We start from the raw sequence: 115,587 nt of genomic DNA, 5'->3' as shown, positions 1-115,587 counted from the left end.
CACAGACACTTCTACTGAACGTCATGTACATACTTGAAAGAGGGAAAAAAAAGCAACAAATCTCAGACTGCCACAAAAATACCACAAAAACGTGTATCACCGGATCACAATCATCACCACAGGAATTTCAGTGTCAAACTACCGCAGCATCTTTTATGTGGTCCTGTACCATAGGATATTTTTTTCAGGATGACAGGCAAGTGTGTCTAATTACGGTTTAGCTCCTTTACTTCCCAACACAGTAATGTTGTCCTGTCCAGAAATGGTAAATACACATAATTTTTGTATTTATATAAAGAATTAACATTCATCATTTAAACTTCCATTTAATACAAGACTCACAAGTTATGTTCTACTAAGACTGTTTTGACTATGACTGTAACTGTGATATCATACTCAATCTAATGAAAACATACATTTTATTCAGCATAATTTTCTCATTACAATTTCCTTCTAAACTACTTGTGTACAATTATCTGGAATTTTCTGTTGCCTTGGTGAACAGTTAATTTGCAATAGCATACATCTGGTTTCACTGAAAGGCTTTTAACCCTGTTGAACTTGTTCTAGCATCAGTAACACATTCACTACATTGAGGAAAACAATACTGACTCAACTGAGTTGTCATCACATCAGATGTTATTATACTGAACATAACAGCATCTCATCTTTTGTGGTTTTAGTGTTTATTGATGTGAGTCTGTTTCTACAGTCTAAATTGCCTAAGAAATTATATACTTTTAAATATTTCTGTCTTTGATTTTCCTCAGATGTTCCAGCTCCAGTGATGACTTACTATGTCAAAAATGTTAATTACTTATGTTTCATTTCCTGTGTTTGCTGAACACATGGTATAGAGGTACACAGAGGAAGTGACTGAGAGATTTTTTTCTCTTTTTAATTTAGGATAACATTGTGAATATGATATACTTCAGTTGGAAATGTTCAGTCTTGTTTTTATCAACTGACTTTTGCATATTTTATCATCCTTCATGATCAATTTTTAAATAGTTTCCATAGCTGTAGACTCAGCATGACTATCACCCACCACCATGTTTTTCTGTCTTCCCATTATAGAGTCTGGGTTTCTGTCCCAAGGTCAGCCACAACAGAAGACAGAGGTGCCAGTCAACTGCCAAACTCTGGAGGCAACGGGTATTTCCAAATCAAGCTCAGACGCCTATGACCCAGCGTGGGTCGTGAGAAGAGAGGGGAGATCAGAGGGATGTTGGACTCATTCCAAATAATGGGTGTGTATCAGCCAGTTTGACTAAATACAATGGCAATTTAATAATGTTCTCAGGTGGAAAAAGGTATTCATGTAGATTTCACATCCTAGTACAGTTACACTTGAAGTGACTTTGAGCCCTCCCTCTTTCTGTTTCTTTCAATTTTTAAAATTTTACGTCATAATAAATTGTCTCTATATCAGTTGTATAGAATTTGTATCTATTTTGTGAGATGTTTTCTGGGGGAAAAAACATTAATCATAATTTTTAAACAAGAAAAGGGAAAAGTGAAAATGGGGGATCAGGTTGTCTTCCAGGACATCAATCAGTAAAATGTCGCACTCTGCTGGTAGTGAAGCAGTATTACATCAACAATGAGCCCTGGTCTCAAGGACGCAGTAAAGCCACGCCTTCTTCAATTTAATTGGTTAAGTCTTTCATTCTCGTAACTTCATTGGATAGCAAGGAATGACGAACAAGGAAACACACCAAAGAATAGCGCAACACTATTGAGAAACGTGGGTAAAGTCGTTTGTATTTTCTGTCGTTTATGTTCATTCCATACTGTTTGTTGTTTATTGTCATTCATAAATCGTTTTTTTGTGAATACTTAGATTAAAGTCTAGGTTTTCCAGTTATTTCGTGAGGTTTGTAAACAGCATTCAGACGAAGAAGCTAACATTAGCTGTAAATGCTAAAGAGTTTTCCAAACTGTCAGTGTAGTTAAAGCTACTGGCTGCGGTTTGAGGCTGTTTCATTAGTTGCTGAATGATCAATTAACGCTACCATACTAGCCAGTTAATGTTACATCTGGGAAGCAGTTTGTAAATGAAGCTTTAGCTTTCTTTAGTGCAAAAAATAGTATCAAACAGAAAAAAGAAACGTGTTTTCATTTTATAGAGGGTAGATTTTGGGGCTCTGTGTCAGAGATTAAGTATTTTTTTACTACACCACTTGGTGGTGCACGAGATCATAAGACCTTTATGTCAATACAAGGATTAGCTGCTTAGCATAAAGCTCACAGGTGAACATCTAAAATCAATCTAGTGACCTGACATGTAAGTCATTGGAATTATTAGCAATTACCAGGTGAAACTAAAATCAATCGTTTTAGGATGTAACTGTTGCATATTAGGTGTTAGAAACATAGCAGTATTGCAGAAACACAATAGTAACTAGGTAAACCAGATATATCTCAGACTGGTTGTTACAGTGTGTGTGGATCACATTTTTTGCTATTATTTATCTACATTTTTAAACTCTGAATTGCTTTGTTGCTGTGGAGGATGATTGACCATCTCATTTTGTTTCTGTTTGTTTCCTAAGTGTTCACCTGCTCAATGGCAGCCTCAAGGAAAGTGACGTCCTTCCGCCTGCCTCCGTTGCCCACAGTAAGCGAGCTTATAAAGCTTTACAACCTGCGAGCTGAGAAACAGCTGTCCCAGAACTTTCTCTTGGATTTGAGGCTCACAGGTTAGTTGGCCTGCCTCACTTCTTTATTTTGTATTTATTTATTATTTCAGGAAATGAACCAGCACCTGCTAGATGCGGCTTAGTGGTGCCTGTTCTCTTGAAAGCGTGTCTCCTCTTTGCCTTGTTTAAAAACATTCAAAGTGACAGGCTTTTCTGTTTGGGTGAGTTGAGGTAAATCTCCTGCTAATATGAACGGACCTCCTCAGTTGTTTTCAGCCCTTGAGAGCTAGGGTCATAATGTAATTATCGGTGATGCAGTGCAGGTCTGATCTTGTCCTTTAGCAAGGTGACTGCTACATTAATGCATCTCATCCTCAAAGGTCTTACAGGTATTGAAACATTGACTGGTCTCAAGTTAGACTTCTGAAATTCCAGTGAAGATCTTTGATTGGAGAGTGTGTTGTAATATGTTGCATAATCTGAAGAGGATGCATCCAAAAACACAATCAAAAATTAATATTTAGACATCCTCCTTCAATTTTTCAGACAAAATAGTGCGTCAGGCAGGCAGTTTAAGGGATGCCCATGTGTGTGAGGTGGGTCCTGGTCCCGGAGGTCTTACCCGTTCCATCCTCAATGCTGGAGTTGCAGATCTTCTTGTTGTGGAGAAAGATTCCCGCTTTATCCCCGGGCTGAAGGTAAACTAAGCACAGCCAGACAGGCTGCAGCACAATGTTTAAGTTCATAATCTGTCATCAGCTTCAGCATCGTTAGTAACTTGAAGAGCTAATTCTGATTATTTCTTTCGTGGTTGCTGTTAAAGATGCACTCACGTCACGTAATTTCCACAGCTGTTGTCCGAGGCTGCTCCAGACAGGCTGAGGATTATCCATGGTGACATACTTACTTACAGAATGGATCGAGGATTCCCGGCAAATATCTCCAAGCCTTGGGAAGAAGGTGAGAACATGAAGTAAGAAGAGGCCGTATGGTAGTCAGAGTGATGTAAATACCTGTGACTAAAATGTACACAAATATGTGTGACTTCACAGACCCACCAAAACTTCACATCATTGGGAATCTCCCATTTAACGTCTCAACACCACTCATCATCAAGTGGCTGGAAAATATAGCCAACAGAACAGGGCCCTTTTCCTACGGACGCACCCGACTCACACTCACTTTCCAGAAAGAAGTAGCAGAGGTGGGTGGACACAGACGCACACTGGTGCTGGTCATGGTTTCTCGAAAATGGATAAAGATAGCTAGTCTAAATGGAAAAACTAATCCCCCAATGCCAAATGCCATTGTTTTTCTTGGAATAATTTTTTCCCTGCAACACAGTAATCTCTTATTATTATTATTATTATTATTATCTCTGTTGTTACTCTTTTTATTTTTTAATAAAAAGGTTTATTGACAGAAAAATATTAAATGTTTATACACATAAAACTGATCTGTAAAGCAGTTGCATTCTATTTCCCTTCATGCACCATATTAAAAATCTTTTCTTTTTTAGCATAAATGAGATTTGAAAAAAAATCAGATAACAGATTTTTTTTCAACAAATCTTCAACTTGGAATAATGTGCAAGTAAAATCAATTACACCAGGTAATAACAAATGAAGCAAGAAGGTTCCTGTTCAATGAATTCTGTGAATGTAATGACTTTGCTCTTTTCCTCACTCATATTATCAAATACAGCTGACTGCATGCTTGTGTTACTGTGTGCAAACTTTAATTTAGTCTTTGATTGCTTCATCACATTTGGTGTGTTCAGCAGGTTGCAGCTTTATGAATTAAGTTCGTTCTTCAATCTTCTAGCAGTTATTCCTCTACGACTTATTTTCACCTATCACATATTAGAAATGGCAGGCTTTTGGTCTTTGTGAATCGTAGTGATTTTTTTTCCAAACGAGAGACATATTTCCATCTGAGTATGTGGCTCATGAATAGTTTACTGATTTTTAAAAAGAAAAAATAAATAAATAAGGTTGTTTCTAAGCCTCAGCTGTCTACAAATCACAGCTGATAAAGCTGAAAATTGGCAGATTGTTGCATCTTTACTTTAAATGTGAGCAAAGTTTACTGAAGTTATTTTCTGTGCAGCCACAACGTTATAAAATAATGTGTGATGAATTTCTTACTTTGCTGTCACAATCAAATATTTATTTCCCAGTCCATAATTTATCATTTTTTTGCTTCTAAAGTGATAAATCTGGATTTTCTTTTTTTTTTTTTTTAATCTTCAAGCCCTTGGAAGATTTGAAGGATTTCTTTATGTTCTGTCCATTAACGACACAAAAAACCATCAGTTTTTTGTCTCTCTTTAATCTGTAGTCATTACACGTTTGATTATGTGTAAAGTACCTTTATATAACCTTGTCAATTAGTCTGATTTTTTTCTAAATATTTGTAAGTATTTTATATTGGTTGCTCTCCCCATCCAGAGGTTAACAGCCAGCACAGGCAGCAAACAGAGGAGTCGTCTTTCCATCATGGCTCAGTATCTCTGCACAGTCCACAACTGCTTTACCATCCCTGGACGAGCTTTCGTCCCCAAGCCAGAGGTAAGACTAGTTCATTTAACTAGGTTTACTGCTGGGATGTTTATATTGTTACAGAATTTTGTTAAAGCCTATATTCTGCTTACTGCACCAACATGTCCTCATATACAAATATCTTATGAGGCTGTGCTAAAATAATATGTCTTTAGTATCTGAGTATTTGACAGGTGGCGGCTGGTAGATTTGTCCCCTCAGGTAAGAGTGGGACCTGCTCATCATCTGGTCCCATGTTCCCATCAGAGTCCCCCATCATGTCCCCATCACTCATCCATCCCTCACTCTTCTCGCTTTAAGGCTTCATTAAGACGAGTTGAATCAGTGCTGACTCTTTACCATCTTTGGACCCTTTCTAGGTTGTAATGATGCCTGGTGGGTATTTGAGATGTGGCACGATCACATTGCGCCTTGTAATGAGGACCCCGTTCTTTTTTTAGGATCAATTTCCCAGTCTTCATCTTTTAGCCTGCGCGTGTGTATCAGTGGCGAAAGAAACATGTTCAGTCTTATGCAACATGGGGACTTTTTCCCCCTCTTTTTTATCTTCTGTTTGATGACTTATAGTGAAACCATGAGGCACATTAAGAAAATAAAAATGAAATTCAACCTTTTAAATGGCGGTCTTGGCCAATAGAGAGCTGCATTGAGATTTATTTTGAATCAGAGACATGCAAGACTTTTAAAAAAGCTCAAGGGCTCGCTTACATCTTTGCACAAATGAAACCATGTTTTTCTTTTCTTGAATTAAAGGATAGGTGTTAGGTGGATGTCAGATAGGCTGTGGTTTCCCTTGAAGATGTCGTAGCTCTTTAGGAGACCCACTGTTAATAAATATTTAATCTTCTTGCAAAGAGTAAAACTCAGCCGACTGAATGGGACCAGTGCTGATTGTTCATTCTCTTAGAAGAGATGGATTTCAATGATTATTTCATCACACTCTGCTGTCTTTCTCTGCATTTGTTTTCTCTAGAGCGTTTCATTTTTATGTGCATGTCAAACTACAGCTTAATGGGTTGCAGCAATTGTAAGTGGCATTAAATTTTTACATGTGTGTATATGTTGACATGCACATGATAAACAGAGCATATTAAGAGTTTACAGACCCTTCATAGTTTTCCCCATTCTGCTTCATTTCACACTCATCTTAAAAGTGGAGTCAGTTATTTTCTCATCAAAGACAAAACATGTTTATGACTTTATTTAAAAAAAGTTTGTTAAAGACTGTTATTCTCTCTTTATATAACTAAGCAGATTACTTGGTAGTTGATTTAAGGACCCTCAGCAGCAAAAGCTGCCTCACGTTTTTATTGGGAATGATGACTGACTGGATAATTTAGATACTTTCTCTCAGTTTTTCCAAAGTTACCATCCCCCCCAAAGCAATCCCCTGAAAAAAAAAGTGTAAAATACCACTATTGGTCAAAGGAAAAATATGTAGCAGTTTAACAATAAAGACTAAAAAATGCTCAGTACCTACATTTTGCTTCCACAGTTCTCTATAGCTCCAGATTTCTGTGCATCCATGTTTCTCTTGATTAGGATTTGTCTCCCAGTCTTTGTTGCTCAAATATCCCTACAGAAATGATGCAACCATCACCACGTTTGTCCGTAAGGATGGTATTAACAGGATAGAACCCCATGTCAGGCTTTCTCCAAATTAGGAATTGAGGCCAAATAGTTCAGTCTTTGTTTCATCAGATAAGAGAATCTTACTTCTTGTGGTCTGAGTGACATTCAGGTGCCTTTCTGCAAACTCCCAGCAGGCTGTCATATTACTGATGAAAGGAGTTTGTCTTGCCTCATTGGTGGAGTGCTTCACCAGTGGTAGTCTTTGTGGGATTCTTCTGTCTACACATAGGAGCCCTGGATCTCATTCGTGATGGAGCCTGCTGTGCTTTTTGGCACTTTAAATGCTGCTGTCTAGTATCGTTTCCCACAATACTTTCTTACAAGTGACAATTTTCTCCCCCTCATTGTTTGGTTTTCAATCTGACACACACTGTCAGCTGTAATTAGTTAGCCACAGAACAACCAAGATCAAGTTGTAAAAGCATTAGACATTGAAAATGGTTTATGGACACTTTTAACTATATTTAAGTTCTACAAAGTGTTTTACAATGAATCATGCCACAACTTTCTAGTAATAGGATCATCACCATTCCACCAGAACCTGCCAAAAAGCACATCTGTGATTGTGGAGAATTTGGTGTAAGGCAAGTTTATTTATATAGAGCATTACATAATAGGAAGAACATTTAAAAAGAAATACATATAGTGAAACAATTAAAATTATATTAAGACATAGTTAAAAATATATATAATCATATAAGCAAAGAGCAGTCTAGATAAGTTAAAAGATGAGTAGGTTGCATGCATACATGCACAAGAAAATAAATGTTTTAACCTGGATTTAAAAGTGTCTACATTTGATGAGAACAAAGCTTGTTGAGAGGACTGAAATAAGCTAAAAAATATTTAAAACAAGCCTAAAATATAACAAAATGCAGAAATACAAAACCCTTCAGTATGCAGGATTTTTACATGTGAGCAGAGGACTGAATCTGCACATGCATGTGTGCATTGCAGATGAATCAGTGCCTCCCTCATGTCAACCCATCTATTTCCACTAAAGGTCTTAATGGGCTCTTGCTGGAATTGGTGTTATCAGGAGAGATGATGACTGTTTAATGAGCAGGACTTCTGCTGCTGATGTCTTATAAAAGATATATAAAAAAAAGTGGGGTATTTTAATGCTTTCACCCACGCTGCACCACCCTGGCTCCTTTTTATAATTTTATTATGTAGTATAATTCATTGAAGTTGTATGGCTCTGCATTGTTTACTGGTACACACCAGTGTAGTTGCAGAAACAATAAAGATGTCCTGCCTGATTTATGGAGCAACATTAGAGTCTGCAGGGGGAGGACCAATCGCAGTAGGTATGTGGTATTCAGGAATATAGATTTTTAGCTATATGTATTAAAAATGAAAACAAAAATGTTAAAACTTCTGACAGGAGTTGTGAATAACATTGATCATCTCGTTACATCGCAGTCGTCTGCTGGGAAACCATCGTGATTTGATTTTTATGAATGTTTAACTGGTGTGGGTAGAGTTAAATGCATGAGAAGAAGAATAGAGTCCGTGTTCAGTACTAAGCAAACCATGTCGCTAGTGCCCATTTTTCATTTTGTAGTTATTTTTAACACTTTGTTTCATCTAGAAACAAATGTGTAGCTGCAATGTAGGCTCTACTTCTCAAGCAGTAGTTTAATGTACTGCAGGACATTTATGCAGATACTGTACTCCAGTGTTTAAAAATAAAATGCAAACTGTAAAGACTAATTCTGTGTTCACTTCAGTCCCTTTACATAACTGGACTCTGATAATTAACTCATCAGAAAAAATCAGAAAAACAATCTGAATCGCGGCTGCAAAAACATGTGGTTTTATCAGCACATTGCATTTTTTTTTTTTTTTTTTTTACTGAAGCTTAGTCAAATTATGATAAGATAAAATTTTTCATTTTTTTAAACTAACCCATAGCCTATCATCCTCTGCACTGCAAACACTACCAAAGAACAGCTTAACTAAAACGGTAAAAAGGTGAAAGCATTGACCAGGCTTCTGCACCATCTGCCGCAACAAGCTCATTTCAGAGAGGTTTTAACCTCCGTGAAACACCACAACACCATTTTCACTCCTGAGCATTGGACATTTTCAAGAAAATGTGTGCACAATTTGGGCTGGGCTTTCTCTGTGAAAACTGTTTACATTTACATTTAAAGCAGAGTGTATCTGTGGCAGGGATGTGCTCTCAGCTGGAAATGAGAGGGCGCAGGTGTGTGTGTGAATTGGTGGTAGGAGGGCATATAGGTGTTGTGCTCAGGAGGCAGGATATGATGCAGAAGCATGCTGCAGAAATCCTTTTTTGTTTTGTTGTTTAGAGCATGCCAACAACAGCAGATGAGGCTCTTTGATGGATGTTATTGTACTAAATTTAGTTTTTGTTTTTTGAAATATATTGTTTATATATTGTTAAGTGTAAAAGTAACTGTTGGGTCAGTAGAAGTGAAAATGAAGCAGCAAATCTTTCCACCAGGAATACTTGCTTGCCTTGAATGTTTTCTCACCATGTGATCTTTGTATTGTGGCCTCCCCCTCTGGAACATCTCTTCTGATCCGAGGATGGTCTATTAGCTAGGTGGTTTTAATATTATGATTTATCATGATTTAGAAGCAGCTTCTAAAAATAATGTCCAAATGTCCCTTTGTGGTTTAATTATCTTTTCTGCCTCCCTCTCTTGGTTACAACACCTATGCTTTTTCTGGGCCTCTCTGTGTATGTGTGACTGTGCCATAAACCTATAGCCAATAAATCAGCTCAGTAGTCTAATTGCAGGTATTATCTCACTCCCACTGAAGCTCGGGGATCACTGATTGTGTTAATGAAGAGGGATTTGGTCGAACTGAAGCATAACTGGGCTTTTGCCTGTTCTTGTAATTTCATTGCCATATCTGAACCCAAACACAAAGGGGACTTTTTGGCTTTGTGTCCTTTACTGTGGCAGCTCAGGTTTTTTTCAATACGTAGTTTCTGTGTTTTTGAACATTTTCTGCCATCTTTGCGCAGGGCAGTAAATGGATTATTCTGCTGCAGGTGCTATTACACATATGGAGTAAGTGGAGTGTGAAAACGTGTGAAGTGTTTTTTAATGCTGTGTAATCAAACAAACAGTGAGTCACAAATAGTTGCTGAGAAAGCAGCCAAATTGCTGAAAATGATGGGGAAAAAATAGCATCCGTTAAAATAAGCGGGGGGAAGGGAAAGAGTTGGTTGAAGCTGACCAGTATGGCTTAATGAGAAGGGAAATGTTGGATCTATTTTACATCAGCAGCTGCTGGCTCCATATCGATGTGGGGCGGGCTGACGGGCTCTTAACCCTGCTGTTTAATTTGCCTCTCTCCCCCCCAGACTGCACTGCATTTCTTTTGTCACAGTGACTGGCTGAGATTGTCCTTGAAGGTTTCTGGGAGCAGAAATTGGCTGCTTTGGTGGTGCTCCTCCCCACCCTCCGAAGGCTCAAAGTGCCCTGGGTCTGCCTTGCTTCACATCACACCTGCCTCCCGCTTCATATTATCCACTCTCCTGTGAATTTTCACAGAGATGGACAGTGTGAAGAATCCTTAAATTACCTCTGTCATTCACAGCTTACATGTATCTGAAAGCTGTCTGTAAACTGAGGAGGAATGACTTTTTTTTTTTTTTTTTTTTTATGCTGTTGCTTTAGTCATCATGTCTAATTTATATTCCGGTCAAAGGTCAAGGAGTTTTTAAGCGCATGCTGCCATGAAGCATCTTCATCATCAGTGTGCGCATCCAATTATCTAAACTCGTCTTTGCTCGTTTTAATGTAGAAAAGATCAGAAGGTGTGTGAGCATGCTCGCCTATTTTCTCATTTCTCTGCCTCTGCATGTGTGCAGAATTTGAAAATTTAACCTGATCGTCACAAGCAGGTCTTTAAATTTTATATTAGATGCTCTGTTGCAGAACCTGCTTTCTTGAGGATTCATTATTGTGCTGAAAACTGTGGAGGAGGTGAGGGGAAAATGCTGAAAATGGGATCACTGGAGATAAAATTACTGGGTAGAGGTGTTATTTGATGACAAAAACGAAACAAACAAAAAACAAAACAGCAGGATAAAAGAATAGAGATGAGAATATGGTTTGTATGTAATGAAACAAGGCCTGGAAAAGGTTGCCTTCCATACACCGGCACAGAAGACAGATTAACAACAGAGATGGATCTGAAGGGAGATTGAGGCGTACCTCCAGCAGATGGTCGTCTGGGCCTGCTCTGAGTAATGGCTGCATCAGCGATCACCCACCAACTAACAAGAGTAGAGCCCTACAGATGTTCGCCTTGTACACAGTTGTCTACCAAGAGCACAGGCCAGATGAGCAGAGCCTAAATTAAATTTGTTAATGCCGCATTGAACATCCATAATAGCTGGCAGTTGTTAGGGAGAGTTTGGACTGCCGCCGGATCATTTTTGCCTGTTTATGTCTACATTGACTGGTATTTTAAGCTGGAGATTTGAGATAGGTTTGGGTTTTCTTTCCAGCAGCTAATGCTTCATATGTTGAAATAATAATGTCCTTTGAACTGGAGCGTATGTTTTAAGGTTAAATGTGACCTACCACAGTCCAGTGAAATGTAATCACATTGATGGATATCTTTTGTCTGACCTCAAGTGGCCCAACTCCTGCCTGAACAGTGGGAGAGAGACTCCACTCCGATGGGCTGTGCTGCTTTCTGACCTGCTGCCACACATTCTACACTAGCACTATTCATCTATACCTATTCCTATCCCATAAACAGGGTCAAACACCGTATCAAGAGTATCGAGGAAGCTATTTCAATGACTTGGGCCAGCAGGGAAAATGCCAGAAGGGACGGTCTCAATACATCACAGACCGAAGGTAAAGAACGGCTAAAAATACCCTCCTCCTCCTTTTCTCTCCTTAAAACAAAATACAGAGGGTGGCAGAGCTGGCTTATGAGCATCTCTAGAGATATATTGCTCCTCCTAACAGGCACTGTGTCGGTTCGCTCAGAGTCAGCGCTCAGAGTTTAGCAAATTCAGCTCTGATAAGTTAGTGAGGATGCAGGATGTGGGGTGCAGGAATTTTGAGGAAATACTCTGCCTGTATTCTAAGTAAAGAAATTTTAGCTGCAAATAGATGAGAAATGAAGTTTCACCACAAGAGAAGACCTCAATCCATACCTCAATCTCTACCTTAACCAGTTATAGACTTTCTGATGCACTCAAATGAATCTATTCCAGTCTTCTTTAATACAGTGAACAGTCTCTGCAGTGATCACTGCCATCAAAGGAGATATAGATTGCAAAATAGCAGCGCGTCCACGCCCTTGAAGCTTTTAGACTCCTTCACCCTTAGTTTGCAGAATCTTGTCAGCCATGCATGCCGCCCTGTGCTCAAAGCTGAAATATTAAAAGGCCTCCTTTGAACTGTCAGACTGTATTGTTTTCCTACAAGCTCTCCTTTTGTCATCTCTGTAGTTTTTACTGCCTTTGTCAGCAGTTTACTGCGCAGCCAAGGTCGTTGCTATTATTCCCGCAGCCTCACATGAGCACTGAGACCACAACAGAGCTGCTTCAACAAAGGAAGGTCATTTCTCCCTCAAGTGTTGATGACTGCATTTAGATCTCTAGTAAGAACCCTCATCAGCATAACAGCTGTCCAGAACGCAGAGCTGGTGACATACTGGTGGTATTTGATGCTCATTATACTTTGAGCATTCTGGTTATTTTTAATGGAGTTCTTGTAAGTAATGGCTTTCTCTGATCTCTACTTGGCTCTTGTGTGCCTTGACTGCCTTTTCTTCCAAGTCTTCAATTTTCTCAGCCTCTATTTCTTTATTCTTGGGTGATTTTTATTTATTTATTTATTTTGGTGAGATTTGCTGGTCAGGAACAGACCAAACAATCTGCGAATCTTAATATGAAAGAGGAATTCAGATAGAAGGCTGGCGTATAATGAACCCTTGCCAGAAACTAACAAGTGCTCACCTCCTCTAATCTAAAACTTTCATTTCAGATCTGTCATAGCCACAACTCCGGGTGAAATCCTTTGATGGAAAATATAGGTTAAATACACAGAGGAGCAGATCTTGTTAGTGTTTCCACAACGAGAAGGGTTGTTATTTGATGTGCACTCTTGTTGCGTAACGAAGAGGAGTGGGAGAATGAAGAGAGAGATCCTTAAATAATCTATGGTATTTTCAGGGAGGCATATTCTCACTAACTGTGGATCGTGGAGACTCCAATCAGCTCTAATGAGAGCCAAGATTCTAATTAATTTAATAAGTGCTCCATGTGAAGCGTATAGACTACAGGGCAGATCATTTAATGAACATACAAGTTTTGGTCGGAACTCTGCTTAAGGGGCAAGACTTTTCCATACAGAATGTTTTTTACACACTTTGATCATTCGGTGGAGAATTTGTGGTTTTAATATTTGTACACTTCGTTTTATGCCTTTATGTCTTTTGTTTCAGGAAAACTTGGAAGCAAATTAACTTATTTTTGCACATGTGAAACCAGTTAAATGAGAAATATCTCCAAGGTGGCTGGTTTGGTTATGAAGTTTCAAATGAAGGTAGATATTTCTGTTGTTTGCATTTATAATGAAGACACATCTTTTAACTTAAAGGCATATTTTAAAGTCTGTTTTGATATTGCTTTTAGGAGGAAAGTTATGTTTCACCAACCAGAGATGCAAAACTAATGTTTTCAGTGCTGTTTCTGCTGGCAGCAGAAGTTGTCAACGGCGCCAAAAAAGGAAGCACAGCAGTATTTCACTCAACTGGACTATAAAAGTCTGATGCAGATTATGCAGGATGAGGCTAGCTTAGCATAATTCTTCCAGCACGATGAGGAATCACTTACTAAACCATCATGAAAACGCATGTGTGAGGGCGGTATTTAGCTAACCTGGTAGAGTGGTCGCTCTGTAGACAGAGGCTACAGCTCCTCAATGCTATTTGTCCAGGTTGGAATCCCGGTGTTGCATCAAAGCTAGTTTCCCCATGGAGATCCGTTCCCCCTCAGCTCTGTTCATACCCTGTCCCATCCACACTGGAGATCAATCCATTCTCGACAGAAGGACTTTCTTCATGTTTATACTCTGTTATGTTGCTAACTGTAACAAATACTATAATGATTTAGGAGTTTTCAATTTTAATGCAGATTTTTAATTAATTTAATTTTAACAGGCTAACTGTGATATATATTTTTAGCTTATTAACCCACAAGAGCAGCAAATTATTACCATAATGCAGGTGTGAAAAAAATTATCATTGGTCATATTTTTCTTTATAACATAATTACTAAGACAGTTGCTCCAATCAGTCTTTTTTATGTGTTCACCAGACCAGATTTGTACTTAACTAATATATGTTTCTTCTTCCTTCTTTTTATAAGTTGGGGGTTAAATATTTGCAGCAGCTTTTTCTTTGTCATTAATAATTTGAATATCTGTCATTAACTTGTTAAACAGTGCATGTGATCTTTTTTCCTTTGTAGTTGTCAATAATTACTTTGAAGCAGTTGCTCTCTTCTTCACAGGTCTGGCTTACATCTTGTCAGTAAACCCATTAATTTACGTCAGATAAAGCAGCCAACACAGATAACAGTCATTCTCTTAAACTCCCTGGAGTGTTGTTATTATTTCATTACTATACTCGCTTCTGCTATCATCTTACCAAGCAGAGACTGGAAGAGCTTTTGGGAGCGGTATTAGAAGATTCCTTCCTTCAGAACCCTTTTTGCACACAGTAATATTTTATGGATGCCTGCTTTAGTTGGACTGATGGCGCTGTGTTCGTGGGTGCTGCATGTGAGCAGACTGCCTTCCCGCCTGCGCTGAGAACAGCCTGTACCATCCGGCAATCTGTACAGTTGGCATGAAGATGAACGTTATCTCCTTCTTTATCAGCCTCACACATAAAACCACACAACATAGAGCAGGTGTGTTGCTTTCACAAAATAGTTTTATTGGTAAAAAATAGAACTACTTGCACAAGCACATTGAGACAACTGTATCAGAACTTGTGAACTGTTCATCACAAATATGCTTCGGCAAAGTAAGAAGTGCTAAAGCATTCACAAAAATAAGCCGCAGTTATCAAAATGATAAACCAACATCTCGGTACAGTATGCAGGAGAGTTGTATCTGTTGACTTTTAGGACCTAGTCACGTTGCACTCTGGCCATTTATAAGCGAATGAAATTGCGTGCTGATGATCAAGCTGCACAGCCACAAAAAATAGAAATCTTTAGCTCGTATTTCCCTGCTGAATCTTATCAGACAGAAAATGCTCCCTTTTTTTTTTTTTTTTTTTTTGTCCAGAGTGCCACTAGTGTCGTGTCGTTGTACTGGTCCAGAGAGCTTGAAATACTCAGTCATTTGAGTCAAACTGCTGTCAAATACAAACACAAAGTAAAAGTGCACTGAGTCGTCTTCTTATAAAGAAGATATGGCATGAACATGGTGTTGTATTATATACCGAAAACAATCTGAAGAACTGCTGATCCTTCAGTGAAAACAAACTCCTTAAAAACCTAGATGCTTGTGTATAGTTGTCACAGATCAACAGTGAACCCGAATTTTTTACTTTAAACCTTTTTTTTTTTCCATAAAATACCACACTAGTGTCTTCTTTATGAGATTCTCATACCCAGTGAAGTCTTGCTGTGCATGGGGAATGAGAAATAAAGAGGATTTAAAATAACCCTCGAAAGCTGCACTGGACTGTACGCAAGCATCTAGTTGACTTGAGACTTAGTCTGGCAGAACAAATCACAAATCCATAAAACATTTGCAAATGCATAATTCATGTACAAACAACGCAATAAAAAAATAAACAAAACTCCAGATATTATTAAAACGTGTCATCATGAGACAATTTGGCACATTCTCAAAACACATAACGTGTCTGTATTAGTTGATGACATGGCACATTCTTTACTTGTTTATTGCATTGGTTATGGTGCCTGGGCAGTGAGTTATTGTCAGGAGGTCAGTTCTGGTGGCTGCTGGCTAAGCTGGGCAAGATGGCTGTGGCGGGGGTGGGGGGGCGTGGAAACATGGTGAAAAAACTGTATGCAGGGCTGCCAGGACCAGCAGCGGTTACCCACAGAGATGCCTGTGGTGTGCCAGCAGCAGCCTGCAGGTGGCGAGCTGCGCTTAGCCATCTGCTCTTCCCCCAGGAAGCTGCATGTTAATGAGAGAGAAGGAGAGAATGTGCAGTTCTATACATCACAGCCTGCCAAGTCCTGTCTGATGCTCAAACACAATATTCCTCCCTTATTCATCCCTCACAGCAGAAGAGTAGACACACTCTAGAATACAAGCATGAAAGCATAGCCGTGCAACTGACATATGAGTAGGTGGGATGGCCGGGGTTGTTTGTGTGTGCCTGGTGTGCATGTCAGGGGGACACGCTTTCAACATGCATCAACATTCTTTCATCAGGGATCACATCCATGTGATGTGTGACACAAGCAGAGCAGGGGAAATGAAGAAAAAAAAAAGAGTGAAAGGTAGGAATAAGAGGAGCATAGACATAGTCAAGTGGATGCAATTCAAAACACTGAGACCTTCTGCAGGTGTAGACTGGTAGCATATGCGCACTGCTGACGCACTTGAAAAACAAGTCACATATGGAGAATGACTCAAACCTTTTTTAGCCACCTGCTGCACAGCTATCCAGTCGACTCAAGAAGCGTCTCAATTTCTGCTTTTGCCCTATGCCGCTTCGCCGCTAAATATCCGCTCATCAACATGATACTGCTCGATGGCGTTACAGAGGAGAGTTGCGAAGCGGAGCATTTTTCCAAAACCTCTGACCTGAGAGATGTTTTACTGCCTTTTAAATGGGATTAGTGAAAGCAGTATGAGCAAAGACTGTTGTTTAAAGCTTATGCCGTGTCGTGGTGAAATGAAAAAAAGAACTTCACTGACTGACATGCACATACTCTCAGACAATAGAGACATCCCACTATTGAATTTTGTTTCCATGGCAGTGCAGAGGCAGATGACAGGAGTGAAAAGCACATGCAAAAAAAAAAGGAAAGAAAAAAAGTGTCCTAACATTTTCCGTGCACTTAAAGGCACATCTAGCATGTCTAAGCATTTGGGTGTACATGTCTGGAATGGATTGTAATTGGTAGCTTGCTACTTACAGCCATATTCGTGTTTGTATGGAAAAATGAAAACAGCATATCGAATATTCCACTCTGCTGAAGCAATGAATCTCTGTTTCTCTCCATCCCTCTCATATTTCCACCTGCAGAGGGAGAGATGCAGGCATCTGTTTGTCTGCATTTTCTTTCTTAAAACCAGCCCAGCAGCCCACTTCTCTTCCTCCTGACAGTCCTCTTTGAACAGTTACAGCAGGGTAATGTTTCTACAGCTTTTCAGGCACAGGCATTGTGTGGCTCAGTCTTCTACCAGGCATTCTGCTGTATTAATACACAGACAGGCTTCACACAGCATGCTTTAGAGGCAAAATATCAACATCATTCTAGTAGCTAACAAAAATATGACTATTTCAATCAATTCCAGGTTGCATTCTAGTGGATAGGTATATAAAAACTACAATGGCTTGCTATGAAAGGGGGTTTTACTTACTGCCCTCAGGTTTTATATTGCCTATTCTGTCAAATGGGAGGGTACTGATACGAATGATTGTAAATAGCAGCTGAATGATTGCTTTTTTTTCTAAATTCAAACCTTTGGTGAGGGGGGAAAATCTACACGGAATGCTTCTTTATTTGCTTTATCCATTCCCCAGGGAGATGTTTCTGTGATTTACTGATGAAGGATGTCTGCATTTGGTTAGCGGCTTCCTTCGATCCGGCAGCACCTTATCCTCGCTCCTTACACATTCACACTATTCCAAGTCGCTGCTTGGGGAATACCTCCAGTGCTTGTGCTTGCAAAACAGAAAAAAAGGAGACGAGCAAGATAGAGGAGAGAGGAAAAAGGAGTTCAAAGTTGTTGCCCTTCTCTCTCGCTTTTTTTTTTCTTCTTTTTTTCTCCACCTCAGTCAGGAAAAGACCCCAGTGTGTAGCAGAATGCTATGATGGTTTCCTCTCAGGCTTGTATCCATTTAGCCGTAGCATGCACAGCTCTGCTCTACTACACATAGTCCTGCAGGCTGTAGCCAGTCTTATTGTCTAATGGGGAGAGAGAGCAGTACTGGTGCTGGAGCTCCTGCTGCTGTTGGAGCAGCTGTTGCTGCTGCTGCTGGAGCAGTAACTTGTCAGGGGGAGGGAGCAGAACCAAGTCTTGAGGGCCATGCCTCTTCCCAGAACAGGACATACAGAAAATAAACCCTCCCACGAAAAGAAAACCTGCTGAAACAAAGGCCACATACACAGCACCCCCAGGCTCAAATTTATTGCTCTCGGGCACACTGGAGTCCAGGAAGTTGGTGATGACCTCGTTGGTAAACCAAGAAGCAGGCACCAGACACAGAAAGCCTGCAGCAACAAAGCAGCCACCACTGGCGATGGCAGCATGCCGCTTGGAGCGTCGTCCACCTCCCCAGCGTGTGCATTTTAGTCCCAGGGACGCAAGGCAGAGGCCCATGGCAGCAAGTACGCAGCACAGCACCATGGTGGTTCGAGCAGTCTGCAGGTACGCAGGTAGTGAAAGCACAGAATACTTTAGTGTGCAACTGAACATGCCGGTGCTGTACCATGTGCAATCCATCCACAACCCCTGCATCTGGGAAATCGCTGTGATGATGTTGGAGCCCACGTCTGCACTGACCTTCCAGTTGGGCAGCAGGGTGGCCACCATGGCACCCATGATGCCCAACAGTGCTAGGACAAATCCAAATATCTGCATGCCTGTGGATGCCATGCTCCTTTTCAAGTCAGTCCTGCTGCTGCAGCCTCAGCCGTTGTCCTCTCCAAGCAGCATTCACCCAGCGCCAGCCAGGCTTGTCGACCCCTCTGCCCAGCTGCCTCGCTATCTCTCCTCCTTTGGTAGTGCACCAGCTGCCGGTTAAATCCCCAGTTCCTCAGCTGCGGCTCCACTGAACTGGAGGAGAGAGACCAAAATGAGAAATTGAATTGAATGGGTCTCCTTGCACTCCCCTTATTTTTTTCTCATCTTATTCACCTCACACAAGCACTGACTTTTTCTGGCTGGAAACAAAGGACAGCATGAGGCATAAGTGGTAAGATCTGGCTCTGGCTGACTGGGGTAGGTAAGCAAAACACAAGGGTTTGTTGAGCTTTTTCTTTACGCTGTCTTCTCCTTTGCCTTAACAGATCCCCGTAGAGCTGTTACTGGAGAGGCAGAAATGAGTTTGTGGTATTTGCAATGCTTAAAAGCTATGTGGACTTAAAGCTGCAGAGCCCCTCTCATGTATTATAATTCTAGCACTTCCCGTTCGGTGCCGTTTACCTAATAATCTGAGCTTTTAACCAATTACACAACGTTTATTCTGGGTGCGCATTATAATGTTGGCAGCCAAAGAATTCAACTTTTTTATGCGTTTTCAGTGCACTGTTTATTACTTTTTGTTTATTTATTCATTTATTTCTATCTGTCTGAAAAATCTCAGAGGTCAGTCTAGTTGTTTGCTGTTGTTTATGATCCGGTGAGGGGAATGCTGAAATAATCCCTTACCCCGGCTGGTGCAGAGCTGGCGCCGACGCGTTACGTTGTTCGCAGTGATCCCCGTAAACACACACTGAAAGACATCAGGCTGGTGAGGGGGCGAGGAGGACGATTCAGCCCAAACCACGGGTCCATTCAAGCCATCCATTTCCTTAGCAACAGCGCACGAGAGACCACACAGGCTCGATCGGAGCCTGCGAGAGGTAACGGTGGAGCTGCCGCTGTCTCCCTCTTTCTCCACCTCTCATTGCTCGGCTCTCTCTCTCTCGCTCGCTCGCTCTCTCTCTCTCTCTCGTTTGTTTTTGTGTGTGTGCGCTCTGCCTCGCAACTTCAGCCGCGGTTCAAACAGCTCTCTTCACCGTTGGGTAATAAAACATTGATTAATCTTTAATTTTCGACTCACATCCATCCATCAAAATTTAAATACTAGAAAAGTGACAAAACTAAACCAGAAAAAAGTCGGTTTTCATTTGAATATTAAAAAATAAATCACTACAACTTAGAAAAATAGTATATAAACGGTCTTTTTTGATATTTTGATCATGGTTGTTGGAACCAGAGAGGTCTTCTACAAGTAAAGCATATTTTTGGGACCACGTTTCCGATGGTCAAGAATAAATAAACAAATAAAAATTGGTAAAACGTGTATTTAGGTTATTTTAAGGGAAGACATGTTTCATATAAAGCGCACAGCGACACGCTGGAGCATGGAGATGCGTAAAGACAGCTGGCGATGGCTGCGCTTTTTGCTTCCTGTCTAACACTTTGGCCCGGTTCATTGGAAATATTTGGATCATCTCTAACAGCACATTAACTCAGACATGAATCACTGAGTAAAACATATTGATATTAACCAAAAGACCAGAACAGTGGGGATAAAGGCGGTGGGAGGAGTGAGAAAGAGGATCATTGATTCAAATACATGATCCATGAGTCAGAAACTGCTTGATAATAGGTAATAAATAATAGAAAAATGCATGCTGTCACCATTTAAGACCTTCCAAAAAGGAAATGAGGATGATGTGTAACAAAATTCTACAAGGGACAGACAAGCAAGAATGCAATATGGCATCTAAAACAAACTAAATTATCATTTTTCTCATTTCCGTGTATAAAAGTTAATATAAAGCAATTTCAGACTATTATCTTGGTGACATGCTTTTTGGTAGTGAGGTGCTTTCACTTAAATTTTTCCATCCAATAATTTTGCTCATACTGAAGTAGCTTAATATGTTTTACTGGGCCTTAATTTAAGTGAAGGGTCTTAATATTTCATCCACAGCTGCTGACCTAATTTTTGAATGTATAACCATATCTTCACAGTCACCTCCAGTTTTTTCTGTTTTTTTTTTTTTTTTTTTTTTTGTCTAAATTAGACATTTCCATTACTTTTGCTGTTGCAATTTCCCTCTGGGATTATTAAAGTAATTTTCATTTCACTTAGTAAACATAGTAAGTTTATTTGGTCTTTGTTCTCCAGTTTATACACTTCAATCACTTGCATCTCTTTTCTAAACTGGTTGGGCCTACTGGTGGTTCATTCAGAAGTGGGTTTAATTTAAAACATGTTGAGGCTTTTTTCAGACCCAGTAGAAACATGTGTCCTAAGCGATTAGAATGTATACAGGAAGCACTGTGGGCGGATTTAGATCCAGTAGTTCAGACCACATTCAACGTAACAGACTAAACTAACATGGATGCAGAAGCAGGTCTGCAGCTGTTTATCAAGATATTACTAAAGTTCTCTTATTATTCAAAACCTAAAAATGGAAATGGAAATCGTTCTTAAGATAAACGGTTACATTCAAAGATGATCCACCATTAAAAACTCATTAGGTATTTCATTAGTAGTGTTAATAGATGCTAGTAGGAGGCCTAGAGGAAGACAAAGAGGAGATTTATGGATGTTGTGTAGTAAAAACTACATGAAGTTAGTTGGTGATTCGCTGTTGCAACCCCTGAAAGGGAAAAGGGGAAAAAAAGAAGATAGATGCTTCTCAGTCATGGATTATTTGTATAGGCTTGAATCATTTGGAGCTAAAAGTCAGATTGGTCTTCTGTTTTTTTTAAATCGGTGATTCAAAATATTATACTTACATAACAGCCTGCTTCAGAAGTCTAGTTTTTGTTTGTTTTTTTCTCAAATATACTTTATCACATACTTTAAATGGTGAGCACCAACTTCTCCAGTGGAACAGGTGAATTTAGAAGCTCATGTTCAAATGATTTATAGTGAAGAACTAATTTATGCATCAGATGGTTTTGGACCCTCACCATATGTCATGTGTCATGCACATACCAATGTTGACATTGTTACTCATGACATCGTAGGTATGAGCAGTTTTGGGAGGCGGGTTTGTAATTCTGCTTTCATCACTGGGAAACAGTTGGCTTTAGGAATGCTAAAGGAATTGATCAGTAACTTGACATTAACATAAAAAATGCATTAATTAGGTATTCTTAAAATATCAGAATTTTCCTAAGCCTTTTTTTAATTCACTCACTTTGATAAAGCATGAATGTTTCCCTAGTGTTACATGTTGAGTGATTGACTTTTTAAGGTCTCGTTATTTGTGCTCTACTCTGGGTGGAGAACACGATTCTTGCTCTGTAATGTCACCCAACTTACAACATTTAATCCATCACATTCCTGCATTGAGCTGTGCAGTAATTATAATGCAGTACTGCTGTTGTTACAAGATGAGAAGTGACAGAGATGTAAAGTCATGATAAAATTTCCAATCACAGCCTTGCTACACCACCATGGGAGGGGTAATCTAATTTAGACAGAAGGAATAGCAGCTATTATTATAATCAGATGTGAGGGTCAGATTTTGTATTCTAAAAGCTTTGGGTCTGTTTATGTCCTAGACCAGAGGCCAGAGGACCATGTGTACTCCACCAAACCAAAAGTGACCCTCCCCAGAGCGTCATCTTTGTCAGTCAGCGGGAAGCTAAAACTCACAGCTGCTGCCTTGTCTTTGCCTGTCTTTCTTCTCCTCTCTGTAGAGGACATGTAACAAGGGAGGGAGTGGCTAGAACGGCCTTGATTCATGAATGACAAAGAGGACAAAATGATCGAGGGTTGGAAAAAAAAGAACCTGGACTAACAGACCTGATATCCTCGTAAATGCAGCTGTGTGATGTTTTAGTTTTTGCTGTATGGACAAAAGAATGGAACAAAAGCCTGTTGTGGGAAATTATTTAGCCTGTCCTTCAACTACAGTATGACAATCAGCTATTAGTTGCAGGAATGTGTAGTCATTAGATGTAGAAAGGCTGGTAGCAACCGATTTGTTTAGCTATTGATCTGTTTGTTTAATTTGACTCTGCTGTCTCCACCTTCCATCGTTTTTTTTTTTTTTTCCCTTGAACTACCCCTAAGAGACCCTTCTCTTAAAGTGGGATCTAGCCAGGAAAGGGATGGTGCACACTACATTACCTCCAATGTGATGTTGGTGTCGACCTTCAGCAGCAGCACATTCTCAAACTCCATGTGGGATACCACTGCAGCGAGATGTGAAATTTTCCACTTTCCTGCAGACACACTACAGCATGGCGTGTGATCTGTCTCCTTGTAACAGATGAGATCTTGAGTGCTGATGCTGGTGTTGTTCTGTTGGGAGTGAGATAAATAAATAAATAGATTATCCAGGGAATGGTTTGAAAAGAGAGAAAAAGATGGAAGGAGAGAAGAGCAAAATGCAGTTGACATGCACCCAGTGAGTGCAGACGTGTGACGCTGTGATGTGTGAAGATATTGCGGGTTGTAAGTGTGGTCTCCTTTTGTTGTCTCACCCCACAGCAGAGCTCTCTAGCCTTTCTGCAGCATAGCTCTGAGGCAGGACCACTTTTTTTTTTGCCCACATGAGGAGCTTTTATCGATCAATTTGCATTTTACCCTTTTATGTCCTCCCCTGCGTAATTGGTTTTCATGCTCATCGTCTTGCAAGGGCTGCTTGTTTGCAGCTCAGATGCAAGGTGTCGTCTGATAGCTGTGATGCTGCTGTCAACGCTGTCTTTTTGTGTACAAGGGCCCAAGTCCAGTTTCACCATGCATAATATGTGTAAACCTGTCTCAGGCAAAACAGATGTGACACATTGTGAAATTGCCAGCGATGGCTTGGTTAAATCTTCTCTTAATCTTTCTCCGTTATGACATAATTTTCAAGTGTAAAATAAAGAAAGGCATTTATGAGTTTTTATACATCACACCAAATCTTTTTTATCCTCATTTTCTTCAATATTTGGGGCAAAGTTCCAGCTTTTCTTTGACGGACTGCAGTCGTGAATGTCCTGTGTTCATGGGCGACTTCATGGGAAGTATGCTGGAGTGCATGCACAGAAAGCCAAAGCCATTCCTTCTTAAACCCCTCAAGCAGTATCATCCCAGTATATTCTGTGGCACTGACTGCTGCCTTCTCTTTTCCAAGAGGCTGCCTCCTACTGATGTAATGGAGGATGTCCTCTCAAAGTATTGTCATGATTAATGCAGCTCTTCTCTCTTTGGTTAAAGGATTTCTGTGAGCTCCTCTCTTTCGTATTCCCTGGCTGTTTATAGCTTCCTTCCATCACCCTGCTCTGTCTCAGAACCTGGCATTATGTAAGCTCAAGTGCTGGTGGTTCAGGTGGTGCCCCAGGGCCCCTGCCATCTCATCTTGGCTACGCTTAGAGGGACATGACAAATTACTGCTCACATCCCATTGGGCAAGAACTCGCCAAGAAAGATACATCGGAGGTGGAAATTGGGGTGGGGAGCTGGAGCACCACAGGGCAAAGCTGGAGTAATAGAGCTCCCTGCTGAGCTTTGGGAAGGTCAAACATGAAATATGGTAATGTACAAGTGTGTTAATATGGATGTGGGACTTCTGTTCTCAAGTGGGACGGAAAAGGTCTTGGGTTGCGGACAAAAGTAGGCATGTGGCTTTTAGATTTTACCCTTTTCCTATTCTCCACCAGAGGAATCTGTCCTGTAATACTTTGCACAGACAGCTTTTCTGTTCAGCTGATCTTGGTTTGATAAAACATCTGTGTAAATGTTTGAAGTTTTTGTTTCCAAAATTAATCGTGTTATGTAAATTGAGCCTAAAATATCTTCTCTTTATCCATCAGAGCATTTATTGTCTATCTGCTTTGCATGCTTGATCACAGAGGATGATCAGGTGGAGGAAGCTGAACCAGGGGGGCAGATTATTTAAGGGGATCAGAAAAACAGCCTACTTTAAAAGTCCTGGTTTTCCCATTAAATGCAGAGGATAGTGTGGGGGGTTTGATGAGAGGGAAAACACAGTACAGGGACCAGGTGACATCAGGTGATTGAAGATGGAGTTTCCTTGCATGTTGAGGTTATCAGGGGAAGGATTAATGGCAGGCAGCTGGATATATTACAGTGGTGCTACCTAGTGAAGCCATGTAGCAAGGCCATACATAAATCATAGCAGCAAAGTGACTTGGACAAGCTGATGGCTGAAATGCTGCTGCCTGTATAGTCCCAATATCGACTTTTCCCCTTGCTTCTCTCTTAAATCACGAAGTGTGGAATATAAATGGCCTAATTATTCCAACAGAGAGTGAAATTAAAGGCATTTCTTTTTATTGCTTCTTCCGAGCAGATGGTGGTCTGATCTTGCATCATTGAAGCACTGATAAAAGCATTTCACAAATCGAAATATGAAATCCAGATCAAATTCTTTACATGCTGATGTGGCAGGTGGAGGAATTATTTGGAATTATTTGTCATAATACAGAACAAATGATATAGCCTTGGCACCCGGCGCCCTTGACAATGCGTCACACAACCTTTATTTAAAAAAGGGAAATAAAAGGGTAATTCATCACAAGTAAACCCTGAAGTCATCATTCAGTGTTAGGCATGACAAAAATCAACATTTAAAGTGAAACAGTAGATTTACCTAACAGCTGTGGAGTGCATGCACTTACAGCTAGAACATTCCTCTTTCTGTGATCCTTGTCATACCATCTAATGCTGAACCCGAGACTTTGAAGCTTTTTTCCACACTATCATAGCACAGAGCCTTCAGGGTTGTTGAGACAAACAGTCTCCACCACTACCCTTCTATTAAATGCCACTGCGGCAGGATGCTCGGCAGCAGTCGGGCATCTCTGGACTACACAGGGATCTATAGATCTGATAATAGATAGTGCTGTGGTTTATAATGCTACCTCAGTTGTTCAAAGAAAAGGGGGCATCTAAAATGCTCATTAGAAATCCTTTTGCTCGCCCTTGGTCCACTTTCCTCTCCTAATTATTGACGCCAGCCCCAAGCCCAAAGCAAAAGGCAGCTGTGAATGACTGAGTCACACGGTCCATAAATACATGCTGCAAAGATGCGCGGGGAGCCCCTCAGGGCTTGTAATCACAACAGGAGGGCTGTTGAGCCGAGTAAGATGTCCTTTCATTTTATCTCTGCAAAGTGTGAATAGGTTGGGGTGCTTATCCTTAGGATGTGTGTTAATTGCATGTTTGTTTACCTTAAATTTGTCTACCTTAAATTAAGATGCAGTTACATTACCTGCATACCTGATCTTTATATATATATATATATATATATATATATAAATAATGCTTTTAATTTGTTCAATTCAGTCAGGCATCTAGCTACTGATGCAGAAGTTTATTCTTGGCCTGCTACATAAGAACTCTGTGCGTCTTTAAAAGCACCCAAAGCCAAAGAGCACTTAGGGGCAATGAAATGTATTATTATTACGACTAACGTCGCGAAAGTGTCTCCATGGAGCCCCATTGTCAGTCTGCTCAGCCACTCAGCGTACAGTTCGTCTCAGTGCTCCCTCACCAGGGAAGTAAGGCTGTTACCAACTATAGAAGGATAGACAGCCGACTGCTCTGCTCTGCTGCCCACTGTCTGGCTGTGCCATTGTTCCACACACAGCCAAAGATCACCCTGATTGTACAGAAACCCCTCAGGCTATAACATGCAGGACTGAATGGGATCATGTGAAACATCCTTCAAAGATGATGGCTATTTTTTTTTTTTTTTTCTGGGCTGCACAAGTGCAGTCTTGAGGCCATCATGGCATTCAGAAGATGAAACGTGTAGATAATGCTATACAGGAGAATAAGCTATAGAGAGAATATATTTATATGTATAGTATATGGGCTTTATAGTTAAAGATCCAAGAGCAAGGCTTTGCTGAGTCTGGCACACTTATTTCAACAGCATGTCATGTCAGCTTAGAGCTGACACAGGAAGGATTGGGCGGTGGCTGCCAGTCTGCAACTGGAGCTGAAATTCCCACCACCAGTCCTTTACTGTAATTCAGCTCAGATTTCCAAACGGGGCGCTTCCCAAAGCGGCGGATAAGTCCTTTTCAGGGACTATATGAATTGCAAAGTAGTTCAGTTGGAAAAGAAATATCAGGTCATCTGTGACACTGAATATGAAATACTGTTGACAGCGTTTGGTTGAACCTTTGCTTTATTATAATGCTTTATAATTTGTTTTTTTACTTTGTTTATTTTGTGGAAAATGTTAGTTGGGATCAAATGCCTGCCTGATTTAATCTTCCTGAGCTGTGGTAATAGATAAAAACTGTAGAGCTGCTGCGTTAGTTTGTTCTGCAACACTGGTGGGAAATATTTCTGCTCAGTTGACCTTCATAAATTTACATCAACTGCATACGTTATTCAAAAATATGCTTTCTAAACTGTGCTTCCCAGCATCGGGGTATAACTGGGGATATATTAAACTTTTTTTTTTTTTTTTTTTTTAAAGATTTTGTTTGTTTTTTTCCCCAAGAGTTGACAGCAGTTATAACTACCTCAATCCAGTCTTCCATGAAGCAGGATGTGGGCTCTGCCTGGTTTCGCACAAATGCCAGAGACATATCGACAGGCTGTGTGAGGAAGAGGTGCATGCTGCAGTGAGTCAGACTTGAAGGTATTAAGATACTTACTAGTGATGCAGGGACAGAGGGGCTCGGTTTCTATGGTCCACTGCACAGGTGTTACTGTGGCAACCAGAACCAGCTCTCCAGCCAGCCACGCTGCGTCATCTTATTTCTGCCCTTTTTTTGTTTTAGCTCAGTGTGTCAATCCCTTTCTCTCTATCTTTGTACAGCTTTTTATCTCACTCGCCATTTATCAGGGATGTGTTCTTCCCACATACTTTATATTCTCTTCTCTCATCACACCTGCCAGCTCTTTTGTACCCCTGTTTTTTCTACTGTTTTGTTTTTTTGCTGTCTGGTTTGACTGTAGTCCCTGCTAACCCCTCTGCTGTTTGGATTTCCTCTTGCTGTCTTTGTGTGTGTAGGTGGATGTGGGAGTTGTTAACTTCACCCCTCTGGTTCAGCCCCAGATTCAACAACCTTTCAAGCTGGTGGAGAAAGTCATCAGGAACATTTTCCAATTCCGTAGGAAGCACTGCCATAAAGGAGTAGAGTAAGCATCGTTATAAAACTTGATGTGACTTGCGAGGCCTTTATCCTCAACTTCTCTCGGTTATGTTTTAATCTTCATCCTCATCTGTCATTCTCTCTCTGCATTTTTCATTCTGCTCTCTGACAGCCGTGTCCTCATCTCATCATTCATTAGAGTGGTTTTAGTTTTTTTTTTTTTTTTTTCTTCTTCTTCTTCCTCGCGTACACCACTGACAGATGAAGACAGCTTTTTAGGCTTTTTGTAACCAAACCCGTAAGAGTGGAGTACTATTCAGAACCACTAGCAACCAGCCCACACAGCCATCTGCACGCTGCCCATCGCCCCCGTGATTGTTGGGGAAGTGTACGTGGGCCCGATTAACAAAAGAACACTGGCTCTGTGAAAGAGAGCAGCAATTATGAGTCACTGAGGTGGCACAGGAAGACGAGGCAGCTTATTTTATGTAACAGCAACACAGTCGGTGGCTGGGGCATCAAATTGGTGAGGAAACACCAGCGCTGAAGCAGCTAAAAGGTATCTGTGCTGCAGAGGGCTTGGAATTGGCAAATGTTCACAAACTCACTGCAAGAGGATCCAAATGAATATCTTAGATGAGAGAATGTCTCTAAAGATACAAAAGAATTCTTTGTTGACTGTACTGGAAGTTTTTCAGGTTGAAAGTCAACAAAAATAATTAGAATTTTAAATTTAAATCAGGACTTTTTATGCTAAAAGCTTACATCTGTGAGTTTTCTGACATTCGTTGACTACATGAATTAACAATTCATGAGCCGCGCTTTGTGTGATTTCAATTAACTTCACAGAATTGAAATAATTGCTGAGGGATAATTTTTTTCTGTTTGAACTTTCTAATGCCATTAAACTTGCATGATCATTAAGATATCAAAGCAACCTGAATGTTGAAATCGGTACCATCTTATCTTCTCACATCTCACACTCCAGAAAGTTATTCCCTGAGGCGTGCCGTGCAGAGCTGACGCAGGAAATGATGCAGAAGGCAGACGTGGACCCCATTCTACGCCCCACAGAACTCACCATACCCCATATCAGGGCTTTAACGGATGCCTATGCTCATCTCTGCACCCGTGAGCCCGGTCTCCTCAGCTACGAGTTCAGAGAGGAGCTCAGACTGAAGCATCTTCCTAAGAATAAAAACACAGCCGTGGATGCATTCTTGGACACACCGAGCAGCAGAGCTCAGGGTGCTCTGCAACCCTGCTGAAAAAGCACAGAAACCCACAAAAGCCCACTAAAAGCTTCTGTTAGCAAAGGGGGAGAACAGACAGACAGACTAGCCTTGACATTTCCACCTGGCATAAGCATGCATTTTTAAACATTCTTCTTGCACCCAGAGAGAAATAGGCAATTTAGAATACATGACAGGTGTAAGCGCACCTTTTTCTGGGATGTGACAGCTGATAGCACAGTCATGTGCTTTGAAATGAAGGAAGAAAGCAAGATAGTAAGTATATCTTTATGTCCCACTTCTTTTTGCAGCTCCATCTAGCACCTTGTCCTGTGGGACCTGAAAGAAATGTCAGTGTTTTCAGGGTGATTTAGAGAACGAGAACATGTCAGCGCCATATCCAGGACATTTTTCCTTCGAGTGTGTATTGCTTAGTCACTTGGGAGACAGCTTAAAGGGTTGAAGAAATGGCAGTGAATTTGTCAGCTTGAAAAAGTCTTGTAATATACTAAACCAGGACTCTTATTAAAGGATTTTTTTGTGTAAATATCTGTCACTTTTTGTATAAATACATGTTTCCCTGCTGTTCATAATCATCTTAAATACTCAGGTTGCCAGTTAAAGTCTGAGTCTGCGAATGAGCCAAAATAATGAAATATTATCACCTATTTTAATTAAATCTGAATGATTAATGGGTAAACACTTAATAAAACAGTATGAACAGTAAATACTGTGAACCTGTATTTGATATTTAAGGATTAATATCAGTGAAAGCGTTACAAGTTTTAAGTACTTCTCTCTGAATGGCAAAACAGATTGTCTCTGGCAGAACATGGTTGTGCTGCTCCCTGCCAGTGTGGCAGATGGTGCGCTTTGGTCTACTTGCCAGAGGGAGACTTCACTCAGTTTTGATGAGAGGCGGGTGATAATCGCCAAGAACAATCGAGAATCTACATAACTGATATGTTGGAGGGCAGTGTGTTTCACAGCCTGCTCAGTGACCCAAAAGAAATGCTATCAGGTGATGTGATGTCCTTTTGCTCTAGGAGGAGACAAAACGATGAAGGATTTCACTTATGTGTAATTATGTTGTGTAGATGACTGGCAGGCTAATTATGCATAAGATTTTCATGTATTAGTGAAAAAAATACTTTGATTAATCAAAATTAATCAAATCAGGGTTGCAAAATTCCAGGAATTTTCAGTTAGAAACTTTCCATGGGAATTGATGGGAATATATGGGAATTTTGAAGAAAACTCCAGTTGCTAACTGTATGTCTGTTCATGCCGTTGCATTGGTGTTGATAAAAGCTTTTTTGTTATCTTATTATACAAAAAAAATGCCACGTTTGCCATCCAATGTGTGGAGGAATTTCACACAAACTAATGTTGAGGGAAAGTCTTCGTATGTGTGTAAATATTGTGACATACGTAAAGAATGCTACAAAAATGCAGCAGCATATTGTTAAGTGCCAAAAATTTGCTGAAGGCTCAAAACATATATTTCCAAAATCCCCCAGCTCAACTTCCTCTGGAATGTTTCTGGAAATTTATCTGCGATTTATCGGAAGTTTTCCTCCCCTTTGCAACCCTAATCAAGACACCCACCTCAACGAGACATGACGATTTCTAAAAGTTCATCCTGCAGAGTTTTGCCTTATTATTGGTCCTTTTGGTTTTTAGAGTCATTTTGTGTTTCATTTGGTTGTCAGTGTTAATTGTTACTGGTTATTTGGGTTTTCTTTGGTAACTATTTTATATTGTTTTATGTCTCACTTTGGTAATTTTGCATCTCTTTGTTGTCATTGATGTATCATTACATTCTGTGTTCCTTCCTGTGATATGTGTATATATATTAATTTTCTAACACAATAGCCCGTTCACTCCACTGGCTCAGGTTTGGCAGAAGCAATGGTGCCTGCTGTCATGGACATGCTAAAAACTGTCAGTAAATAGAAAGAGCTTCTCTTTATATTTTGCTAAAGACTCCTGCTGTGCACTGACTGCAGCGTTAAAAAAAAACCTGTCAAACCCAACATTCAGCCTCAGGATGCTGTGACACCGCAGTAAGACGGTTGCAACGCACAGCAAGCCGCTTCGGCTGCCTCCAACTTTGGCTTCTGACATAACCGGTATCTGCAAAGTCATTTAGAATTGAGCATGGTGACACTGCAAAATGAAAGTTCAACATACCAACAACATAACTTTTAAAAGGAGTGATTTTATGGACATGCATCACAAGAAGTAGTTATGTTTTATAAAATAAGTAAAGTGGAGCCAATTGAAATGCATCACATTTATAGAACTGGTCATCTGGTAATATGTGTTGATTGTAAACTTTATATCTAAAAGAACAGACAGAGTTATTGATATGGAAATATTCACATTCAAGCTAGTTAGTTTTATATAATGGAGGACATGGCACAGTTAATGCAAAATGCACCCAAAGAGTAATGACCCTCAGCCCAACACTCTTCATCATTACCATCATCAAGTTTGTAGCAGCAACCAGCCGCCATCATGACTTATTTACTCCCAGTGATTTGTCTCAGACTCTAAAAGAGCACAACAGTCTGTATACACATACTGCCCAGCCAAAGAAGGAAAAAAGACACACTAATATTTTGTTGGGGCATCTACAGCTTTCACTCATTCACTCACTGTGGCATCGTTTGGTTAACTTCATGTACTGTCAAATTATTCATGCTTTACTATCACACAGAGGCTTTTATTAGCCAGTCCATGTGCGACATGATGTCTCATGCTCCCTGAACCCCTTTTAAAATTGTTTAGAAATGCTTTTGCTGTTGAGTGATCATGTTATGTTACTGATATCATCCAAAGCACAAGTTATTGAAATCTGGTCAATATTAAAATTCATGGATGTATTTAACAAGTGGCATGTGGGTGTTTGTAGATTTGCATTGACTGGTAAATCTACCAGTCAATGAAAGAAAATTATGTACATAATAATTAATATAGAGCATAATTTGTTAAGTTCAATGCTGTATATTATATCAATAGAACAATAAACCAATATTTGCTTGCAATCAATTAAAATCTATAATATTTGTATAAGTTTAACTCATTTTGGAAGAAAATTGTGTGATTGTCAAATTCTGTGATGTTATTCAGTGTAATTGCAGATGATGATGGGTGATTATATTTTATTATTTTAGCTTATAATTACAGTGATTTTTTTTTTTCTAAAGCCCTAATAAAAAGTGAAAATTTCTTTACAGGAGCAAACTTTAAGTTCAGAACTTCAGACATGTTTGTTAACAAAAGACATGCATGTTAGGTTAATTGGTGACCCTAGATTCTCTAGGAGTGTGTGAGAGTGTGAATGGTTGTCTCTGTGTTGACCCTGTGATGGACTGGTGACCTGTCCAGGGTCTACCCTGCCTCTTACCTGCTAAATGCTGGGTTGCCCCATGACCCTTCCCTGGATGTTTGTAGTGAATCTTTAAGATTTTGCAAAAATTTTTGAATATAGTTGTAGTTTTGACATTTTGTTTACAAAAGAAATCAAAGCCAATCTTAGAGAGGGTTAGATGAGTAGGTATGGGAAGAAAACTTTTGTTTAGGACTTTTGTGTCACTTTATCTTTTGTGGTTGAAGGGCTCTAAATTTCAAAATCAACCATATCAAAAGTGTAGAAATTACATCATAGGAGGTCGTTGTAAAAGAAATCTCAGGTTAGTTTTAAGCTTCTAAGTGAAATTCAATTCCGCTCTTATTAGGATTTTTGCTAATTTCTAGCAGTTGTCTCAAAATTGATCCTGAATCTATGTAACAAATCCATTTCAGTCCACACAGAAAAGCTTTTCTGTTTCTTTGCATTTTTGAGCCCCATTTCTGTCAATAATTACGGTTCCAAAGCAGGATGTAGAAATCTCCATTTGTTACAACAGCCAATCAGGAGCCATCGGTCGAATCGAACCCTGGGACTGAGCCTCAGATAGAACGCTTACTTCCCAGAACTTCAATAAATAAAGGATGTGTGCAAAAACTGAAGAGGCAGATTCAAAGGCGCCATTCCCCGAATATCATTCACAGATTAAACTTTTATTTATAAAACAAGTCCATGAGAAAGGAGCTTTCACATTCATTGGTACACTAGCATTAAAGGCATGGTAAAGTTGAGCTGAAGGGTAGGGGTTTGCCTTTTGTATTGTACCACAAAAATGTACTTTATATGCTGTGGCAAACAATGTTTACAAAAATATCAGCTGCATTTATTGCATATTCCTGTCTTACTTCTTTACTGTACAGTGTCAAGTATGTTTGAGCATACGTAAATGTTAGAAAAGATCATATATATACAGGATGTGTACAAAAAATAAAAAAAAGAGACATTGGATTTAAAACATTATTGCAGTTTAAATCAGTCATTCCAATGCATACACTTGAAATTACAATCTTTAGCCAAACAACCAAATCCTGCCGGCTACATTTAAAATGAAGTGAAAAAAAAAAAAACTATTATCTTGTTAATTTGAGAGTAGCCAAGAGTTCAAGCCTTCACCAAAAAGGTATTTTAGCCGAGATATAATCAGTCCTAGTAATAAATAAAAACAGCCGTAATAACATTAAAACCTGTACATATACAAAAAATAATTCAAATATATATTTAGGCAAACAGTGTACTTTAGTGCACAAAATACAGCAAAAAGGCTTCATTGTGTAAGTCAGTCTCCTTCCTGTTTGTTTGAGCCAAGAAGTCTGACTTGACCACGGCAGTTCTTTAGGTGGAACGATGTGATAGCTCACTGTAACGGTCTTTTGTTTTAAATTAGTATTAACAGTGATCTACAGCATTTGGTTACATTAAACCAAAGACTTCCGCAATCTGCCTGGCAAATAGTGCCAAAAATTATTACTGTGCCTGCTTGAGAAACCTTTTGTCTTCATGTCCTGTGGCTACAATATGCACTGTGGGTTTGTTCCTTCTCTTAAGCATTTGGGATTGACAGACAATGACATTCTCCCCATTTCTTCAAAGAAAAGGTCAAAAATCAAATAAAAACTGCCAATCAGTGCAAGCTGGGGGAGCTGACAGAATATAATATGTCACTCAGATGGTTTGGGGAGAGAAGGCAAAGCCCAGAGAGCTGAGGAGCTCACAGATTCACATCAGTGCTTGGCAGATTCATTGCAGTCATCACTTGGACAGAAATCACTTCGCTGCACTTCATATGAAAAGAAACCAGGTCTGCCAGCCAAGAGATCATTTACACCTAACCTTTATGTCGGCAGGCGTCAGACTTACTGGCTTCTGAGCTCAGGCAAAGTTTCACAGCCACCCTGGCAGAGGCTACAGTTAGCCACAGGGGTTTCCCCACTAGTGGGACTGGGACTTTGGACAGCTTCATCACCTTTGTGACTACTAACTTTTGGGACCAATACGGTTTAGTTTTTCTATGTTGTCCCCTAAGACGAAGTGGCATTCCCCGAGTCTGTGGCACAGCTGTCAGCTGGGTCAAAGAAACAGTCTTCATTCACAACAGATGTCAGACTTTGGACACTGAACTCTCGCTCCAGCAGTGTGTTGAGGTCTACTGCGCCACAAGATGATGCTGGATCTGTCTGGCTGTCCAATGAACTGTTCTTCGCCTTCATGTGCAATAGCACCCCCTGGTTCCTTCTGACAGTGCCATTTTTTCTCTTAACAGCACTTAAATGTCTTTGCATAAGCTTCGGTTGGACCTCCGGGGTGTCCCCCATTACCTCTGGCTGAACACACGGGGCTGGAGTGCACTTTGAAACAGCGTCTTCTGACAGTTTGAGCTGCAGGAACTGAGCTTCGATTGCGCTAGTTGGTGAACTACTGTCTCCACTGTCCCTCCTCGCGCCCCCCTCACTAAAGCCGTCGTCATCCTCGTCACTTAAAATGTCCGACTCTTTCACAGAGGTGGAGCGGGGTTGCGAGTCGGACCCATGAGACTGAGACCAGTTATGCTGAGCAGGGAAAATATGCGATTCAGAGGAGGTGGAAGCTGGTGGAGCCCCAGAAAAACTGTAAGTCCCACTGCTTAGGCTTCCCTCATCTGAGTCTGGCCCCGGCTTGGGATTCCCAACCTGGGTGGAGACATCCTCAAGTGGCTGCTTACACAACCAGGAAGCCCTGGAGGAACCTAGTAACAAAGGCGGAGGTGGAAGTCAGACATGCTGCTCTTATCTGAGTTTAAAAAAAACATTGCACAATACAGAATTAATGACCTTAAACCCAAGATAAAAAAAACTGTAAAACACTTGACGCTATTTTGCTAATACATTTTAAATGACCTTTTGAATTCTTAAGAATCTTATCTATTTAGATCATGAAAACAAATATTTTCAATGAGAATGACTCACCTAGTCTGGCGGAGGAGGGCACGGCGCTTCGTAGAGGGGTCAGGCGTTCCCTGCAGCTCCTCTCCAATGTCCCTTCACTCCTCATATTCCTCCTCACATTCTCCCTGAGGATGGAGCGGATCACCTTGATGATGCTGACCTTGCTCTCTGGCACACTGAGGAGAAATCAGATCCTTGCATCAGACATAAATCAACCTGAACATTTCAAGCTGATCAGGATCTGTCCCCATGTGGAAAATGATAGATGAACATTTCTAAAACAAAGCCCATAATAATTACATGAACAATGCGATCACTGCTATCGCTTTAATATTTAGGATTCCTCTGTCTGGTTCAGCCAAATAAAATGGGGATTTTTTAAAATAGTTTTATCTGACCTATTGTATCTGTCAGAGAACTGTGCCCTCTTGTTACCCGTGCAATGACAGGCTACAAATACTGATGATGTCCAACAATCTAATAATCTATTAAATTGCCTTTAAATAAGGTCAAAAAGCAACACATCAACACAAGTAATAGAACTGATGCCAAAACTACAACTCTCACTACAAATTCCTTTAATTGTGAATGTAATTGGGGATTAAATTGGAATGCAGAAACCATGAATAATCGATATTCATGATTACTAACCACCTGAAAGTTTAATCTCTGACCTGCTACACAGCTGGAAGACTGTCTCTGGTCTGCCTTCCACCTCAGACTTGGAGTGAATCAGCTCCCAGATGCAGCTGCTTTCCGTGCCTGTTCCTGAGGGAGCAAAGAAATGAAGGGGAGGCTTTTAATCACGTAGTCTAAATATGGTTTATGGTTTCAAAAGGCGATAAGAAAGGAGGGGGAGCTGAACAGAAATGCCAGAAGACGGGTGTGTGAGCGCGCACGGTGATCTAAGAGGTGTGTACTGGGACATATGAGGGTAACAACAATTTAGTCAATGTACTTTGTGGATAATCCGAACGTGTGCCGGCATCTTACCTGCAGTGTTTCCCAGTCTGACCTGCAGCGCAGAGAGTGGGATGAGCCAGCGGAACTTGAACGGGTCAGAATCTCCGTGACAAAGCGCAGAGCGAGGGTTCGTCTGGTCATCAAGCAGAAAAAAAAACCAAAACACGGAGTTTAAAAAAAAGAACAATGCCATGTTTCACACCAAAGCAAACACACAATTTCTGATTCAAGAAACTAACAGACACAGTTCTTACCATCTTTTTCTTCAGCTTGCCGTTTTCCCTGTAGACCAATATCACTGCTTTCTTGAAGACTGGTAAGAGGGGGGGGGAAATAAATAAATAAAAAACACACACCAGCGTCTTAAGTTTTAACTGTAAACACCTCTTGGGAGAAGCTGACTGAAAGAGTTCAACCCACAGAAGCATTTTAGATGCCAGTTTGAAGCCTTAAAGCATATATCAACATTACAGCTGTGGATATTTAAATTCACAGAGAGTCTCAGTCTGAGTGCTGCCGTGCAGCTCCTTAACAAATCCAGTTCACTTGTTCTATAAACATCCATGAAGCCTCACCAAACACAGTCAGCTCGGGGTCTTTTCTCATGCGGCCCAACGATGGATGAGGGTTGAGCCAGATCACAGAGGAGTGCACAAGAAACTCTCCCATAGAAATCTCTGTGACCTGAGAGGGGACACGAGAGGCAACAAACAGTTTTAAAGAAATTTGGAGCTTAAGAAGAACAAGCAAAACATTTAGGTTTTCATGAAAATGGAAGATACATACGAAGTAAGCATGTCTATGAATGGTTTTCAGCAGACACCAGCAACGAGTCTTTCTACACAGGCTGAAAGCTGATTTTAAGTGAAGCCTTTTTTATCGTCTTTAAGAGCTGTTTAAAATCAATGAAAATATATATGGTACAGTTGACAACATTATTTAGCATTCACTTTGAATATTTATACTGCAGTGGTTTTCAAATAAATAATCCATCAATTTGTAAATTTATTCAATCCCCAGAGGCAATGCACAAGCACTAACAGCTCCACTCTGATCTACTCACAGTTAGCTGGGCTCAAGTAGCATAAACTAATAGTGATAAGGATTTAGCATTTTAATTTTTTTTCATGAGCAAGCCTTTCTATTAAGAGTGTTCATGTTTTAAACTCAGCAAAGCCAAGAACATGTCTCTCAACACTCAGAAATAACTATTATAAATCGAACTTTGAGCAGCGTATCCACCTCTTTATCATGGCTGGTCTGCTCGGTAACTAGCTGATCAAACACGGAGCCGTAATCCTCGTAGATCTTCTGCATCTCATTGATGTGGCTCGCCACCTTCTCCATGGCTTTTAGAGCCTCTGCAAGGATGGAAAACCAAACAATGCGTCAACAGCAATCTATGGAGTCCAAATGTTTGCTTTGCATTACAGTGGCAGGTTTTTATTTGCACCGAGTGTTGGTTCTTAAGATTTGTCACTTAATATTCACAGGCTTGAAATATCAACATGAAACTGAAATGCAAAGAGTGAACTTGAACTGTTTTTGCGGCATGCGTCTTACCGGTGAGGTGGTAGTGCTCCTCGCTGTCTACGTCAGTGAGGGAGACCAGCTCCCTCAGCAGCAGGGGGTACTTTAGCACCCTCTGCACCGGTTTAATCAGGTATGACTCCAGAGTGGAGGAGTGCTGCTTGGTGGGGTTTCTCGCATCCAGGAATTCTTTGAAGGCCTGATCCGTCTTAGCTTTAAAAAAAAACCCAAAAACAAAACATATAAGCACAAACACATTAAGCCAATTTGGATTTTTTTAGTCTACCATATGACTTTTTGTAATCTGTCAGTGCAGAATCATGGTGCAATAGCCTGTCTCCAGCAGGGGGTGGTGTAAACCTGCACCTCCTGCTTTACTCAGTCCATTAGATCAAACTCATCAGAACAAAGCTGAACTAAAACAAATCAATTTGCAGGAGTGTGGTGGGCCACTTTGTTTAGCCTGAAGCAAAGAGCCTCAGAGGGTGTGAAACACTAAAGTTTGGCTCTTCTGTAAAGGTGGTGACATTTTCCCTCAGCGGTGCGCTTCCGCAACACTTTCAGAGGGGGCCATTATTGTAATAATTATAACACTTCCAGCCACAGACAGGCAGCCGCATCGGCACCTCCTGGAGTAATTGGCAAGCAATTAACGAGTCGACAAATAAACGAGAGAGAAAGTGCAGCAGCCCTTGGCATAACAGGGAAGTGGGATTGGGGGTGGGGTGATTAAGATGGCAGAGAGCTGCATATAATTACTGAAAAGACTGATAAACACCCACAGATTACTGGTGTGGATCAGCTGGTTGAAATCATCATCACACAAACTGTACTCAGTCTGTGCACTTGGCTGCTGTTAATGTGTACCTTGCTATTTTTGCGCTACCTGTTGTGTCAATGTTAGTTTGTCCTCACCTTTTAGAACACGCTCCAACATTTAAAGCTTTGATTGAAGAATATTACTACTTAGAATCTGGCACCTTTTTCCCTTCATGCACAGATTTTTTAGGCATTTTGCACTACGATGGCACTGCATAAATACTAAGGCATATTATCCATGGGCTACGTTTACGTTATCCTTAACATCATTTAAAGATCAACATAGATAACAGCACTTAAAATGCTTTTATGTATCAGTGTTTGATCATATTTATTCTCCTTCAGGTAAATCTGACCCAGTGCTAATCCTATTAAACATGCATCCTGCTGCTTACTTCAAGGAAAAACCCAAACAGAACTGGCAATGGTGGCAGCTTTAAGCAGCACAGGGATGCATTTTGCCCTCCGAACCTTCTTGTGCTGACAAAGAAGCCAAACGTCTTACATCTTTCTCTTTGCTGGGCAGCATTCCCAAACAGTGTCACAAAGGCCGGCATCTTAGCGGACATGAATCAACTTTAAAATTTCCTATGCTGTCACATGCTGCAGGAGAACAGAGGAATTATGAGGGCTTGCGAGCCGTCAAGTGGAAAAGGTTATGCAAAGTCTCTGTGTTAAGATGTGCTTGTATTTGTTTAAACTGTGAATGATTTGAAACTGTAGCCTGCAAAATGAAAGGTGGAGGATATTTTGCATCTTATAGCTTTAAGATGGTAATTGTATCTGTGCAGGATGTTGAAAATGGAGTTTGGCTTGGAGTAAAATTGGAGAGGCATCACTCACTTCACTTTCATCCACATGTTTCACTCTGGGACGTTTAACTTTCATGCATAATTGATTTCCGACCCAAACGAGAAGGCCAAAATTCCAGAGGTGAGTGCCGAAAGGCACTTCTGATGCAACGCAAGTGCAAGAGAGCTGACTTCAACACGGGTGTGGCAGAGTTTGGAAAATCCTTGACCTTATTAGGATATAGTACCTCTCTTTAAGACCTGTTGGACCTTGATGTGGTTTGCACAGAAGCCACTGTAGAGCTTGAAGTGGTCAGCATAGTAGAGAAACGAACCCCCGAGAGAAAACAACAGCTTCTGTGAGGAGGAGAACAAAAACAAGGGGGTGAGTGTTGCACACAGATGGAGAGTGGTTCTACACAAAGCAAGAGAGAGGATGAATGAGTGCGGACATGTAAAGTCACGACCATCCTTCCTCTCATGAGACGATGCAGACACCCCTCCTATGTCGTCCTTCTTTCGAGTAACCTTTTTCAGCGAACAGGCTTTCAGCAGCTCACAATCCAACCACTGAACCGCAGCCTCAATCAATAGACCCCACACCTTGTCATGTCAAGCTTATAAATCAGCCGATGATGCTCCTGTTGCACCAGCTCAATTATTTATAAACCCCAAAAACTCAAAGATCATGCCTTTCTTTAGAAGAGTGACTCAAATCACCTGGTTTGTGAATGATGTTCACTTTTAATCAATAAAGAGATTTATCACTGTGTGAATCCCACCTTAAACTGGGAGGGAGTCTCTAGGGTGTTGAAGTCAGGAGAGGAGGCAATCCTTTCCTCAAGAGTCTGCAAGAAGACCCTCTGAAAGTCCAGCATCTCAGGCAGGCTGCCAAACAGGCTCTCCATCTAAGAGGGAGCGCAGGGGATGGGGGTAGCAGAGTTATGGATAGAAAAAGGAGAAAGGTATGGTGGAAATGTAGGAAGTTGATTGATGAGGATGTATGAAAGGAGAGCAGCAGAGATAGGAGTGGGAGGAGGAGAGGGGAGAGAATGAACGAATATGAGGTTATATAAAAGGAAAAAAACACGTTAGATGGCTTGTAATTCATAACAATCAGTCAGACAGGCACCCTGGAGTGTTATAAAACTTCCACTGAGATAGCTCCATCTACAAAGGCACTTAGGGACAAGCTATGAAATGTAGCACATATAAATGTACCAACGTCTACTGTCCAACACTCCCCGACACGTACAGCCAGGGTCGGCAATACTCTTCATTAAAAGCCATTTGGGGGCCAACACGTCCTTGTCCATTCTGTCTGGACACGTCCCTGTGTCTCTTAATGGCCTTTTGATTTGCCCCAGTACTCAGTGGCCTATCGACTGGCGTGTCCTGGGAGGGACACTATGTGTTTGAGGTCATGCCTGCCATGAAGTTCATTAGCGTGCTGTAGCAAAACTATACCTTGCCACAGCCTAATAAAAATGGTTTCAAAAGAGAAAAAAAATCATACATTTATGATAAAGAGCTTGCACAGCAATCAGTGGATCGAGGTGCATGCTTTGAGGGTGGGTTTATTCCTAAGCCGGCCTTTATTAGTGTGTCCCTTTGGGATTGTGGAAGGTCATTGTAGGGGAATGCTAATTTTTCCTCCAGGCAGTTGAAGTGGTAATAAGGAGGATGGCTCAGAAAAGTTCATAAGTTCATCTGTGGTAATAAACATTCAATGAATTTGACGTCTTGTATTGAATCAGTAAATCCTAGGACTTGCCTCTGGCAGCTACACCTTCCCATGCATATTCTATATTATTTTAAAATAAATCACTTACCTCATCCAGTGTTAGAAAGGTTTCATTCTGCAGGGGTTTAAGGTAGATCTTGAACAAACAGTCCAGGTCCTACATGAAAAAAAAAATTCAACAAGACGGTCAGTCACTTCATATTAACATATTATCCCTTAACCTGCACATTCTTCAAATTTCCTTCATCATCAGATTTCTTTCTTTATAACCTCCAACTCTCTTCCTCTACTACCCCCCGCCTGCTCCCACTTAATGTGGCTGTAGCTTGTCTTGGTATCAGTAGGGATATTCTCATTAGGTTGATTTATGTGCTTCCTCCTCCTCCTTCCCTCCCCTTGCTATCCCGGCTGGTGGTGGTGCGTGGATACAGACGAAAAGGCCTGCATCAAGCTACTCTGGGAAGATAATTTCCTCCTTCAATTACAACTCAATAGCAGAGGAGTGAACAGGGAAGGGGACTAAATGGAGAAAATGAGGAAATAAAGAAGAAAGAGGGGAAAATGCCAACCAGACAAGCATTGCAGAGCTGAGAAGATCATGACTGCATCAGGTAGAAAGGGTTTGTGATGGTAAACAAGGAGAAAGGAGAGAAATAAATAAGGCTAGATAGGAAGAGGAGGCTCACTCCAGCCGTGTCAAAGGAAAATGGACTCTCTATTGCTCACGTTTTTTTTTTTTTTATCTCTTCACCGCCTTGATAAAGGGGATGGTGAAGCAGCTTACTAAATCTTTAGAAAGCATGAGGTCACGTCTGATTAAATATTCATGCTGGCTTCTTAGATTAAATTCTAATATTACAGCTGTCAAAGCTTCACAGTGTCACCTTCACATAGGACTTCTCTGTGTCCACCAGCTCCTGGATGACCTTGCGCAGCCTCTCGGTGGCGCTCATATGCTTGGGGCAGGGCCTGAGCAGGGTACCCTCTCTGGTAGAACCCGAGCCCACTTCCCCTCCCGGCCTCACCGAAGGCTCCCTGCCGTTGTCCTTCATTTCCACAGTGCCTGAGCCTTCCTGGAAGGTTTGGTAGAGAGTGCACACCGTGTCCACGCTCTGTAGAGGGCGACAGAGAGATGGATGGTGTATTTAGGTTAGGCAGCTCAGGGATTAAAACTTTCAACTGGATAAAAATATACATCCCATTGTACTGCACGCACACACACAGATGTTCACACCTTTACATTCCCAAGGATTCATTAAAACTATCCCTCAGTTAACCATTTACAACTAATGATTTCTGTACCAAAGCTGTATGATATAATTATGTATATACAGTAATTCGACGGTGTGCATGCTCAGTCTTCCCCCTGGGTATTCTGAGAACGTTATGGAGATTTAGTTATGCGGTTTTTGCTAATTGGCTTTGTATCAAAGAACCACTACTAACTATATCCCAACAGACTTGCAGAACATTTCATTGTTCTTCTAAATCCATGATGGGTAGTTATGAAGCTTTGTGTCACATCAGTTCCTTATAATATCAGACATGGAAGGAAATCTCACGCGGGCATGTATTAGTTTGTAATAGCATCTATTAAGAGAGCAAAAGGGAGCTCAATCACAAAAATATGGCACCCCATGGAGGTGTTACATGCGAACAGATGAGCTGCATCACTTTTCATTCACTTGAACTGTACAGCCTCAGGAAGGAACATTAACATAAGTCCCAGGTACCATATTGAGAGGTTTTGCCTGTGGCGCACAAGTTTTTTGTAGTTTGTTTGTAGCTGTGGTAGAAAAATGAACAATTAAGAGCTTCTCAGTTCTTATTCCCTAGAAATAATGTGGGAAACGCTTACTTTAGGCCTACTTTAAAACCTTTTTTTGTGAATGCACACCCACTAGACAAGCTAAATGCTTCATCAACAGCAGCAAGCTGTGCTGGACTGCAGTGTGCAAGCTATCAATTATATTATGATTCTTTTCATAATAGAAATACTTTTGTGATGGCCAATCCTTATTCCCAGTGAATGACATGATGTAGCATTATAATCTATGGTCAATCCCTGAAATCAGCAAACGCTGATAAATGCCAGTAATAGCAGGTTCCAATCTGCTGCACAGCAACACAGAGCAGTGGGACAACAATGGTGCCAAGCAAAACAGCTGCTCAGCACTCTCTGCCTTCCCCTATGTGCGTGTGTGTGTGTTGCTATTCAAAATATCGCATGAGCAAGCAGTCAAGTACAGCTCCCTACCAAACAGTGTACAGCAGCAGACATGGATCGATACACCCTTCATTCTAACGCTATAAGCATTGAAACGCATGCATGCACACAACCCAAGCAGTGTGTGAAAGCTTGTCTGAGTCATTTAGCCCCGATACTGGTATGAGCTCCCACCCATAACACCCCCACCCACTCCCAGAGCTCTGAGAGCCCACAAGACAATCAAGGCTTCCATTAATAAGCCGGTGACTCTTCAGCTAGCTCATTATAGCATGGTCACTCCAGAGATGGCCCTCCCAGTATTTCAGTGTAGCTTTAAGGTTGAAAGAGACTAAAGAAGAGAAAAAAAAAAAGAAATGTTGTCTGTGTATGTCTGGACTAAGCCTCCTATAAGTGATCCACCACCCACAGCAGCACTGTGATGTGTTCTTTGAATGTGGGCTGATAATTATGAGGGGACTTGGTGTCTCCCTATGCGCTGATGGAGGGACAAGACTCACTCTTATGCTGCAAATGGACATATTTTAGCATGCTAATTCACATTCACAATTCATATCTTTAAAAAAAAAAAAAAAACAAATGCAATCAGGTAAAATAAACATCAATTTTAAAGCCTGAGCAGTCTAGAAGAATGACCATAAATACGACAGTATTGCATGCCAGCATTTATTTACACTTGCAAATATTGATGCTGACATACTTTCCCTTTAAAGATCATAAGCCTGCATCAGCCACTGATGATGATGCCACACACAGCACAATCAGCCCTCATTTACCGATACACGCAGTAGAAAAATTCCCACCACCCAGACAGACGGGGAAGATTGCCTGAAGGAAACATAGAGGTTGAAGGGTATCAAAGCAACAAATTCATCAAATAGGCCATGGTAGCTCCAGACAGGGGAGAGCAGCCTTGTGGAGACTGATAAGGGTCATATCTGAAGCTTATTTCAGCAACAGGCACCCAAGAGTGGTTTGTTGGGGTCTTTTTAAACATGCACGCACCCGGTAGCATATACCTCCACTCAAGTGCTGAGCTAATTCCCATCATGCCCCCATGCTGGCAGAACATGGACACATGATCACCTCAAATGCACGTAAGATAATTTGATGACGGAGGTGCAACAGAGCTGGGAAAAGGAGTGAATATGCTTATTTGGAAGCGTGCACGAGGAAAGATGTTTTTACCAGTTTTCATAAGGACTAAATGACAGATATCTGCATTGGAGCGTGACAAGAGAAGGTGGGCAGGCAGAAAAAAGGCAAGGAAAGAGGGTGGGTGGGGGCTGCACAGTCATGACTCAGGAACTGCAACTGCCTCACAACAGTCCAACCAACACAGCCTGACAGCTAGCCCAAATAACCAATTAAGAGCTGCGGATGAGAGCCAGCAGAGGCGGGAAAAAGCCTGGGAGCGCCCAAAAAAAGAAAAAAAAAAAAAGAAAAAGAAAAAAAAAAGTGGATCTGACAATGCTGCTGCAAAATCCTGCTTAGGCTTTCTTGCTTACAGGTGTCAGCTCCACACTGCGTTTTTATTACTGCTTGTGCCTTTTAGTCAACTAAGAAAATAAGCCTTTGCCAATCATACATTTAAAAAATATTTATCATAAAAACTGTTGTTTTATCCCCAGTTTTATATTCTGTCAACATCTGGTAGCTCAGCTGCCTGCACACATGTAATTTACTTGAATGCTCAGACAAACAAGCTAAACCTACAAAGCAGCATTCTTATCACACTCAAGCCAAACCATATACATTTCAAACTTCTATATATGACAGTCTGTTTTAACACAATTCTTAGGAAAGAAAAGTAAAAAAGAAATAAGACCGTAGGTGTGGCTACCTCGCCCAGTCTCCTGGTTACCATGAAGAGCAGTCTGTACAGCAGCCTCCATGCTGCTGTGGCCTGCCGCTGGGTCCTCCTGGCCAGCGAGCAGCCCTTCCAACGCAGCCTGCCTCCCCTGGTTGTCGGCATGACAGCTCCACACAACCGTCTCTGGTTGTTTAACTTGCCCAAAATACAGCTTGACCGTCTTGGGAGATTTTTATCTTTCCGTCCTCCCCACCTCTTAATTTTCATCTGATGATTAGTAAATCTCTTCACTTTTCCCTACCCTTTGTCTCCTTCCTTGTGCTCCTTAATTTAATGCTGTCTGTCTGTTAGGCCCCGGTCAGAAGCCTTAGTCTTGAGTACACCTCTGCCTCTCGGGTGGGGTTGGCTTTGATGGAGATCGTGCCATTGATCCTGCATCCTGCCATCCCATAAGCGTAGGCAGGGAAAAAGCGCTTGCTGCTGGCTTGTTTTGCATATCAATCAGTAGTGTAAAGTCTGGCCACATTGGGGAATTCTTTCACTAGAAGCTATTATCATCAGTCTCTTTGCAACAGCATTACTCCCACTATATCTTAAACTTTGCACAATGCCATCCATCCTACTTTCCCTCAGAGATCTCCACTCCTCCTCTTCGGCTCCATGGGACCTCTGCTGTGATTTCCAGAAAGCTGAATGGAGAGGCCAGGAGCTGTACCGGTGTCCAGTCTCTCAATAGCAGCAGTACAATGAAGAGTGTTCTGGCTTGTTACCTCCACACACAGAGGAATGGCTGACTCAAAAATGAGAGGCTCTGATCTAGGGGGTGGGGGGGTAACAGGGCAGGAATGTTAACTATGGCTATAATAGAATAAAACATGATATGCATCACTCAAAGCACAGGATAGAGTCATGGAGGAAATAAACATACGAAGGCTGCTTTTAGAAACAGTTTATGATTAGTGAGGCACTACCAGAAAGGATGTGGACGTCTTGTACAATTTCCTTTAAGTAGACAATTGCTTGTCTAAAAAGACTGCTCCTCATGGATTTTAATCAGCGCTGTAACATCATGAGTAAGCTCTACAATGATTAGATAACACATAAGTAATGTCTTTTGAACAGAATCTGAATTATCAAGAGAATCCTCATAGTTTCTAATCATATTCTGAAATGCCATATGAGACAAGAAGCTCTGCATTTGAGGCATAAAGATAAATTTTAAAGCAGAGGTAGCCATATTCATATATACAGCACCTGTTTAATAATGTTCAACTTTGTTTTGTCCTGTTAAAACAACCCAGTCATATCAGGTCATGCCAATGCTACCCATGCTCCCCGGTCTTGGGTACCATCACATTTGGCTCCAATGATTTTCACCTTGCTTCAGGCTTCTGCCACCTGATCATCTTGGGTTCTTTGTCTTCATGATGCACCTGTGGAGTTTTGCTTAGGGTAGGGTATATTGTCCTGCAGGGGGAAGGCTGCAGCAGCGTGAAGGGAGTGTTTTTAATCTAGTGGGTAGTTCACGTCACAGTACAATGTACAGAAAATCCAGGACCACAGGTTTTCCTGTAAAACATGTCATTCCAATTATATTACTAATGTTTTACACTCAACCTGTCAAGGGTTTTATTTAGCAAATCAGCATTGGGGTTTGTTTTAAATTGACTAATTTAGAACAGCATGACACGGAACACAATTAAGTCCCATTCTAGTCTTTTTGTCCTCAAATTTCTGGCAGAAACACAAGTAAAAAAAAGAGAAAACAACACAGCTGAGCTGCATCAGACTGGCTGGGCTAAAGATAAACACTAAACACCACCTCCATATCACTTTTAAAGCTTCAAATCATGTGCAGAAGCTCTGTGCTTTGCAGATGAAACGTTCCATAAATCAAAGGAGAAGCCTTGTGCTTTAGCCACGGAGGAGTCCTATCTTTGCCAAAATAAACAAATAAATGAGTGGAGAACGATATACAGGCATGCCCCTGGGGTTGGTTTTACCCTCTCACAGGAAACAGCCTCATCATGATGCTGTAAGGCAGCGAAAGAGAGGGAGCAACCGCCCAGTGGCCAGTAGGCAGCTCGGTGATTCATTTGCCATGTTAGTGGGCCATAGTGCCACGATGCCACCTTCTTTTCAAAAGCCCAATAAAAAAAAGACAGACTCATAAATCAAACACAGCAGTGGGGAGGAGAGAAGATGATGAGGGGGTGGGCCGTCCCGTCGCGCTCCACTCAAGCCCCATTTACGCCTTTTATTATTCATCCTTAACAAATATTATTCTGCCGAGTCTCGGAGGACTTTGGAGAGGAGTGTGTTTTAATAATGAAGCCAGCTCCAGATTAAAGCACCCATTCTACTCAGTCCCCCAGGCTATTCAGGCCCACTCCACTAGATGACTGCTGGTACAAAGGCAAAAGAATCGCAGCATTATACATTATTCTAATTCCAAGATGCCTAAAAATAAATAAAAGTGGAAATGTATGTTGATGACAAACAAGTATGTAGAGTTAATGGCAGCCAAGGTCTGGATAAAAACTCTGAATCAGGTGAATCAGATGTTTAGGATAAAAACTAGACATGCCATACAACTGCTAAAAATAACATAACTTATACTAAAGTCAAATAAGTAGACCTTTATGAAAGTAACTACTTATAAAAGCTGTAAAAACCAGTCCTGCTATATACTGAACCAAAACGGAAGTCCATTTCTTGAGACATACAGTACTTATTTTACTAATGCACTTAAAAAAAACTGTTGCATTCTCTGACCATAACATAGATTCACAATTGTGAGGATATTTTAACAGGAATTTGTGGGTTGCATGAACATTCACAGCTCAAGTGTGAATCCTTATAGTATCAGTTTTCTCAGTTAAAACACACCCACAAGCAAACAGCAAATCGGCCCATAATTACCGGCTGTTTGTCCCCCTTGGTGTCCCTGTGGCAGGGCAGGCAGGCAGTCATGTCTTCAGCCAGGCAGGCCAGTTTGTCCTTGAGGATCCGTCCCAGGCTGAGCAGCCCAGATCCCAGAAAAAGTTCCTTCTCCTCGGCTTCACAGCCAGATGACCAAAACCAGCACATGGCCAAGAGAGACCACAATGCATGGGCTGGTGACTGTTCGTGCAAGAGGGCCATTAAGGTGGTGGTGTAACGGCACAGCCGGGCATCTTCACTGTTCCTTGTTCGGGTCACAGTTGGTGCAGCTGACGAACTGGCAGCCCCCAGTGAGCTCATTCCAGCCAGGCTGGTATCATAGTGGGTTGGGGTCCCAAGTGTTTAACTCCAACTTGTTTACAATAAAGTCGACTGACAAGAGAGGACTTGCATTAACTGGTCTGCCAGCAATAAGCCCAGATTATTAGCCTGCTCACAGCCAGATGGTAGCTGATGGGCTTAGTCATAACACACACACACACATTCCCAAATTACCCCCCTCAACTCCCATCCAACAGCCACACACACGGCAGCCGGGTGAAGGAGATTCTCTAACGTTAAGGGAGGAAATGCAAACAGCTCCAAGGAAGATGATGATAAGGAAGACCACGTTTGAAGAAGAAGCATGCAAATATCTCTAGGCATATCTTTTTGAAGTCTGGGAGCCATGATAAGAGAGGAGAGCCAAGACCCTGCTTTCAATTCGCACATTTTTAAGAAGTGTTAAAACACCTCAGACTCTTCTCGTCCACTGAGACCAGTAAAAATAAAAAGAACAGACATACCAGGGGGATAAAAGAAGAAGAGATATAGCTTAATAGCAGAAATGCATGTAGGCCTATTTTCTAGTATTACTTATTAGTAAAAACCTAATAACATCAGTTCCTTAATCTTTAATTTTTATTCTTTGGCTTTCAGCCCAGTATGAGACTGTTCCTGTTTTAGTGTGCAGTGGTTTGTTTTACTTATTGGTTTTATTTGTTTATATTTGTTCTTTTAAAATTGCTTATTGTTTTAAAACCATTTTTAAAACAATGAACAATTATTTTATTATATTTTATGATATTATTTATTTCCTGGTTGATTTTTGTACTTTGTGTTGCTTTGTCCATTTATGTACAGCACTTTGTTTCAGCTGTGGTTGTTTTAAAGGGCTATATAAATAAAGTTGAGTTGAGTTAATCAAGTGGATCAAGCTGAATCTCACCAAACTGAGCCAGACAGAGCATGGACCCAGTTACATCGTATAGTAAGTCCACTCACAAATGCTCTTAGTAAAATGTCTGGTCTGGACAAAAGCAAAGAGGCTTAATATGTCTAACCTTTGGTTTAAAGCAAGACATGAATGCCTATTTACAACATGCCAAACTGTAAATTACAGAGTGTATGAATAATAGAGTATTTACTACATGATGAAACTGACATTAAAGTTGCATATCAGTAACTAACAGCAAAATATTACCTGTGTTCATAAATTAAGAGAGAAACGTTGCTTTATGGGATTCAACCAACTACTGGTTAGCGCTTCAGACATCTACGGTTGTTTTTAATGAAATATATATAAAAAAAAAAAAGGAGGCCCTTGACCTAGTCTGGTTAATACAAGACAGAAGAATGAAATAGCTTAATGTTTTAAAGCTGCACTACTGAACTTTGGCAGATTTTCTCAATGACTCTTTTCTTATCTCTTGTTCTGACCCTTTCCTTCCGATAATATCCTCTTCTTTCATGAATCAGCCATGGTGCGTGCTCAAAACGGCTAGTGTGTTGATATCCAGTTGCTGGTGCTGTTAAGCAAAATGCTGCGGTGAAGTGACGCAGTGTCCTAGAAATAAAAGTTGTAGTGCAGTTTCTCAGCCTCGGTACGCTGCTGGGCAGCGATGACTCCAGGAATGTGCATAATTAATCAGTCAGCATACAAATGAGTCAGAAACTCATATTTTTAAGGTCAGGGAATTACATTTTGGTTGCATCCGTACCACAGATATTAATGCTAGAGATTTAGCCGTCAGTCAAGATTAAACTGATAGTATCAGTAAGTCCAGCTCTTCACTGCAGGCTCTTTGCAAAAGAAGTAGGTAAAATATTCCTACAAGCCTAAATACATTCAATTTAATATCAATGCAGACTTCTTTTTGAGGAGCTGAAAGCAGCAAAACTACAATTTGAAATCTCTGAATTATGGTGATGCATAGAGCACACGGCTACTTTTAATTTCTCCTCAACTCATCTTTCCACCCTATATCCATGTCAAATCAATTCAATCCGGGGTGCCTCATGGGAGTTATCAGGGACCACTTCAGTTGATCAGCAATCGATTAGTTATGCTCATAACAGAAGCACAGCATAAAGTTACACCAGTTGCTACGGTGGTTTATGGCTAAATGTTTCATTAAATAACTCCCAAGCACAGCACAAGAATCGCAATCAGTATCCTGAGGGTAAACAATAACATTAAAAAAACACCAAGAACAGAATTCAGTCAAAACCACAGACAAAGAGAGAGAGAGAAAGAGAGAGAGAGAGAGAGAGGGGGGAAAAAAACAGATTTCTCTTCTGCAAAAACCACAAATTGGAATGCAATGGACCAATTAATCAAACGAATTCAGTCTAGTGAGGCAGCTGAGTACAAGGTGTGACAACAGGCTTGAAATGAGTCCTTCCGTTCCATCCATCTCCATTGACTTTCATCGGCAGCGTTCATGCGCGCGTGGTCTTATATGCTGATACATGGCCGATTTCCTATCCGGTGACTCGATTTCTTTCTCCCCACAGTGGAGAGCAAAAACTGATAGCTGAGCTATGATTAAATCCAGCTCTGCATGGCAACAAAAATGTTGTTTACAGCACCAATATCTCATCCTGTGTTTCATCTTTGCCTCTTTTTTTTCCTTTTTCAAATTCTCTTCACAGTGGTTGCCTCTCCCTAATGAAAAAGGAGAGCTTTGCCTCCTTTTTTGTCTCATATGTATACAATGACAGTTGTGACACACCTATACTCTAATCATCCCCCAGTAAAAATACAAAACGGCAGGGAGCTGAGCAGCAAGCAGCAGTGCTGCAGTGCAGATCTCAATAGTGGAACTGACTCATGTCGCTGGGCAAACAGAAGGAGAGACGAATAGAGCCAGCGCAGAGATCAGAAGAGTTTTCTTTTCTAATCCACCTTCTGGTTGAACTTAGGTCAGATACTACACAGCATCTTCTGAAACAAGCAGACCAGAAGCAATTAACAATGTTTCCTGGATATTTGGCCTGGATTTTCCTTTAAATATTCCCTGATGAAAATAAGCACTGTACTAATGCTGGTTCCCTTTTCATTTGCCCCATATTTAATGGTGGGCAAATTAGCCAAACATGCACTCACAATTATAATAACAATTACAGTACACAGCTTCGGAGGACATGAAATATTAGCTGAATGACTTTAGAGAAGGTGAATATGCACCAACATGCACTCATCAGCTCTCAGGCTTTCTGCCATGTCTACATCATTAACACATGGCTTTTGCAGTGACCACACGCACCCATTAGTGCTCTCAAACATCAGCTTACAGATTTTCCTGTATTACATTACAACATTGCTAAGGCATAATTCCCAAGGGGACAGGCCCACACTCCGTTTAATGACTTCAGTAAAGTCAGTTTACATATCAAAAACCTGACAGGACAGAAATAGATATGCAATCTGCCGTAATTCATTAGGGACGAGTGTTTGGCATGTTTATAGAACAGATATTTCTGTAAAACAGTTTGAAAGGAAGACTGGTATTAAATGCAGTGTGCTGTAGCAAAGCCAAGACTCTTAAAGAGAAACAGCCACAATAAGGCAGAAAAATACCTATTAAATTATTTTAAATACATTATAAGAAAACTACAACTCTTCACTGGACTTACACCCTCAAACATCCTTGTCTGTATATGCATGTATAAATGTGTTTGCTGCAGGACAACCTCTTTTCTCAGTGTCTGTGTGACAGTAATAAGCTGTGTTTATACCAGTGGCTATGATGGACTATCCTAATTATGGTGATGCTACAGATTGCTGCCAGTCTAGTTTGTGACAGCCTCAAAGCTGCCAAATAAGTGGGAACAAGCTCACAATAAAATGCATAGTTGTTGTGAGCTTCTTTTTTCCCCCTTGCACAACCCTGGAAGGAAAGAGATATAGTGTGTGATGAAATACAGTCTTTCTAGCACCCGAGCCCCTCCTACCTTGCTGTGCTGAACAGGCCTGTGTGCGCAGTGGGAGTGACCGTTCTCCAGTCCTACGCACAAAGACTCTCCACAGTCAACTGCAGCACAAACATCTGTGAAGAAAGAGCAGAGGAAAATCTGTTTGTGTGTGACTTTTATGTCGTACGCTTATATATCAAGCTCTGCCTCCCTATTGGGGTTTTTTTTTTTTTTTTTTGCTCAAGCTCATCCTCTCAGCCACAAAACAAACAATGCTGGCTTGTCATCACCTGAAACCAACATAGGTGTCTGGCAGTTGCACGGAACTTAAATATATATCCAACCTAAAAACAGCAAGGGTATTTATTTGTCCCAAAAAAAGAAAGAAAGCTCTAATTAAAAACTCTGTTATCTCTTTCAATGTTCAGACAAGAAGCAGATTAAGTTCAATGCTACTTCCTTTCAAATCTCTTTAAATAATAACTATATTTGCATATTAAGCATTATTACAATACAATAAAGATTATTTTAAATTCAGGGTCTCAGGGACAAACTCCAGAAGTTGGCACATGAAAAGACGTTACCCCTGACTGCATCCTGGGAGGTAGGCCAATATGACTGCATGAAAAGTAACTAAACAAATCTATCACTGCTAGAGCTTCTAAAGATATCCAAGATATCTAATCCTCTGCTTTCACTTCTCCTCTTTTTATACGTGGACATCAGCCTAAAAGACTACAACGTGACAGATGTCTTCTCTCTAGAATGGAAATCTTTTGTTATTCCCGTCTGACAAGTGTTAATTCCTCCACTGTGAGTTTACCTCCCTGCCTCCCTCCTATATCAGCATGCCTGGAACAATGCGCCCTCTAGAGGTGGATTGAAAAACTGCAGGTGCTTTGATCAAACCAACTGCAGTAATGAGGCCTTCAAGTCATTAATCCCCTTCGTGTTCTATTATGTTAGTACTGGACTAATGAGTTGCTATAATTAAGATGACACTTAGCATTTTCTCTGAAAATGGCTCTTGTTTTTATGCACTAAAAATGTGCTATGCACGTTTTGAAGGAGACCATCAGCTGTGCTTTGACAGTTCAGCTCTGCAGATCAGCCGATCCAATGTCATTAAGTTCATATCATCAACCGACAACATCCTGTGTTCAAGCTTGCATGCCATACCCTTAACTAAGCATGCATCTTTAAAAAAAACAAAAAAAACAAAAAACAAAAAACAAAACAAAGCAAAATAATTCTGAGCTTACAGATGATATTTCTCAGGCTAAACCTCCCTTACCTTCATTGCACGGCTTCAACAACAAACTGCTCCTCTACCAGCTGGCATCAGCTGTGTTTGTGCAGCGACATGGGTGACCTTACTCCTCAGTTCTGACACCTCTTGTCCACGGTGATATTAAACTAAGCTGACGGGATAATATTCATTCATAAAGATAAAGAGCACTCTGTGGTCAACAGCCCCACTTGGCCTTTCCTCCCCTAGGAAGAACAGCAAAATCTATCTTAGTTTTTTTCCTTTTTCTGCTTCTTTTAGCTCTTTTCCTGTGTAAAGAGAGCGTGTAACTTCTGAGGAAGTTACACGCTCTTAACTAAAACGGAAGTGAAGTGGTTGTCATGTGGGTGAAGTGACATAACTACCCATCATCTTAGAAGACACTTCTAATCTGATCAATGGACCATGAGTTTTAGTTTTACATAAATAAACTTGCAGAATGGAACCCCAATATTAAATCCAGTAAAATAAAAAAGAAAACTAGGATTAAACCTGAAGATGCAGTCATTTCTAGTTGTTTGCCCACAGAACAAGACGTTGAACCAGTAAAGGCCTGATGCAGCTCTATGGGTATTGCAGTTCTTACACTTTAAAGACAGATCTGGTCCCAAAGTGTTAAACTGCTAACCGTTCATATACACAGAGAACTAACTAATGACCTCAACTACATGTCTGTTGGTATTATAAATTGTCGCTGCATGTTGGTTAACGCACCTGATGAGGACTTTGCTCTGTGGTGTTTGCTAAGAACCTCCTGGTTATGTTTGCAGGGATGGGCCAGGCAGTCTGAAGCCATAACTGGCACCACCAGACCATCCCGCCTCAGCCTCAGGTGCAGGGTTTGTTCAGCAAACAGAGTCTGGATCAACCCCAGGTCCAGACCTGACACACACCGGCCATTCAGCACCAGGATCTCGTCACCTGGACGGAGACCTGAGTGCAATGTGAGTGTGTTTAAAAGGAGAAGCAGACCATATTTGTTATTATTACTGGTGATTATAGGAATTAGGACAGAGTGAGCAAGTAAGCAGGCACCTTCAATGAAAGCCAGTCCATCAGGGAGTACTTCACTGACAAAAATCCTGCTGTTCTTCTGGCTGTCTATATGACCCGTTACTGCAAAACCTGGAAGGAAGATTTAAAAAAAAAAATATCATAAGCTTGACATAAAGCAACATCCTCAACCAGGTGGAAATCCATCTATACACATCTGACTCACCATAGTCTGCAGAGCTGCTTGGCCTTCTCATTTGCAGCGTAAACATATTAAGTGGGACAACCTCCAGCTGATCACTAACCTAAAGGGTGATGTTAAACAAATAAATAAATATGGAGAACAAAAGGAGATGATGATGAAGATTTCTGCATGTCTAAGTTGAACTGTGCATGCTTCCTCTTCTCACCACATCCTGGAGGAACTCGCCAAGTCCTACATATCGAACCTCCACATCCTGTCCTGCTCGTCTGTGCAGTCGGAGGCAGTGCGCGCCCGGGTCCAGCTGTTTCACCTGTTTACACAACAGCCCCTTAATGCTCATCGGCCTGTGTGCACAACGTAATCTGACATATTTCATGCACCAACACTTATCCTGGCAGCTGCTATGCAGCTTTGCTGTGAATTATTCACGACTTTACACTTGGTGATAAAACATAAAAACGAGGTGCCCAAGGGACAGCATGCATGTTATGTGTGTATGAGTCTATTTATGTACATCCATTCACTGAGGACAATTGGAAGTTGGGCACCAGATGAGTAAGTGTTAGTCAATTTTGCAAAATTTAACCAGATCTACTACTCCAGATGTTTTAGAAAATGTCATCCGACTATCAAATCACATGTTTATATAATTCTATGTGACTGGATGTCCATATTAGACAACTAAATCCAATTGACAATACTATTTGTTTTCTTTTTTATTTTACTGCAACTGTCAGATATATTGTTCTCACACTATGGTGACATGATTTTGAAAACCAACCTTGCAGGCTTCACAGAGAAGGTCGGCAGCTGTCTGTTCTCTTTTGACTGAAACTTGGATTGTCAGGCCGTCTGGCATGTGGACGCATGTCAGCATGTCTGAGGTGCCACCGATACTGTCCCAATTACCACCCTCAGGGGGCGACATGGAGTAGATGTTGGTCAGTACATCCAGTCTCTTTAAGGGAGAGGGAAGTAGGAGAGCAGCATTACATGGAGAGAGAGGAAAAGAGCGTATGAGAGACGTAAACAGGGAAAAGGAGGGAGTGGGTTAGAGTCACAGTACACAAATCAATACAGTTCCATTAGTCTAAATGCTTGGCTGTGGATCAAGCTGCAGAGCAAAGATATACAATTAGCCTTTCAGAAATTCATTTGACGATATAGATGGCAGTTGCTCCACATTATAGACATCATAATGACTGTGTACACAAGACGACTGGCAAGGGCCAACTGGCAGGTCTAGACATCTAGATGATATCTGAAGAGTTTTGAAGGAGTCAATTTTTTCTAAAAGCCAAGTGATGTAAGGGGCCAATTTTTTCAAAACCAGTCCAGCATCCTGGAGGTAATTATGTGTTGTATTATTTGTGGCATTAGCAGTAAGGTCTGAGCTGGGTATTAAGGTGGGGGCTGGCCTCACAGGCAGCCATTTTGGGCTTTTGGTTGCGACTCAGTGTCTCTGGAGAGAAAACGCCGCTGCTGCAATTGAGGGGCTGGGGAAGGCACCACAGTGCAGCCCAAAAAACCACAATTATCAAGGCCCTAGATCATGAAGAAAGGCTCAATCACGCTAAATGTACTGACGATACCAAGTTTAACTGAGGATTGGACCAAGAGGGATAATTATACATGTTTTAGGGGATCTTAAAATGATGATTGGTGTGAGAGTGTCTGTGGTTTTCTGAGTGATGTGTGTGTGAAGTTTTTTTGTCCATTTCATTGGTGGGTTGCTTGCTGCTGATGAATCACCTCAAGATCAGAAAGACCTTTTTCCCCTGCCAGAGAAACAGCCCAAAGTGACAAGCAGAAGTTTCTTGATTCAAAGCACTTCTTATCTCCACACACGTAAGTAGGGTTCTCGGTGCAACTCTGAACATCACAATATGATGTCTGTCTGTCCAAAGTTTGTCCAAAAATAAAGGCGACCTGTGTTCCTACAGAAATGTTTACCACACTTGTCAGGAAAATGAGCACAAGGTACCACTTTAGCTAGCATCCATTCCTGCAAGCACCTTTTGGGATGTGAAGTCATGCTTGTCATAGCAACCAGTGTGCATAACAACCTCATCTGTGTCACAGCAACATCAGCGTAACCAGAAAAACTAAAATTTTGTTTCCTGACTAAGGGCTGACTAAGACTCACTCATTCATGGTTAAAGAAAGGACGGACAGTTGCCAGGTCAACGTTCCACAAACAGTTGCCAAGCGTATAGTGCAGCCACGTGCTGGACTTCAATAAGCACTCTGTGTGGCAAGTGTGTGTGTGCCATTTATGCTTGGGCTCAGCCAAATACTTCAGAGTTTCCTCTAAAGTGTGGAAATTATTTGCCACGGAACCAGTCTCAGTCCTGGAGCTTCTAAAGATGGAACATGGAATAACGGATGCTGCACAAAAAGCAACCACAAAAAAAAAAAGAAAACACCCCTTAGCAACACATATTATGGCTCTGCCTCGAATATGACCGCTTTTTTTTTTCATTTCTATTTTCAAGATTATTACTCTTCGTTTTCTTAAAGCTCCACCCAATCTCCTCCTTTTTACTGACTTACACACAAGGTGACAACAGTGGGCTTCCACATGGGCATTCTGACTGCTCCCAGGCCAGAATTTTAGAATTACAGCAGCATGTGTGTTTTCAGAGGTAGTGAAGCGTGCTTAGAGGCAGTGACAGAGGGAGCGGATCAGTGTTTCATGGATGAGAGGTGGTGATGTGCTGGCCAGTGAAATAAAAAAACATTCCTTCAATAGCATTTCATTCTGTCTATAGGAGAGGAATGAAAAGCACAGGAATTAAAACACAACTTTACACTTCTTTAAGTGTAAGTGTGGAAATGCATGCATTTAGTTGCTACACCTAGAATAATGCAAGTCATGCTTTTTTTTCCTAGAAGACATAACATATCGACTCACACAACTGCTGACAGAAAGAGTAGGCGGAAAGAGAAGTTGCAAAACTCTAATATTTAACCTCTACATAGAGCCAGACAGCTGAAAAACCATCAAGTCCATCCCTTATAGGCGTTTGTTTTTCCCCAAGCTACAACTATACATCCACGAGGACACACTCAGATACACCCTTAACTTGACTTTTCTGCAAAGGATTAGAGGAAGACGACTGGATATTAGAGTAATTCTCAGGATTTGAGGCCCAAGTAGTACAACAGGCGCAAAATCATCAAGACAGAAATGAAGAACTGCATGTGCAGGGGGGAAAAGCAGCTCTGCTAGCCTCTCACTGAATCAAAATGGATCTTTGTGATGACCCATTTTATTTCTGTTAGACTCTAAGTGAGGTTTAAACATTCAGCCAACAGGAAAGCCACTGCATTTAAATCAACATTAAAGCATCAACCTAATGAAAGCCATTATTGTCTTCTTAAACCACTTCCTGTTACAAGTTTCTTTCTAGACCCTAAATAAAGGCAGTTTTAACACTCGCCACATTGACCACAGACTCCTACTATGAATCATCACCGCATCCTGTTAAACTGTGATCTTAATAACATCCATTTTGGTCAGTCTGAAAGTCCCCATTATGCTCATCCATCAGAGCTTCACTTCATCAGGACTAATACTTTTTGGCTTTTTTTCTTTTGGAGGGTGGCGCGGAAACTGCATCATATAAATCTAATTTCTGTTGCGCTAGCAAACAGTTGTCTACATTAGCATTTATGCCTACCTTTTTGTTCATTTTCGGCTAAAAGTAGCTGTCTGCTTCTCCTGAAATCAGCAATATAATAATTTTCCTTAACAGGGATTATAAGACCAGAACAATGAGCTAAATATAAAAGAATTTTAAAAGGTGGTTAAAGCAATTAAAACTAGCCTTCAAATCCCATCTCCCTGCCAGGAATAGTGCAGGACACAGTTCAATTATTGCTACAAGGGACAACTGTAGACTACTACAACAGGAATGGGTGGCATTCAACTTAAGGCTGACAATTTTTTGAAAGCATGACTTTAGAAGAAAATTACGGTAGTGCTGGACTCTAACAACTTGTGCTAGCTGCTAGTTTGTGTAGTGTAACTGATGACTAAAGCTAAACTACTACAACCATTTCATGCAGAAATAAATGACAGATTCTTTCCCACTAAAAGACAAAAAATAGATGTTAGTGGCTTTAAAAAAAAAAAAAAGGAATATATAAATATCCTCATGTACTGATCCTTACTGCTTCAGAATAAGGAGCTTCTCACTCCACTAACAGATTCTTGTCAATAACTGGGTTTCAGCCCGAATCATACCCTTCCAACAGTCTAATTAAAGAGGTCATTTTCATTTTCATTTTGTTTCCTTTCCATTACTGGTCTATGTGGCTTTTTGAGCTTTTAAACGGTGCCTACAATTTCGACACCTCAAGTCAAAACTGATTTTTCTTAAGCTGACTTTTCTTCTGTTGCATGTCTCTACGTCACTGTGTTTGGCATTCCTCAAACTACAGAGGCAGCAATGTTCTTCTCTTTTTTTTTTAAATCAAAGTATGTGCCTTTCTGCAGGGAAACCTTAAAGAAACAAAGCTAAAATTATTTCAGAATTCTACAAAAAGTTTTGAGAGAAACAAGATGTTATTTGAATATTAAAGGAAGTAAACCAGTGCTTCTGGCTTGTTTTTATGGCACACTGACATTCGTTAAGCACATTCCTAAAGCCGTTGTTGCCCTGTTGCAGGTGGGCACCAAAGTGCAAAAATCTGCCAAAATTTAGCAGCGCTGCTTCAATGTGTGAAATTAATAAGGCTGATCTAAAAGGTGAAATGATGTGAAGCATAGTTTCAACAATATTTCACACTTTAGTGATGCAGATATTTAACAACTCAACAGTCTTCTGGTCAGAATACACACTTGTCAGTCATTCAACATGTTTGCCTTACACACATATACTCAACACACATTTATGGTACAGGTATGTACTGGACCCCTGTTCACATACTGGTTTTTAAACATGGTTCTATATACTGGACCTCTCCTGTTAGACATGCTGTGTTTATCCTGCAGACACCTGCAAATCAACATGAAAGGAATCTCTGCTTTGATCCTGAACAAGTAATGTACTCAGGCAGAAGCAGACATACATTTTAATCCCCTAACAGGTACAAACGCTATGCGTAACAACATCTTTACACAGCTCGGTATCAAAGCTGTGAAAGACAAGCAGAGGTCAAAGTAAGAGAAGACCCATTTCTGTCATTGATACTTCACGCTCTACCTGACAAGTGTAAGAAAGGTTGGCTCTGACAGCAGTGGAATTTTTTTTTGAAGATATATCAAGAGATCCACAAACCAGAACGGACAAAATTACTGAATTTTCTGACTCACCTCAGAGCTTCTGGGAGGCAGGGCGTATGTCTGACCTCCAGCAATGCTCTCAAAGATCTGAAATCAAGATGCAGACCGTTAGATGCACAGACGAGGGGGCACCACACTGGCTGACTCATAAACGTTACTACAGCAACACAATATTAGGCACACAGACAGCACTAGTATCTAGGTAGTTAATTAAAAACTACTTGTGGCGAGAGGAGGACTTTGATATTGCTTCCAAACAGGATCTGCAGTGTTTGAAGGTGCATTGGTGGAAATATGCTGTGTGTGTGTTAGCAGAGTGGTTTCTGTGTTGCAGAGATAAAAGAGAGGCCAAGCCGTCTCCCTACCTCCAACTACATCCACCCATCTGTGCTGAAGTATCTTGATTCTGGATTAGTTCTAGCTTTCTCAACCTCCTCTTTGGTTTGTGACTGTATGCTGCATGCTGTGTTTGGCTAAGTCAGTGTATCTATAATACAGCTGTAACAGTAAGAAGTCCGTTAGATGAAGGGAGGGCATCAGTCCTTATTCAAACAGGCTGCAGTCATTAGGTTTGCCCCAGCAGTTTGTTGTTGTGCAGTAGTAACATAAGTGGCACAACTGCATACAGAAATTTATTCCTTACAAGGTTGTAAGGCAAAGCTGCTCGTATTATGCTACAAAACCATAAGCTGAGGCTGGATTTTCTCCATCGTGATGGGATCCAAATTTCTGTTTAAAACTGGTGACTTGTAGAGCCTCAAGATTATTTTTCTATAAAAACAATCCCAGCAAAAATAAAACACTCTCGATTCCCTGTCATGACAGTAAGAAGCCTTGCCTGACCTCTGATCTGCAGACTATCTCCCTCCCAGCATGGGCACATTTATGAAGTGCCTGTAAACAGTGCTGCTTCGCTGTAAACTATCTAATTTTAGAAAGCTTTACCAAGTCTCCCACAAATCCTCAGACCTTGGCCTACTTCCCACAGTCGACTGACGGCCAGCTCCCTACTGTAGCTGCGCTAAGAGGAGAGAGAAGAAAGGTGGAGGAGGACATGACTTTGGGGCAAGGTTCCTGAACGCAGCCTCACAGTACTAAACGGGATTTAGGCTTAGTCAACACAGATGAGTCAGTATGGAAATTGTGGGAGAAGGACGGCCGGGTAACGCTCTGATGTTTAAGCTCTGAGAAACAGGGTTTGAAAGAGAGGACAATGGTGAGAAGAGCTGGGGGAGAGAGTGAGATAAAATGTGAGGTTTAAGAGATTAAATACGCACTGGAAAAAGAAGCTGATGGTGCATTTGAGTTGGGGCAAAAAGGGGATAAATGGAGGGGCAAAAGTGAAGGAAAATGACATGATACCTTAAAGAAAGTAGAGTAAGAAAACCTGAGAAGGTTTTAAGTGCATGGAGGAGAGCTTGGCTCCTTAGACAGCCCCACTATCCAAACCCGTCTGAAGCAAAGACGTCTCTCTTTGTGTCACAGGAGAGAGCAGCCAAAGAGCTGATGATGTCATTTAAAATGGCCACGACTGAATTTCCCATCGGGGAGTTAAACTGAATTTAAACTGCAGTGATTTCTCACTTTAAAAAAAAAACAAACAAAAAAACAGCAGATGTCCAGGAAAACCTAGCGTTCTAAAAAATCCCTTCAAGCACTAAGCAGCCATTAACTGCTCCTTATTAGCCTCCAAGTAAAGACAAAAAAAGACCAGAAAACACTGAAAAAAAAAAAGAGTTTGTAAGAGTCGGGAAACCTGGGGGGCAAAATAAAAAGAGGCTGTTTAATATTTAGCATCTTTACACCAACCATCTGCTGGTGTCTGCGGGGCTGAGGAGAGAGAGGAGAATGCCATCTACCACATATGGCTTTTAATAATTCATGTGTGTGCTGCAGCGCCACCTTGGCCTTCTGCGCCGCGAAATGTAACTGTGCCTCATTAGGCCGGCCGGCTGGAGATCCCACAAAGAATAACACATGCATGCATACCTGGACATTGACAGACGTGCGCAAATGCATAAACAGATATATAACGGAGCAGGTGGGGGATAGGTGAGGAGGCAGGAGGGAGGGAACATTTTGTGAGCAGTCAGGTGTTGGGAATCACCTACAGAAGAATATGATTAGCTCAAGCGGCGTTAGCCCAAAAACAAAGAGATCAGACTGAGGTCACAGTATTAAAACATGCTAATGAGCAGAGCTCTATGAAGTACTTGAGTAAACGAGTGCTTGCTCAGTATCCTCTAGGGGCTTTACCTTCAGAGCAGAGTGGTGCATTTTTGTATTGATAAACAAGCAGCCTGCACAAGCCTAATTACTAATCTGAGATTTAGACCCCCCCCTCCTTCCACCTGGGTGAGGAATGCTCCCATGTGTTTATGCTGATGGGTGGTTTGCACTCAAACTTGGTATAAAGCAGGAGGGATGTGAAATTATGTGCTTTTAATTAATAAAAACTCCCTTGTGGGTAAAATGTGCTGAAAGCACTCCATGATTGTAACAATCTCTTGTTTTTATTCATGTCAGTGCAAGCAAAGTACACACATGTAAGCAAAATGGAAACATGACTTAAGGTTGTTTCTTTAACAAATATGCACAACATGTACCGAGTGTGTGAATATCAATATGAGCAGTATTTCCCCAAAGAGCAAAAGCGTGCATACACACATTTACAGTATGTGTCAACCTTGTCTGCATGCATGCTTATCAATTTCCATGTTTGTGTTGTAGTGTGTATGATTTAATAGTTTCCCTGCTGCTGAATGCAAGAGGTGGGCGATTCTGCATTAAAAATCTCCTAATCCAGACCTCCTGAAGTGTTTCATTACTCTGGGATTCAGTGGAGATTACACAGTGTCATCTCAAAGCTAAAGTGCTGCTGTCAAGCTTTCATTGAAGTACACAACGATCCTGGCATGAAGTTTATTATGTAATCTTTCATTTTATTACCTTTTTGGGATTCTTTCACCTCAGCAAAAGATGTTGTGTGGTTGCCTTTTTTTTAAGATTTTTCATAATTAGGGGAGAATTTACATGAGAATTTTACCTGAGCTGTGGAACTGCTTAACTTAGAAGTGATTTATTTTTCATGTTCATCCAGATCAAGATATTTTTTTTATTATTCTTTTTCTACACAGGCTAGGCAAAAGCCTGCTATCTGATCTTAAAAAGCGGTATTATGACATTTTGCATGTACTGAACCAAATGTAATGTAAATTTTTTTTAACCTGTTCTTAATAAGGCCTATTTTTTCTGCCTCTTGTCCGAAATGAAATACCCAAAATAAATTAAGTACATCTACACAACTACTAGGGCTGTATGTATAATCTGGGCCTTAAAGAAAGTTGAGACATGTGAGATTACAGCAGAGTGGTCAGAACCAAGATATGTGTAAATTCACCTGCAACACAGTAGAAAATGTAAATGTTATCTATGAAAACCACTTTACTTTCAGTGAAAACCAGAAGATAGAAGCCCAGTTCATCTAGGAATTAGTAAAGCAACATGTAATGCTTCACGTTAGAATTTGGTGCTTCCTGAAAATCTTTTGTACTGCACTCATCTCATGCTTCCCCCAGTACAAGGGGCTCTCATTAAAAAGAGTTTAAAGCAGGAGGAGTTGGGTTGTTTTTGAATATAAGAATAAAGCAAATATAGAAATAAAGAAAAGTATTAAACCAACACTGAAAAAAGAAATAATACCTGAGATGCAGAGGGTCTCTTGTCCCGGCCTCTTTTAGTGAGGTTGTCGAGGCCTTTAAGTGAGGAGAATAGGCCTCTTTTACGCTGTCTGCAAGTAACAGACAAGGAGCGCCTCCTGACTGTGGCCTCATCTCTGGAACAGATCTGATCAGATACACAATCAGCAAAAGAAAAAAAAATCCATGTAATCAAACCATCTTAATTAGTTTATTTCCTTCAATCAAAGCCAAAAGAGAACGTACACAAGATGTGCTAGTGATTAAAAGATTTTCTGATTCTCTGTTTGAAAGCACTTTAGTTGTTCATCTGCTCTCTGGAGCCTCTCTTACCAGAGCATGGAAGGAGGAGACAGAGAAAATCCCCAGGCGTCCTAAGGTGGCCTTGGTGGGCCGGCTAGCGATGGCAAGCAGGCTCTTTGGGTTAGGCAGCTCTCCACCCTGCAGACTGGCAAGGTAACAGCGCATCCTGAAGAGGTCCATGTTGAACCGCTCCAGATTCTGCTCCCACTGCTGGATCTAAAACACAAATAATTTGTTAGTTTTGGTTCTGAATGTGAATTTTTTCTTTGTATGATGATGAGGGTGTTGCTGGATGGCGGAGAGAGGGGGGGGGTGTTGGGAATCAAAGGAGGAGATCCAGGGTCACACGAGTGCTTTCATTCAAGCTGTAACTGCTTGCAGATGTTGGTAGAGCGTACAGGCATGACTTGGTGGAGGGTTGATAGTGACAGATGACTGCATATCTAGAAAAGAAGCAGGTGTGTGTGCGCAGTAAATCCAAATGCACATTTTTATGCAGGTCCTGCGAGGCTTGTGATGTTAAGCAGACCACCCGTCAAACTTCCACTCACTCCCACTTTACAGTTCCTTTCTCCTTTCCCTGTTTGCACTATGTAAGCTATAAGAAAGTGGTTATTTTGTTGGCTGGAGACTGGTTTTAATGAGAGCACTCAAGTTAAACAACCCTCCATAACAACTGACTTTAATAGGTCTCGTCTGTACTGCAAGTTCATTTACAATAACGCACCCTGTGGCGTCGTCCCATTAGGCTCCATTCACGTTAACCACATTCTTTGGGATTAGGAGCAAACTGCGAAAGGGCCCAAGGGTGACGTTTTATGATCATCTTAAACAAACATCTTAAACAGAGACCATGCAAAGAGAAAACTGTAGGACTAATACATTCTGTTAAAAACTACGTATGTAACCGTGCAGGTGGCCTCGGTTAACAAGCTTCGCGTGAACGACATTTAGACATTCCCATTGGAGACTTGGGCCATTAGGACACCAGCTAGGAATGTGCATTCTTCATCCTGCATGTGGCAAAAAGACTGAAAAATGAACAACAAGAGATGGGGGTGCAGACTGTGCCCACTCCAAAAATCTTACAATTTAATGATGACCTAGAACTGCACTAAAATTGTCAAGGGTTTTATGTGTCATTTGTCCTCTTCTAATCCACCACATTTCATAAATTTAAGTTAAGTAGTTTATATAAGCTTGCACACACACGAGAACACTGCACTGAAAACACCTCTGCCAAGGCAGCAGGGTAAGACTTAAAGCCGACAATTCTCTCTAAATTGTCATTCACAGAAGCACAAATGTTTCTGACAGTTCAAGCATTTGCCTTGAAGCTAATTTTTGAAAGAATAAGCAATGCATTTTTTTACTTTACACGCAATAAAGTCTAACACTTGCTCAATTTATTCATGTGTTTCACAGCTACAGTACAGCCTTACCAGGCTGATAAGACCAGTAGCTTTTAGTGGTTAAAGTTCGCAGATCCTCACTTCAGTCACTTTGCTAAATTGATGACTTTTCTCCTTTGCATTTAAGCATCATCCTGTAATTGTCACTTGGCCAGAGATCAGCGAAATTACAGTGTTTTACATTAACTATAAACTGGGCCATTAATTAGCAGCAATCAGTTTGCACTACAGAGGAATTTGTGTGAATAAATGCAAGAAAAAAGTAATACAAATTCAGAACTAAAAGGCAAGTATTCCAATATGGGTAACAACTGTTTTAAGCATTGCATGATTAGCACAAAGATGATTGAGTTATCACAAATATGATTTTTAAGAGGAAATATACACTTTTTTCAAAGCCTGCTATTCTTAGGCCATTATATAAAACAGAAGGAACTGTGACTGAACCCTAATGAGTAGTTTGAAGCTAACTTTAGAAGAGGAGGAACTGACTACATTAGAGAAGCTTCTTCCTTAAAAGCAGAGACAAATTTAAAGGAGTTGCTGCTTTGGAAAAAATTCATCTCCCTGTGCAACTATATGGCCCAAAATTCTTGCATACGTCCAATTAGCATGCCATCTGGATTTCAGTGTTTGTCAACTGTCAAATATCTGTGTATTCATTTGGGGATATTCTAAAATAGACTTGTGCGTAAAATTCGATTTGATGATTCACGCTTGGGGTGAATCACTGATGAACAGAATTTCTTTTTTGTGGTAAAGGCTTACACATCTTTTCCTTCGTGCATCAAGCGAGTTTGAATCGGTGCATTGAAACAATCAACCAACATCAGTAAAAAGCAGGGCATGTCTTGGCCTGCGTGCACAACTTATTTACATCCCTTTCAGAGCCATTAAGCTCAGTAAAAGCCTTTCTTTTAAACAGATCCTCATCTTTTCTTATTTCTCCCCCTTTTTCAACATCTGCCCCTCGCTCTCTGTAAAAAGCCCAAATGCATGATAAGTCTTTCAATGCAACTTGATATTATTGTGTGTGTGTGTGTGTGTGTGTGTATAAGGGGGCATAGGCGGACTTCAAACAAAGTCTACTGGCACTGGTTTCAACAGACATGGGTGGGGGTAGGCAGGGACATCAAAGTAGTGCCCTGCTGCTGCTAGACAACCCCACCGAAACCTTAAATCTATCATCAGCCTGAAGGCGCCTCTATCAGAGTCCTGTCTCATACCACTTCTGACCCTATCATTCAGTCCAGCTCCGTTTGTCTCTCTGAGGTGGCATGCTGGCTAATTGGAAACAGACATAAGAGTGAAGTCAGTCTGGTAGTCAGGCAGTGACATCTCCATTGGTCACTGCTTCAGTGAGCTTTTCAGTGTTCAGCATTTCTACTACTTTATATAAAACCAAATAATACTATGGAGCAGTTCACAAATAAATTTGCTTTAATAGGCACTTAAAAATCCCCAATCACTTGAGCTAGGTAAAAAAAAAAAGTTAGATTTTCCCACACTCCTAACTAACGCTAATTCCCTGTAAAAGTATTTGTATAAGTCTTTTTATGTCCCTCTAATCTGCAGTATGTAGGCTACAGCACAGCGCTGAGTGCTTTGGATTCTCCCCCCAGGCAGTGACGAGAAGGAGGGATAGGATAATGCACGTTGAGAGCCCATTACCAGGAAACATCTGGAATCCCAATCTGATGCTCGGGGAATGAGATGCTCCCCTGGGCCCCTTGAGATGCGTTTGGGGACTGATGCATTTAGGCCACTTCACCCACCCACAGACAAAAATAAAGCACCAGCTCATCACCGCAGTCCCCCATTCAGGAAATTTAAGTAGGGCACATGATGCGGCTGCTGCACGCACAATATATTGCTCCACAGAGGATTTTAAAAATGATCAAACATTACACCTTTCCAGCAGATCCTTTGTGTAAAATTCTTAATTCCTCTAATGTTGCAACATCATCCTCACCTGATTCTCAATAGCCTTGCGGTTCTTGGGATCACTGACTACGGTCATCTGCAGCTCGGCCATCTTCTTCATCTTCCCATCCATGTCAATCTTCTGCAGCAAGCCGCGGACCTGACTCCGCAGCAGCCGCACAGTATCCTCCTTTCCCTGGCGCTTGGCCAGCAGCGAGGCACTGGCAGAGTGGATGGCTGTCACCCAGTTTTCCAGGTCGGTCTGGTTGCTGGCCTAGAAGGGCAGCGAAAGACAGGAAATTGATGGAGTAGCAAACCAAAGGCAAATGCACTGCTGTTGGATTATTCTACTACATTGTCACTGGATCGATAGAGGCTTGATTAACTATGACTCTGTAAGAAAGCATGAACATGCATTTCTCCTGTCAAGTCATGGTTTTTGCCATTATCACCATGGCAATGTTCTGGATGAGAAATCAGTTGATCCTTCCTAAATGACAATGACTCATGCTCAACAGGCCGTGTGAGAGGAAACAAAACGATGAAACGGAGGATGTCTTCGTGTTTAAAAACCTGGTTTTCCTTCTTTTCTTCTAGGGATGTGTCAGCTCCACATCTCATTTCATGAGATGCAAACCTAAAGTGTGAATTTAGTCAGGATATGTAGGTCACAACAACATCAATGTGCTTTCAGATCCCTTTTTTGAAATTGGTCATTTCATGTGCCAAACTCCAGGAAATACAACAATGAACGCGTCTGCTGTAAATTCAGCCACTTATTACAAGTACATACAGTATGTTTATTACATCATCTCTACTATTTAATAAAATGTTTCCAAGATTAATCAAAAGATTTGATTTTGCCAATAAAAAGCAACAGAGTTGAGCAGTGAGTCAGCTGATGTGATTCACCTGGAATAGGTAGACGTCTCCAAAGGAGTTACTAAGGCAGAACACGTTTTCCCTCTTGGGGTGTTCAGGAACAGCCTGGGCGAGGCTGTCCTCGGCCAGGAGGGCGTAGCGAGGTGACAGATCCTGCTCTGGGGAGCCTTTACCGTAGGTTTCAAAGAATAACAATGTGCAACCTGGGAGTGAAAATAGATGGATAAAGAAGTAAACACTTGAAAGATGTAAAATATAAAAAAAACAGGTTACATGTCAATGAGAGAGTTCTTCCAGACTGTAAAATGTCTTTGAAAAAGCAGCCAAGAAATGTGTTTGTAGTGAACAAAGATAAAACAAAGTTTTACATACTTCCAAAAGGCCACTTGGATTTCAAAAAATGACAAAAATGTCATGAAAAACTTCATAAAAGCAGAACCACATTCATTTGGTTGCCTTATTTTATCACTATGGCCAGAAGCAACAGCATGATTCCCTTAAGGAATTTAGAATAGGAGGGAAGTCACTAAACGTCAACTGTGATACAGTCAGGAAAACCCTGAGAATAAACAGGACCCCATCTGCTTGTCAAAACTAAATTCCAGTGAGGTAATTTAGATAATCTATTTAACCTCTCAATTATTTTAAAACCACAAGTCAGTTCTTTGGCAGAGTTTCAAAGAGATGAGAATGAAGCTTACCTTTCAAGGTGACCCAATACTGCTTCCACTTGCGGCGGGTCACCAGCTCCAGCTTCCTGTCCTTGTGAAGGGTGATAAGAGGTTTGAAGGATAGCCAACCGGCTCGTCTGACCACCCCCTGCTCCTTCTCAAACAGAAGATCCAGCTCCTCCAGGGAGCCCTCGGCCGACTCACTGCTGCTCTCTCCCTCCTCTGTGCCTGTGGATGGGTCTCTTCTTTCGCCTCCACCCTGTCCGGTGCCTATCTCCAGCTCCCTCATGAAGTTCTCGTAGATGTTCTGGCGGAGGACATCGTTTGTTGTTTGGTGAATTGCTCCTGAAGATTGGGCCCTAGAGGCTCCGGGGAACCAGAAGAGGCTGGAAACTTGAGAAGGAGAGCTGGTGTCTGCAGTCAAGCCGTCCACCCCGCTATCGAAGGGATCGCTTAGGTCCTTGTACCTGGTCTCCTGAGGAGGCAGGAATGTGACAGATAAGATTCCGACTAAAATATGACCATTTTATTGATTATTATGATTTTATTTTAACAAAGTGCATCCTTTATGACCTCACATGTTCACATTTCTCTATATGTGCGTTTGTGAGCCAACATTAAGCCAGAATTCAACTTGATCCTTTCAATTAGCCCCGAAGCACTTCAAAACTTTTTTTTTTCTTTTAAAAAATCCAAGTCAAAACTACTTCAAAGTCACTAAATTTTTCACTAAGCTGAGAAAGTGGGCCAGCTCTCCTGTGATGGCACCTGGGAGGTTGGAACCCTCCCGGCTCACACAATTTCACGTCATTTGAGGACTGATGTGGTTTCCCAATTCCCCAAATGAACACTTGATGGAATTGCACCCTTTCATCCCTAATGACAGCCTACCTACACTTGACTAGATTGCAGCATCGATTCAGCCCCCCCAGCAGCAGAGGAGAGCGCCGTCATGGCAGAGCTTATTCCTCGTCTTTTCTTTCGTTCATGTGTCTCACTCAGCTCTGTCCATGTGTTCTCCATCCTAATCCATGTTTCATGCCATTTCTATATTCCCTTTTTTGTATTTTGGGAAAGTTTTCCCTCTAACATCCTGTCACATAACAGCACAGAGCTCAGGCTTAACTTCCTTGAACCTCCTGAACTCCACATTCACTTAAGGAAAGCCTTTGTTTGACCATCATGAAAAACAAAGTTTTTATAGAATTTAGCTGTAGGAAAATGTAAACTGTGAACAGGATGGGCCTTTCCCAAGCTTTTCCTAGTTTTCTTTAGCTAGCACAGCCCAGATTTACCCCCTCCCCAGTCAATTTGCAGCTGGTCCTTGCTCTTTAGCATCAGGGTCACAGTTTGACCTTTAATTTAGAAGTTCAGGTGGAGGGGAAACAGCACTAAAGGTGCTCCTGATTTGGATTAATCTTTTGAAAAGAGGCACTGGAAAAGTTTGGCAACAAAATGCCCCCCCAAAATAGAGGAAATTTAGTCCAAAAGCTTGTTGCAAACCTTGTCAGGCACTTACTCATTTTTAATTCACCTGAAAAAAGCAGCTTTACTCTTGGTGAGTAAAAGAAAAACAACTTGAGTTACAGATTCAAGCATTTCCCACAGAAACCATTTAAGCATCAACACATGGTTATAAATTAGAATGGTGTAACAGCAAGTAAGAGATTTAGGTGAAGACCGAATGGATACTGCCAGTTTAATAAGCATTTGTCACAGCAGGGTCAGGTATCTTATATATTTCACTTAAGATAATCGGCTGTTTGAACACAAAAACAGGCTCACAAATTCTTTTACCAGCAAAGAAGAAAATGCCTTCTGAATACTGTAATTGTTCTATTCTGCCTTTTGTTTTGCAGCAAAACCCAAGCGACTGAGCACAAATCCCTATTAGCAGATTTACTCTCTAAGGAACGTGAGGGGAGCCCAGAAAATCTGCACACAAAAAACCAGAACAACCATAAGTCAGTCATTAACATTAGAGGAGGGGTGGGGTTAAATCTTCAGTTTGGATTTAGTTTCACTCTACAGAGCCTCTCAGAGGCTTACAGCTATCCTCTTGGCAGTACCCAAACAGCATTCTTAAAACTTTTACAAGGCAAAGCTAAAAGAATTAATGCACAAACAATTGCTTTCAAGCCTCAAAGACACAGAGGGACACGGGTTCAGACTCAGTTTAAGCAAATGATTTATGCCAAACTTAAGCTTGGAAGAATGCAGACTGCTTGTCCAACTAAATCACATGACTCTTAGAAACAAGTGGAGGCAGCGTAGACAAGCTGTTGTTATTTCTAACCTCTCTCCTGACCCATGCCTCTCTGGTCCAAGAATCATCTTACTCCTAGGAAATTGCATGCATCTAAACTTACCTTGGACTTCTCTTTGAGATCATTTGGTTTAAACGTTTAAAAGCTTTTTGTTAAAAAAATGTGATTGAGTCATCACAAATTAGAGAAACGGGCCAAATCAGCACTCTTCAAACCTACACGAACACAAACAAGCTTAATTTAACTGTAATCAAAATGAAATGTTTCAGATTTACCCACCCAGAAAAAGCCGTCCTGACACCTGCACATCAGTCCCTGACTCCTCTTCCTCTGAGAATCACCCATGTCTTGCTTTTGTATTAAAAGTCACTCCCCTTCTTCCATCCTCATGAAACAATACCACCCAGCACTGGCTGCCTTAAAAATTTCATTTTGTGCCACCCCACTGTGTCATGTCCTCAGACAGCTGGTGTTGTGGCTCTGAAGGACCAGAGGACGGTGGTTGGTTCCCAGCCATGCCAGGACAACCGCTGTGGCTGAAAATCAACTAAAACCTGGCCAGACGGGGAAATGTGTGTGCCTGGTTGTTACCAACGCCTACGCTTGCCTTTGAAGGAGCTAAAGCAGTGGACTGGCCATGAGTGGCATTATCACTACAAACACTACATCTATGTGATGTCTTGGGTATAAAAATGAGATCACGTATGAACTCACCTGAGACTTCCTCTTCTTGCGGCTGAGACTGCCGGTCCAGTCGCTGAAGCGTCTAATGCGGTTTTTGATGGACCCTTTCTTATGAAAGCCAAAGTCCTGGCCAGCCTGCTCCTGGGGCTGTGCGTGGTTTTGGAACTGGTCCAAGTCCTCACTAATGGTGTGGGCTTTAGGCCTGCGACAGGGCAGGGTGTATGACGCGTACTGGCGGGATGTTGGGCATTCTTCCTCCAGAGGAACATCCAGAACAGATGCAAAGGAGGATCGTTGTGGTCTCTGGCCCAGCAAGGGCTCCTGAAGCTGTGAAGATAATTCCCTGGCTGTGGGAAAAGTAGCAGCCATTGTGGAGTCCCTGTACAGGTCTGTGATGGACACAGGGGGGGACTGTTCTGCAAATGAGTCTAGCTGGTGGATGGGGGTGTGCACCAACGTTCTGCTAGCAGAACAAGGTTGGTCCTGCTCACAGAGTTCAGTGCTGGGCCCCCATGGAGAGTCATACCAGGAGCCATCAGAGCTTAGTGAGCTCCCCTTGCTGGTTCTGGCAGTGGAGGAGGTAGAGGCTGGAGGTGGAGCACTGCGGCGGTCATCCTGCCTACTACCACTGGAACCAGGCAGGCTGGGAGTGGAGGCAGACTCCAGATTAGGAGAAAACTTCAGGAGCTGAACAGGACCAGAGGCTTCATTTAGGAGAAGGGGGTTGCCTGAGCTGTTGGTGAACTCCACCCTGAGAGTACCATCCTTCTTGATCACCACCCTTGGACTGCTCTGTTCTTCTAAAACCTCATGCTCGTCACTGTGTCCGTTCAGTGCGTGCTCTTTGATCTCAGCTCCATACGGATTCTCTTCATAGTCATCTGACATATACCGCCTTTGCATGCTACATCCAGGGGACCGATGCCAGCGATACTCACTTGGGCTTCCCCTTGCTCCTCTGGAGACATAATCACAGTGCTGGGCAGAGTAAGGTTGTTTGCTTTTAGGGGGGGACAAGCAGCCGCGACCAACACACCTGCCCTTGTAGCCTGAGCCTAGTGGTGTGTTTTTCCACCACATATGTGGTGACAAAACGTCATCTTTGGCTGAGCGAAGCTTTAATGAATATGGCTTCTGTTTTCCAGGTAAAGTAAAACTTGTCCTTTTTGGACCCTCGATGCTGTACTGGCTCTCTGAATTTCCCATCCTGGCCTGGAAAAATACAGAAAAGACAGAAATTAATGGGACTCAAAAAAGCAGTGCAGCATGTCTATGTTTGTACATCTTTACATTCTACTCTAAATCACCATGAAACCTCCTCATCATGGAGGATGAGATCAAGGACCTGTTACATCAGGATTTGCTGCCATAAAGTCAGTCACTGAAAGGGCAGCTCATTTCAGTGACTGACTGTGAATGTTGAGACCCCACCTCCACCCTCCCAACCCAAACGGATTCGAATTTGTTCATTTCTAGATTATTTTATTGCATTGGAGGTGCTTTCAAGTGCAGATCCTGTGTCTGTATCATAGCACCCTCTGACGTCTGGTGATCATATATGATCACTCCTATGCCAAAGAACCATTGTCCTTGATTTGACCCACACCTGTAGATCTAAAGTCTATCTCAATAGAAAAAGGTCAAATTTGGCCTGTAACAAATAGAAAATTTTTCATTTTTGGGTCATTTTGGGGAAAATCGAAATGATATTTAGAGTATTTTTACTGCTGTCAAATGTCAAAATGGATCAAGTTTTACCCCAACAGTATGTAAGGGTTAAAGAAAACAGCAATAAGTTATTCTACCACATCTGGCCATTATCAGGTAAGCTTCTCCCCTTTTTATTTTATTACGTTCTCTCTATAGAAAACTCAAGTGAAATGAACAGGCTTTAGGCCGTCATGGCTATTATGTGAGACAATGCTCAGGACATTGAAAAATCACTTCCAGACTGTCCACAACACTCTTACATTACAGAGTGAGAACCGTGAACCAGACAGATATTCCATTGCAGAATGAAATGCTGTGGAAGATAAACTGCAGGGAGGCTGCTGGAAGTGGATGGTTGCTGTGTCTGCTGGCGTCTGCGATGCTATTACATAACAGGTGCAGGTTAAAACCTTCAAGTTAGTCTTTGAATTAGCTCACCAAGCAGATTAGAGAACTAAAACCTTAAAAACACACACACACACACAGATACGGATGTGACACTGTTCTGCTCAATCACATCTGTGAAAATTTTGCATATTTTATGGTAAAAAGAGAAAGGACGTGACACAGTTGTTAGACTCACCTCTCTAAAAGTGTCTTCTCAGGCTGGGGCTTCTACATGTGCCTCATTTCTCAAAATAAACTCCTCCTTCCGTCATCTGGCTCACCTGAAACACGCAGGAAGAAGCTGACTTAGTCTCTTTACACCACACTGTAATTTCCTTTGTGTAATGAGCTGCATGCTTGATAACAGGTGTGCAAGTTACAGGGCAGACATAATCCCCAGCTTTTTGCAAAGGACAGTGATTGAAACTAGTTGTTTTCTCATATAAATAAATCAGGACAATACCTGAGCACACCACAAAAACAGAAATTCTCTGGTGTTTGCAAAAGGTTTAGTCAGTGCCTGATAAAGTTCAGCCCAGCTAAGCGTTGTACAGTACAGCTCAAACTCTCCTGAATCAGCCTTCCAAACCAAACATATGTCACATTTTTCCACCTCCCCACAAGAGAAATGACGTTGCCTTTCATTGGTTTTGGGAACGCTTTTCAAAGCCAGCAACAGTTTGCCGTCTGTTTATTTTTAAACCTTGGAAGCCTCGCTTGCTCCGTGCTCGTCATGGCCAAATTCGTCTGAGAGCAGTACCCAGAGCATGGAAGCACTAAAAGAGCGAGGCACCAGGCGTCTTCTTGTGGCATCTTGAGGCTGTGTGACAGTCGTGTTTGTAATGCAATCCCACCCACACGTACCTAGCATGTAGTCTTGAGGGAGCTTTCAAATAGTGCTAACTCCACTAAGCTTTGTAGCACACGTGTAGGATGGGTAAGGTTACAGTGTAAATAAACCACTGCTAAAAACCCTAACCTTTTGGATTAAGTGTTCCGCAGCATTACTGTTTAAATGCTTCTGATCGGGTGCTCTCAGACTGCAAGGCGAGACTAAATACTGTTGGCTGAGTAAGTCAACTTCTTTAAAAAAGTGTGTTTAATATATGATTTAGCTGCAGAAATTCCATTAGATTAATATATATATATATATATATATATATATATTCACATCCAGTCACAAAAAGAAGAACATGATAAGAGCCACATGTGGGGATTGATTCTCTCCTGCAGCTGTTTTGAACAAGTATGAAAAAGTAGGATTTGATATTCCAGTGGAAACTTGGCTAGAGATGTGCAAGTCTGGTAATGAACTTCAGCCATCACACAGAGCTGATCAGGAGATTAACTAAAGGCTCACTTCATTCATCATGACTTAAATGACAAAGACATTGAAGTATTTTAAAACGACCTGTTAAAGCTGAAGTAACACACCAGTAATTTACAGCTTTATCATACTGGTTGTGTGATGATGCATATATAATCCTATGCCCTTACTTGAGTGGACAAGCCCTAAGCAATGTGGCATACTCATGCATGGATCCAGTTTAAGCAAAAGTCATATTTTTTTTACACCCAAAAGTGATAAAAATGAAGGCAGAATGGTTCAAAATGCCTCTACATGAATGGGAAGCACTGAACAATTTTCTTTCTTGAATAAAGACTGAGCAAGCAGCTGCTGACTACACCAGGAGTCACCATAAAGCCGGTTGTCGAACCTGTCACAGTGACTGCTTTCTTTTAACACCACTACTCATGCTTTTCTTGCAAAGTTTATTCAAGCAAAGCAGAGCTGGAAGTATAAAAGGCTCAAAGGCGTGCCAACACACAAACCCTAAGACACACACGTTTGCCTTCTGCTGCGAGGTGAACTGGCGTATTGTGCCACTGTTTGGAGAGAACAACAAGACAAGTCTTCCTTTTAGCTGCAAAACCACTGCACTCTCCCCTCCCTCTTCCCTTTTAGGCCGCTGTTCTCATCAAAAAGCCTTCGCACAGGCCATCTGCTCCAAGGCCAAGAGACCACTGCCACCCCAGCACTCCTCAGTACACCCCGTGACCTGGCATTCTTCTGCCTCTGCCCTTGGGTAACTCCTACGTAAGCTTCATGTTTAGTCTGACACAGTGTCTGTCTTGAGTCTGGGATCCCGGTGAAGAACGGCCCACACCTTGGTAGTCTAAACAGGTAGTTACATGAATTTCTTCATGAAGACCACCGTGCAGCTACAACCTCAAACTATTTTAAAACCCACCTGAGTATGAGGAGCCTGACTTGTTTGGTGGTCTTCCAAAGAAAACATTAAGTCATAAAATATAGACTAACCATATGGCAGAATACATTAATGTAATGTTTTGGGGGTAAATCTGCAATCAAGAATGCAAGTTGAGCAAGAAGTGGCCAAAACAACCTAACACAACACAAACAAGATTAAATGCTTTTTGAATTGCAATGCTGCCGTCTAAGAGCTATGAGGTAATTTGTTGTTGTAGGGACTGTTAACCGAATCGCACTGCCTTCCTCCTGTCAAACCTCAGCCCCTGAGACTTGTCTCCTATCACTTTCCTCTGGCACAGCAACAACCAAGCTCTTAAAGGAACAGAGCTGCAGTTTTGATTAAAACTCACAAAAAATGCACTTTCAATACACAAACAACTAGAAGATCAGAAAATTGTGAAAGTAAAACCAAAAAACAGGAGTATTTTCTCTTCATATGAACAAGATTTATAGTATCCTGCGGTTGTTTGCTTATGAGAAGCAATGTCTATGTATGAATCATTCACTGAAAGCTCATATTACTGTTGTAGATGCAGCCAAAGCCACCAAACATCCATCAAAGTGCTTGTTAAGCGTCTTTCAAACTTTTTATTATACATTTAGAAGCTTTGTGCCTGGTTCCCAACCAAAAATGACATGGCAGTCCTCAGTGAGATTTATACACGTATGCCCACGCAGCTGAAGAGTGATGCCTAGTAAATAAAAATGTTTCCAAACACTTTTAAACTATGCAATCCCACCATGCCAGCATTCAAACACTTCATATACAAAGTTAGCCAGTAATTTGTGTTGGGCGTAAAATGCTGAAATCCCTGAAACTTATCAGCTGAAGTGATATAGTCAGAACTATGAAAGGTCAGATTTCGGTATCTGTATCTACAAGGCTATAGAAACTTCTATCCAACAGATACAAGCAGGACTAAATAGCACTCGCAAGTGAATACAAAGTAGACCCCACACCTGTGCAACAGGAAACACCACAACCTCTTCACCCTGACCTCTTCTTAGTCCAGTAAAAAGAAACAAAGGCAGAGAAAGATACAACAGAGTCCATAACATGCCTTACCTCTGTGGCCCGGCTTTAATCTAAAAGCTCTTTGAAGAGCTCGCAAAGGAGAAATCTAGCTTGTGTTCTCTGAATCTCAAAGTAGATTCTCCTGGCAATGCTTAGTGAGTCTTAAAGCAGCATGCACACACACACACACACCAAGTCTGACTCACACACACCCAGACACACTGGAGGACACGTGGAAACTCCCTCCCGGCTATGGAGGAGCAGCGAATCACAATCCTCCCAGGGTAACTCCGGGTGACGGAGCACAAAGCGGAAAAGCCAGAGAGGAAAAAGTGAAAAGTTCTCATCAAAAGAGCTCTCATAGAAGGAGAGGCAAAGATGTTTTATAGCTCTCATACATCCTCTGAAGGGGGGGGGGGGGGGGGGAAGACGGCTCCACTAGTCAACTGTCTTGTGTTTTTCCAACATCCAGCTTTTCCGTTGGCTGGGAGGAGGATGCAGGGCTCGGTGCAGCCAAGGCGGTTTTTTCAGGGCAGTTTGAGGCGATTGGGCGAGACAAGTTGGCGTGTAATGACTGCAAGCGCTGCCTGGGAGGCACTGGGGAGGGTGCAATGACTGGAGCTCTTGTCTGACCCTAAATACCACAATGACCCCAGGAGGAGGCCGGAGAGGCAGCCAGAAACAGAGGGGAAGGGAGCAGAAAGAAATTTCAAGTTTGTGTACATGTGCTTTAAAATATAAGGAGGAAAAAGTGCAGTGAGTGAATAGAAGTAAAAACAAAAAAAGTCAGTGGCATGCCTAATCTGTTTGATGGATGGGGGGAACAGAGGGGCCAAATATGCTACACTTTTTGATCACAGACCAATTACAGCTGCGAAGAAATGAGCAAAACGTTCTTCAAGTGTTGTGACTAAGCCTTATCCCAGCGGAGACTAACTTGAGACCTCCGTCTGGCATAAAACACACGCATGCCTTCATTTGTCTACGATTTGCATAACTGTGGTCAAGCAGTCAAAATGGACCCATTCAGAAAGCCACACTTGAACACAACATGCCACCGGAGCTGGTTCCACAAGCTGCTCCAAACTCACTAGTCATATGTTTACATCTCAGTATTACCGGTGCTCAGAAACGCATTACATCACCCCTACAGATGAAAAACGCCTTAGCCTACAGCCTATTACCCAGAATGCTCAATTCAGTTCTTCTGTAGAAAGTCATCTCGGTCTAAATAGCCATTCAAAGTCATGTCCATGCCACGCTGCATGAGCAGCTGTGGAACAGCCTTCCATCAGCCTGCTGCTTGACATAGAGACATCCACCCAGGGAGACAATATCAGCAGCGTTCACCAGGGCTAAACAACATTGTTAACTACACAATAGCCCTCGTGGCTTAGTCTGAAATCTTCTCAAAGGCTTTTGTCTGCCTATAAATGCTGGCAGCTAAAAGGTTGGTCAACATCACGCCTGGAGTGAGTGGGAGTTGCGAAAAACAGAGGAGAGAAGGGCAGTTAGGATCCACCGTGATGCATATTCATGCAGAGCAGGTGCTGGGTCTAATTCCACCCGGCCAAATCGCCTGACCCCTAATTATGATCAATTAAAGCTCCAATAAGCTCTGCTCTCCAGAGCCAAATTAAATCCCTCCGCATTCAAGCTCTGGGCAACTCACTAATTTGAGTATCTCAAAGTAATTTTCATTCACATCTTCAAACACTAAACAAATGATAAAGTTGCTAAAAAAGAAGCTGAAGGTTGTATTATAATAGAAGAAAATACTTAAAAATCACACTTGTGCCCATTGGTGGGTCAGAGCTGGAATGAAATGTCTGGGGGGAAAAAATAACATGGAGAGCGTGTCTAACAAGATTTCCCATGGGGAAAATCAGGAGAACTATGTGTGTTGACGCAGGGTCAGAGGACTTTATCAGTATAATGTTTGAGATACTGGGAATTCCCTCTGATACGGAGGTCTACATGACGCCTGACGGCCTTTTGTCACCCAGCTTAGAGATAAGGGTGCAACAGAATCCACATCCCTCATAGATCCACTGCCCCAATTCAAGATCACCCCTGCAACAAGAACCAACCCTGCACATTATGTGACAAATGCTGGTTTTGTAAAATTTTCCCAATGGTTTCGGGGTATTTAATCATGTTGATCATGGGGAACGCAACTTGCAATCTCCATGCATGAATGAATTTATCCTCATGAATTCATCGTTAATAAAAGACATGGATCAGCAGCAGAAAATTAATAGATGAGCAGATTAATGGATGGATTAAACAATAAAAATATGTCTTCCGATTTGAAAAGTTCATTTAAAATTAATCTGTTTGGAATATTTCCATCCTGCAATAGAAAAAAATATCTGAACTATAAAAAAATTATATTTAAAATATATGAAAGCAATAAAAAAACACCATCATATTTTTTATCCTAACTACATGCGAGGCAGATGTGCATGCGCTCCATTTAGAAACTGCACAGCACTTCATGTGTTTTAAATAACTACAGTAAAGCATCCATCGCATTAATGTGCTGTGGAACGACACCTTAACTTTCCATGTAAATGATTCTTTTTATGCAAAACCCATTTATCATGTCACATTTAATCCCAGGCAGATTACTTGTGATAATCCATCTTTGATAGCAGAACTGGTGGAGTGCTGCTCATGGGGGAATTTTGGCAAACAGCGATGGAGGAAGAGAATCGGGGTGAGAAATATGAGTTTTCAGTCTGCTTGCTAATATTTCACATCTCTGTCATAAAGAGCATGATGGAGGTTGATCTGGTGGCTGGAGGCCGTTTACAATTTGATGCCATTGATTATCTTGCTCACTGGTGACTCCGGTCTGTAGCAATTTGTTAAGAAAATATGCACCAGGAGGAAATAAACAGGTCTTAATTGCCTAATATTAGCAGCAATTAGTACACTGCCTCACAAAGAAACATGGATTTATAAAGAGTCTGGAAATGCATTCGAAATTAGTCGGATGGAGGAAGTGGGAGCTGGAGAGCATGAGTATGTGTGTGTGTGTGACAGATGGAATTTAGTTAAGCTGGGGTGCTTTAAATCAGGGTGAAGGGTCAAGTCTTTTGTTTGGAACCGAGTTCCACCCTTAAATCCACTCCCTATCCTCATCAAAGCAACTAGTAGGATCCAACATGTGAAGGAATCCTGGTTTATTCTTAACATCTTGGTATATAAAACAAACCAAATATAATTAGCTTGATAAAAAAAATCACCCAAATCAATTAGATTAATTTAAATAAATAATGTGTAAATGAAGGAAAGGCAAACATTTCTATAAAATTCTGTTCTTATTTGCTACACCGATCTACCTCTCTTCCTTCTGTCCCAAACTGCTGTCACTTCAGCTACTTGTCTACACATCAATGCTCCCGTCAAACAAGTCAGCTCACGACTAAAACATTTCAACACCAACTCTGATTTAATGAGGATGTGCCGCCGCTTGCAGGAGCTCCACTAAGAAAAGAGGAGTGATGCATGTGAAAGGGCGATGTCTAAATTGAGGCATGTGGTATTCACATCCTCTGAGGCTTTGTTTGGAGGAGACAGTGACGCTGGAGATCCTCAAGGGGGTGTCAGTGTCCATCCACTGTGTGACAATGTTTATATGCACTTTTAAATGTGCTTGATCTGACAAGGGGAAGAAGAGGTTCACAGGCTAAAAAAAAATAAAAACAAAAAATAAAAAAAAACATTTAACAAACAGCTGGAAGACTGCAGATGCTAATCAGTTCTCCATTAGCTTCTTTGCTAATTAAGCTGCTTAATGGACAGAAGAAGGTCATCTTGAAGGTTAAACCTGTGATGGAAAAAGAAGCAAGACACCCACAGCATGGAACTGAACTTCTTCCAGAGCTGCTGTACCTGGATATTCCAGCAATTTAGCTGGACTGTCCTTCCAGTGTAATCAGCATCTTCCCACACATGCCTAAGCATCTGTGTTGCAGCAGTTTCACCTTCAAGCAGAGCAAAAGCAAAGCAAGCTTTGGAAATCTCTGTCCTTGAGCTGCAAAAGTATATTGAAAAATGCCTGGAACAAGTAACAGAAAGAATTTTAGATTGTGCAAATATGTGGAGATGGAGTCTGTGGCAGCTACAGGGTCAGATAAAGGACCTGAAAGGCTGGTGGAAAAAAATGTGCACACGCCCAGTTGCTGTCCTGGAAGATGTGGAAGAACATGACAGCTCTGTTGTTTAAAGGGAGAGAAAGAATATCTAATTATCTCCCTCTGATAAGAGATAGGGATTGAATAGAGCCTTTGAAGTGCAGAAAAGGGAAAAGAACAATAATGTAGATGTTAACCTTCAAGAAGGGCGACCTGAATTGTTGGCATCACAAATAAGACAAAAGCTTTGTCAAAATACTTTTTTTTCAAAAAGAGTTTCACAATCACTTTGTGAATTCTGCATATCTGAGTTTAAAGCCTGCATACCACACCTGCATTAAGCCCATTCACACGCCATATTATCTCCAGTGGAATTGACTGTTGCTGTCCTTTGTGTGCTGCCGGATAATCTGTCACACTCTACATAGTGTGCGCTCAGGTGATTAATGCGCTCAGCCCACGAATCACTTGCTCATTATCATAGCGGCAGCCACTGTGCTGTACTGTGGAAGTCATGTGAGACACACTGGTAGCCCTCTAAGGTGATCCATCAAAGATCACTGACTGCTGCAGAACAAAATTCAGACACAAGGTCATGCAGAAGCAACTGAGGTTTCAGGGGAACAATGTAGTAGTGTGGATTTTGAGAGCAGGTAGAAGTGTGCACATGCAGAAATTTGTGTTCATGCAGAGAAGACAAACACACAGAAACTCATTAATGCACATGCAGCATCCATCATTGGATGCACTAGAAAAGAGTAACCCATTGAGGGAGAAGAAATCAATTCATCTGCGATCTGAAAGGAATAAAGTGAATCGCTCAAAGTGTCCCAGAGGTGAACCCGCAATATAAAAGCTGAGCATTCAAACCAAAATGACAAGCGGCTGGTGAATACAGCTCTATCTGGGGTAGTAGGGCAAACAGCCACACTCTGGCTCTGTCCCAGCAGAGGCATACACATACACACCTGCTAAACTGGCACATACTGCTGCAGGGGAGGTCCTAACAGTCTGCATCCAGATGCTCTGTGGGTATATGTCTGCATGTGTGGGGCGCCCAGTCTCATCCATCACTGCCACAGGCATGCATTAATTCCTCTCTGCATGCTTGAGGAACTCTGACGCCAGTTTGCTCTTGTGCCGCCCCCTTACTGCGGCTGTAAGGCACTACTCATGGTTCCCAATTTCACCCACTGCAAGGCTACGCTTCCAAATGTGCTGGCACTGTTTAAATCACTAATTATTGATTCAGGCTCCAAAAAGTCACATGACAGGTTGACAGTGTTAGAAAAGGTCATTCAAACTTCATCTCCGCATGCCAAGCAAAGCCATATGTTCATGGTAAACTAGCTCTCCAACTGGCAGCGTCTCGACATTTATGATCTATTAAGGGCCAAAGCGTAGATCACAGTCAGGCCAAACAGAGCATGAATCACTCAGAAGGATAAGAGACCATCTGACTGATAACAAGGAAGTGACCTTACATGTGATGAATAGATAGGAAATCAAAAACCAGGCAACAACCATGTCATAGTAATTGTTGATGCTAGCTCAGCACTCTTGGTGCAGTTTATACATCATAGTCATGTCTGCTAAAGCCTTTAACTGTGACAAACTGACAGGCTGAAACCACAATGATCCTTCAAGTCTATTAGTGGTGGCTGGACTAGTCTGGGCCTGTCTGGTTGGTTTTGCACATTGAAGGTTAACAAATGCAACAAAGGAGCCCATGTTCAGCAAGCTGTTAGGAGCCATTACCTGAAGCAATTAATATTGTTACCCAAGTCTTTCTTTAACCACTTTTGGCAGGTCTGAGGTTATGTGCTCAGAACGAATAAAAATTCAGTAAAAATCAACGTATTCCTCATCTTCATCTGTTTTCTGTCTGATCTGGTTTGCCCCATTTTCAAACCAAGATGTTTAAAGAAATGCCAGAAATAAGTCAAACTCAGCTACTTAGAAGCAGGATTATCCCTCCTTGCAACAATAGAGGATTAAAGTGAAACATCATACAAAAAAAAGTTGTTTGAAAATTTAACTTAATGGGATGATTCACCAGAAAAGTTTTAGATTTCCCATCACACTGATGAGACTATGCAAGACCTCATCTCTGGCAGAGCGGAGTGGGGGCAGCTGACTGGCTGTAGATGGTACGATAAAAGTGGTGGAGCTGTCAGTGTCAGGTTGTGGACCTACATCAGAGCCCTGTAAACATAGGACCACGGGCTGCACTGCTAAATAAACCATTCTTCAGGTGAGTTCAACTGTTTAGATGAGTCTCTCTGTGCCTACAGCCTAAACACACATGCATGTTTATGCACAGTCAGGGTGTAAATGTCCTTTACCATTTATGTAGTCTCCAAAAGGGATGTATTCCACTTCCAATAAAGCTTTAGTAAATACAGGTGTTAGCTGATGTAACCTCACAACCTTCTGATCTAAGGCTGCTCACAGCTTCTGACAAGACTGAAGTAGAAAAAAAAGAGATACATAAAAATAAAAAATACAAAAATATCAATGCATTTATAGAAATTAACTAAATTTATATGTCATGTAAAATACCATAGAAAACAAGACAGTTAAAGTATCTCAGTTTTCTGCTGGCTAGAGCAAAGTCTCATGGGGGTGTTTATTAAGTCCAAATTGTTCATGTACGATAAAATTGTGGTCAAGTTTTTTGTTGAACTTTATTGGAGTTTTCAGTAGGGGTGAGGATCTCCAGGCAACATGATTTAATCACAATTCAGAGGGCTGCGATGGGACTACAAAATGATTGCCAATGCATCTTTTTTTTCTATACAGGACTGGTTTTCTTTAAACCACTCTGTTATTTTTAAAGGTCAAAGCATTTTTACAATCCAAAATTAAAAGAAAAGTGCACCGAAAAGCAGCATACTTCAATCAATAACAGAATTCAAACCAACATCTATCTTACACTTTCACTATTGCAAGTTATTCCTTTTGCTTTTTGCCACTTTGGTTCTTAATGTTTTATGACTTAGAACAGTTTAGAATCAATATATATATAATTTTGGTCCCTAGATATGACTCTGTTAGTCAAAAGTAATTTCTTACATAGGAAACGTCACTGCTCCTCCTGTCAGCAACCAAAACTAATTGTTTTATTGCAGCTTCAACCCTGCCTGACCAGAATCTGCAGTATCAGTTACTGTCAGCAAAGATAAGAGGAGAGGAGCTCAGCTGCTGTCTCAGTATCGTGAAAGCACTGATAATGGGTGAGAAGCCAGGTGCAGAAAGACACACGCAAGTTCACACCACAACTAAATGCTAACGGCCACAGGTGTGCAAGGTTATTGGCTGTTGTAATAAAACTAAATCTGTCAGGATTATTCCATGTTTGCTATCTAATGTATAAAGATGATAAGCTTCATTCTGATAACACTTAAATCTAAACAGGTAAAAACTGTTTGCATGAAGCTTGTGTGTGCTTGTCTGCTTATCCTTTGCAGATATTTGATACTTGTCATCTCAGACAAGACTTGCAAACAGCTTTAGCCGCTGTGGTTAGTGTGTGTGTCTGATTGTTTGGACACAACTTTGCATATTTGGGTTTTTTTTTCCTCACAGCTGGTGGCCTGTACAAAATCTGTGACCTACTTTCTGTCCCCAAACTGTGTCATAGGTTAACATGCTATTTTTTAAGAATACACAGAATGTTGTGCAAAACTAGTTTGAAGAGAATTCGCCTTTGTTTTTATTTCACGTGCAAACAGATTTTGCCTTTTACAAAAAGGTAATGTCAGACTCAACCTAAGGCAGCACAAAAGGAAAAACCAAGATTAGCTTTACCTGCTGAATTATCTTAAGAAATTAGCTGGGAGCCGTTATTGACCTATAATCCACCACAGGTGCTCAACAAAAGCTCTCAAACAGCTATTGTGTTCAGCCAGTAAAATTAAAAACACACAAAACAACAAAGGCTGACCTGTGCAACCAGTTTTCGTAGTCACGAGGATGCAGGAGCACGTGAGCTCATTGGATTGCCGGGAAAGTCAAAGACAAATCTCTACAAAACCAACTCCTTTGTGCTGCTCTACACAGCCTTTTGACGCAGGAATGTGGTTCATAAATGGCAGAAAAAGCAGAAACAAGCCACTGCTGGCACTGGCAAACGCTGAATGGCACCTCATCTTAGAGGCATGGCAAGCTTTGGGCTAAACACTAGCAGCTGTGCCACATGTGCACATCTTTTATAGACAAGATTAAATTAGAGCCCTTGCCAAACTCATTATTGTCCCATCTATACAGTGGGGCTCAAGAATGTCAATGAGGATCACGCTCATAATGCAGTCGACATGCAGGGTACACAGGGTGAAACTTGCACACAATTACAGACAGTAAATCAGCAACATGTTCCAAGCCGACAGCCTCTTTCCTTCTTTTCTGACATTGAAAAATTACAGGCTGGTCCTTAATTCTTGTCCAGTAAAATGAATTCCTCAGCTAATTGAGTTACTGCTCACAGGCAGAAGTGCGATGTCCCACAGGACGGGTGTGGGGGATCGACAGGCAGATGCTCCGACCAGCAGAGGTCTCTAAGGGTCAAGCTGCTCCATTACGAGAGGACAAGGGTGGCATTTATTCACAGGCTTCTCCTCCTCAGCTGGAATGGGCTTAGAGGGATTGGAGAAGGATACTTAACCCTTGAGGCAAACGGCTGATCACAAACCATCCAATGTTGTTCTCATTCCTGGTGGAGATACAGCAAATGTTCCAGAAAAAAAACCCACAAAAGAAAATAGCATAAAAACATCAGAAATGCATAGATGATCTGACTCCCAAGTGATTAAGAAGAGCTACAGAAGTTTAAAAAAATCTAACCTGATCTGACTTGTCTGCATCCATGGGGTGCTGGTGTACAGCGTCCCATTGCATCACTAATTTTTCAGTATTTTTAGGATGATAGGGATGGTGGTTAAAGATCGGAAAGAATGAGTGCAGTCTTCCAGCTTGTTTAAATATTTGCCTGTAGCGCAGCTTGATAGCCTAATTGGCAAAAGCAGCAGGCATGTCTGGGACCGAACACGAACACTTAGACAACCCCCTTAGACACACACACACATCATCATTTTTAAGAAGCTACCCACTGACAAATGGCCTGCTATCTTTTGGCCCAATTAAGCGAGTGGGACTGTGAAAAAGAAGGTTAAAACGTGTCAAGTTTTCCACTCATTAAATTCTCATTCACTATAAATGAACGTACAATTCACAGAGTTAAAAGAGGGAAAAAAAAATTTTAAAAAGCAGAAAAACATGATACATAATAGAACATGACAGTGGAAGTTCAGCCCCTTGGACTCTAACATCCCAACAGTCAGGAGGGAAACCCAGATCCTAGTGGTTCTTGTCATTGTTATTATTAGCTTAAGCCTGAGCATGCCAGTTTGGCCCTGTGCACTATAAAATATCATTATTAGTGTTTAAAAAAAGGTAGCCACAAGTTTCCAGTGAGGCCAATTTCTCCATGTGAGCAGACCACAAGGCTTGCCGCTGGAGACAAAACCAATTGCTCATACGCACAAAATTACAACTGAGGAGCAGGACGGGTGCCTAAAGAGACAAAAATGGTTTACAAAGAACAATTTCAAGATCATATCACAGGTTATTAAAGTCATTATTTAACAGCCAGAGACTCTGTTAGACAGAAACAGACACATGGAGGGAGGAAACTGGTAAACACCAATGAAAGTGATCACATCTAAAAGACACCTGAGGCTAGGAGCTTAAAATTAAGCTTTCTAGTTTGTGTTGACAGTGAAGATGAATCCCAGTAACGCAGACACTTTAAGTGTAACTGCTGCATGTCAGTGGGTTGAGTGACACATTATCAGCCACCTATTAGTCAGCAGTGAGGACGTGCTCCTCAGATCACTAGCCTCAAGAGGCTGTGAATAAACGATTTTACCTTTCGAGGTGGAAATGATTTACAAGGACCGACATTACTGCTGTACATCAGATCCTGCCACACGCAAGCCGAATATCAAGGAGTATATAAAAGAAAGGCTGCTGAAGAGGTGGGGTGTTTTCTTTGCCTTTGATATGCTACAAGAATTTCTACCATGAAAGTTGGAGTTGACACACAGTTACTCAATCAACATGCAAGACGGGAGCTTAGAGACAGTTTTGCAGCCTTCCTATTATTCAGCTAAAAAGAATGTAAGCACAAGAGCTGTTCACCACATTGGCCCTTTGATATTTAGCAGGGTTGCGCACAGAATGTTACACCTCATCGTTGTGACAGTTGTTCCTCTCACTTTTATTAGAAAAAAACAGAAAGTCTAAACTGTGCACACAGAATATCCACATCCAAGTCCAAATCCAGCTGGGAAAACGAACAATAGTCTTGTTGAGTGTGGCAAAGTTTGAGTAGTTGTGTGAGTTGATCCATACAAGCTGCTGTTATGGTTGTGGTGTAAAGTATCTGGGAACAGAGATAGAGAAGGGGTTATTGTTCAGAACACTTTAAAAAATGACTAATAGCGGCCATTTTAAGCTGCTTTAGTCAATTTGTAACTAATTCAACATATAGGTGTATCAATTCTTAATGGGTCAAATCTGCAGTGTTGGAAACTGTATCTCATGTACAAACAGTACCTAGTGGATTTCCAGTGCAGTTTTCAGTTTACATTTAGAAGATGCAAATAATAAAAGATGTGCATTATAAGGCATGGAAACACTTGTGAAACTAATGTCTGACTTGGCAAAGATTAAAATGATGAAAGTCACAAGCTGTTTTCTCTCTGAAATGATACATAATAAATTCATGTGACTGACCTGTAACTTCCCAGATAAGAAATAAAGATATTCCCAGAAATTCAAACAGCTCCTAAAGAGCTGCCTTCATTTTTTTTCCCCCTAGACCAACGCCTTCTGCAGGCTCCATGCAGCCGAGCTTATCAGCTACAAACCAGCCAATAGAAAATGCTCAGTACATCTTTTTTGTGGCTTTTTAAATGATTGCTTCAGAGTTTCTTCACTCCTGTTATAACTGGTTAGGGTGCACGCCCCATGGGTACATAAATGCTAAGCAGCAAATCCTTGGTTTGGCTGCCTGCTGGCTGCATCATTTCTGGCATGTTATTCCAATATTCCATTTAAATAGTGTGCAACATGGACACTCAACTCCAGCCCACGAGGGCTGCTGTCCTGCAGGAATTAGATTCTCCCTTTTCCTAACACACCTAATTTAAATTAAAATCTATCCAAAAGCTTGTTGTCTAATTTTACACAATGACCCGTTCATTTGAGTCAGATGTTTTGAAGACGGGAAACATCCAAAACCTGCCGTACTCTGGTCCTGAATAACCCCGGTGTACATCATTCCATGTAAATGTTCTCCCTCCATTGCCTCTACTACATTAATCCAATCCTCCAGAAGAGTTCCAGACACAAAAATCAGTACTTCCTTTTCAAACATCCAACATCGCTGCCTAAATAATCCTATATGCTTCATGTTAAATACACATACAGATGAAGTCTTCTGTGTCTTTATGTGTGTATTTTGGTCCATTTTCATATAGTTTGTAGATGTATAGTCAGACAAAGCATGAAAGGCAGTATGTGGGTAGTGATGTTTGACAATATTTGAAATGTTGTAAATATTCACTTATGTAAAAGGAGCATAAATGAGAATTTATCTAATTCTAGGAGAGAAAGCATATTTATGTCTAAACTATTGTCTTAAACTGCTGGTGAGTTGCTTAACCTCATTATAGCTGGTGACCTTTCTTGGATTAAAACACAGTTTTTGGACACTGGACCAGATCAGTCTATAAACCACGCACTCTCTTGCTCCTTCACCTTTAATAACATTAGGACTGAACAAGCGGACAAATTAGGAGACAACTTCTCCAATGACACATGAATGTCAGATACCATTTATAGCCTCTCTTGTACAGCCTGCTCACACATGTAACAGCCTGGTGAGCTAGTTGCCCTACATCTCCTGCCATCAGGTTAAGATATTCAGCATTACAACACTGAGTTTCTGTATGTGGCAAAATTTAATAATCTTCTGACATGACTGTGAACCCCCATCGGCTGGACTGCAGAGAGAGGCAGCATCTATGAGAAAGCCTAGTGGCATCAGCTGTGACACCGTTTGGGAGCAGAGATGTATTAATATTGCACAACTGTCCCAAGCTGAAACAAGCAGAGCAGCGACCTGCACTCTGGGTAATCTGCTTGACTTGGCATCAACCACTAGAGGAACCAGCTCCAAATAATACTGACCTTCTGGCTGACCTGTGTATGCATGTATGTTGACGTGAGCTCAGGAGGCTGCCATTATTTGTTAGTTTGTCTGGTTGCATGAACATGGCAGAACTAGAAAGAAATCCTGTTTTCTTTAATGTGAGGGTACGCAAGTTGAAATTTAGCATCTACTCATATGCAATTGAGGAGAGCTTACTGGGTAGATAAGTCTCCATTTGCACCTGCACCTGAAAACTGGAAAAACCACCCTATCAGTGGGGGCTGAAGTTAAACAGCAGCCAGGCAGTGATTGTGTCCAGCTGAACACAGAGAGGTGGAGCTGAAAATTTCTGGACGATGAAGGCTAGACTTTGGCTAGAAGTGTAGAAAGCTAAGGGATTCAAAAGTGTGCTGTAAAAATAAGCCCACACACAAGCTCCCCTGCTGTGGCCTGTCTGATACGCTACTTGTTTCCTTAATTTGAAATGTAATGCACATATTGCACCAATTAGATGTAAGTCCAAAGCGTCCTGTGTTTCCAAAACGGATAAAAAGCTCTGAAAACTTCTGTTTATTTGCCGTTATCTTGACGTGCATTACAATGAGTTCCTTCACTTTTATACTGTACCCTTTTCCTTTTAACAGCCAAGGCCAAATAAGCCTTGACGATGGTATCACCTCAGGAAGCAGGTTAACTAGATTCATTTACCTCTTCAAGGAAAGAATTTTTAAGGAAGCTTTAATTGAGCATGTTTGCTGAGTGGATGCCAGGATTGCTGGTGACCTAAAGCATTCAGGACCATGTCTATGTTTACGCTGGCCGGGCTCCAAATGACTGAATGACTGAACCAACATGACAAAGCCTGGAGACCGAGAAGTGGAGAAAAGAGCTTATCTTTTTCAGAGATCAAGCCACCAACTGTTTAAAGCAGGATTGGGGGCTGAACAGGCAGAGGAGTGCTAATGAGCCTGAAAATGTTCCTCAACATTACATGAATACAGCCAGAGAGCCTTCAAAGCTTTTCTCATCTGTCGCAAAGCCAACAAAGGTCTGCAGATAAGGGCGCACAGAGTTCCACACAGTTGAGTGGAGCGAGTTTTCTGAGCAAGCAAAGATGGAAAACAACATCAATGTCTTGGACGACTGCAGAGTTTAGCAATTTTCTGTTGAGATGATGGATACATGGAAGCTGAAGGCAAGACAATGATAAATGGAAACTAAAAACAATGTGGTCAATAATGGATCTATGTGAATCTCAACATCCCATCTGCTTTTAGTGTAAAAAGAAACAAGTCTGCTATTTAGCTTTCACCAAAAAGAAAAAGGTAATCAGTCTCTACCCACTGATGAGCAGGTGGGATGCGTTTAAATTTAGTCCATCCATCATTGTGGACAATACAAGAAACATGGCGCCAACTGAACATCACAACACCAAGCACTTTGGCCTGTAGCACCAGCTGTGTTTGCCTTTCCAATAGGGCACGAGTTGTAAGTGGGACCTTATGGCTACTAAACCGAGGTAGGGCTGATCAATCACAATTTCTGTTGTAAGGATTGACCACCAAAGCCAGCTTAGGCCCAATGAGAAAGGGTGCAGAGGGGGTTATTTCCATACAAACAAGGCTGTTTAATGTGCCAGCACATGTTTTTTGTTTTTTTCCTATTTATGCATACCAATGTGAAACACCTTGTCCAGCTTCAGTTCATTATCAAAGGCTCAAGCAAGGAGCACACAAAGCACTGATGCTCTGAAAGAACACGCTTTGAGCATAAAAGATCATACACACTGCAAGTGGGGTCTCTGAAGCGGCCGTATTGTGAAGTTTTGAAGACCATATGTGGATCAATACCCCTGAACTATCAGCTTCTGTACTCAGTGTTCCCTTTTATCCTCATCCCATTGTTCATACATTTAAAAAAATCAAACACTTTCTTGTATAGCTACAGCTTGTGCACCTCCTAGTTGGCTTTAAAGTGCACCTTTAATAGATTGAAATATTGTGCACCGTCTAGGAAGCTTACAGGAATTACACGCACTGCTACTCAACTGCTGCCATGGGAGCTTTTTGCCTCGTGCGCACCAATCACCACAAGATTTATACTGCTATCAATAAAAAAGTGGTAACTGAATGCCTTGCAGTTATTTCTTTGAGGTTAATGAAATTCTGAATCACCAGTGAAGTGGTCTGGTGCTGTTAAAGACCTATCTTACCCATCTCATTACCTACACACCCCAACTCAGCAGGAATGCTAAGTCCCTACCTACAACTTCATTTAACCACATGTTAAAGTGTCTGTCTCCATTTAATCTTCATTTTCTTCTCACACCTGTAAAGCCGTTCTTTAGCAAGTAACCCCGAATGAGCAGAGTTCGGTTTAGACCTTCGCATTAATCTCCTCAAAAGACCTAAAAGTTGTAGTAGTTAAGGAACATGAATGGCTTCAGAGCTTAAGCTGGATGAGACCATGCTGAGCTGAACAGAAGGTTCCTGCATGTGCAGCAGAGCATGGGATCATGCACTGAAGTAGCTACAACAAATCCAACTGACTGAACTAATGTTTCAAAGTGGACCGATGTGTGTGTTTCAAACCAGCTAAGAAGCACCGCATGTGAAAGTCAGAATCACTAAATTATGCAGAAGAGAAGGTACAACTGTGTCTCTTTTGGAGCAGATTTTTAGGAAGAGGGTTTACTTATCATTTTTATCCAAAGTGCTACTTTAAGAAAGGATCTTTAACCTTCATGTTGTTTTGGTTTTGGCTTTTCAACCTGCAACTGCGAGCACTGAGATAGGGTCAAAGCTTGCCATGTGTCTTTTAGTCAGCATCAAATGAGAAGTCTTGGCCAAGATGCTGTCAACACCAGCTTTTAGTTCACCTGCTTTTTATAGCATCCACCCCAGACACTGCTGGCCACACACTACCAGCAAATACTTTCAAAGCCAAATATAATTTCAACCACAGCAGAAAGAAATAGAAACACACAGGCCACCATTACGCTGCCTGAGTGGACCATCTACACTGAAACAAAAGCCTTGAAATGACATTTCCTTGTAATTGAGGAGAACATGTCAAGAAATAGACCAAAAAGAAAAAGCCTGATCCAAATCAGATCTTTTCGTCTGCCCTCCTGCATGGCCGTTCTACCTAGAGAAATAGAAAGCCCTCATCCCAGTGTGACAATAAGCTTAGATGTTATCCATGCCTGATAAGTCACATGTACGGAACCTTATATGGAGAAAAAATGCGCAGGGTAGAAAGCATGAAACATTAGTGTTTCTCAGCCAGAGAGCTACTACTTCAGACCTGACGGCGGCTGCTCATACACTGCCTGTTGCAGAGACGAGAACAGATCCAAGTTTCTTGCCTGATGAAGATCACTGCTCACATGAAGCATGAAAGCACCAAAGGCAAGAGCAGTCAACACTCACGCTGCTGTTCTTTAAATAGCTCCACAAAGCCACACACAGTGCATCAACTGACTTCAAAACAGATTGTTTTATAAAAGAAGCTCCTGTGGCAATTATGTCACAGCTTGACTATGACAGTGAACCCTGGAAATTTAAGACAAGTGATGTAAGTGCTACCCAAAAGAGAGAAAGTAGCATCGCTTCTTCCTTTCTTCACTAGTAAACAATCACAGCGACTGTCAGTCCTGCCAGCAACAAAAGCATAACTTATAACTTGTGTCACAAAACGAAAGTCTGAACACCGAAAACAATCACATGTCTTCCACTAAAAGGAAATTACAAGTCACAGTCAATCAGAATCTTTCTGGTTCAAGACTCCTTTCCAAGTCTGAGGAAAAACAGAATAGTAAAAACATAATGTTCCCTGTGGTTGAGGATTTCTTTGCCACAAAAATGTCAACCGCAAAGGCCAAAATATTTAGATGGTGGTGGTTCTAGTATTGTGATCGCCAACTAAAACAAACAAAAAACAGGGTGAACATGATAACAAGTCCAATAATGTTAGTAAATAATGATTTCTGTATAGTACATTAAACAGGCAGGGGGTCCGAAAGGCCTGCTGAAATATAAACCGTCACACAGCACGAATCCCCTGCAGAAAAGTCAAACAGAAGTTAGTCTTTAGCATCTTTTTCTCTGACATTAAAATTAAGATTGAGCGTAGTTCCTGGATGCAAATAGTAGAAGTAAATGAGTGCACCATAAGTAATCCATATTCTAATAATTATTGGTCATTAATTACCACTTTCTTAACACTTTCTCAGAATGGGACCCCACCACCAAGATATGGCTGCATAAATACTCCAGAAAAACTCCAGCCAAAGCCATCAGACAGATCAATAAGAAACCCAGTCAGCCTGTTAAAAGTCAATCATTAGCTTGTGTTTTTATTATTACAACCCTCCTCAGTGGTATGCAAAGGTAGTAGGACAGTGAAGACACTTTCCCGTGCACTGTTTCCATGACAGAGGGTCCAAAATGCCAAAAGACATGCCAGGCCCTCCCCTCCTGATTTATAGCTGTGTTTGCTCTGTGGTGGCCCTCCACTCCAGGGGTCTCAGGGCCCTTTTGTTGCCTCTGTATGTAACTGAAGAGCCCTTCCACCCCAGCACACAGCCACACAACAATACTAATAGAATGTAAATCACATCTGAACTCAGTATTTAGGGAAATGATAAATGCTTCCAATATCCCAGTCCATAAATCTGTCAACTCCACATTACATTGAAATGATAACACAGATGCATTTAGTGCAAGTTTTAGTTAATATCCTTGGCTGAGCATAAGCATAACGTAATTTTTTATCATCTCACTAAAATTGTGTTTCAGGGTTTTAAAAAATTAACAAGTAAAAAAAGAGCACTCGTGCTGAGTTTTTAAATTGTTTTAATACGACGACTGGTCATTCTCTGAGTTATTACACTGCGCTCTCCAAACAGAACCCCATGATACAAAACGCATTTCAACGTGACACAATTAAAATCACCAGATACCCGCGTGTGTGTGCAGGATTTCTGCTCCTGCGTAGGGATTTCATTTTTACTACAGCCGATGAGAGGTCAGTGGTAAAAATCAAACCCTCACAAATGAATAAAAAAGCAACCACAAACTTTTTTTTTGTTAAACTGCGCGAATATCCTTAAATGAAAGATGCGTTTACGAGCTCTCCATTGAGCGGAGTCATTTACACCGTGACTGAGAAATAAGTTCGGCTCCAACTTACCGGGTAATGCTTCCTCTGCTTCACGCTGCATTCACATGTTTCTCTCTTACAAACACTCACATATAAAGTAATAGCTTAAAATGCACGTATAAAGTTGGTTTCTCTTAGGGTCTTCCACGGAATTACCGTTTCCAGAGCAAACGATCCTGGAACGGAGCGCCAAGAGACTGCGGACTCCTCCCAGACAATGTAGGGTTAAACTCCTCCTTCCAGCGGACACTGGGAAGGGGGATGGCCGCATACATGAATACAGCATCCAGCTCCAGGGGATTAGTGAAAGGTAGATCTGAGTTTGATGAAATAAAGGAAACCAGGGACTTCCAAACAGTGGTTCGTGGACGATGTAAGGTCCCATTAGGAGATATCGGGGTCTAAAGCAAAATCAGCTGGAGTGGAACAGACTTTCTCTTTCATGATTTTTTCTTTTTTTTTTTTGCATGAAGGCTGTGCTTTGGTGGGCCTCAACGTTTTATGAAAATGCACATTTCATTTGCATTTTATGTACTTTATGTAGCAACAGCTTCTCTTTGGTAGCTTCAGTGGTTTGGTTCCATATTGGCACAAAGTCGACCAGAAGAAATATAGAATGTAGATTAATCTGCTGAATGTACAAGTAAACATAAGCCTTGTTCCTAAAACTGCCCAGATTCACACAGTCCATTGTCAAAAGCTGTTAAACTGGCCATGATCAGGACACACAAAGCCTGTCAAAATCTGGCAGATATGATTGGACTAGCTTATCTTAGTAAACTGAGGCCAAAACACAACCAAATATGGCAACGCTTATCTTTCTAATTCAACTGGCAACCCAGGAAGTAAACACAGTGGCCATGTGGAAACGAAATTAAACTTTGGTTTATGGTGGTATGTTTGTTTCACAGCGCTTAATGATGTATGATTATTTTAATAGTTAAATTATGTTTAACTTTGCTTGTACCTGTGCGACACATATTATTTTACATCATCAGCCATTGCATCTGTAGTTTCTTCCAGGTAAGTTCAGCTTCCTTGTGACAGCTTGATGAATGAGTCACTGTGTGGTGGCCTTTCACCTGAACAGTTTCCTTCCCACTGGTTCTTAGGAACCTTTTGACTTGAAAAGATGTACATCATTTACATGCTTTACATAACACTAACAATCCTAACTGTCACATGGACTAACGAATGCATGATCCGAGATAAGAAACTTGTTTGTTCTCTTCAGTCAGCTGGACAGCATGCTGGCGATGACACTGGTCATTGTTGTTCTTGAACCCATTCAACTCTTTTAGTTTCTCTTTATAATTCCCAGTCCAAACACCTTCAGCCTCCAAGAACATACTGGTGATAAACCAGCTATCTTACTTTCTCTCACCTGTGAAAAAGCCTGTAAATCTTAATGTGTCGTAATGTGGCTCTTTGGCCAGGCGTGTCTGCTTGGCCAGACCCATCCACTCTCCATATCAGCTTCTTTACAGCTGCTTCAGTGGGGGCCAGAGTGATGATTCCTATCTCTGCTCTGCCCATTGAAGCAGCAGATCCTGTAATGCTCTGCTTTTTTCATCACAAACCAATCAGGTTCTGTCTACACAACAAACAGCTTTTCATCCCCCTTGGTTGGATGTAGCCATGGGGATTTTAGCTCCAGTTAACCAAGCATATTGTTTTGGTATCTACATATCTTATTATGCATCTTCAGGAGTGTCAAAGGACTTTCCAAACAGACTGTGAGGGAATGCAAATTATTACAAATAGGAATGTGATGAAGCTGAAATGACTGTGATTTGAATGGATTCTGATGTGTGGTTAGTAATTAAAAAGAAAAAAAAAGTAGAACTATTGCAGTTTCAGAGCTCTTGCCACTACAAAATGTTTTTTTTAGACCAAACTCTCTCTCTCTCTCAGGAGGCCCGGTCACTCCGGATCTTATTAGGCATAATTGACTTTGATGGACATCCTGCTACCCATCAGTCCGTCTGTCTGTCGCTCTGGCACAGGAGAGCAGTCCTGACTGGGCTGCTCCCATTAACTCCCAGAGAAATGGTGGAAAACCAACAGAATGAAATTTAGGTAATGTCACTATATTTCTCTAAAACACATCAGGGAGCAGAAAATGGTGAGCTCAGCCAAAACCTTTTCTCTCTCTCTCTCTCTCTTTTTTTTTTTTTTTTATTGCTGACGCACAAAAAAATCTACAGAGACAGGCAGACAGGTATAAGCTTTTGCATTACATACAATGACACACTAATCAACACCCCAACCCCACACGTTTCCTTTAAAATGAAGCTTCCTAACACCTCCACTCCAGCCAGCTTGACTCTTTCCACATTGTCCTGCCATTATGGCTCCTTTAATAGGGTCGTCATGGGAAATGCATGTATGTGTGAATGTGTTACTGAGAAAAGGAGAGAAGAGCTGCAAATCCTCTGCACAGTGATGCTCTAACTCCTCACACCACTTCCTATTGTAGGACGTGATCCGGTCATTTTTACCACTGTATAACATACAGAGCTTCAAAGCTTGGCCTGTTCCAAATTCGCATGTGGTTACCAGCCTAATTGGCGCTGTCAGGTTCAAAGCTCACTGTGGTTCTCATAGTTGTTTCCAAGGATGGCAACCATGAGTGGAAGATGTTGTCTAGTCCAGAAACACAATGAAGGATTTGTCAAAAGGTGTGCGTGTATAAGAAAGACAAAAGAAGAGCTATAATCAGACCCACTCACACCACACCCTTCAACTACTTACTTAGTCGCTTCTAAATATGGCAGCCAAAGCACAAAGAGGCTACTGCAGCAGCCAGCACAATAGACAAAGGAAATCTTTACACAGAAAATGCTTTAGAAGGGCACGTGTAAAGATAAGGAAAGAAAATGCTGGGCCATGTTGGAGAGGCTTTTAATTGAACACAACAGGTCTGATCCTAGTGATAGCTTGCAGGTTCCAGCGGGCCCAGCTAATGAGAAATCAATGACGACAATGAGCAAACTGTATGTCAGAGCAGCTGACCCCTCACGTCAATGTTATTTGGACTTTTAAAGTACAGACACTGCACTTAAACCTGCTGATTTACATGCAAGTTCATTCAAATTTGATTTAAAAGATCGATCTTTTGTTGTAGTTCTGTTTTTAAAAGCCAAACATGCCACAAAAATGCTTTTTTTTATCAGCTGTTGACTAGTGAGCATTGCTCAGCAGAAAGTTCACTATGTGCAGATATAAATCCTGGAGCTGAAGATGATGGGTGATGGAGCAGGCATATGATTGATTGAGTGTTCCACACCAGTTATCAGAGGAAGTATAAACCTGTATGGATGCAGTGGCGTGGGAAACCACATGTGATGGATCTGTCCCCCACACATTGCATCATCTGTCTGCCTGTCTTCTATACAGATTTGTCATTACTGAAAGGAGAGGGAGAGCAGCAGAAAGCAGGGAGGGAAGGTGACCAAGCTGTTGATTACTTGAGTTGTAGGTGAGGAAACTATCACAAGGGTGTGACAGGGTGATGGCTTGAATTAGTCTTTTGTGTCTATGCATGTGGAGGCTGCAAAAACTACAAGAGATGTGCTGTTGTTTAATGGATAAAACACGTAAAGTATACACGCTTCGTCTTGTGAAGCATCATTTTATTTAACAGACCTAAAACTGCCTCATAAGAAAACACTTCCATTTGTCATTCTTTGGTTGATTGCTTGCTTACGCCTACTTACGCTCATGACTTACTGCAAAAACTGATAATTTCGAGGTTGGTGGGAGGATATTCACACCTCTCTGAACATCAAGCAGGGCTTATGATGTTATCAGTAAGTCATCATGCTAATGTTAAACCCATCTAGAACAGCTGATTGTGGATTGTGCAAGGACTTAGACTAAATTAAATCTATTGGAAAAGAGCTAAGCTTTGCTGCAACAATAGACGCAAATTAAACATCGATAGTGATAGTAAAAAGCTTCAGCCCAGATCACCTTTAAACAAATCAGCTAGTGGCATATTAATACAATGATGAGCAGTGAATTTAGAAATCTTTACAGAGCTGTAAAACTATTCTGTTGCTTGTTGTGTAAATACCTGCATATGTAAACATCCATATGCAGGTGTAATTTGACTCATAGCTATCAGTCTGACAGATTTTCAGTAAAACTAACATGTTTGCATGTATTTCAAAAGTCTGTTTTAAGTTAGCTCTGCACATGGGGTGATAATTCTGCCAAATACAGATGTCTGGAGCATTAAATGGTGTCTGTACTGCGATGAAACTGTGGAAGATATGACTCATTTGTCGGAGCTGATCTCACATTGTGTGCTTTAAATTGGTGTGTAAAGACACAGCATACAGATTCAAGGACAGAAGTCAGAGAAAAGAAAGATTTTTTTTCTAATATGTAAACAAACTGCTCCACTAGATTTCCATGGCAGTTTGTAAAATGGCCAAACAATATAATCTCTTGATCTTTGTTTTTGACATCTTTTTCTATGTGTGTGTCAATAGAAAAGAACATAATTACTTCTGCAGCTGGGGTATTAATTATTATAGTTTACCGGATGACATTTTAAAAATTCCATCTGAAAAATACACAAATGTGCTGCACACACAAAACCCACAATACTACTGAAGTTGTGATGGATGCCACTACAAAAATGTTCAGTTTATCTCCGTCTTGAAATGACTGAAATGATTTTCATTTCATGCCTGCGTCCTGATTTACTGTGTGCCTGGGCTAGCTGTGAACTACACAGACTTGTAACAGCGGGTGAGAATAATGTGTGGGAGTGTTAATGTGAATGCGGCCCTAGTGACACTTTTACACATCTCTGTGTAGACTCTTTCTGCACAGCTACAGTTTTAATTTGCAGTTTAAAGTGAAATCACATCAGCCAGGGTAGTGTGTGCAGCAGGAAAAGGATCAGATCAGAATACAGTATGACTAGCTAGCTTTTGGTATGTCCCAGTGTTTGGATTTCATATATAACCATCTGCTGCTGGGTGAAATCAGTTCTATCGCTTTAGCAAATCCTTTAAAACTACTGAGCCACACAACAGTTTCTTCATCCCTTTAAGCCTTTTCCTCTGTCTGTACTGAAATCCTACCTTGTTAGTGATTCCTCTCAGGAAACATTGCCCACCTACTTTAGCTCAACATTCAGCTGCCTGGATTCTCTCTCTGACTATAACAGCCGGTGACTGAAAGGAGAAGGTTCTAAAGAACGTTCGTGGTCCTGTCAGGGCAGGGCATTGCATGATTTTCCAAACAGAGAGAAAAAATATGACTGATGAGACTAAAGTAATGGTGAACAGCTTAATGTATGTTTATATATTTAATTTGTTTATCTATTTTTTAAAGCATAACATCACACCTCAGCCTAAAAATGCACTGACAAGCATCTGTTTTTTTCTGTTTTCTTAACTGAATGTAGTGCAGATTTAACACTGATAAAGTTGAGCATGTAAGAAGTCAAATGTCCCATATAAGAGAAAAAAGGATATGAATGATTGATCAACTTTGGGGAGACTATACAGGCTAAAAAAAATAGAGGACAAGCCCTGTTTTTTTATTTATTTACTTAATTTTGCAGGCTTAATAAAAAAAAAACTGTAGTTCTGGTGCGGTCTGTCAGCTTAAGCTACTTCCAATATCTTCACTGTAGGTCGGGTGATTACAGACACATTTCTGCGGCCAATCGAGGTGAATCCATAGTAAACATTGGAGCATTTAATTGAGTTCTCATAAGCTTAAACTGAGTGAAATGAGAGAACACATTACAAGCCAACCAATATTGGTTAAATATCAAAAGGTCTATTCAGTAAAAAACGGTAACGGCTGATTCCAATGAGCCAAATTCAATCATTCACTTTGAAGTATAACGTGATTTGCATTGGGCTTTTCTGAGGTTAAATTCAACTCATTCAAATTCAATAAAAGAAACAGACAAACTGCAAATAAGCCTGGCAATTCAGACACAAACAACATGAAGCACCGAGTCTGGAAATGAATCTTTATTGCAACAACATTCAACCACATAATGATTCCTGCACCTTTTATTGAGGTTATGATTCTGATATTATTGGCCTTCAAGACCAAGTGTTTGAAAGAAATCCTTATTGCTCCATTAGGGACTGCAAGTGTTCCTCTGCCGAGTTGGCTAAGGTAATATTTCCACATCCATTAGGTCCCCACTCCATGCTGAGAAACACTTTCACACCCATGTGAAGAGAGCAGAGTACAGGCCTGTTAAAATGGCCTTGTTAAAATCTGCTCATTTTGCATTTTTAATTGGAAACATGCACATCGTTCAGGGTCACAACCACAAAATCAGCACCTAGCAGTATGATGTATATGGCAGCACACAACAGAAAACTCAGTCTGGGTGCCTATCCGTCTGACAGTTCAGATTTTAAATAAAGCAGGAAATGGGTGACCAAGAGCTCTTCTTGGAAAGCTGATACTTCCCCTTCAGACTGTTTGGACTGGTTTGTTTAAAGGTCTTGTAAAGACATGCACAGCAACAATGGATTAGGCTGTGTACATATAAGCTTACAAGACCAAGTTTCTGTGTTTTAGGAGCATGTCTTTGATATTTATGATAAATCTGGTAGTAATTTGATATACAAATGGTAAAATCCTTTAATCTCTGATCTTTACTAAAACCCTTCTTATATAATCAATGTCCAATTAGCGAAATCGAGAAAAAAGGGTCTCTTAATATTTGAAATTTCTACTTATGTGCACAAAAATGTGTGATACCTAACAAGTACAAACATAAAGTACATGGAATTAGTGTTTTCTCTGTGGTAAAGTAGCCACTCTTTAAAGTAGGAAACAAGCCTCTCTCTCAAAGGCAAAGAGCTCATAATTCACCAACTATATTTATTTATAGGGTTACAAGTTACAGATTTGCACACACTGGGTTATTAATAGATATGTAGACCCTCTTAAATCAGTTGAAGGAAAAAAATGCATAAATATTAATTCTCAGTTTATAAAATTGACATTTGTAATTTTAATCCATGAACATAATTTGGCAATGGGCCCTACAGATTTGAAAATGTTTGCATTCAGATTCCTTCTTTTGGCAAACAGTAATACGAGATGCACTTTGACAAAAGCTCTATTTTTAACATGAGTCACCTTAAGCTAAAGATAAATTAAATGTTGCAGTGTGTTTCACATGAACAGTTTATTCATGGAATAGAGAAATGAGTAAATGGGTTAGTAGTTTGAGCACTAAAGGATTTAAAATACTATGTAAAAAATTAGCATTTTTTTCTTTGCAAATGTTTGGGAATGTCCCCATCAGCACACAATGATTATGGTTATGAAAGCACACTTTGAAAGTCAATCCTTATCATGCACAGTTAGTGACTGCACCAGGTTTTGTGACCTTGGAAATATTCAAAGATGTGGAAGATGCTGGATGTAAGATCTGTTATAACCCAACCCATAAAGTGTTCCTAAATATCACAAAGTACAGGTAGGTTTTATTTTATTTTACAATTTAAAACTAGATTTTTGTTTCCATGTGCTTCACAACATCATCTAATATGAAGGCATAAAAGGTATTTGTATAAATAGCTGTAAATGTTTAGCTGATTAAATGTCCTCAACCAAATTATGGAGCTAAGATTAACATAGTAAATTAGCTTCTGCATCAGTTTTTAGTGGAAAATCTTGCCTTTGTTGCCACTTTAACCAGCAATATGTGCCATAGAAAAAGTGAGCACTTGACAGTCATTCAGAATGTGTCAGCAAATTGCTATTTTTCACATAAGAGTCTTTCAAAGGAAAAGAAATCACACGGGCTTTAAGGTGCATTTTGAAATGTGTGCATTATTGCATTCACATTGGAGATGTTAATCTATACGGACAAAACCGCTCAGCACACTTCAGTTATGCAGCAGAAAGGTCTCATGCAGCATCTGTTTCTCTATAATAGCCCTCTCTGTGTGTTTGTGCATGTTTGAATATTAGGCTTATTCAGCAAATCCTAGGTAACAGATGTGTGAGTGTCTGTGCATTTCTTTTCATTTAGGCTGTAAAAGTGGACTGTTTCCTGCATGTCAGGGGTGTCTGTGTGTAGCAATGTTTGTACGCTGCATGTTTTATTTGCTAAGCTATGTAAAACATGATTACTATGTAATCTCCCAAATGGGTTTCAGTTAAATGCAACTAGCAAAGAGATGGAAACACTTCACTGTCTTCTTGTGCTGCTGCTAAAAATCCTGAACTGTGTCTAACAGGATATTGGAGCTTTATGTAAGAAGGGGGGGGCAAGCTGCAGGTCTTAGGAGGGATACACAGGACATCTCAGACAGGTTTAATGTTTAAATCTGATGATATGGGTGGTCATGAGAATCATTTGAGGTAACCTCTAAGTCTCTACATTTTTTTATTATTACTTTTTCCTGAAAAACATAATCAAATTTAGTCGGTAACAGCTTCACGACTGTAAGACCAACCTGAACTACTTTAGGCTCTATGAGTTAAAAAAGGCCCCCTATCCTTTTCACAGGGGCCAGAGTAAAATTAGTCTTGACTTCAGGTCTAAAAAATGAGTCCACTTTGGCCACAGAAATGCCTATAAACAATTTAAAAATTGTGTTTGTTGATTGTATAACACAGACTGTCAGACTTACTGCAGGGGGGTCCAAAGAGGAGGTTTTCCAAGTAGTTTCTCTAAACGTTTTTAGCTAGGTGCATAAGGGCATTATCATCTTAACAAAATGGCTAAAATTAAGTTCAAATACTGGATTACCACCTGGGAAAAAAAATAAAATAAAACACTTCTTCGTGGCTCAAGAACTTAAAACATCATGAATGATTCTGGGAAATTGATTTCAAAGATCTGAACATTTTGCAGGTTAATCCAACAAAAATGATAGCGACACCACATGAAAAAGATTTCCTCATTTGTCCTACTTGTGCTCTTGGAAGCAGGGAGTCTGGGATCATCTCTGGCTGGGTTCAGGTTGAAAAGTAATGCACTAAACATAAATATCTCGTTATTATAGTTTACACTTTGTTAAATAATCATAAAATTTAAAACCTGTGCAGAGAAGTCTGGAAGTTTTGTACATCTCCAAATAACATACTCCGTGGAGTTATTTAAATCTAAACAGTGCATGAGAATTTAGTTAGTGAATTGAAACCTTTTCAAGTATAAACTGTGGTCACATCAGCTATATTAGCCTAATATAAAACTAAAAATGTAAGAACCCACATCCAAGGTAATGTGAGCCAAAAGTATTCATTAAAAAGTGATCATCAGACCTCTTTTACAGCTGAAACTCACCACTAATTGGTACATTTGTTGCTCTCCCTGTGTAGCTAACCTTGTAATTATGATATGATAAAGAAATGGTGAACATAATATTTTTTCCTGTTCCTCCAGCCTGTATTTTTTATATATAGTTGCCCCTTTCCGCTCACTTTTGGCATGGAACTATGACAACAAAAGGGTGATTGCAAGGTAGATGCAATTATGTTTCCCTGTCAGCCTCCACCAGTTTGTGTACATGGTGTTGTCCTGGATTCTTGGGCCAGACCTTACCCACTTCATCCTCACTAACGCTGTAACGCTTACACTCGAGATGAGTGCCAGATTCTCATCATGAAGTTTCTCATTTTCTCCCGCGTGACAACACAATATGTGTAAGTGTGAAAATCAAGATGGGTTTGGCAGAAGGGCACATTGTCTGCTCACTCATTAGAAACCAAATTTTCTTTACTCTGTCAAACCCTCTGCTCCAACCTTCAAATCCTCCTCTCCCCCATCACGGCTGCCTGCTCCTCTTCTAGATTGAATTTCTTTACTCTATTTTTTTCACAAGTTAAGTTTCAGTTGCACTTTGCAGCTCTACCTTATTTTACTTTAAGGATGAAAACATTCAAACTTGGCATTGCTTTTCTGACTCCAGCTGAATGTAATACTCTCGTTTGAAGGTATACGGTCTGTTGTAGGTGTCAAAAATCCCAAACCCATGGAGTTTATGAAACCTGGTTCATAAACAATTCAGACTAAGAAGACCAAGAAGCCTAAAAAATAACAATAAACTAATCTGACATGTAAAATTTCTTTGATTTAATCTGATTTTCTCCCACAGTCCATAAACAAACACGTTAGGTTAGTTGGCAATTCTACATCTTGTAAATAATTGGGTCTCTCTGTGTCCCCACCTCTGTTTAGAACAGCTTTAACTTTAGGGTGTTGCTGAGAAACTGTTCACATCTTTTTAAAACATTTCTATTGGATCAAGTTCGGGGTTTGACTTTTCTATTAAACATACAAAACATTCATTTTACTCTTCTAAGAATAAAAGTTTCTTTTCAATGACCCACTTTCTCAGTTCATAGACTGTCTTTAGGAATTTACTGGTTTAACTCAGATTTTATTGTTCCATCAGTGATGTCAAGCTCTCTTTGTCCAGATTTAGCCGAAAGAAGCCCATACCATGGTACTATCACCACTAATTCTTTTTTCACATTATTTTTCTTATGCAGAAATATCTAGCTTATATCTCCGAACATAAAGCTTCTCATTGAAACTACAAATCATCACCCAAAGAACAAAAGAGCCTCCTTGTTCATGTGATGTTTAATTAAACTACAGTAATGCTCTGTTTAGAGAGCAGAGCTTTTTTCCTTGCACATCTTTGTTGTTCAGTGTTTATATAATGGTGGATTTATAGAGCATTTACATCAGTCAAAATTATAGAAGCCTTTAGCTGCTGAGAGCTCATAAGACCTTGCGGTAAGGAAATGTGTTTTCTTTTGTAGGTATCTGTTGTTCGACCTCCCCTGGTGAGGGTAACGAGTTTCTTCTATTTGTGCACATTCTCCCTGACTGTAGATTGGTGGAGTCCAAACTCTTTAAAGGTAGTTTTGTAACCTTTTCCATCCTGATTAGCATTAACACGTCCTTTTTCTGACATTTTCCTCCTCATCATGCACATCTAGCCACACTTTTTCTCATCTTATTGATTTAGAACTTTGAATTAATTTATTGACATTTATCTTCAAATTGACTGATAATCTTTCAGCTCTCATAAAGATGTGTAACATTAAGTAATTTTTTTCTCTGAAAACAAATAAACCATTATGACATTTATGAAGTTAAGAGGATAACTAAGGTCCAGTAGTAGGACCACGCCTCAACCACGCCTCTAATCACCTGGTAAGCCCTCTTATACTCGGTTCACTTCCTCAGCTCTGTTAATCTTGTTGTCTTGACCCCACCTTTAACCCTTCCCTCCCCCTCATCTCTTCTTCCACCCTCCCTTTAGCCACCCTTTACTTCATCTAGCCTACGCCATCCTCTTTTTCTCTTACAGTCTCTTTACTTCTCCCCTTCCTCTGTGTTACTAATCCATTTGCCCCTCCTATCCTGCTTTTTCAGACACTAGCAGGGTCCTAAAACCCTCCTTATGTAATATATAATATTGTCTTAGGATATCAGGAGGTCGCTGACATCCTGAGGCAATATCCCCATCCTGAGCCTCCTTCACCGGCATCTGATCATAACATCCCAGATAATTTGCCTAATCAACTTAACCAACCTCATCCTACCATAAATCATTCATTAAATTGTTCTTCATTAAGTTATCTTTAAGAAATCATTCATTCATTTTCTTTACTGTTTATTCCACTTCAGGGTCACTGGGAAGCTGGAGCCTATCCCAGCAATTAGCAGGCGAGAGGCAGGGTAGACCCTGGACAGGTCGCCAGTCTGTCGCAGTTCATTAAATTCATTAATTAAAAACTCAAATAGTTGTGGTGTGAGCCTTGCTTGTGAATCAAATCATTTGTTTCAGTGGGTTCTTTTTCTCTTTTTTTGTTAAATGAGGGTTTTATGACTGTGTGAATGTGGTATGTATTTTCTTATGTCTTTGTGGTTTTTTGTTTGTTTTATTTTTTATTCTTATTGTAAAGCACTTTGTGGTTTTTATTTGTAAAAGATGCTTTATAAATAAAATTTCCTTCCTTCTTTATTTGTTGTGTGAAAATTTGATGGCTGTATTTAAGAAGAAACTTGGAGAAATCTGAAGACTTTGCTTCTTTCAAGAGCTGCTAAGCCTTTCTCCCAGTCCACATCAAACTTATTCACTTTGAAATAACAGCAATGGAACCACTGACCAGTAAAAAACACGTAAAATAACCAGCTAACTGGTGATTCCCCTAAAAAGGCTAATTCATTTAAACTTAAATGCTTTAGTTGGCTAATTTGCTGCTTTTCAGCCTCTCTGACATGACGGAAATTTTTTTTTACACTTTATTTTTAGTCACTTTTATGATCTGTGCAGTAGAGCCCTCTGAGGGCCTCTGTTACCAGGGAATCTGAGCAGACTAGTGGGGAGTATAAAAGAAAGAGATGAGTGGGGGATGGAGAGCAGAGCAGAAATTGGGAGGCAGAGAGGTAAAATGAGACAAAAATGGCCAACGGAGTAAAAAAAAAAAAAAAATAGGGATAAGGGGAGGAAGTAGAGCGAAAGAATAATGAAGGTAAAGGGGGAGAAGGGGAACGTCCAAATGTAAAGAAACAGAGAGAAGAGAAAGATGTGGAATCAGATGGCAGGATGTGAGGAGTGCAGCATCAGCGCTCCTATGCTCATCCCTCATTTATCATTTTATTTGCAGAGGCTGTGGGGCGAAGCATGTATAGTTTTTATATCATATCAGAGGGGGAGAAATGGCGCCTGTGTTGAAGGGAGGAGCAAACAAAGAAGCCATTTAGAAATGTAGCAAAACAGCTTTTATGAAACTCAAAGCTTTTTCCGGTGACGTAACTGAGTTTATTTAATAATGATAATCATAAGATGCTCATCTCATGTTTACCAACCACCTTATTTACCACTACATCTCCAGAAGAGAGGATTAATAAGAAACGGGACCGGAAAAGAGATAGTGTGAGAGTGTAGAGAGTATTTCCTCTACATCTTCTGTAGGTCACGGACTTCTGAACCCTGAACACACACACATACACACACAGGGGTGACATCTGCTGCAGATAGGAACTGTCACACTGCAGTCTCTGCTGGAGCCGGCCATCACAGATGTTCTCAGCGAGGTCCTCAGTCCATCCCTCCACCCTTGGGAGAGTTAAGACCGGCAGTCCAGAGAGACTGAGAGACAGGAAATCTGTTCTTTTTCAATTGAGCAGGACGGTGGATCCATAAATACACACACACACACACACTCTATAGACCTTACTGTTAAAAAGAATGAAAACAGAAAAAGGTCTCTCATTCCAGAGTGTTTCATCAGTGCATTCTGGGATTTCTGTAGGCAGGCATCTGCTTTTCTTTCTGTGTATCTGTGTGTGTGGCATGTGGTGGATGGAGGGGGGAAAGAGGCTGTTTATGTGTGTGTTTGTGAAGGAGAAGAGGATGGTGTAGGTGTTGGAGAGAAATTGTAAATTAGTTTCGAAAAAGAAATGACTGTGTGCTTTTTCATATGTATGTGTGTGACAGTCTGGAGATCCCTGATGCCTGCTGGTCATTAATAAACATGATCATGAATGTTTAATCCACATCAGCAGGGTGCCATGGAAACCCTCATGGGGGATATTGACAAAATTCCACACACCCACTGCTATGTACACACACTTGACAGATTGGACAAGTGGCAGGAGGGAGGTTTGAAGCAAACAATATGGGGTTAACAACTCCTGAGCAGGACATTGGCTCTCGTTTGCTGTTACTATGCTCAGGAAGAATATCTTCGTCAGTGTGGTTTACGTGTTATCTTTCATCTTTCTTATATGTGTAAAGTTCAACAGTTAAAGGCATATTTATAACAAATACATTACTCATAAAAAGTTAGGGATATTCAACTTTTGGGTGAATTAATATAATGAATGTAGGGCATTGAAGTAGAATTATACAATCCATCTCAGTTTATTGGAACAACAGCAGTGGTGGGTGTTCCACAATATAAAAATGCCAATGTCTTAATAACTTGCCATGTGTTAGGTGTAATCTTTGTCTTGTGATGTCAAAATACGATCTGTATGATAAAGAGGACTGTTTAAATACAAGCTGTCACTGAACCAGTTCACACTTTTTTTTTTTTTGTGGTTAATCTAAACCTTATTGGAGAAAAGAATTGTTACCTTTTATTACTGTTTTATTTTCTTTGTTTATTTATTGCTGGACCTGGTATATTTCCGATTTTGGACAGCTTTTGTTGTTTAAATTGCACCTAACTGAGGTGATTTTGTTTGTTGTTAATAAAACATTATAATTTATACCATTACATTGTGTCTAGCCTGCTTTGTTACCGACCCTATTTTCTCCTGGCACATCAGGGTTTGTAACAAGCATGGAGGAAACATGGAACAGGTGTGCATGTGTATTTAAAAGTTTAGAGAAAGTCAAATTAAATTCACCTGAAAAGGTCACAGTACACTAAAAATAAATAAAAACAGGCCTTAAATGAATTTAGGTCAAACAGTAAGTATCCACATAATTAGATTTGTAGGTTTTATGGCACATTGCTGCACTGTCTTGTCACCATCTGTATGAAGCTGTGATTTTGTTCCTGTGTTTTTAAGACCGCCCACCAGCCGTCTCATCTGAAAGGACCAGTCAGGTGTAGCTCAAAAACAGCAGCTACTTATTCTACTGTATGTTTGAGGCCTCTCACTCTTCTTACTAAGCAGACAGGATCCAAAAACATGAGCTACAGCAAAGTGAGTCAAGCACTTGTCTTCCACAGCAACCAGGCTACAGACAAGTTGGCGGGGGCATCACCTGATGATGCAATGTCATGGTTGACAAGAAACTGTCTTTCACTTCTATGTGCGAGAAAACTGGAGACTTTTACCGCTTAAAGATGGAGTCTGAAATAGGTCCTTTAAGAAGTCATAATTTTCTGTTTGATTTTTCCAAGACTACAACATATGGATGGGTTTTACAAAAAAAAAAAAAAATAATTGAAAATGTTTGTTGTTTAGGCTGTGGCATGTAAATGTATTTTAGTTTGTATGGCCCAAATGGAACCTGTGATTAAAATGGGTACATTTCCGAGTACAAGCTGAGTGACATTACATGAGTCTGTTGATATGCGGCAGCAGCTGCTCAGATGCTAAGCCTAGCTAACGTCTCAGCTTGCAGCGTAGCATGCAGAGTTTGGTGGCTGTGTGGGAAACCAGATCATAACGCAGGATGTGTATGTTACCGGATTTCATTGGGCAATCTTTTTTTCCTTTTTTTTTAAACAGATTTTCGTCACAGCACAAAACTGGCACAAAGAGGAGGAAAGCTTTGTACTGCAAATGTTAAAATAATTCAAATTATGAGCCGGGTGTAGCTTTATTGTGTCCTTTGTTGTAAAGTTGGGAAACAGTTAAAATTACTGTAATAATTTAGTGGCTTTAAATTGCTTTGGTCAATTTGGCCCCCAAGTATTTAAGATGTTTGGGTTTTTTTCACATCATTTTAGACATTTAACCTCAAAGAATGAAAGACAAGTACTGATGTCTTTTATCATTAGTTTGCAGGGTCTGTTTGGCAGAGCATATTTACATAGTTTAAGAAACTGTCTATTATAAATCACATGTTAGATAGGTTTGTCTGAAATTTTACAAACAGTACTTTAAAGAATGGGGTGCTTTTCTTCAAGACTTAAAAATCCGACCTTTTTTTTAAATAATGTATTAAGCTGTTGGGATGAAACCAGAAACCAGAACCAGCATCAGCCTGATGTTTCCGTGGGGAAGACTAACTCATTTTCAGACCTTTTACATGCAAAAAATGCTATTCATAACCCCGAAAGAAAGGGAATAAACCCCTAAAAAGTGCAATGCCTCTTTAATAAAGCAACACATAATTTAATAAGTTTACAATTTCTACAACAAGAATAAGACGGATAAAACATTCATTTGTTTGGTTGAATCTGCTGATATTCACCACTGATGTGACTTCTGTGTGAATAGTCTATTCACGGTTTAGGAAATGTTGGCAAGAATGCATTATGTAACTCAAAAATATTTTAAAACACAATAACTCCTTGTGCTCAGTCAAAGATAAACTAATTTCAGTCATCTGAATCGAAAACAAGGATGTTTTCAGGTTTTTGCATCAGCTAAAATCTGGAAACAGTAGTGTTATGCTACCGTTTAAGCTTGTATTTGTTCCTATACAATAAAATAACTTTATTGTGTTGCTTTTTCATAACACGAACATGTGAAAGTGTGGTGTGATATGAGAAATTTCGTAAAATGGATAAAAAAAACTTATATTATGTGACAATTTCTTATCTTTGTGATTACATATGACCATTTCAGTGCCCTTTCAGATGTGTCTGCCTTTTGTTGGCAATAAAAACTCCCAATACTGTAGGCATATTTGCAGAAATGTGTTGACATAATGTTCAGAAACAATCAATCCCTTCATCCAAAATAAATATAGAATGTCTGTAATGTCTCAATATCTGGGCAACTGAATTAAAACCCAGATGTAAAGGAGCCGTCAGTGAGAGAGTCATTTTCTTTTAGTATAACACATTTAAAACTTATGTTTTTTTCATTTAAGGAAACTTTGGCTTCTCATTCAAACCCTGGAAATTCCATCAATTTTTTCCTTTGTAATATTAAGTTGTAGGTGAAAAATCACAGTTCACATCATTCAGTAAAAAACACCATCTGGTTTGATATCATTCCACCTTGATCTTTACAAATATGTAAACTTCCTCTTACCCCCCCAATTCTGCACAATTCTGGTGAGTCAGGAATTTCCTTTCTTCCGAATGTGACACCGCCTGCTCAGTCTCTTGTGCACACTTCTGAGTGACGCCTCCGATTCTTAGCAGGGATTTTGCTTCTTAGTATTGTAAACAAATAGGCAGACAACCAGGAGGCTTTCTGGGCTAATTATCAGCTAGCTGCTGCTAGCAAACAGCACAGAGAGGAAGCAAAGGGGACTGGGGGCGAACAAACACTCACTATTTGTTCATGTGTGGGCAGGTACACACACATGCAGAGACACACAGAACACCTTTGTGGAAACAATGAGGCTTATTTTAGTGGTTGACGAGGCAGGTGTCACATCTGCAGGAAGGAGCTGAGTCAGCCTTTAATAACCAGGTTTTATTATGTCTTTCAAATGATGACTGACATGTGAAAGGAGGCGACGCAGACCGCATGAGAATAAAACAGATAGAAATGCCTGCAGTGTGTTAATGCTGCATGAGCCTTTATGGCACATCTCCCGTAGCTGCAGAGGAAGAATGAGCAGAGACTTCATATTCAGAAAATTAAATGACTGTGCATGGCTGCGGGAGCTCACTCTCAAGAGAGCAGTGCTGATGTAAAAACTGCTGCCTGCACCTGCCCGCCTTTCCTGATGCATCCCATGTCTCCCAATTTCCCCCATTTCCAGGCACAATGTGCTGTCAAACCGCTCACTCTGCTTGCTCAGCATCTCTGCACACCTTCCTCGCTGCGCATCTACACCTCACATTCCCCTTCCAACCTCCCCCAAACAAACACATAGTCTTGGTTTGTGTTGGCAGAGTTAATAAGTTCCCCCATCACCCCGATTGCACATAAAAACACATACTGCTCAGGAAAGGTGTTTGTTACTTGTAGCTGTCTCCTTGAAAAAGCCTTTATTTTTCCTATACTCATCCCTGTGTTTCCAACAGAGGTGACATATAACCTCCCATCCCCCCGATGGCCCCACACTCATCCTTACGAAAGGTGTAGACAGTTGGAGACAAGAAGCAGAAACACTAACAAAACTCCTGAGATGATTTAAAGATGGCCACAGTGGGCAGATAGTAACATGTAAACAACATGTGTTTACTGATATTTATGCTTGGAAACGAAGGCGCAACCAACATCAGTGTCAACAGATGTCAACATCAATCTTAGTATGTGAGTGTAAACTTTCTGCGAGCCATGGTTGCATTGATGGATTACACTCTTGTTGCATTGTGACAATACTGACACACACACATACGTTACCTATGAGTGTATGATACAGCGACAGGCATGTAGACCACTGATAACCTGCCTCCCTGGTAGGCAAATAAACACTGTCAAGACAAACATGGGCTTTCTTTTATTCTGAGGATGTCTCAGAATGTAAGCCCTCTAAGTACTACTAACCACCTTAATTTAGTATGAAAGCTTCTGCTCAGTAAAACTAACAAAAAAAGCCCATCTGAGGTTGTAATTAGTTGTATTCTCTAGAGAACCCGAATTTCTGTGAAAATAAATAAATAATTGCTGTAGTATAACTAACGAAAGTAATTGGACCAAACAGTGAAGTAAAAATCAGTAAAAACAGAAAGTGAGAAGACTTCAGCCTTTTGGGCATGACCATCAAAGGTATAGTGTTTCAGAATTACTGACATCTAGTGGTAAAAATGGGCATAACAATAACTCCAAACGTCAAGCGCAGCTGTGAATGGATGGTGGCCGTCAGTGGCCAAAATCCTTTCAGATGTAAACTTGTTTTCCTCAGCGAGTGAATCCAGTGGTTTCGACTGCACTACAGGTAACTAATTCAAAATTATATGCATGTCTTCTTATATGGTCCTTTTAAGGCATTACTTATCCTGAACCAGGGGTAGCCAACGTTGGTCCTCGAGGGCCCCAATCCGGCAGGTTTTCCAGATTTCCGTGCTCCAACACACCTGACTTAAACTAACGAGTCATTGTGGAGATCCTTATAGGCTGTTGGATCCATTTAATTTGAGTCAGGTGTGTTGGAGCACGGAAATCTGGAAAACCTGCTGGAATGGGGCCCTCGAGGACCAACATTGGCTACCCCTATCCTAAACAGTTGTCTTGCACCCATCAAACAAAGCTGTTACCGCTGTTTTAAAGCTAGGAGGGCTCTCACTTCATACACAGCGTTTTGTTGATTTAGAGACATCATAGTAGCACCACCATAGTAGCACCACCATAGTAGCACCACCATAGTGGCACAAATATGGCAGCTGCCATGTATGTGGATCCCTTGGCAAGAAGATAAAAACGATTCATTCTAAACCTCTATTTACACAATGTTTCCTCACAAAACCCAAAATGTTTCCCTTTGCATATTTTAAAAAATGCTTTTACACCACAATGGAATGAAAACTATTTCTGTAAACAAAAAATGTAAATATGACTGGAAACTATGTGGTGCACACCAGCCCTGTAATGGGTGGTGAAACTATCCAGAGGTGTATTTTTTTTAACCTCCGATTGGATAGAGGTGTATTGATTATCTGCCGCATGTAATCTGTTAGGAACCCAAAACTGTCCGAAATTCTTCCGGACATAAACATATTTTCATCTTCGAGTGGCCTCAGGTGCCGCCATGACAACACTACAGGTAACTACAGGTACATGTACTGTTTTTCTATGTGCCTTTTAAGGCCTGACTTATCCCAAACTATGCTTTAGAAGCTAACAAACAAAGCCGGTACTGCAGTTTTAAAGCTTGTTAGTAGTAAAAAATAGTGGTACAAATATGGCAGCTGCCATGTACAGTGCTAGTCAAAAGTTTGGACACAATTTCCCATTAAATCCAATTGGAAAATGTGTCTAAACTTTTGAGTGGTAGTGTATCTGGACCTGCAGCAAGCAATTATAACTGGCTCATTCTAAGAGGAAAACCTCAATTATTTTAGTCACATTTTTAGATACCAAAGAAACTATTTTTAATAATATATTAATTTTATTTTTGTCATTGACCTTTGACTTAGTTACAACTCCACCTTTAAATAAGGTTACAGAAACAACTAAACTGCCAGAAAGCTGTCTAAAAAGTCTGTAGGAAGATGAAAAGTCAATATTTGATGTGTCTAAGACAACTCAGAGCTTTAGTGCAACTGAAAAGTACTGAATGGGAATCTCATTCTGTTTTCTACTCATATCATGGATGCCATCATGGCCTCAGAATATTTTGACATAAAGAAGATGATTTTTTTTTCTTTGTTTCTCTTCACTTAATAAAAACTACTGCGGTATTAGAGCTCATACAGGAAATTAAAAGGTGGTTAGTGAAAAGCTAAAGACCTCTGTTTAAGTCCATAATAGATTCCCCAGCTGCCTGTGGTGTGATCAGAGCGACCTTGTTCGTCTCTAAACCTATTTACAGGCACCGGCAGTGGTGCTGAACTTGTGGTGGGTTTGTTGGTTGGGGGGAGGAGCAACTTTAGACCCCTCCTAGTCCAGGAGAGTCTGCTGGTCCTGATAACAGTGAGCCAGATGGGCAATGGCTTGTTGAAAGGAATAAAAAAGAAAAGTTACATTCACTCTCACTGTGGTGAGTAATTACTGTGGCGACTGAGTGTGAGCAGAGATAGGGGATTCCTCGCCTGCATAACTAGGTGGACGAAAGATGGATGACTCTGTTTTTTGTTCCAACTCTGTCACTGGCGCTTGTGACTTTGGTCACAAGATTCTTTGTCTCTCTCTCTCTCACCATTTGGCAAAGACATGCAATGTGTGCTTCTATGATACTTGAGCTATCTGCCCATGGCAGATAAAGGCTGATTTCAGTCTGGTGGCTATGGGAGACATAATCAATACTTTTAATCAATTAAGAATGTAGCAACTGGGAAGCTGCAAAAACGAGCCAAGTCTCACACTAAAAAGGCCTCACAGCATTTATCACACTGCTTTCGTATTGATCAGAAAAAGGTATGGAAAGAGGTATCTGATGAATGCATTAAAGTGAGGTGA

The 115,587-nt window shown here is 40.8% G+C and overlaps 3 protein-coding genes across 8 annotated transcripts; 1 reads left to right on the top strand and 2 right to left on the bottom strand.

Annotated features, from left to right (window-relative positions):
- Positions 1 to 1,684: 1,684 nt before the first annotated feature.
- Positions 1,685 to 32,293, top strand: tfb1m (transcription factor B1, mitochondrial). 3 transcript variants are annotated; one of them, XM_041972130.1, is made up of 8 exons: positions 1,685 to 1,747; positions 2,556 to 2,702; positions 3,189 to 3,340; positions 3,494 to 3,602; positions 3,695 to 3,846; positions 5,093 to 5,212; positions 27,726 to 27,853; positions 28,796 to 32,293. In XM_041972130.1, exons 2-8 carry the CDS (start codon positions 2,570 to 2,572, stop codon positions 29,073 to 29,075), a joined length of 1,074 nt encoding a protein of 357 aa, XP_041828064.1. In that variant the 5' UTR covers positions 1,685 to 1,747; positions 2,556 to 2,569; the 3' UTR covers positions 29,076 to 32,293. The 3 variants fall into 3 exon arrangements, with proteins under 3 accessions (XP_041828064.1, XP_041828065.1, XP_041828063.1); XM_041972131.1 differs by having other exon boundaries at positions 1,713 to 1,751; XM_041972129.1 differs by lacking the exon at positions 1,685 to 1,747 and adding an exon at positions 2,099 to 2,287.
- On the bottom strand, positions 14,768 to 19,652 carry LOC121631303 (claudin-20). The gene is made up of 2 exons (XM_041972132.1): positions 19,441 to 19,652; positions 14,768 to 18,846 (listed from the first exon to the last, which is right to left on the bottom strand). Exon 2 carries the CDS (start codon positions 18,664 to 18,666, stop codon positions 17,938 to 17,940), a length of 729 nt encoding a protein of 242 aa, XP_041828066.1. The 5' UTR covers positions 18,667 to 18,846; positions 19,441 to 19,652; the 3' UTR covers positions 14,768 to 17,937.
- Positions 32,294 to 33,086: 793 nt separating the features above from the next.
- Positions 33,087 to 95,335, bottom strand: tiam2a (TIAM Rac1 associated GEF 2a). Of its 4 annotated transcripts, none has more exons than XM_041971073.1 (27): positions 94,935 to 95,334; positions 74,291 to 74,375; positions 72,028 to 73,209; positions 69,077 to 69,521; positions 68,406 to 68,578; positions 67,543 to 67,767; positions 64,189 to 64,374; positions 63,860 to 64,003; positions 60,188 to 60,244; positions 55,649 to 55,825; positions 55,073 to 55,177; positions 54,889 to 54,967; positions 54,705 to 54,794; positions 54,384 to 54,602; positions 52,421 to 52,515; positions 42,107 to 42,334; positions 41,311 to 41,379; positions 40,261 to 40,386; positions 39,727 to 39,835; positions 37,902 to 38,081; positions 37,581 to 37,699; positions 36,914 to 37,022; positions 36,593 to 36,651; positions 36,369 to 36,471; positions 36,050 to 36,143; positions 35,397 to 35,551; positions 33,087 to 35,176 (listed from the first exon to the last, which is right to left on the bottom strand). In XM_041971073.1, the coding sequence occupies exons 3-27, from the start codon at positions 73,201 to 73,203 to the stop codon at positions 34,473 to 34,475; spliced, it is 5,226 nt and encodes a 1,741-aa protein (XP_041827007.1). In that variant the 5' UTR covers positions 73,204 to 73,209; positions 74,291 to 74,375; positions 94,935 to 95,334; the 3' UTR covers positions 33,087 to 34,472. The 4 variants fall into 4 exon arrangements, with proteins under 4 accessions (XP_041827007.1, XP_041827008.1, XP_041827009.1 ...); XM_041971074.1 differs by having other exon boundaries at positions 95,061 to 95,334; XM_041971075.1 differs by lacking the exon at positions 74,291 to 74,375 and having other exon boundaries at positions 94,935 to 95,335.
- Positions 95,336 to 115,587: the final 20,252 nt, after the last annotated feature.

This window comes from Melanotaenia boesemani, chromosome 20, assembly GCF_017639745.1.
Source record: "Melanotaenia boesemani isolate fMelBoe1 chromosome 20, fMelBoe1.pri, whole genome shotgun sequence".
Lineage (NCBI taxonomy): Eukaryota > Metazoa > Chordata > Actinopteri > Atheriniformes > Melanotaeniidae > Melanotaenia > Melanotaenia boesemani.
This window is presented reverse-complemented; position numbering and strand designations above follow the sequence as displayed.

What these genes read in the sequence shown, in the direction of transcription:
- tiam2a (XM_041971075.1), bottom strand. Translation starts at nt 73,203, where the DNA reads ATGGGAAATTCAGAGAGCCAGTACAGCATCGAGGGTCCAAAAAGGACA. An exon ending in GCAAGAAGAGGAAGTCTCAG is followed by an intron (nt 69,522 to 72,027) that starts GTGAGTTCATAC and finishes CTGCCTCCTCAG; the next exon opens with GAGACCAGGTACAAGGACCT. An exon ending in TGCCTCCCAGAAGCTCTGAG is followed by an intron (nt 55,826 to 60,187) that starts GTGAGTCAGAAA and finishes TCTCCCTTAAAG; the next exon opens with AGACTGGATGTACTGACCAA.
- tfb1m (XM_041972130.1), top strand. Translation starts at nt 2,570, where the DNA reads ATGGCAGCCTCAAGGAAAGTGACGTCCTTCCGCCTGCCTCCGTTGCCC. An exon ending in GCTTTATCCCCGGGCTGAAG is followed by an intron (nt 3,341 to 3,493) that starts GTAAACTAAGCA and finishes TAATTTCCACAG; the next exon opens with CTGTTGTCCGAGGCTGCTCC. An exon ending in TCCAGAAAGAAGTAGCAGAG is followed by an intron (nt 3,847 to 5,092) that starts GTGGGTGGACAC and finishes CTCCCCATCCAG; the next exon opens with AGGTTAACAGCCAGCACAGG.
- LOC121631303 (XM_041972132.1), bottom strand. Translation starts at nt 18,666, where the DNA reads ATGGCATCCACAGGCATGCAGATATTTGGATTTGTCCTAGCACTGTTG.